Genomic DNA, 144,179 nt, shown 5'->3' with positions numbered 1-144,179 from the left:
GAAAAACTCAATTATTCATGTATGTTTGGTCTCCCAGATGGAGCTGGTATCCTTGATACTGAACACTGATTCAAGCTCTAATAGAATTCAGATCTGTTTTAATTTAATTTAAATATAGAGGTAACTCAGTGGCTGTGACATTCAAGGGTTTCCAAGTAGAATGGACACTGTAGGGTATCTGACAATGAGTGTGATTTCCCTAATTTCCACTGCTCTGTGGATTTAAAAGCATTTAGCAAATATTTAAAATGATCAACCCAGGCCTTTCACAAGCAAATGTTATAAATAAGTATAACATAAAAATAAGCATACGTATTGGAAATATAATGGCCTTTTCATAAAAGTTCAAGAATTTCATAAGGACCTGGAAAAATATAGGAAGGCAAGGAGGTAGCCAATTGATTAAGAATTGTTGCTAGATTTGTATTAGGCTCCTACTAAATTAAGTCTTGAAATCACAGGCAAGCATTTATTGCTAGGTCAAGATTATGGAACTTCTAAACAGAGCCTGATCCACCATTGTGTAGATTTGGGCATTTTTCTTTTCTTCTTTGTTTGTTACCTTGCTTTTGATTCATGTATTTGGGAGATCTTCTTTACTTACTGAAAATAATGACTCACATACAAGGAAGACCCTCTTCTGCAATGAATAATTATTTCTGTTTCAGTAAAATTCAATAAATAGCCACTTCCTCTTAAATAGGAGTAATGCCAGCAGCACATTACAGAGATACCTGTTCTCAGTAATTCTCTTTGGATTCTAACCAGTTTGATGTAAAAAATTCATTTGGTGCAATCAAGATTTTTTGTTCTAACGAACAATCAGTCTACACATTATGGGCATTTTCCATCTTAAACTAGAGGTAAGATCCTGGCTTATTTATATTAATCAAAATACATAATTGTTTTGTTGTTTTCCTGGAAAATAATTTTACATTCATTGCAATTTGTTTGCTAGCCTAATATTATAGATCAGTAGAGCCTACCTTTAGTAATTTCTCTTCTGTAGACATAAACATAGCCTGTCTAGAGAATAGAGAAATTATTGAAGGTGGGTTCTACAGATCTGTAATATTAGGCTAACAAGCAAATTGCATATAAATGTAAAATTGTCTTCCAGAGGGGAAAAAAAGTCTTGTTTAACTTATGACATCCACCCAAGAGATTGTGTTTTATTTTTTCCCAAACCAGTCTTGAAAGGAGAATTTGGTTTCCATAAAGCTTGAGTAAAATATTTTTAGTAATAATTGTGCAACCCCTATTTTCATGAAATCAGCACCATACAAAATTGATTAGGCATATTAAATATTCAAATACTTTAATAGAACAAGAAATGCATCAATGGTGTTAAAATCAGTACAAAGAAAATATTCAGAAAAATATGGTTTACTTTTGAGTCATTAAAAAAAGATGTTTCCTTTCATTTTTCTATTGCCTTTTTAAGCTAAACTTGGGTTCTTTTTCTTCTTTTTTTCTTTAAGGAGGCACCTTGCTATGATGGAATGCCACGTTTGGTAGGGAAGACGGGACAATGGCCCTGACTTTCTGTTTCAGCTCCCATCACACATGCACTCTGTGGCCTTGGCAAGTCACCCGAGTCTTGGTTTATTTGTTGATAAAATGGGGGGGTGATAATAGCTACCTCATCAAGCTAAATAATACATAGGAGTAGAATGGCTATGGTGTGTACTATGGCAAGTATATGTTTATAATGATAAATTACCAAACTGTTTTCTACAATGGTTTCACCATACTTGAGTTTTAAAAGAAGACCTAGATTAGCTACTTTGAGGCCATATATCCACAACCTTAGAGAATCAATAGCTTCCTGGTCAGTGCAGGAATTGTGCAGGTAATGCATGGAGAGGGTGGAGAGATGGAGCAGGTACATGGAAAACCAGGGCTGGAAAGTATTGCTTTAGCTTGCTCATCCTACCACCTTGTAGAGTCTGACCTGTACACACAAAGAGATGGATTCTTCAGCCTTCAGGCCCTTTTCTGCTCTAGTTACTGAACTAGCACACAGAGGCAGGAAGGATATATGCTATTTCAGGGAAATGTTGATATTACTCTGTATTTATGGATTCCCTGAATGGCCATGCAGGTCACCCCAGCTGCCAGCTCAGCTGGAGGTTTATTAGCGCTGTGTTGACCAGTACACTCTGTCATTGTATGAGGTTCGCTTCATGCTGTTAGTGTGTGCCCTGGCTCAAAAGCAGGGTCTTCAGCATTGGTTCTACACAGACTCCTTGCTCTGCCTTCCCATTGCTGTCCCCTTGGGTCCTGGGCTCCATCTTATCATTATTATTAGTCTATTCTGCCTAAGAACTGTACCTACACATTCATCAGGTCACTCTTTCTGTTTCATCCTTATGGAAAGATCTGGGGCTATACCAAGCCTTTTTTACAGTAAAATTGTTAGGTTGTCTAGAAATTTATCAGTGAAAAAAATACTTGCAGGGAAGTAGTTAGAAACTGTAGGGTAGCCCCTTTGGGGCTGCATGAAAAAAAAAAAAAAGAAACTGTAAGGTGCTAAATATTTTTTCTTTCTTTTAAGTGTAATTTGGATTACACTTTTATTATATGCACAATGGGCACATAATAATTGCACAGAATTATTATGTGGGCAGAAATGTGTTAAAGAGCATGGCATATCTTTGTTTGCAGCCCTGGATGAGTCTGAAACTGGTCCCCAGTACATGGGATAAAGGGAGAGACTGGGGAAGGAAGCAGACCATTTCACATTGGTAAGTGGCAGCTTTAATAAGCAAGGGAACTTACATAGGGGACTTCTCTTGGGTACCTGCAAGATGAACCAAACTCTGCAACCCGACCCCTATACCAGACTCCCACCACCCTCATAAGAATCTTAAAAGTTTATATGGAGGCGTTCAGTGGGTTCAGTAAGTGTACCACCCAGGTGGTCTGAACAACACATGATTCTCTCAATGCTGCATCCTTGAAATGGCTCCAGCTGCGAGAATGGGTGACAGAATGTACATTCCAAGGACAAGAGAAAGGACGAGGAAACTTTGATTTTCTGGGTCCAGCTTGTATGGTAATCGGTGGTCATGTCCTCCCGATGACCTTTCCAACAGCCTGGTGTCTCTGCTGAACTGCTCACAGGTAACTGCCAGTGGAGATTTAGGAGAGTCATACACACAGCCGAGGAGAAATAATATTGTCGGGGACCCCAAGGCACTTTATTTTTTATTTTTTATTTTTATTTTTTTTCCCAAGGCACTTTAGAAGAGTAAGGTATTCCTTAAATTTTCTGGTAGAATTATTGCAAAAGGTAGAAATGCATAAATGTTTAAGATTCTTGTGACACTCATACAACATGCAGTGACAACTCTAACAATTCTAAAGGTTGGTCTGTTCTGACTACCTTGTGCAGCATAGAAAAAAAAGTGATTATTTTTAGCTTCTTGACCTGTTAATGATCCCAGGGAAACAATCTAGCAATACAACACTTCATTGATGTCATGAATGGGGAACATATAGATTCCCAACAGCAACATGCAAACCTAAGCATGATGTATGAGTGTGAGCACGGGTGTTGATGATCCCCCATGAGAACTGTTATCACTCCCCTGATGAGACGAGGGGCACATCCCAGTCCCGCACTGAGCATCAGTGGGATCCACATGATCTGGGCAAGACAGAGCTCTTCCATGTTGAATGACTATTTGCCATGACAAAGATACTCATCTGGAGCAAATGGAGGGTGGGACATGGGGAAAGATCAGGCTTTTCCCTCCAAGTAGGACCTTCTCTGTGTAAACTAGGAGTAGGGAATGAATGTTTCCACCTAATATTACTTTGAAAGGGAACATATCTGTGTGAAAAATAGAGTCTCACTCTAAACAAGTGAGTGTATGACCAAGCAGCAGCATTTGGGGCACAGAAAAACAAGTGCACAAGCAGTTTAGCAGAGTACTCCCTCTGTGTGGGCCACATGGGTATGAGTAGGCTTCTTGGTGAAGGTAGGGCTTGACCAGGTCCCTAAGGATTTGGATTGGTGGAAAGAAAAGGTGGGTGTCTCACGCCAAAACCCAGCCATGCCAGTGGATTTGAGGACATGAGTATTCGAGTCAGAAAACCCAGTAAAAGTAGCGTGTGATGAAAAGAAGGAATCCTTGAAAGTACAGAGGCTCTTTCTTGATTTCCATTTGGAGGCATGTTGATGAGGCACTCTGGAAATTTAAAGAGCTACATATGAAAGCTTTTTTAAGATCTGAACTTGATCAGCAGAATGAGTTAAACCCCAAACATCTGACCATTCTGTTACCTCTTTGGCAAGGAATAGTACCCTTGATAACAACTTAGTATGGAAAAAGATTGTTGATTCAGTGTGCTACTGCTGAGTGCCGGTTTCTTTATATGCACACACACACACACACACACACACACATTTTTCTTTTGAGAATTTTTCTATCAGACAGAAGAATTGTTGTTTTAGACTAAAGTCACTAGTCCTGTAAAACAATAGACCATTTAGTTGCTAACCCTCACAAGGGAGATTATTGCTAAGTATATATAGCAAACCCAATTCCGGTTCAGTGTTTTGGACTGAAATAAAAGAGCGTAAGCAAAAACAGCAGGAACATTTGAAAAACACTCATCTCCCTTCCAACACTCCCTTCTTAGAACAGACATAAAAGCCTTGTGCTTTAAAATATTGGCTAGAGAAATTTTATTTGTGCTTGCCCTTCTCCATGTTACAACACCTGATAGTGTTAATACTTTTATTTAGTACCTTTCTTTTAAAAATACAAGGAAATGACATGTTCCAAGAACTGTGTCCTTTAGCTTAATTGTGTGTGTGCTTTGATTATTTTTAAAATGGCCTGTTGAGTAAAGGACATGAACAGGTCATTTAAAAGACCAGCAGTAAGCAGGGTTAATAAACACGTTAAAAGTGTTCCCTTACTAATATTCAAAGAAATGCAAATTAAAATAATGAGATACCATTTTGCCTCTAAAATTAATGCTTTGAAAATTGTTGTGTAAATTTTATGGATGGGATTGCAAATCAACACAACTCTTTTGGCAATTGATGCACATAATAAAAACCCTTATGATTTGCCCCAGCATTTCTACTTCTAGACTTTGCTGCATAGAGCTCTGTGGTCATCTGAGAGAGAGCCTGATGAGGTCCAGAGGCATCAGAACAATGCAATCCTCTCCTGGGTCTTTCTTGCAGTGGTTCTGGCACTGACTTTCAATATTAGGGTAAGTCAAGCTCCTAAGTCAAATTTATTTGTAGGACTCTGGATCTGAAGGGGAATCGGGCTTTTAGACATGCTATGGCTTCTCCCAGCTTCACACTCAAAGGCCTCTGAAGAGCTAGACACAGAAGATTAAAAAAAAAAATTCCTAGACAAATACCTTATTGCCGGAATTACCACCTACTAGGTCAAAAGAGCTAAACTGAGGAAAAACTGTAAAGTTTTCTTCTTATTAAACAAAACAGCTCTACCCACCTGAAACACATATGAAGAAACTGCCCACCTCTACCCTGACTCAGAGACTCCAAAATCTAGGCACTCTTTTTTACTATATTCTGTGTGAGTGATTACTTTTAGCAACTAGATCTCTGTCCCCACTGTTGATTTTACTATGTCTCTTCAGATACAGAAACTCCCAGGAAACATTTGAATCATCAAATCTTTGATTTGTTTCATATATCTGGCACAAGAAGGTGTCCTCATTACCTTATGCCAGAGAAAGTGAGATTTAGACTTACATTCTTTATCATATTCATCTTCTGGACATCACAGATTAAATCCTGATGAGTTGTACTCACATAAGTCACATCGATATGCATATACATATAGCACGTTGTGCTTGTGTTGTAGTTTAATTAATTAATTAATTTGAGAGAGAAGGAAAGAGAGAGCACATGAGCAGGGGAAGGGAAGAGAAAAAGGCAGAAGGAGGAAGCAGACTCTGTGCTGAGCGTGGAGCCTGAAGTGGGGCTTGATCTCATGACCCTGAGATCATGACCCAAACCCAAATCAAGAATTGGATGCTTAACAGACTGACCCGTCTAGTGCCCCTGTGTTGTGATGTATTTAGATGTAAGTACATGCAGATGATGGTACAGGTGGATGTAGGCATAATATTGTCATAGACACAGCACAGCTGTAGAATTCCATTTATATTTCATATACATCTAGAATGTATCTAACACCAATATCTTACTGAGTTCTTCTTCCTTTATTTTTTTTTAAGATTTTATTTATTCGTGAGAGACACAGAGAGAGAGAGAGAGAGAGAGAGAGGCAGAGACACAGGCAGAGGGTGAAGCAGGCTCCTCCCCGATGTGGGACTCGATCCCGGACCCTGGGATCACACCTGGACCCTGGGATCACACCTTGAGCCAAAGGCAGATGCTCAACCGCTGAGCCAACCAGGTTGGCTTATTGAGTTCTGAGGCATAAATAAGGTGATACATGTGAAACTCTTAGCACAGCACTTGGCACAATGTAATCAATAATAATTACAGAAAGAGCAAGAGATAGAGAAATATAGAGACAGGCAGAGAGAGCCAGACACAGGGAGAACCTGCTAATAAATGTAACTTATTTGGTAATATCTTAGTTTGGGCTGCTACAGTAAAATATCACAGAATGGATGGCTTACCCAACAGACATTTCTCAGTTGTGGAGGCTGGGAGGTCCAGAATTAGGGTTCCAGAAGATTCGGTTCCTGGTGGAGGCCATCTTCCTGGTTTGGCCACCTTCTTGCTGTATCTTCAGATGGCAGAGAGATAGAGACAGAGACAGAGATAGAGATAGGGAGAGAGAGAGAGAGAGAGAGAGAGAGAGAGAGATTAGGTCCCTTGTGTCTAAGGCCTAATCCCATCATGGGGGCTCCACCCTCAGGACTTAATTACCTCCCAAAGGCTTCACCTCCAAATACCATCACATTGGGGCTTACATATACATTCTGGGGAGACCAGATGTTCAAGCCCAGCACAGGTAAGTTGCAATATGTCAAGAATTTGCATTCTTTATGTAAGAATCTGTCATTAATGACAGAAATTTAAGTTTAAATGGCAATTTGTAGTCTGTGTTCTCTCTTTAAAAAAGTTCTTTTACTTTTCAGTTCTTGAACTTCCATATGCAAAGGAACAATAGTTTGACTAAAGGTTTCTGCTTTTGGAAATCTGGATTGTTATTTGCACTATTATAATAATGATCATCCTATAATCTTATATTTGCAGAGATGGCACTTTATATTATTAAAAAGTTTTATGTGCTGTATCAAATTTGGTTTTTCATGAAACATTGTACGAGGTAGAAAGGTCATACATGTTTATTTTTCAGATTAGCTCCAGGTGGTGTCTGGGGTAACTTATACAGCTAGAACATAGTGGTGTTAAATCCTAAATAAACAGGTTTGTTTTTCCAAATGCACATTCAGGTATCCACATCCCAAGCCATCCCATTAATCTGACGAGGCAGTACACTATACCCTCAAAGGAACACCCTCCTAAAAGTCTCTACCCTATTATACTTTTTGTCCTTACTTTCCTGATCACTGAAGCTCCTGTGTCTGCTGCTTTGGCTCCTTTAGAAAAAATTCCTGGGGCTTCAGAAATGTGGAGCCACTTAATTACACTAGAACTCTATCCCCCTCTTGAAAGCGTGGCTCTGTTCTTTGCAATTAGATGATCATTTTCCGTAATGAAAATCACTGAGACAAAATAACGTTCAGGTGATTTTGCTTCTTTGTTCCCCCATCATGCTATTATTACCTAGAGGATGTCACACCATTGTCATCTTTTTACTTGACTATTCTCTAAAGGGGAGTTAACCGCATCTGTCTCAATCACTAATTACGACATTGCAACAACTCTGATCTGAGTGTCCCTCCCCCCCACCCCGTTTTAAATTAATTAGTTAAGAGAGCGGGGAGGGGTAGAGGGAGAGACAGAATCTTAAGCAGGCTCCATGCTCAGCAAGAAGCTGGACTCAGGACTTGATCTCGCAATCCTGGGATCATGACCTGAGCTGAAATCAAGAATCCAACACCCAACTGACTGAACCACCCAGGTGCCTCACCCACTGTTTATTTTACAAAGAGCAGGAAACTGGTGTTCAAGTGTGAACTTATCCCAGGATCGCAGATGATCCTGGTAGTTTCATAACCTAGATTAGGGTGCAGAGCTCACTTACTCAAAGTCAGTCCATTAACACTGTGCCATGCTTCCTAGAACATAGGTTACAGAGTTGTGGATAGAGCCACAAGTGGACTTGCAATGCTTGAAAACTTCAGCCTTCAATCCATATTGGTCTCAACAGCACTGAAGTTCTAATTCCACACATTATTTCTGTGAGGTCTCACCTTGGGTGATGTTCCATGCCATTGATTGACAGTCATAAGATGTTTCTCTTCCATTGTGGCCGCACTTGAGTCTCATTCAATCATGGCTTGAAATAACCTTTTTAGGTCATATTTATCTCCCTATCTACCTACTTTGTGTTGGTACATAGATATTGTGAATCCTGAAATCCTCTATCTTTGCATAAAATGCATTGTTATGAATTGTGTGCTTTGAATTTTCAAGTAGTAGTAATTGCTATGGCACAGACGTGTTAAGATAAGAATCATATCATTGGGCAAAGTAGAAGTGGTAAAATAAACATGACTTAGAAAGAAAACCTTCAAAGACCTTGGCCAAACTATTAGGAGGAAACAGCAATTCCCTGCCCAGTATCCTTGAACTTCTGCTTCTCTTGGTGTTTGGTTGTAATTCTACCCCCAATAGCTTCAAATGCAATTTTTAGCGGGCATCTACACAAAAGGAGAGACTACTAACCCGGGATTTGATACCCAGTAAGTGCTCATGGATGTAACCAACACATATCCTGTAGCCCAGACTCCTTGGAGTATAACACACACATAAGAAAGCAGTGGAAGATTATTTGAACGTTTCATGAATATGTTGAATTGAATAAAGTAGCCTTAGTATCAATATCTTTACCCTCTTCTTAGAATCAAGAGATTCTGATTAATAATTACAGGGTGTTCATAATGAAGATGCTCTCACTATATCCAAATTTAAGCATTAGAGAGTATTATACATTCAAGATATTGGAAAAGCCTAAATTTCTAATTTATTTTCCATTACTCAGAATGTTAAAAGTATGCTATACTTTTTACATATATTAAAAGCAAGCACACACATAATTTATTAAGAAAAAATCTCTAAATAGATTGTCTATACTCCTTAGTGCAGGTCTACAGCATTATGCACCATTTCATTAAAATTCTTCTCATTATTTTTAGCTCTTGCCAATTGTTCTGCTTAATTAACTCAATCAATTGTGGATTACTGCCAGTTATGTTTGCAGAAACCATGGTGGTTTATTAACTCTCATAAATGCCAAAAGATAACAGAAGCACTGGAGGACTGATAATTAAATGCATCTTTTAATTTCTAGCCTACAAATAAAATTTAGCTCATGTTAGTTGGCAGCTTGTCAATGTGTAGACTCTGGAATAGTGCTTTCCTCAACGTCTAGGCTGTATGTGACCCATGAGAAGTTAGTGAATCATGTTAAAGTGACTTTTGCATTACCGCTGACACAGTGTTCCCAACATTGATGTTTTATTGCAAATCAACAATCAGCAAAATTTTAACCTTCTTGAAAGATTTTTTTATTTTTTTTATTTTTATTTTTATTTATTTATTTTTTTTTGAAAGAAGATTTTTTTAAAAAAATTACTGTATTGCCATAATCTAGAAAAGCCACTGCAATATATTAGGTATTCAAAAAATTTTGTTAGAAAGATGAACAAGTTGCTTTTAGTACTTTCTTTGAGAGGGCACTAATATTTTTCTTGGTCTCCAAAGATCACATATCAGAAAATATTTATTGAAAGTAAATATTTAGCCCTTTCACGAAGATGGCACCAAAGGCAAAGAAGGAAGCCCCTGCCCCTCCCAAAGCCGAAGCCAAAGCAAAGGCTTTGAAAGCTAAGAAAACTGTGCTGAAAGGCGTGCACAGTCACAAAAAAAAAGTTCCGCACATCACCTGCATTCCGGCGACCCAAGACCCTGAGTCTCTGAAGGCAGCCCAAATATCCTCGAAAGAGCGCCCCCAGGAGAAACAAGCTTGATCACTATGCCATCATCAAGTTCCCCCTGACTACTGAGTCAGCCATGAAGAAAATAGAAGACAACAACACACTTGTGTTCATTGTGGATGTCAAGGGCAATAAGCACCAGATCAAACAGGCTGGGAAGAAGCTCTATGACATTGATGTGGCCAAGGTCAACACCTTGATCAGGCCTGATGGAGAGAAGAAAGCATATGTTCGACTGGCTCCTGACTATGATGCTTTTGATGTTGCCAAAAAAATTGGGATAATCTAAACTGAGTCCAGCTGGCTATAAATCTAAATATAAATTTTTTCACCATATATGTTTGTTTGTTGACTTCTGGTTGGGTTTCAGGGAGGCCATACTATGTATATATACACACTTAAGTAACAGGGATTGGGCAAGACTCTTGGTCTACTTGCCCTGTTGGAACACTGCCTTATTACTACACCACACGTCTTAAAATCCCAGCAGTGGAAGCTCAGATATTTGGGGCCCAGATTGGGGTTCATTGTCCTGGGACAACTACAACTTGCCACTGTTGGGGGTGTAAGAAAACAAACAAGAATCCTTCCCTTTATCTGGAAGAGGCTTTGTAGGGAACCAATACACTGAGTTCTTATTAGCATCCAAAAAAAAAAAAAAAAAAGAAAATAAATATTTATTCTCCAATTAATTATAATACATATGATTTATTACTAGAAAGCACTTTATCCAGTCTAAAAATAATGTCCAGCAATAGAAAATTATTTTTTTTAGTCTTTGATTCTTAATATTCTTTAAGCCATAGAAGTCTTGGAAAAAACTGAATTTATGGGATACATAGGTGGCTCAGTGGTTAAGTGTCTGCCTTTGGGTCAGGGTGTGATCCCAGTGTCCCGGAATCAAGTCCTGCATCAGGCTTTCTTCATGCAGCCTGCTTCTCCCTCTACCTATGTCTCTACCTCTCTCTCTCTCTCTGTGTCTCTTATGAATAAATAAACAAAATCTTAAAAAAAAAAACCCTGAAAACAAAAAACTGAATTTATTTCTCTAGTTGTTTTGTTGAAAAATACTGGTTTCTTTTTCTTTCAGAATGGTGTAAGTTTTAGTGCACATAGATCTTCATTATCTTTATTGAAACGGTAATGTTTACCTAATTTTTAATATATAACATCCATATCCCACATTTAGCACTCCTTGGTGTTGTCTTCAAGGATTTGATGCCAAAATGGCCATGAAAGCCAAAGATGTGTCTCCTGCAAGAAATGGATTTAACACATTCACAGAGGGTGTATAGTAATGATTGTTTGGAAGGGTTTATTTGTTTCTGGCAGCTAAGATCAATGCTCTACCCCTTTCCAATCACCGTAGTGATTGGAATGGATGAGTTAAATCTGTGTCATTAGATACAGAACCTGAAAAAGGGCAGACAATTACACTCTTGCATTCAAAATGAAAAGCTTTTTAAGGGATATCATTATTAAGAGAGTCATTTTAGAACCTGTATATGGGGAGTATGAGTGTGGTTTAGGAATGTAATTACACCATTCTGCTAAAAAAAATTTTTTTATTTTTTTTAAGGATTTTATTTATTTATTCATGAGAGACACACACAGAGAGAGAGAGAGAGAGAGGCAGAGACACAGGCAGAGAGAGAAGCAGGCTCCATGCAGGAAGCCCGATGTGGGACTCGATCCCGGGACTCCAGGATCATGCCCTGGGCCGAGAGCAGGTGCTAAACTGCTGAGCCACCCAGGGATCCCTCTGCTAAAAATATTTAAGGGGACTTCTCTCTTCCCCAAAGTTGTTATACTACTAAATTTTAGTAGTGGTAAAATTTAATTTTACTAAAATTAAAAAAAATTTAATCTTTTATCTTGATTTTGTGCCATTTGATACATGCCTAGAACAATTTGGGTCCTAATGTAGAGAAGAGTTGTCTCGTTGACCGATGTCCTTTGTGATAACACTGCAGAGTCTTGACTTGTTAAATTAGACCCTCTTGAATACTAGCTCTTAACCAGCACCAAACTTGACTAATGGTTCAAAAGTTCAGGCAAACACCAGGCACGAATAAAACTGTCTTTTCTTGGAGAAGTCTGAGTCCATTCAGTATGGCTTCTTAAAATGGCCCTATTCTTACACAGTAGGGTGAGCTTTGGTTTAGATTTAATAGACAGGATTCTTCCTAAGCAATGTATGTGGAAACATTGTTCAAACAAAGGGAGTAATTTGGGTTAGGGAATATTTCTTCTTCATAGCCCATTGATTAACTCTTTGAATGATCAGCCTTTATTAAGCAACAAACCATATCACCAATAAATCTGCAAATTCTATGTTTTTTTTAATAGACAACCTACATAATCAAGATAAATCCTCCCAAACATTTTATAGATACCAACCCTCCATCATCTTTCCTCTCCTAGTAAATACCATTAGTAAGTTTCCTGAGACATCTGGTCATCAGCGTATGTGCAGAAAAGGGTTAACTGAGCAGGCCTGGGATGATCAAACCCTGCACATTCCCAAGAAAGGTCAATCTTCAGGACTTGGCCCTGAGCTGGCTCCTGGGTGACCAGATCTAAGTTTTTGGAATACTCTGCTGGATAAGAGTGGTTTTATATGCTTGAGGGCTTGTTTGCCTCAGTTTGACCAGGTAGTTTGCACTAACAATGTGATCTGTGGCAAATGTCTGTTTTTGCTTGAGGTGGAAGAAGGCTGGAGTAGATGAAGTTAATAAAAACAATGGCCATCAAACCTCGGGTGAGCTTCCTTGGTTTGCAGTGCTTTGCATGAGTTGTCATGCTTCATTCCTCAGAGAGTTAAGCTTGTCTGTGCCACTCCACTGGGAGAAGACACCTGGAAGCTTGTGTTTGACTCCTCTTGAACTTTGCGTTGTGTGCATTTTCCCTTCATTGAGTTTAATCTGTATCCTTTTCCCTTCATTGAGTTTAATCTGTATGAACTGAGGCCAAGAGTATAACAGCTTCTGAGTCCTATGAGTCCTTCTAACAAAACACCCAGAGTGAAGATGGTGGGCTTGGAGCCCCCCATTACCGCTTGTTTGCAAAGAGATTTGAGGTTTGACCTTCCTTTCTGATAGAAAGTTTGCAGACTTTCTACTTACCTTTTTCTTCTTAGCATAGAGTGGAGCTCCACACCTCTCTGTAATATCCTCCCAGTCCTTTATATTGACATTCACTCACTCTGTCTCTGGAGACTTAAACTTTCATTGATAATCCTATAGGGAAAAAAATTCAATAGCTCTTCAGTTAAATCACCTGGAAAATTAAACTCTTCCTAAATCTCATGCTACTTCTTTTAGTTATTTGGCCCAATTTGCTTCTGCAGAGAATGCTGTGTTTATTGCTTACCAAAATAAATATTATAGTGGTTATATGTCCAGAGGCTGGTAACATACTTGCTTATCACCAACAAAACAGAATATGAATTTTGAATAGTAATGTCCAAATTTCCCAAAATGTGAGGGGATAGAATTGAGTTCAGTAGAATTTTCTCTTTTGTAATATTTTAATATCCTGAGAAAAACTTGCCAAAAAATCTGCTCAGTTATTAAATTAGTCATCAGTACCTATCTTTGGGACCACCTAAAATGAAAGGATATGTCTATTTACACTGCAGTGGGATATGTTTATATTTTCAAAAATAGCAAGAGCTATTTGAATTTCCTCATTAGAGCTTTTTTCTTTGTCTTTTTAAAAAGGTATTTAATTTAGCCTGGTATTGTGATAAAAACAGCAACATTACTCAGATTGCTAAGGGGTGGTTCAGAATAAATTATATTAGGGATTATTTTGGCATTAGGCGTAGTATATTATCTATAACTTTTTATACAGATCCTGTTGATTTCTTCTAATTTAGGGAAAATTATTTTAGACATGGGAAAATCAGTAACTTAATTTTATCTAAATTTTTTCAAGTTAAGTCAGTAAGAGTTAAATATATAATCATTAAGAATAGTTTATTTAATTTCTAAAGCCTATCTATATTTTATTAGAAGTATGTGTTATATATATTCACATTACAATATACATTCTATATATATTCACATACTAGAAATATGTGTGTTATATTGAACTAAGCAAGATTTTCTTTTATTGAAAGACATTTGATGTCTAACTGGATATTTAAACAGATGTATTTGTATCTCTTGAACCTTTCCCTACAAGCAAAAAAGTTTTGTGAAGAAGATAAATGTACATTTCATAATAGATCTTAATCAATATTTGACAAGTGTTGACTTCCTGTTTCTGGAGTAGAAATCAACTGGATAGGATACCAGAGGCAATCGATCTAGTTTAGCGGCATTGTGCTTGCACGTTCATTAATTATACTCCAGGTATGTGTGTATACAAATCCTATAAGGAAATCATTTGCATTCTTGCGTATATTGAGTTTCTTCAAGTAACTCATCCACTCGTGGTCTCAGCTTCCACTTGTATCTGGACTCTTCCAAATTTAAAATCTGTCTTCAGGGCTCATCTTTGCCCCACTTCCCCTTCTCTAAAGTCACGAGTTGTCCCCCTCCTGCCACCCGTATGCTCTAATGTTACTGGAAAGGCAACATGAAGTGTTAAAGATGAGCATCTCTCCCTTCACAAAACAGTATATCCTTTCCTGCCTTTGACACTGTCCCCATTCTTTGGTCCCCAAAACTTGCAAAAGGGGATTTTAAAAAATTAACTAATTTTAAGATTTTATTTATTTATTCATGAGAGACACAGAGAGAGAGGCCGAGACAGGCAGAGGGAGAAGCAGTCCCCCCATGTGGGACTGGATCCCAGGACCCCGGGATCATGACCTGAGCCGAAGGCAGACACTCAACCACTGAGCCACCCAGGTGCTCCTATTTATTTATTTTGAGAGAGAGAGAGCAGGGGGAGGGACGGAGTCTTAAGCAGGCTCCGACTCTAATGCAGAGCCCAAGTAGGGGCTCCATCATCCCACCTTGAGATCACGACCCTGAGCCAAAACCAAGAGTTGGGTGCTCAACTGCGCCATCCAGGAGCCCCAAAAGGGGATTGTTTTTAACCCCACCATCCCTTTTACCTTTCAATGTCGGTCAGTGACCAAGTCCTGTTAATGTTTTTGTTCACATTTTCTCACAGCGCTGTCCCTTCTGGTGTATTTTCCTACTTCTCATTTTGATTCTCTGGGTTTATGGCTGCACCGCCTCCTCCTCCTCACAACTGCTATTCTAGAGCCCATCATGCTCTCCGAGTCTCCCTCCTTTTGCACACACTTTTCTCTCTGCCTGGAACCCCTCTTCTGTGTCCTGCGTTGACTCGGGCACAGCCGCTCTGCACACTCAGTCCCCATGTTCTCCGAAATCCTCTCTCACCCGCACAGGGCTACGTGTCCCTCTTGGGGACACACTGGAGGCAGAAGAGGATGCTCCCTGTGAGGCTCTGGCATCCAGCTCTGGCCCTTCCTACTACAACTGGTCCTCTGACGTGGCTCCCTGGTTCCTCCTCCTGCATCTGTCCTGAGCAGACCCAACAGAAAGCTTTTTCTCATGCAAACATTTTAATGTCTCAGCTTTGCAGTGGTGCATGATTGGCTGCCATGCCGTTGCCAGTTCTGTGCCTTAGGTAATGAGGGATGCCCAGCCCCTGGTACTTCTCACCTTCCTGTTCTCACTGGCAAGGCCATTTTCTTCCTGCTTCCTTGTACCTATTATACAATGTGGTTCTATCATAGTCATATGATATACCCAGCTTTGTAGTAAGTTTGTGCCATGGCAAAGCACATAAGTGCCCTCTCCTGTTGTCATATCACCTGAGAAGCTTTGCAAATCTTCCTACCTTCCAGAAGCCTCCTTCGGGTCCCCTCAGTCCCAACTTGATCACTCCCTCACTCTGTACCCCATAGCTATTTTCGTAATACATTGTTTTGGTTATGTAGGCATTATGCTTTGTCATATATATTCTTTAGGACACAAATAATATGTTCTATTTCTTCGTTTTTGTCAATATTTACTTCTTATAGTGAGCTTCGATATCTAGAAAGCTCCTAGTAGAAATTGCTAACAAACTTTCACTTTAAAGTCTTAATCAGATTAGCTTCTTCAAGATTCCTTGAACCTTTTATTTTTTTAAGAGTTAGAGAAACAACTACATTAAAATTTTCAATGTTCTGGGTGCCTGGGTGGCTCAGTCAGTTAAGCATCTGACTGCAGCTGAGGTCATGGTCTCAGGGTCCTGGGATGGAACCCCATCAGCAAGGAGTCTGCTTGTCCCTCTCCCCCTGCTTCTTCCCCTACTCATGCTCTCTCTCTCAAATAAATAAAATCTTAAAAACAATTTTCAATGTTTTTTCCTAATCCATCTCCAAATTAAAGTGTCATTCTTTTTCTTATCAGGGTTAAATTTCACTTTTAAGTGTTATTTAGTATATCATTGGGAGCATATGGCTCCCTGTGTTAAAAGGCTCAAAAAGATAAATCATTGATAGATATCTCATACTGCCTGAAATGTGACTAATCCTTTGGTTTAACAAGAATCTCTTGAAAAAAAAAAATGTGATTCTGCTGGAAATTGTCTTTGTGGGAGAAATGGGAAAATAATTGAGAAGTCACTTAGTAGGTTTGTGGAGTTTTACGTAGATGCTGAAGTGCATTCACCACACCACATGTCCCTAAGAAAATTCAAATTAAAACAGTAAGGAGATAGCCCTATACAACTATTAGAATGGCCAAAATCTAGAACACTGACAAAACTGAGGCTATGCATGTGTGGGGGCAGTAGGCATATGGGAGATCTCTGTGCCCTCCTCTCAAGTTTGAAGTAAACCTAAAACTACTCTAAAAAAATAATAAAGTCTTCTTCTTAAAAATCTCATCTAGACATTGGCATAGAATATGAGAATAACTTGGTTTCATTGTTAGGTCATTTGTAACCATGACTCAATCTTGGCCAAATGTTGACTAGACAGGTAACCCCTTCTGCCTTAAAACTCCATTTTGTCTTTCCAAAATCATATGGCTTTCTCAAAGTTGACTCATTCTTCTGTCAAGAATTTCTGAGAAATGTGATTCTTCCCCAGAGATGCCATAAAATACAAGTATTTGAAAAATCTTTCAATTTCTTCCTGATACTTAAATCACCTCTACAAACCTATAGTCGTATTTCCTCAATAAAAAGATTCCTGAGGTAGTGAGATTTACATGGAAAGCATCTGACTGGACAGAGCAGTAGCCCAGATGAAAGGGCTACAGTCGGCTGCCAATTACAATCTCTTGGATTTCATAGTGCTCTATAAAATTTTTACAAATTCCCTTCATAAATTCATATCTTACAAAATATTTGTGTCAACAAGATATCCCTGATGCCCCCAAACAATCCTAGAAGATGAGGAAACTAAGGCACTCATTTCAGTCATGGGACCATTTAGATGAGGAAAGAGCAACACAGAGAAAAGTCAAATGACTTGCAGAAGGACACACAGCAGCAGGTAGGGACCGTGTTAGTTTTCCAACTTTTTTTCTCCTTCAGTATTGTGTAGGCTATCCTGGGTCTTTTGTCTCTCTGTATAAACATTATAGAGAGATCTCGTGACCACAGGAAAAGTTGTTTGATGGTGCAATGGTGTTCAGTTATTGCTGTGTAACAAGCTAACCCAAATTTTAATGACTTAAAATAACTACCACCATTTATTATCTCAGAAATCTCTGCTCTATAGCAGTAGCTGAGGCAGCTCAGCTTGAGTTAGAGGATCCATTTCTGACAATGCTCACTCATATGGCTGCTGAGTTGGCACTAGTTGTTGCCTGGAATATCAGTCAGAGATGAGAGCTGAGGTCCTCAGGTGTCTCCATGTGAGTTCCTCTGTGGGCTTTTTGGACTTCCTCAGAGCATGGTGGCTAAATTCCAAGAGTGAAAGGGAGTCCCTAGAAGTGAGAGCCACCAGTTTCTGAAGGCTAGTGTTCACTTCCACTGTATTTTATAGGTTGAACAGTCACAGAGCCCAAAATCAAGGGGAAGAGACACAGAATCCCCTACACAGATGGGAAGATTTTCAAAGAATTTTGGGAACATATTTTAAAATCTCTACAGATAGAGAATATAAAGAGAAAACAGGGGGCAGAAGTCTTGGAGGCAAGGGTAAGTTGGGGTGTGAGTTAGCTATTGGGAAAGAGGTTCACATCTAATTTTCAAGAAACAAATGAGAAATACTGGGCATTTAACAAGCCAGGGAAAAGGGAGATGTGAGCGAGAGGAAGTGCGATGATGTCAAACACGTAATTGTCCAACTTCCTAATTTTCTTTAGGCTTTATCCTGACTGAGGTGGGCTTTGACTTTATTTACTATTTCCTTTAATTCTCAGTAGGAAAACCTTAAGATTTGCTGTTGCTTCCTTTTCATTATTTTTCCTTAAGCTACAAATTAATTACTGAGTATTTTGTAGGACTTTTCGTCTTAGCAATTATAACTTGAATGTAATAGCTATATGAAAGTATCCTGTAAATACCGACTCACTGTCCTTTGTGTAATTCTGTACAGCTGATAACTTTCTTTGACTTAATTGCCTCACTTAATTCTCATATGAACATTGGAGCAAGTTATTAATAACAACAACCATCCCAGAGTAAACAGACAGAAAGCCACTTGCATGAGAGCCACTGCACATCAGTTTGTGGTCCGGACAGAAGCCCACTCCTTGTGGAGCACCTCTTCCCTTCTGAGTAACTGACCTACACCTGTGTATAAGTGGCCAGGCTTGGGGTGCCTGGGTGGCTCAGTTGGCCAAACCTCAGACTTTGGTTCAGGTCATGATCTCAGGGTCCTGGGATGGAGCCCCTTGTCAGGATCCCTGCTCAGTGGGGAGTCTGCTTCTTCCTCTGCTTACTGCCTTCCCCTGGCCCTTCTGCTCTTCTGCTCATGGCTTGCTTGCTTACTCTCTCTCTCAAATAAATAAAATCTTTAAAAAAAGGCCAGGCTTTTCCCTGCTGCTATCTGCCTACTTCCTGAGTTCTAGCCAGAAAGCCCTCAGATCTGAACCTCAGAGGCTTCATTCCTTCCAGCTTTCCAAATCTTAACAGTTATACACTTGGAGGGAACCCTTCCAACAGCTTGACAGGGGCCTCTCACATCTGGGTTTGAGGAATGGGATTCTTACCCTGGGTAAAATGGAAAGATGCTCTGTTAAACCCTCTGCAAACTCTGCTTTTTTTCTAAGCCCCTTCCAGCATAGCAGCCTCATGTGGGCCTGAGTTTGTGATTTCAGAGCCATCAGCAAACTTTCATCCCTCATCTCTTTTCAAAATGTCTTTCCCATTAAAGAGATGGATTCTCTAACACCTCGTACTGTGTTAACTGGTTAGGTACTTGGGAAAACTCTTAAATCACCATTGAACAAATTTGACTCTTTAAAATGTTAAATGTAAAATTATGAAATAGTAGAAAATAACTAGAAAAAAATCTGGTGAAAAGCCACTCTAATTTTTAGTGTGCAGTTTCCTTTTAGCATAGAAACTAAGGAAGAACTGTCAGAAAACATTGATAGATTTAGATACATAAAAGTTTTTGAAAAGTTTCTGCACTGATAAAGCATGACGTGTTTAATTGTACAAATTAGGCTGAAAATAGTGTTGGGACAACATTTTGGTATTTATACCAGGGAAAGATTTACTATTCTAAATGTAGACTGTGCTTTTCTGTACTCTTCATCCTTTGTTAACTCATTTAACTTTTCCAATAAACTTTTGCCCCAGGTTGCAAAGCTAGGGTTTCAAATCCAGGCTATCCGGCCTCAGACTACACGTGCCACTTCATTTCTTCCATCAAGAGGAAAGAATGGAAGATTTTAAGAAGTCATACAATTGCCCAGTAAACCCACATAATAGTGAACCTTATCAGCAAATTAAAAATTAAAATTAAGGCAATAATGACGTGTCATCTTTGTGTAAATGGACAGGATTCTAAACGTAATGCCAATGAAAGCAAGAGGAGAATGCTCTATTGAGACTACAAATAGGCTCACTTTGTAAATATCCACAATAATCTTTAAATTTGAGCATATCTTTAATACAAATTCTGATTTAAAAATTTAAGATAATATTCAGTGATTCACATAAATATACATGTTCAAGGAAAGTTATCACAGTGATATTTTTGTTTCTAGAATATTTTTATGACTTTTTTGTTTCCAGAATGTTATCATACAATAGCCATATAGAGAGTATAGAAAACTAAAAGTAATAAAGCCCATCCAGCACAACATTCTTATTGAATCTGTTTGTTTCTCCTCCTTTAAAACATGTTGTGTACATTGCAAGGCCAATTTTACTTTAAAATAATTATGAGTAGACACAAGATGAGATAAAGGAAGTTTGGCTGATTTTTGTTCTCTTTGTGATTTTTCTGTATTCTCAAAATTTGCTTTTGGAGTATGTATTGTTAAAGAAAAGTGTGACTAAGAATTTCTAAATATGTATTTTACCTTGCGTTTCCAGAAAAAGATGGTGGGCTGGGAATATATTTATTTCTACTTCCTATTGAAAGCGTCATTAGAATGAGAGAAAATGTATATAGAGTTGACCCTTGAACATCATGGTTTGAACTGCAAGGGTCCATTTATATGTGGTCTTTTTTTTTGATAAATACAGCACTGTATATAAATTTTCTCTTCCTTACAACTTTGTTAATTGTATTTTTTCTCTAGCTTACTTTATTGTAAGAATAAATAAAGAATAAATACTGTAAGACAGTATTTAATACAGATAACATACAAAATATGTATTAATTGACTGTTTATGTTATTGGTAAGGTTCTGGTCAACAGTAGGCTATTAGTAGTTGTGTTTTTGAGGAATCAAAGTTATACATGGATTTTCGACTGAATAGGGGACAGTGCGTCTAACTCCTGCATTGTTCAGGGATCAAACTCTGGACTTTTATTTTTATTTTATTTTATTATATTTTTAAGATTTTTTAAAAAAGATTTTATTTATTTACTCAGGAGAGACACAGAGAGAAGCAGAGACATAGGCAGAGGGGAAAGCAGGCTCCCTGTAGGGAGCCTAACACAGACCCCGGGTTCATGACCTGAACCGAAGGTAGATGCTCAATCACGGAGCCACTCAGGTGCCCCAACTCTGGATTTTTAAAGAATCAAACTTCATCTTCCTGGAAAACATCAAAGAATGAGATTTGTACACTCAAATTTTTGAGAAATTCCTGGAATGTTAAATGCAGATACACCTTCAAACACATACTGTCACAGACTTATGCACCCCTCACACTCACAAACACAAAAACAGAGACACAGACACATTCACAGATACACACAGAGACACATTCACAGACACAGCAACAGCAGCAGAGACCAGACACAAGCTTGGGATTAAAAAGCTTGAAAGAACTTAGAGAAGTCATTAAGGCAATTAAATTACATTGATTAATGAATCTTAATTTAATTAATTATATTAGCATTTTAGTTGCCCTTTCCCCAAACACAGAGCAGCTGATAGCAGGGACCTTTGCTCCCAGAATAAAGCTTTTCAAATTGGTCCTTAGAGACCGTGTGTGGGTCTGCTCAAGAGAAGCTCAGCAAGGAGCACGGGAGCCTGAAAGAGCAGAGCAAGGCTTCAGGTCCTTGGGTCCTCCGCACCAAATGCAAACACAATAGCAAATGCAAACACAAAAGCACAGCGTGAAAACACGGAAAGATACCTACACTCAGAAATGGAAAAACAACAACAAAAACAAAAGCAGTCCGCCTCACAATGTGACTATTCTTATATAGTTGTGGGGAAGTCGGCCTAACAACCTACTGTCCCCATATCTCCACCTTACAGAGCAGGCTGTTGACCCGTCGTCACCCCTGCTCCTTCCTTGCAGAGGATAGTGCACTTTTCATGGAAGAGAAGTCTTGGGCCATCAGACCTCACAACTGCCTGTGAAGCTCACACCAGCTGCGTGTCCCAATCAGCCTAGACAGTGGTGCTGAAGCTTCATCTTGTATGAGAATCACCCAGGAGCTTGTAGAAATGTGGATTTCCAAACCCCAGGTTTGGAAATTGGGGTTCAGCAGGTCTGAAGTAAAGCTCAAGAATGTGCATTTTTAACAAGAATGCTGACTAATCCTGATACAGGTCGGTATGTGACATAGCGGACCTACAAAAGATAGCAAAACAAAACGGCCAGAAATCACATAATTTCCTTGTGGCTACGATTTTCTTGGGGGTTGAGTCTCTTAATGATCAAGATCCTGTTTTTCATTTGTGAGTGGGGATAATCAGAACTCTCATTATCTTTCATTGATTTTAAGGATTGACAAGATGTCATTTGCAGAGATTTGTTGGGTTAAGTCACTCCATCTTTGCATAAAGGTTTTTTTTTTTTATAATAAATTTATTTTTTATTGGTGTTCAATTTACCAACATACAGAATAACACCCAGTGCTCATCCCGTCAAGTCATAAAGGTTTTTTTTAAAAAAGATTTATTTATTTGAGAGAGAGAGAGAGAGAGAACGAGTGCTAGCAGGGGGAGGAGCAGGGGGAGAGGGAGAGAATCTCAAGCAGACTCCCTGCCAAGTGCAGAGTCCTACACAGGGCTCGATTTCATAACCCTGAGATCATGACCTGAGACGAAATCAAGAGTTGGATGCTTACCTGATTGAGCCACCCAATTACCCCTAAGGGTGTTTTTTTTTTTTTTATCAGTTTACAGCTAAAATACTTATTCCAAGTTTACCCCTAATATCAGAATCATATATTTTATGACAAGAGTCACAAATATCCTGGTGATATCACAGCAGTTTTTGTAATTATTTTACCTACTTTTTTCATTTAGCATAATTTAATATCTTCAAAACTTTATATGCTCTAGTAGAGCCTGTGGATTTTTACCCATTTATATGAACGAACCATTTGTTTTTGTTTTTTTGAATGAACCATTTGAATGGCGGAAATTTCACACAAATTGATTTTAAGTTCCAATGTATAGGCCTATCTTATTTTATTGACTATCTAGTTGATAAACAGCTAACAATTTGGGGTACCCTTTGTGCTGTAGAGTTTCTCAACCTTATCAGTAATGACAGATATTTCTGTCACGAGAAACTGTCATGTGAATTATAGGATGCTGAGCAGCATCACTGGCCTCTGCCCAGTACGTGCTAGTAATGTGTAGTGTGACACACCAAAAATATGACACAACTCAAAATTTCTCCACACGTTGCCAGATGTCCCTGGGGAACAAAATTGTCCCTGGCTTAGAACCACTACTATAATGCACAGTAAATTATTCTCTAGTTTAGAGATGGGGAACAAACAAATGAAAATAAAAACTCCTGGAAGAGTGTTTCTGGTTTTTGAGGCCTAAGGAATATGGAAAAAATATGTAATAATACTTTTGCACAAATAGAAGGACACATGATTAGTGGTGCCACAATGATAGAACACCCGGACCTTGGGCAAGTGACTTATTATCTGTTTCCTCATCTATAAATATGGAAAGCAATAATGCCTATCTCACAGGGTTAATGGAAAATTGGTTAATTTTATGTAAAGTACTCAGAAGAGTAACTGCAATGAAATAAAGCACTTAATGCTTTATACTGATAGATAATAGATACCTAATGTATCAGTATTAATACTATTACCACTATTTTCTTGCTTGAGTAGGATAATAGAAAAGGTAGCAGTTCTCATTTATTTATTTATTTTAAAATATTTTATTTATTTGAGAGAGAGAACGATCAATGGTGAGGGACAGAGGGAGAGGGACAGAGAAAAGCAGATGCCCGCTGAGCAAGGAGCCCACCGTGGGGCTTGATCCCAGGACCTGAAGATCATGACCTGAGCCCAAGGCAGACGCTTAACTGAGCCACCTCAGTGCCTCAGTTCTAAATAATTTAACCAAACTGAAGACTTGAGATAATAGTCACCATAGAGAGTGTTATAAATCTTTGATAGAATAGTAGAAAGTGAACTTTACTTGGTAATTTTACCGCTCTGTGCATATGCATATGTTGAATATATTTTGCTACTTCCAAAAAGCACAAGATAGTTCACAATACACACATTATAATGTAAACAATGCTATTAAGCTAGAGATAGGAGCGAACATTTCAGACCTGGGGAAGTGGAAATAAAAGTTACCCCTTTCTAGTGTTTTAGGGTGGCCAACCATTCACAACCGGGAAGTTTTAAAAGCAAACCCAGTTTTCACTTTGGCACTCATGAAAGCTGACGGTGACAAATCACAGATCGTCATGGTCAAGCGAGGAGGGAATTACCATGTTCTGTCTACGGGGGTCACTCTTTCCAAGCTGGATCAGATGCTGGGAGACTAAATACTCCCGGACTCAAGGGCCCTAAAGCAAGGTCTCTGGCACCTTGATGGTTGCACCTATTAGAAAAATAAGGGAACAGGCTTTGTCCCAAATGAAGATATTTAAACACACACGCACACACGCACACTCTATAAACAAATATCCGTTGTCTATGATGCCTGGACCCAAAACTCGCAAAATGATGCAAAGAAATTTTGACCTAGAGGTTTCTGCTGGAGTAGACGTCCCTCCCTCCTTCCCTCTCTCTCAGTCCCCCCCCCCGCCCCCCGCACACACACACTTGATACTAGTGGGGTTAGGAGCCAGGCAGGCGGGGACCGGAGGGGGCCGGGAGACCGGCCGCACCAGCGGGGCCCCCCGTGACCCGGGGCAGCGCGCGGCTGGGCGCAGGGAGCTCCGGAGCCCTCCCCGAGCACCGGGGCGCCCCGAGGGGCCGAGCGGACGCACGTGCCGACGGCGCGAGCTGGGGGCGGCGGCGGCGGCGGCGGCGGGACGCCGGGACCCCGACGGGGAGCGCCCCCTGCAGCCCCGCGGGGCGCCCCGCGATCCGGGCCGGGGGTCCGCGCGCCCCCTCCTCCCACCGGGCCCCGCGGGGCGGCGCGTCCGGGCCGGGAGGCGGGGGGCGGGGCGGGGCGGGGCGGACCTCGGCGCGGGCCTCGGCGCGGGCCCGGGATCCGACGCGCGCCCCGGGCCGCCCCCGCCGCGCCGCGCTCCCGGCCCCGAGGGTGCCCCGCGCCCGCCAAGTTGCGAGCGGCGCCGGGCTCCGGGCTCCGGGCTCCGGGCTCCGGGAGGGCGGGTCCGGGCATGGCCGGGCCGGGAGCGGCGCCCCACGCGCGGGCGTGGCTGCTGCTCGGCGGCTGCCTTCTCGCCGGAGCCCAGGTAAGAGCAGGTGCGGCGCTGCCCCTCGGCCCGCGGGAGCCTCGGGCTCGGGCTCGGGCTCGGCGCTGACGGGCGGACACCGCGCCGCGCGCCTCCCGCCTCCCGCCTCCCGCCTCCCGCCTCCCGCCTCCCGCGCACACGGCCCGGCGCTCGCGCGCGCTCACACCTGCGGACACATCCAGGCGCTCATGCACACACGCACACACACGCGCGCGTGGACACATCCAGGCCCTCACGCGCACACTCACACACACGCGGGCACACCCAGGCACTCGCGCGCGCGCGCGCACACACACACACCCAAGCACACACACTCGCGCACACACACACACACACACTCGCGCACACACTCACTCACACACACACACACACACACACACACACACACACGCGCGCGCGCGCCCCTCAGGGTTCGACAGGCAGTTCGTGGAGCCGCGAGGGATGTTCCAGGTGCGCGTCCCGGGCCCGGCACGGTGCGGACCAGCGCGGGGCGTTGAGAGTACGGGGCTGTGTTCACGGGCTGTTTTCCGGGTCAGGAGGGCCGGACTGGGAGGCGAACGAACTCTTCTTGCCCGGAGGGAGACTCCTTGGGCCCCGTTTAACTCATCTAGATTGTTTTTGCCTGCGGGCAGTTTACCGTCACTTTAGAGAACTTAAACTTCTCGGATGGATGGGGACGGCTCCCCCGACAGAGAACCACGGGTCATTAAAGAGAAGAGACTTGACAGAAAACAGGACACAGTGCTCAGGAGGGCTCAGCTCGTCCATGCTAAGAACAAATGTTAGTTGGCATCTCGTGTTGCTAATACTCTTTAGAGATTTTCTGGGTGATCTTTTGCAATAGGACCTTTCTAGTGTGCAAGTGGCAATTCAACCTCACTTCTTCTTTTTTTTTTTTTTGAGTCAAATAAAATATGAGGTTTACACCCAGCTTTTCGGATGAGCTGTATGGACGAGGTGTATGGCGAGGTGGGTCAATGCAGGCTTAGGAGCCCCGTGAATTTAAACTGTATCAACGTCATTTCCCTCTTCTGTTCAGCAGGGGGCGCACCTCGACCGTCAAATGGAGCCCTAAATATTTTGGGGTGGTTTTTTTTTTTTTTTTTTTGTTTTTTAATTCTTTAACCGTGAGAATATTAAGGCATTGATTTATGTACTAATACTATCTAAACTTAATATTATGTTCTTGGCTTTCAGACGATCGGTTTATTTTTTTTTGATTTTAAAAAATTTTTTATTTATTTATGATAGTCACAGAGAGAGAGAGAGAGAGGCAGAGGGAGAAGCACGCTCCATGCAGGGAGCCTGACGTGGGACTCGATCCCGGGTCTCCAGGATCGCGCCCTGGGCCAAAGGCAGGCGCCAAACCGCTGCGCCACCCAGGGATCCCAGATGACCAGTTTAAAAGTCAATTATCCTAAAAGCGCAATTAAAAAAGTATTATTATTATTACTATTATTATTTACCATATAGCCCACATCAGTTAAAAAAAATTATAGCACCCTGCCCTGCTAAATACTGGGCTTCACCTAACATGGCTGGGATGTTTAGTGCAAACTTGTTTTGTTAAAAAATCAAACAATATGTGTGTTGTTGACTAAGAATATTAGCAATGGATGCTTGAAGGTAGGGTATGCTCAAACCTGAAACATTTCACCAAGGTAACAGAAGGAATATGAGCAAATGGGAAAAAAAGGGTTTGGTGACAGTTATGGAACTCTGGTGATCTCTAATGTACTTCCTACATTTGTATCTTATAAGGTATTTGAATAATATGCTTAAAAACACTGCTCCCTTGCACAAGGGGGCAAGTGAACTGTAGCCATTTACCTTATTCAGTGTTCCAGATTGCTTTTGTTAAGGGAATGGGGGAGATACTGCTTAGCACCACAACGAAATATCATTTTGAGATTGTGGGCAGAATATTTCTCTTACTTTTAGTTTTCAGTAAACCACTCAAGACATTGGACAATTTTTCTATAATTTAAACCTCCACTGGCACTACTGACATTTTGGGCCATATAATTTTTTTGTTGTGAGACTGTCTTGTGCATTGTAGGATATTTAGCAGCATTCCCGTCCTCTCCACTAGATGCCAGTAATGTCCCCTCTGCCCGGTTGCGACAACCACAAAATGTCTTTAGATGTTGCCGAAAGTCTCTCTCAAAAATGAGCCCTGGTGGAGATACCTTGCTTTAAGTTGACTTCCGTTTATGTTTGTTAATTAAGAATGTATGAAATGGTAGTTTATAGTAGTGTATTAAATTTTTGGCCCTTTAAACAAAATCTGAAGGTTAAAATAAAGTGATTTACATTGACACGTTGACACCTTCTCTGGTCTTCAGTCTCTTCATCTTCACTCCTACCTAACATATATATTAAATTTAGAAACTATATTGATAGAACAACGAAGGGAATGTATCAAAGCAGAATAGCTTGTGTCGAACAAATGTTTAATATTTAATAAACATCACAAAATAGATAATATAGACTAGTATCTATTAATTGTTTTTAAAAATCCCTGTGGTTTTTGGTTGGCAAAGAGGAGGCTCCCTTTGCTTCAAAGCACAGTTCAGAACTCATGCCATCATGTATCAGGTGTCATTACGGTGCCTCGTAACACATTTCTTGAAGTCAGATTATCACATGGGAATGGGGAGCACTGTATAAGTATGTGTAGTATTTTGTTTGCTATGTCAATGGGTCCTTCTGGACACAGAGTCTGAGATGGAATTAGTGGTACAGTAGGTTTATTGGGGGTACTTTGAAAAGTACCTGTGAAAGAGATGCCTGTGAAAGAGAAAATAGTGAGAAAGTAGGTTTGGACAGGGAGAGCCACAGACCAGGACGCAAATCTGGCACAGTCTTGGCCAACCTCGTGGAGAGCTCAGGATACAGGTTGCCCACCAGAGGAGCCCCATGTGATGATAGAATGGCCAGGTCCTTGTACTCTAACTGTTGCTTACTCATTAGCTCAGGATTGTTTATGTAGTTGCACACTTGGCTTCAAACTTGAGACAGATGTTTGAAGTACTGCAGCTGGAGGCTGTCCCAAAACCACACTCCTTCCAGACAAATAGTTGGTTCTTTCTTGAAGGACTGAGTCAGTGGTGCACCTCTGTGTCTGCCTTCCTTATGAAATTATCAAGGAACAATGTTGGTTTTGCTGGGCTTGACAATGGGCTGACCCCATGTGATTCAGTCACCTTCCCCAGGCTCCATGGTTGCATATCAGTGGTTCTGACAGTGTATGTGCCTGAAGAGAGTACAAATCCATCACCATGACTGGAGTATGTAAGTTCTATACAATACTAGGCATGAGCAGATACTAGTGGGCAGGTTTTGTTTTCCAGTAATCATTCATTTTTTGCCTGCGTGGAATACCAACACTCTCATGGACATTCTGATGTGGGTAAAGAATGGCCTGGGAACCCAAAAGCCACATTCACATTCCCTCCTCTGAAAACATGCAACCTCGTTGGGTGTGAAACTTGATGTTTCTACTCTTATTCTGTTCAGTGAGAAGGATTAGCTCTACTGACCTTCCGGTGTGAAGATTCAGTCTTTGGGGAATCAGAAATCTCTTATTAGGGGGGAGGGGACGACAATCAGTGATAATATTTATTTACCTACCAAGTGCCAAATACTGTGCTAAGCACTTTAATCCATTATTATGTCATTTAATTCTCATAGTAACTTTGTGAGATAGACGCTGTAATTATTCATTTCATAAGTGAGAAAATGGGACTAAGATGTTAGGTGATATTCTCAGGTCACACAGCTAACGAGTAGTCATGATTCACACCCAGACTTCGACCCTGGAACCCCTCCCTCAGGTTGGTGTCCTCATTGTGGAGATGAGTTGGGCACTGCTTAGCTAAATTATGTCTCTCCAGCCCTCTGTCCCAACAATATCCACCCCTGTGTATATTTCCCAAGGAATTTCTTACACAAGTTCATAATGGTTATTGCAATAATTCTGTGGTATTGGGGTCAATATGGGTATTTATAGTGGGGTACGAGGCAATAAAAAGCAGTGGATTCAATGTACACAAAACAGCATGTATGAGATCTTTCAAACAGAATAGGATATAGCATATAAACAATGAGATATATGACACAGTGCTGTTTACATATATTTAAATATATGCACAATCAAGCAGCCATACATATTGTGTAGACATCCAGATAAGAGATATATGTGTATATAAGTTTCACATAAGTGGTTGCATATGGGAAGGCAGAGATGTAGGAGTGGGGCATAGAGATAAAAAAGAGAGATAGATAGAAAAACAAATAAGCCTACAGCCACATCTCAAGCTCTGTATCAGGTGGAGATCGTGGTGATAGCAGATGAAACTAGCAACAAGCCATCACTGGTAGATTCAAGGATGAGGACGTCATTAGGACATAGGCAGCTTCTCCGAGACGCTGGCTAAGAGACTACTCTGAAAAACATCAAGGTGAAACTTGGCTGCTGAGTGTGTCTGCATCATGCATACTTCCAGAAGCGCTCCTGTGGTTAAAGATCCAGTGGTTCGTTTGTTCTCCTTCTTTCCCTTCGACAGCCAGGACGGTTTTCATTTGTCTGCCGGGCCTGGGTGAGCCTTGTATCCCTGGGGTGCGGCCTTCTGGGTGGCTGCGCCAGCTGTGGGTGGAATCCTCAGCCCCCCAGGGCCTCAGAGCTGCAAGGGCGGGGAGCAGGGGTGGCCTTTTCCTGGCAACGCACAGGGAGGTTTCATTTCCTTGGAACTTCCTCAAATCTTCATGAATAAAAATTGAACATTTTCATCTAACATTCACACATTCCATTTATTTTCCAGTTGTGAGCTTCAGTGGGTTTTGTCATCGACTAGAATCCATGTTCTCTTGTCTCTCTGTTCGGGTTTTGCTTTCTCCGTGAGTTAGGCTTTAAATCTTTTAACAGCAATGTGACTCTCGGCAGTCAGTACCTTCTGAGCCTCCTGTTTCCTCCAATCTATTGTGGCGGTGATGATGGTGTTTATCTCAGGGGATGTGGGAATATTGAATTGAAAAATATGCAAATGCACAAAAGCCTTAAGGTGCCCAATAATGAAAATGCCAGCTCTTTTCTATTAGTAGATTCATTAAGGGCTTTTTAATGGAATGATTATTAGATTGAGATTATTTCTAAACTGATTGGGAGTCCCTGAAAGATTTTATTTATTTATTTTTTAAAAAGATTTTATTTATTTATTCATCAGAGACATGGAGATGTAGGTAGAAGGAGAAGCAGGCTCCCCGCAGGGAGCCTGATGTGGGACTCTATCCAACGACCCAGGGATCACGACCTGAGCCGAAGGTAGATGCTCAACCACTGAGCCACCCAGGTGCACCTCCGTTGCACTGAAGGCTTTTAAATGGTGTGTGTGTGTGTGTGTGTGTGTGTGTGTATTCTTTCTGCCTCCAAAAATGTGCCTTCTATACCTTACAGTTTCCCCTTTAGAACCCAGTTGCATTCTGACAGCAATTGGACATTTTATTCTTCGCACTGACAGATGTTATAATTTTACATTTATTAATACCAGTACTTGGTTAATATCTGTCTTGCCCTTTGAAGAAGTCATTCTGAAGACAGAGCCATTAATCAGAAGGCAGTTGCAACTGTTCTGACAATCACTGGTGTGTCCTTGTAGAACTAGAGATGCAAGAAGGCAGATGGATTCAAGAGATAGAAGGTACATTCAGCTGAAGGAAGAGTGGATTGGAGCAAATACAAGGAGTGAAATTTTTAGATAAGCTGAGAGTGAAATGCCTGAGATATTGACTAGATGGTTGGATATTGGATTTTAAAAGCTTAAGAAAACTCTGGATTTAGCACCAGCACTTTATAGGGAGTACCTGAAACCACATGTGTGAATGATATTCTCAATGAAAGTATCATGGAAGTAAAAGCACTGGCTAACTTGTTTAAAAGAGGGTGTACAGATAGATTTTCTATAAGATTACCTCGAAATTGTAAATTCACAGGGAAAAATGGACAAACAAACAATTTGAAATGCCCTGTGACAATCAGCATGGTGTCTTTGGATAGTAGGTTCTGCAAAAATGTTTGAAGCTTATTTGTATTAAGCTTATTTGTATTTAATGTTTAAATACAATAATGTATTTAACATTTAAATGTTAAGCTTATTTGTATTTTTTTCTTTTTAAGACAATTCATCCTCTTTAACACCACTTGGAACCGAAGGCTCTAATCATTTACTCTGTTTTAATTTAATTTAATTTTATTTTTTTTCTCTGTTTTAATTTTAAAAAGGTCACTCTATTCTGAGGGGCAAAGGTCACAGATCCAGTATCTGGTCATGGAGATGGAGAGACAAGTGCCCTTGGTCTCTAAGAGAGTTCAGTGTTTTGAGAGCTCCCTCTTCCTAATGGCTGATAAAGTAGGCTCAGTGTTGAGCTTGACAGTTATTCCATTGGCTGATGGAATTTTATAGATGCTCACTGAAAGTAAATCATAGCTTTCTGGAGGGGGAAGGAGTATATAAAATGGTTAAGATTATGGACTTTGATATCAGAACTGAGTTTGGAATCTGTTTCCTTCTCTCTAGCTGTTACTAACATCTCAAGAACCCATTTGAAAAGTGGGGATGACCTGATGCCAAATTCATTGAGTTGCTGTATGGATTACACACCATGGAAACCTCAGAAGGAACATTTCCTGTAGCACCTGTCACAGAGTTTGCTCACTCTCTTAGCCATTACTGTTGTTACTATCGTCATCATCATTTCTATTATTTTTCTAACTAGCTATTGCTGGCATAGAGACTCAATTATTTTTTAAAAAAGATTTTATTTATTTATTCATGAGAGACACACACAGAGAGAGAGAGAGAGTCAGAAACACAGGCAGAGGGAGAAGCAGGTTCCTGGAGGGGAGCCCGATGTGGGACTCGATCCCAGGACTCCAGGATCACGCCCTGGGCCGAAGGCAGGCACTAAACCGCTGAGCCACCCAGACGTCCCTTGATTATTTTTATTTACTGATTCACACCTACCAAGTTTATTCTGGAGCAGTAACAATTTTCTCCAATAACTATTTTTTTTTTTTATCTATTGTCTTATTTACTGCATTAACTACAACTCCCAATATAATGTTGGACAGTAGTAGTTATTACATGCATCTTATCTTGTTTATTACTTCATTGAGACTTCTTTTAAAGATTTATCAAGTATGATATTTGTTCATGTTCATCAGTGCTAATTTTATTAAATTGTTAAATGGTAGGCTATTGTAGAAAGTTCTGAGTTATATCATGTAGGATTTTTATTTTAAAGCCATAAATGACATGCTATTTCTTTTTTTAAGATTTTATTTATTTACTTGAGAGAGAGAGAGAGAGAGACAGCATGAGAGGGAGGGGCAGAGGGAGAAGGAGAGAAAAAAAAATCTCAAGTAGACTCCACGCTGAGTGTAGAGCCTGACACGGGGCTCAATCCCAGGGCCCCATGATCATGGTCTGAGCTAAAACCGAGAGTTGGACACTGAACTGACTGAGCCACCCTGGCACTCCTGATATGCTATTTCCTTAAAAATATGTCATATGAATTGTTTTGAAGTTCTGCCACAGACAGTGGACTACTTGAGGGCAAGAACTGGTTCTTAATAACTTTTCTACAGTATATGGTACCTCACATTAGATGATTAGATACTCATTCAATATCGGTGTTTCCATGATCATAGGTGGAGGATGTTATATATTATTATACGTTGCTGCTTGAATCACCAAATAAGTCAAATACTCTTCTTAATAATAAGATACATACTGATAACACCCTTAAAAACCTAGCAAACAAACAAAAATGTTGCTTCGTACTACTATTTGGCCAAATATTTATATGACTAGATTGGAACAGACTTCTGTGTGTGATTGAGGAACAGACTTCTGTGTGTGATTGCTGCCTCTCCTTTGTGAGACCATTTACATCAAATTGCAGACTGGCTGCAATTTCTTAAATGAGAGTCATTTATACTTCTTGTCACTTTCCTTACTTCTATAATCAGGCCAGTTCTGTTTTCTATGAGAACAAAATTTTTCGTTATTTTTTTAAATGCACTTTCTAAGAGCAAAGATTGTGTTTAAAAAATGCATTTAAGCCCATGTTGTGGGCATGAGATAAGCTTGCATATTCTTCTGCCTACACCACGAGAGAATCTGCCTTCCGAAAGGCGCTCATGTGTGTAACGAGCACCAAGGTGGAATTTCTTTCAATATATATTCTGGTGTCTTATTTCCTAGATGAATAATGTCGTAAGACATGACATCCAGAAGCTTTTGGGTAGTCATGTAAGCAAAACTTAAGCATGATTTTCACTTTGATTCATTGAACTCAGAGATACCTAAAAAACTAGAAGAAACCATAAGGAGACATGTGGGGCTTTCCTGCAGTCTTAAAAAGGCCTTTTAAAATCAATCCAAAAGACATAGCATGCTTCTCTTTCCCACCAGATTGGTAATATATTAGTAATGGCAGTTTGTGAGTTTAACACATTTTTTACCATTCATGCTCATTGTGTAAGAAGTGCCCAAGAGCCATACTGTAGCCCCTGACGTACTTGAAGGCCAGATCCATGGCTTGGGTTTCTTTTATATCTATCTTCTGCCACAATGTCTGTGAATAGTGTCTTGTCCATGAAAGGTCTCAGTAAATATTGTAGAATAAATATACTCGACGATCCTCACTGCTAAACCAGCACAGCTAGTTGTGTAGAATGAGCAGACAACTGGCTAACAGGTTTTCTGTGAGCATAAGGAGGTACCTCCAAAAAATTATTTTTCCCTAGGTCTTCTCATTTTCACTTCAGCAAAATTGCATTGGACTAGTAAGCTTTTTTAATTGTTTTTTTTTTTAAAAGATTTTATTTATTCATGTGAGACACACACAGAGAGAGGCAGAGACACAGGCAGAGAGAGAAGCAGGCTCCATGCAGGGAGCCCGATGTGGGACTTGATCCCAGGACTCCAGGATCATGCCCTGCGCTGAAGGCAGATGCTCAACTGCTGAGCCACCCAGGCGTCCCTTAAGTTTTGTCTTTACTGTGTAGGTCCTCAAGGTGATTAAGAGATGGCCCTGTTCTCCAAGGAGCTTCCACTCGAGGGGGAGACAGAAAGCCAACAGTGCGAAGTGGGGCTCTGTGCCTGGCATCTCCTGTCCTGCTGCATCTGTCCATTTTCCTTCTTCCCAGTGTATCTTGCCTTTTACTCCCATGCTTGTGTGGTGTAGACAGTAAGTCCTCAGCTAGAGATGAGAAGGGCCTGCCTGATTTCTGCCAGAGGTTTTCACATTCAGCATTTTTGTCTTTTTGCTTCGTTAAGTCTATGTTGGTCAAGTATAAGTAGAAGGTCATAAAAGTATAGATTTGTTAATACTGGTTAATATGTATACAGGTTTGCCCTATAAAGGCCCTTAACTAGGCACCCTATGTGCATTTTCTTTAATCCTTACAACAAACTTAAGAGGAAGGAAGGAACATTTTTACTGCCTCTCTAACATCCATCCCATTCCTCACCAACTTTGTGGCAAGCGAGTACAAGTGGTTGAGTAAGGATGCACTGTGAAAAAAAATGCAAGACTCAAAATCTCTACCCTTGTGAATTTTGCATTCTCTCGTTCTCCTGAAGCCTGCTCTACCCATGGATGCACATGAACGTGCCAAGACATTCCCTTAGGTTATCCACTCAAATGTACATTGACACAGGTTTACATTGAAGGCAAAATAAGCTTTGTGTTTTATTATGCAGATACAGGAAAACAAAAACACCTTATCTATTGACCAACAGCTTTTTAGTAAAGCTTCAGCTGTGCTAGGTGAACAAATTCTAGAGGTCTCCAGGACAACCTAGTGCTAACAGCAATACAGCATTGTTCATTTCCAAATTCAAGAGGATAAATCTTGTAACTCTTCTTACCACAAAAAACAAACAAGAATCATGAGGACATTTTGGAAGATGTTGGCTACATCTATTACCTTGATTTTGGTAATGGTATCGTAAGTGTTTGCATATGTCCAAGCCAATCAAAATGTGCCCATTAAATATATGTATTTCTTATATATATATATATATATATATATATATATACATACACACACGTTTATATATATATATATACACACACACACACATATATATTTTAAGATTTTACTTATTTGAGAGAGAGAACATGCATGTGCACGAGCTGGAGGGATGAACAGAGGGAGAGGGAGAAGCAGACTTGGTGCTGAGCATGGAAGCCAACGTGGGGCTCGATCTTACAACCTTATGATCATGACCTGAGCCGAAACCAAGAGTCAGATGCTTTAACAGACCAAGTCACCCAGGCAAAAAACCTCTGGTTTTTTGTATTTCAATACAGCTGTTAAAAAAAAAATTGAACACCTTACCTAACAAACAAACAAAAAACTCCAGGATAAAATGGGTAATGTGGTCAATGGTACAAACTTCCAGTTTTAAAATAAGTCACAAGGGTATAATGTACAGCATGATAACCATAGTTAGAATACTGTATTGCATATTTGAAAGCTGCTAGGAGAGTAGATTTTAAAGTTTCTCCTCAGGAGAAAAAAATTTTGTAAATATATGGTGACATGTTAACTGGACTTAACTGTGGTTATCATTTCACAATATATAGAAATATAAATCAGTATGCTGTACATCTGAAAATCATATAACTCATATAACGTTATATATCAATTATGTGTCTATTTTTTAAAAAAACATTTATTTATTTATTCATTCATTCATTCATGAGAGACAGAGGCAGAGACACAGGCAGAGGGAGAAGCAGGCTCCATGCAGGGAGCCTGATGTGGGACTCGATCCCAGGTCTCCAGGATGAGGCCCTGCGCCAAAGGTGGCGCTAAACCGCTGAGCCACCCAGGCTGCCCTAATTATGTGTCTATTAAAACACAACAATAAAAAAAACCCCATAACCTTCTATACATGACAACTCAGTTCAGCAAGTACTTTGAGGGTCTCACTTATGCTGGACACTGTAAAAATCACTGAAAATAGAAATACAGTCAAGCACATGCCCACATTTTCAAACAGATCATGTTCAGCATTCTTAAAAAGATTTCTACATTTGAATTAATGTTTAATACAACCTTTGAGTGATGACCTTTCTTTTGGGAGAGAAGTCAACCTCATAAGGCACTGTTATCGTTGAGTGGCTCCCTCTTGTCTCTCCTCATCTGTCCAAAAGTTTGGGTCCCAGACTACACTGACCTCACACAGTCTTGTCAAATACAGCTCTTTCCTGCTTCCCCAACTCTTGGCCCACTAGATTCAGTTTTTTTTTTTTTTTTTCTGCCAGTAAGTCCATGTGGACTCTTCTCACTGATTTAGAACCCCTGTATTATTCCCAGATCTGTTGACTAAATTCCTCATTACATGTTACCTTTCCCTATTCCCTGCCCCCTATTACTCATTCAGCTATCTAAAAACAATCATACCTTGACCTCCTCTCTCATCCCTAAAGCTAACTGTTGTGTGATAGGTGGTCACATCGTTATGTTAGAAATTAGGAAAATCAAAGTTTCATTCCAATATTCATTCCTTTTTTTTGAGAGGTCAAAGAATATGGTTTACTTTACAAGTTCTCATAAATTTCCTTTATTCTCTTAACAGACATGCATAATTTGTATAGCTACTGAGTGCACAGAGTTTCTACTATGTGAAACTTACCTTATAGTTTGTTGACCTTATTATTAATGGTGATTTTACCTCATTGCTGTTGCTCAGAATTAGCCTTCTCATTCCCATTGGATATCAATCATGTTATTTTTCCCAGCCGCTACTCTTTCCCGGGATCCCACAGCTATGCTGCATGACAGATGTGTTGCCTGGGGTGGTGACACTATAGATACAAATGGATGGAATGTTGGCCACTGAAATTTGGCCTGCAGCCTGATTTTCTCTACCTCAAATTCTGGTTGCCAACTGCCTGAAGGAAATAATCATCTTCTTGATGATTTGTTACATCCCCAAACAGGCCAACACTGGTTGTTAGGGTGGGGGTAGCTTACTTACTTTGTATTGCATTTCATTTTTTTCCCTTTGGTTGTACAATGTGATTCTTTTAAAGGTGTACAACATGATTTAGTATATATATACATTGTGAAATGGTTATCCAGTTGATTAACAAATTCATCACCTCCCTTTTTGTGTGTTTGTGTGATGAGAACACTTAAGATCTACAGGCTTACCCTGGAGATATTACAGGTTTGGTTCCAGACCACTGTAGTAAAGCGAATATTGTAAGAAAGTGAGTCAAATAAATTATTGGGTTTCCCAGTGAATATAAAAGTTTTATTTATACTATACTGTAGTCTGGTAAGTGTGTAATAGCATTAGGTCTGAATAAAACAATGTACATTTCTTAATTAATACTTTATTGCTGAATAAATGCTATCATTTGAGATTTCAGTGTTTCATAATCACTGATCACAGATCACCATAAGAAATATAATAATAAATGAAAGAGTTTGAAGTATCATGAGAATTACCAAAATGTGACACAGAGACATAAAATAAGCTAATGCTGTTGGAAAAATGGTGTCAACAGATTCACTTGATGCAGGGTTGCCACAACCCTTCAAGTGTAAAAAAATATAGCGTCTGAGTAGTGCTGCAAAGCAAAGTGTACTAAAACGAGGTATGCCTGTTTTTGAAATTCTGTATTTCCCCATAATTACAGGGACACCATTCAAAGCAAATTTTTAGCTTTTCTATGTTTGTAGAAAGCTTTCCAAATTCTCAGTGTGGAATGATTTTTGAAAGCCATTCTAGATGTACTAGCTAGTTAGGTTTTTAAGTAACTAAAACTCTTGTGCCAATTTTGCTGAGATTTGAAAATAGAGCTTTTGACTTGGGAATTGAATGTTGCACAAACCTACTTGACCCTGTGTGCATAGTTCTTAACTTGGCTAATTCAGAATTTGTGTTTTGATGGCAACTTCCCATAAAATAAGTAAATTACTTTTGAGGAAGATACAGTTACTTCACTGAATTGCCAAGGGAGTCATTTTAAATTAGTTGATGATTAATAGTTGACAATCTCTTGCTTGGGAGATCTAGTAATGGGTGGGAATTTAAAAATTGTCAGTTGTAATTGATTTTCTTTGAGACGGTAGGGAATCTTTCATATTTATAGGAGCCTATAAATTTTGGGGAGCTACCTAATCCATGATTTTCTTTTGCACTCAAGTTCTTTGCCAAATAATCTAAACATATTTGAACTTAATTTAGTTCAAACTAGTAGATTATATTGCGTTTAATTGAAAATTTGGTTGGTCTTTCTGTCACAGTTATAATCATTAAACTAAATACAATTCGCTAAAAACTCTTTATTACATGAATGAAGAAAGTATTTTGAGAAAATTGTAGATTCATATATAGTGTAAGAAATAATATAGGGATATTGTATACCTTTTATCCAATTTCTCCCTGTGCTAATATCTTTTATAACTGTAATATAATAGCCCAAGCAGCAAATTGATGTTGATGCAGTCCACATGCTTAATTCAGGTGTCACTGGTTTTATTTGTATTCGATGGTGTGTGTGTGCATTTACTTTTATGCAGTTTTGTCACATGTGCAGATGCACGTGACCACCTCTGTAGTCAAGATACAGACCAGTTTCAACACAGGAATCCCTCCTGCTACCTTTCCATAGCTACAGCCTCTTCCCTCTCTTATCGTGTCCCTTGCTCTCTCCAATACCTGGCAACCACTAATCTGTTCTCCATCTCTATAATCATTAGATGACTTAAAAAATTAACTATGCTTGGTTTCTTTCTTTCTTTCTTTTTTAGATTTTATTTATTTATTCATGAGAGACACAGAGAGAGAGAGGCAGACACAGGCAGAGGGAGAAGCAGGCTCCCTGCAGGGAGCCCACTGGGGGACTCAATTCCAGGACCTTGGGATCACACCCCGAGCCAAAGGCAAGATGCTCAACCACTGAGCCACCTAGGTGCCCCCTATGCTTGGTTTCTACAGAGTATTTGGAGCTCTACAAATACCTGATAATTTTGAGTGGTTAAAATGAAAGAAGAAGGTTGAATGATAGGTGTGAAGGATCCTAACTGATTTTCAGTGAGGCCACAGATTAATACATTGCATTCTTAAACTGTTTTCAGTTTGCTTCCTGCATGAACAGAGTCCTGGGAAGTTTTATGATTTACTGTCTAATATGCAAAATGGACTGGTCTTTAGATTTAGTTCCGAGTTAGAGTTCAGTTTGTGAAAGGATTAAAAAACTTGAGAGGTATGGACACTTGTGTGGTGGAGTGCATGTGTGCGTGTGTTTATGCTGTGTATTTTATCTACATAACTTGTTTTGCTTGTTTGAGTTAAAAAAGGACAAAGCGGGAGACACTTTCATAGTTGATGTTTTAATTAAAGGTGGATGGTTCAATATTTTCTCCAAAGCTATCAGTTTATTATAACAGAATCCTTTTCTCTATTTGAACCCAATATTACAGACAGTAAATTCTAAGTAATTAAAAACATATTTCATCTCAGATTCACTTTACAATGTAAAACTTTGGCTGCTCTTAAGGGAATCACACTCTTAAGAGTGAGATCAGTACTTAAGAAAGTAAAATAAAATATTAATAGGTCTATATGAACTCTTCTGAGACCTGTGTAAAAACATGGGTAGAAAGTTAATAAAACTGATTTATTATTTGGCTCATTGATACTAGACCATATGACAAATCCTGAATTCCAAACAAAAGTCCTTATTGTAGACCAGCTCACCTTTCTCTTGGGCTGTGGAAAGTAGTCCAAAGAAATGCATTCTCTTTAAACATATTCTTTCAATCGTTTCTGAATTAGAGCCAAATCTAGTATATGAATATTATAATAGCTTTCTAAGAAGGCATTATGTACATCAAGGAAACTTCACTTTATAAAGGAGATATTTTTGCAAAACTATAGTCATATTTTAACACTTCTTATTTACCTTTGTTTTTTACAACCACCTTGTGGCAGATCATCATGTACTAAAATGAGGTAATATTTTTATATATATTGTGTTTTTTCAAGTTAGGACAGATTGATTCTTTTGAAAAAAATTAACTTAGATAATTATAGATTCATATGCAGTTGTAAGAAATAATACAGAGAGAACCTAATACCCTCTATCCAGTTTCTCCCAGTGGTAACATCTTATAAAAGTATAGTAAATATCACAACCAACATATTGACATCAATACAGTCAAGATATTAAGTTTTCTATCTCCAAAAGATTCCCCATCTGTTGCCATTCTATAGACACACTCATATCTCCTCCTCCTCAACCCCAGGGCAACTACTAATCTGTTCTCCATTTCTATAATTTACTTTGTGTCTTCTCTCTTTCTTTCCTTTGTTCATTTGCTAGAAGTTTGTCAATTTTATTGTCTTTTCAAAGACCTAGCTCTTTTATTTTATTTATTTGAGAGAGAGAGAGAGAGAGCGCACACAAGCAGGGAGAGCAGGAGAGGGAGAAGCAGGCTCTCTGCTGAGCAGGGAGCCCAATGTAGGACTTGATCCCAGGACCCTGGGATCATGACCTGAGCCGAAGGCAGATGCTTAACTGACTGAGCCACCCAGGTGCCCCTGATTTCTATTTTTATCTTTATTGTGTCCTTTCTACCTGCTTTGGTTTTAGTTTGCTCTTCTTTTTCCAGGTTCTTGAGGTAGGGCCTTATGTTATTGATATGAGGTTTTTCTTCTTTACCAATGCAGGTATTTAGTGTTGCAAGTTTCTCTCAGCATCTTTTTAGCTATGCCTTCACGTTTTGATATTTTGAATTTTCATTTTCAGTCAGTTCAGTGTATTGTTTTGATTTCCTCTGAGACTTCCTTTTTGACCCGTGGATTATTTAGAAGTATGTTCTTTAGTTTTCAAGTGTTTGAAGATTTCCCTGTTATCTTTCTTTTTTTGATTTCTAGTTTGAACCCATCGTGTCTGAGAACATAGTCTGTAAACTTCTTGTGATCTATCTTATGGCCCAGGATATGGTCTGTCTTGGTATTTATTCTGTGAGCGCTCGGAAAGAATGTGTACTCTGACTTGTTGAGTGAAGTGTTCTATAAATGTCTATTAGATCCTTTCAGTTGATGGTGTTGTTGAGTTCTCTATCTTTGTTGCCTTTCTGTCTCATTGTTCTATCAATTGAGCAGGGAGTATTCAAGTTTCCAAGTATAATTGTGGATTTATCTATTTCCGCTTTCAATTCTGTCAATATTTGTTTCACATATTTTTTCTGGTTTTTAAAAAGATTTATTTGTTTATTTTAGAGAGAGAGAGTGAGAGCATATGGGCTAGAGGGAGACAGAGAGGGAGAATCTCAAGCAGACTCTCTGCTGAGCACAGAGCTCCTCGAGGGACTCAGTCTCATGACCCTGAAATCATGACTTGAGCTGAAACCAAGAGCTGGTTTACCGACTGAGCCACCTGGGTGCCCCTATTTTTGTTTTTGATGCATACACTTTTCAGATAGCTATTTTTTTTTGTGTGTGTGTGGAATGATACTTTTATTCTTATATAATGTCCCTCTTGGTCTGTGGTACTTTTGTTTGCTCTGAAGTCTACTTTATCTGGTGTTAATATAGTTGGGGAAGTGAGAGTATCCATAGAAGTAAAGGTTTAGTTTCCCCAGCCAGCTGCTGTTGACACCCAAGGTGGGGAGCTCCTTCTTGCTGATGCGTGGGGATGTGAGTTCTCCTCCCCATGTGGTCTCCACTGACACCACAATAGGGTGCCTCGTTGCTAGACTGACTTCCTACTTGGTCTTTTCTGACAGTGCCCCAAGGGGGGTACCTTTTAACTGCCATCAGGGAGTGGAAGTCCAGGCTCCCCACGGTCTCCATTGATTCCTGAGGGGTGATGGGCATGTCACAGACCAGTGGGTGGATGTCCTGGCTCTCTTCTTTGCTCTGAGACCTCTCTGGAGGGAGTGTAGGGTCACCTCCTTACAGCTTGCCAAGGCTGGGAGTCTAGGCTCTCCACTTGGCCGTGGCTCCTGCCAGTAGGCATAAAAGTGCCGTTTTTTTCCTGTGGAGTTTGGCTTAGGTCGAGCTGTTATTGTGTAAAAGTTTTCTATCTAGTCAGGCCATCTCTTTCCCTCCTTGCTATACAGAGCATGGTTTTCTTGAGGCTTTTCTTTTCTTTTCTTTTCTTTTCTTTTCTTTTCTTTCTTTTTTGGTCAGTATCTGTTGGTGTTTCAGAATTGCCAGCATCTCAACTCCCAACTCCCAAATACATAAGGCAGAAAGAAGACTGAGAATTTACCACTGGTGGTGTTCTTTGGGATCTACGGGCCCTAGCTGGTCTGCTTCCTGCTCTTTGCCTCTCAGAATCCTCTTTTGTTCAAACATCTAATTTATGGGTTCATGTTTGCTTAAAAATGGAATGAGTGTGAATATTGCAATTATAAGAATTTGCATATTCTGACTTTAACCAATCAGTATCTATAACAACAATTTTATTTTCAGGAAAAGACAACATTTTATTTCAAATTGTAAATGGTCACTTGCCCAGAAAAATTACTAATATCTTTTTTCTTAACTAAATGTGCCATTTTATTTTGGATGCAATTGTTGCTCTTGGAGTAACAGATATTGGACACGAAAACTCTTCTGTTTTAAGTATGCTATGATTTTACTGTCCATCTATTGTGAAGAACACTTGTATCTGTAACTAAGGAGGGAGAGAAAGCAATTTAAAAGATGTTAAACATTTCCTTATTCTCACTTGAAATGACTAAAGGCCAATTTAGAATATCATAAATTAGCACAGTCTAACCAAATTTGCTTCTTGTTAAACTGGCCACATTGTGTAGGGCAAAATATCCATAGCAGCTACAGATTATATGATGCTTATGTTCCTGGAAAGGTTATCCCTATACAAAGGCTAAATCTGCAGAAAAGAAAACAAAAAATATTTTTATTCAAGTAAAAATGGGCAAGGGATGATTTGCAATGTTCATGTTTGGTAACTCAAGTAAAATTTCTCTTAATCAAATTTATAGTTCTGAAACTTGGTCACAGCTTACTTAGTGTTTTCTAGGATTGAGGTAAAAGAAAGTAACTATTTAACTGAAAAGACAAACAAAAACCCAGCCAGAAAACAAAATGAAAAAAATGTGTATCACCGGTGCCTGGCTGTTTCTGGATAATGAATGGGAAGATGTCAGTTTTCCTACAGTGCTCACCCAGATGGATCATCAGACCCACGTTTCATTCTCCCTTCTGGATAAGTGAGAATTTTAGGGCTCACTTTTAATGTAGCTACTTTTAACTCAAGATCTGCATTGTGTTCACCTGAGGACTAAATTATGGTATGTATTCCAATCCAAAAAATTAGTTTTTGTTTATTCTCTCTTTTCATAAATATCATTAAATGTGAGCATTGAACTATGAATATTATCCAGAAATCTCTAAAATTATATACCAGACTATCCACTGAGCTACTTTTTTATAATAAATATATTAGGAAATAATAAACTCATAATTTTCAGGAATAAGACTTTAAAAAAACTTTTTTTTTATTGGTGTTCAATTTGCCAACATATAGAATAACACCCAGTGCTCATCCCATCAAGTGCCCCCCTCAGTGCCCGTCACCCAGTCACCCCCACCTCCTGCCCACCTTCCCTTCCACCATCCCTAGTTCGTTTCCCAGAGTTAGGAGTCTCTCATGTTCTGAGGAATAAGACTTTTTTTTTTTTAACACTGAAACTAGTTCTTCTGATAGATTTTTTTTCTGAATCCTTTATTTCAAGGTAACCTGTCAGTCTGTCATTTTATATATTATTTAAAATCATAATAATCAGTAATCTCTAAGTTTTTATGGCTAATAATACAAACATCTATTTCTAATGTTTAGTCTGTAGTGTCTTATTGCACAACATAAAAAGAGTTATTTTCCCACTTTCTTTAAAGAATGATTCTAGAGAATAAGTATTTGCAGCCTGAAATTAAAGATTTGGGGTTTGCAAAAGATTGTATTATTGGGAGTTGGTCACTTAGTTAAATTGATGGATTTTATCATCTCATTTGATTTAAGAATTTCTAAGTCCCTACAGAAAAACAGAATTGGCAAAGCTCTGGATGTTATTATTATTATTATTATTGTTATTATTATTATTATTATCATTTTATTTTTATTTTAAAGATTGTATTTATTTATTTGAAAGAGAGAGTGAGCATCAGTAAGAGAGCAGTAGAGGCAGAGGGAGAGGGAGAAGCAGACTCTCGCTGAGCAGGGAACCCAACATGGGGCTCGATCTCAGGATGCTGGGATCATGACCTGAGCTGAAGGCAGACACTTAACCAACTGAGCCAGGCAGATGCCCCTAGACCCTATTATTGTTAATAAATCTACAAAACCACAGTACTCAGTATTCTCTTTCTTTTTTTAAAAGATTTTATTTATTTATTCATGAGAGACACAGAGACAGAGAGAGAGAGTCAGAGACACAGGCAGAGGGAGAAGTAGGCTCCATGCAGGGAGCCTGATGTGGGACTCCATCCCAGGTCTCCAGGATCACGCCCTGGGCCAAAGGTGGTGCCAAACCGCTGAGCCACCTGGGCTGCCCTCTCTTTCTAGAAAATAGATGACCACCTGTAGAAAATTGTAGTTGTTTAAAGATATATTTATAAATTTTTTTGCTGTCTTCCTTTGAAAAGATAGAGATTAATTTCTCTTCTCTTGAGTGAGACTTGGTGGTTTGTTTTAGCTAATGGAATATGATCAAAATGACCATGAATGACATCTGAGACTAGATCATCAAAGGCATGGTGGCTTTCTCCTTGCATTCTTTCTGGAATCACTCATCTATGGGAAGCCATTTGCCATGTTGTAAAAACACTCAGGCACCATATGTAGAGAACTGTATGGTGAGGAACTAACATTTCTTCCTCTTATCAGCCTCTGAGGAACTTAAGCCCTCTGCCAATAGCTGTGTGAGTGCACCATCTTGGAAGTGGATCCTCTAGTCCCAGTCAAATCTAGGTGAAAGCATCTATAGATGAAGTCCTTTTTTTTTTTTTTTCAGATGAACCCTTAACTGAAATCTCATAAGAGACTGAAACCCAGAACCACCCAACTAAGCCTCTCCCAAGTTGTGAGATAATGTTTAAGCCACAGAGTTTAATATGTTACATAGCTGAAAATAACAAAGATCTTTCCCTCCTTAAAATTCTGTTTTTTGGATTCATTTTTGGTACCAAATGAATTATATCATGTTAGATGAAGCATGACTTTGTTATTGAGTTTTCTGGAAATTCAATATGGTTTAAAGATATGTGTATGGGTGCCAAGTTGGCAGAGGTGGATTTTGGTGCCTTTGTTGGCTTTGTCAACTTGGCTATGTTAAATATTTTTTTCTAGAATCCACATTCCCTTTAGTTTCTGGTTAGGGTGACACACGACATTTTTTCATGAGCACTGGAGGACAGAAGTGAAGCAGCAGCCATTTTGTTTTTTACATTCAGATGGTCAAGGCAGGTACTTTCATATCTCACATGTTGTTGCTTATTTGTTGGCTCAGCTCACTGGGGAGAGATAGCAGCCAAGTCTGTAGATGCTTCTTCTTTTCCTGGGTCCTCATTTAACTTCTCTGGTTCCTGGGCTAAGTGGTGTTTGGGCCCATGAAAAAGAATGCCAGCTTCTGCTGGACACCTACAGTATGAGGGTTGGAGCTGCTAAGAATTTGCATGTACTCTAGTGTGTCCTCATGGTTTCTAGCTCATGCTCATGGTTCCAGTTTGTTTTTACTTTCCTTCTGTTTACACTCATCTTCTCTTTTTTACTGGCTGACCTTCAGATTTCCACATCCAGCATCGGACCCCCCCCCCACCTCAAAAAAAAAAAAGCCTTCTGGAAATTGTTTAACTACCTCCCACAATCATTTAATCAAACCCCTAAAACAAGTACTTATTGTCTCTATCTCTACCTGTATTTCTCTATAATCTACCTTAATCTCTTAATAGTTCTGCTTCTCTGATTTGTAACTTGACTAATAGAATGATCTTCACACTTATTGTGTGCCTTCAAATATGTTCATTCTCAAACCCATTAAAGTTAGTGCAAGAAACACAAAGTGTTCTTGTGAAACATGAGGATTATCAGTCTCCACCTCCAAAAATAAATTCTGATTCACTGAATCTGATGTGTAGCCTAAGGATCTGCATTTTATATGTGCATCAGATTCAGGTGGTCCAAGCATCACACTTTGAACAAACATTTCTGAATATTTTGTCATGTTTAAAATATATTTCATTGAAATGAAAGTTTTCCAAAGTAGAATTTCCTCTCCATGACTGGTGCTGTTAAAGTCAAATCAAGGTGAACTCATTCAATAAGAATTCATTATTCACTTGTATGTTAGAAGCATGTTCCAGGGTGAGAATGGGTATCAAGGTGTCTGGTGAAAGGTATCTTGTAAAAAGTTTGACTCAGACAGAAGGCTATTCCAGATAGGTGGATATCAAAACTTTAATTTTCCAAATATATTAGGAGGTAGATTAATGAAAGATTATGTCATGGCTTAAAAAAAGAGGTAATGGGAATATTTTTCTGTTTGTATTTTGTTCATTTCCACAGCTGGATTCTGATGGCACCATTACTATAGAGGAACAGATTGTCCTTGTGCTGAAAGCTAAAGTACAGTGTGAACTCAACATCACAGCTCAGCTCCAGGAAGGAGGTAAAGGTGCTGAAAATTATGTCTTCTTGTGTTCCTACCCCAATTCTCAAAAATACTCAAGTTTCCCTTTTAAGTAGTAGCAGAGTGTTCCTCACTAGTCTTTCCATGTTTCTATACGGAGCGTGTAGAATGGAATCAGGCTCTTCTCATTTCTTTAACCGCAAGCTCTTCCCTCCATATGGACAGAATGACTTGCCTGATTTTTGAGTTTCAGAGTAGCAGCTGGGCATGTGCATGTCAGTCTCTTTCTCAGGCCTCAGATCTGTTTGCGTGCAGAGAGCATGAGTACTGATTCGCCCTTAACTAGGTAGTAGGCTTGGAGGGGGAAGGCTCTGTTTCTTGTGCATATTGCTTGCACTTTTGGGTAGTACAGATAAATATCAGAAGAACAAACAAGGAGGCCCTTTTATATGTACCTAAGCCCTGTTCTCAAAAAAAAATTTTTTTTCTTAGTAAAATAATCATTTAATTTCCATATGCCTGACTCTTTGTGTAATTAGTTCCAAATTCAAGTGGGGAACTAGAAAAACAAAACAACACTACAGGTGAGCTTGTGGTGGTCTTGGTGCTTTTGAGTGGTTCTACTCTTGTAAATATACAGGAATCTGTGGCTTGTGCTCCTTGGGGCCTGGTGCTCACTCACAGTTCTTACTGGGGCCATTGAAAAAAGTTACTTATTGGAATCTTTGGAGTAGTAGGTAAATTATAATAGTTTACATGGGAAAATTTCTTGCCTTGATAGTTGATTATAATTAAGGAATTTTTTTTTATTTTTTATTTTTTATTATTATTATTTTTTTTAGAAAGGAATTTTTTTTTAAAGAGAGGTGCTATTGACTGAATTTCCTAACTTCCCAACAGTCAGAATGCAGCAGATAATGTCTTTAAAGCTATGCCTTACTAAAATTAGCAACTCAGGAAACAACAGATGTTGGCAGTGATGTGGAGAAAGAGGACCCTCTTGCACTGTTGGTGGGAATGCAAGCTGGTTTAGCCACTCTGGGAAACAGTATGGAGGTTCCTCAAAAATGTTAAAAATAGAACTACCCTACAACCCAGAAATTGTGCTACTAGGTATTGGAAAGGATACAAAAATACTGAGTCAAAGGGGCACATGTTTGAAAACACAATGTCCATAATAGCCAAATATGGCAAGAGACCAGATGTCCATTGACAGAAGAATGATTAAAGAATATGTGGTATACATATGCAATGGACTGTTAGCCATCAAAAAGAATGAAATCTCACCATTTGCAATGACTTGGATGGAACTAGGGGGTATTATGCTAAGCAAAATAAGTCAGAGAAAGACAAATACCATATGATTTCACTCATGTAGAATTTAAGGAACAAAACAGATGAACATAGGGAAAGGGAAGGAAAAAATAAAATGAAATCAGAGCAGTAGACAAACCATAAGAGATTCTTAGCTATAGGAGACAAACTGAGGGTCACTGGAGGAGAGGTGGGGGAAGGGGGATGAGGTAATTAGATGATGGGCATTAAGGAGGACACTTGATGTAATGAGCACTGGGTGTTATATGCAACTAATGAATCACGAAATTCTACCTCTGAAAAGAATAATACAGTATATGTTAACTAAACTGAATAATAAAAAAAAAAAAAACGCTATGCCCTAGGGTGCTTGGATGGCTCAGTTGGTTAAGCTTAAGACTTTTGATTTTGGCTCAGTTCATGATCTCAGGTTTGTGAGACTGAGCCTGGGGTAGAGCTCTGCACTGGGTGTGGAGCCTGCTTAAAATTCTCTCTCTCTCTACCTACCCCTTCCCCCACCACTCCCTCCCTAAAAAGAAAAAAAAAAAAAAGCTATGCCCTATAATGAAATATCTGGTTTCATTCTAATCTCCAAATACTTAATTTAAGAATTTTTCTTAAAGTTTATCTATAACTTCTACCTCTTGAATAATATAAGCAATTTGAAATATTTTAATTTCTTCCAAATTATGTTATTGTCATATAATATTGCATTAATAAGGTCATATAGTTTTATCTTAATTATATATTTTAATTTTTCTTCAAAAATTTACAAGAACGTCTTTTTGTAAGATTTCTTTATGTTAGAAGTTGCTTGCAGTGAGTACTCTCAGTGTTTGCTTGTCTGAAAAGGTGTTTATTTCAGTCTCAGGCTTCAAAGATGCTTTTTCTGAACATAGGATCCTTGGTTGAGAATTATTTACTTTTAGCACCTGAATATTATTTAATCTTTGCCCTAGCTTCCATTGCTGTTGGTGGCAAATCAGTTTTCAGTCTTTGTTGATGATTAATTTTTTTTTCTCTCTAGTTCCTTTTAAGAGCTTTTCTTTGAGTTTGATATTCTGCAATTTTATTCTGTTATCTAGGTACAGATTTATTTGATTTCTGAAGTCTGAGGATCTGCCTTTAGCCATTGGTGGGAATTGTTTGCTATTTTGTCTTTGAAACTTTGCTTTCCCTCATTCTCCTAGTCTTTCTATCTGGAACACCAATTAGACAAATGTAGGATCTTTTCACCCTACTCTTTGTGTCTTCATGTCTTGTATATTTTTCTTTTCTTTGTTTCTCTACAGTTTCTTTACTTTGTTTCTCTACAGTTTTGGTAATTTCTTCAGATATATTTTCCAATATGCTAACTCTTTGTTCAGCTTTGTCTAATGGCTGTTTAATCCATCCATTAAGTTAATTTTGATTATCCATTTTTCACTTTCTGGAATCTTTATATTTAGTATTTATAGTCTTTTTTATCTTTAATATCTTTTCAATTTTTTCTCTTTTTTATTAAACATGTTTTATATTCTTTTTTTTTAAGGATTTTATTTATTTATCCATGAGGGACAGAAAGAGAGAGAGAGAGAGAGAGGCAGAGACACAGGCAGAGGGAGAAGCAGGCTCCATGCAGAGAGCCCGACGTGGGACTCAATCCCGGGTCTCCAGGATCAGGCCCTGGGCTGAAAGCGGTGCTAAACCACTGAGCCACCCGGGCTGCCCTATGTTTTTTATTCAAATAGCAGAATTATAATATTTGATAATTCTAATATTCATAGACTTTGCTTTTCAATACTTATTACCTCACACGGTGGTTTATTTCCTGTGTGTCTAATGATTTATGATAAACAACTCATGAGGTTCTCATTGAAAACACATTTAAAAAAATATTTTATTTATTTGAGAGAGAGAGAGAGCACACAAGAAGTGGGGATGGGCAGAGGGAGAATCAGAATCCTCGCTGAGTAGGGAGTCTGATGAGGGGCTTGATCCCAGGGTTCTGGGATCATGCCCTGAGCCAAAGGCAGACACTTAACTGAGTCACCTAGGTGCCCCAAAGACACATTTTTCCAGAGACGATTTCTGTTACTTCTGTTAGGTGACCTAAGTCTACTTTAAACTAAATTTAAACCACACATGAATGTGAGCTTTTAGTTAGAAATTTTCAGGGATCCCTGGGTGGCGCAGCGGTTTGGCGCCTGCCTTTGGCCCAGGGCACGATCCTGGAGACCCGGGATCGAATCCCACGTCAGGCTCCCGGTGCATGGAGCCTGCTTCTCCCTCTGCCTGTGTGTGTCTCTGCCTCTCTCTCTCTCTCTGTGACTATCATAAATAAATAAAAATTAAAAAAAATTTTTTCAGAGAATTGTTTCTTCTGTTGTTTTCTATTCTAATTCTACATGGAGCCAGGAGTGAAACAAGCCAATCTCTTTCTGAAGGATAGTTTTGTTTCTTGTTCACTAACTAATGGGGTCATGTCTGGATGGGATCCTGACATTATGCATGGAGTTCCTGTTCAATTTCTTGACTGCATCAGGCCTCAGGCTCATCTTTTGTTACTTGAACACAATCAAAATCCAAGCTCTAAGCCAATAGATCAGTAAAGGCCTCCAGGGTAAAGCCCTAAATACAGTGCCTGCTGATCCTATGAAATAATTTCTGGCCTCAGCTCTATTCCTTTCATTTATAGTCAGCAAAGCCATGTTTTAAGAAAGCAGGTTTTTATATTAATCCAGTCTTTGTAGGTGTCTTTTCCTAGGAAGGAGTTCTCTGACACTAATAGTGTCAGAAAAGAGATTCATTCATGTACCTGTAAAGAGCACTGATTCTGATAGCTCAAACATGCAGGTCTACTAACAAGGAGTAACATCACCATTAAGGAATTTATAAAGATTATTATCTATGAAGGCTAAATGAACTATTTTCTATAAAGTCCCATGAAATATTGAGCTGGAATATAGAGACTAGCTAGTCCAACATTGTCATCTTTAGTGTCTCTTTAACAGTTCAACAAATATATTATTTGCTCACAGTGTATTGTTTCTGTAGTAAGTGCCGGAAAAAATGACCCTATTCTGTCCTTGCCCCATGGAGATGATGGAGATGTAAGTTTAACAACAGGAGTATGTGTGTGTGAGTTTAACAACAGAAGTATCACAACTATGGACCCATTGAAAGGGTATCTTATTTGATTGAGGATGATGGATTGGAGGAGGCTTCCTGGGGGAATAATCATTTCATTTTCAGAGTAAGGGGGTAGGAATTAGATGTGTAGAGGAGGAAAGGAAAAAGACATTCCTGGCAGAGGGAATAGGATAGGCAAAGCCAAGCAACGATGAAGAGTCACATGTCACATGAGTGACATAAAAAGAATAAAGGATCTGGATATAAAGTTATGTCTAAAACTTCTGAAAGTGTGAATCATGGGAAACATATAGGTGAATAAATATTTAAAGAGAAAAGGCACTTTCTAAATGTCTTCAGTTTATATGTAAAAAAACTAGAATGATATTTTGAATTCACTAGTAATTTAAGAAATTTCCATCTTTAAGTTCTCTTCAAGTTGAAAAAGGAGTATCAAAATGTTTAGGAATGAGCTGTTGTGCTGTCTACAATACACTCTAAAATACCACAGCAAAAAATAAATTAGATGAAATAAATATGGGAAAATATTAGCAAGTGTCAATTCTAGGTGATGTATATATACATATATACGTATATATATATAACATTCTATGTTTTATTTTTGAAAAAAAGTGTAATAAAAAGAAAATACAAATTTTTTTCATGACTATGAAAATGAAAGTTTAAATGCAAATACCTATCTATAAAATGATTCAAGTAGTTAAAAACAAAACCCAAAATATTATTGATCCCAGTTTGATTTCACAAATGTTTGGTTACACTTATTATGGGTAGCTGTGGAATTGAAAGAGAAAAAGTTAGAGTCTCCAAATTTTAGACCATTCTGTGTAAAGATCATAGTTTGACAAGCATCACTAATAAGTAGTTTGTCCTGGCATACACAAGAGATAACAAGGAATGTAATTAATAGTGTTAATTTATAAAGAGAGATGGGTGAATCATCAGGCAATTAATTAGTTTCTTGGTACCGAATAAAAGTATTTACTCGCATAGGATGTGAAATGATGATCAAAGAGTAGATGTTAATTAAGATCTCTATATTAGCTGTGTGAGGCCATGGCTTCCCCAATCCTTTCAACCCTTGTGAATATTTATTATTCTCTTTGCCAAAGAGCCACCAGAGAGATGAACACAATCTACAGAAACACTATTTTTGAGGAATGTTGGTTTTCTGAATTTTGGGGAGTGTGTGTGCATGTGTGTGGGATGGTATCTTATAGGGAACTAGAAAACTGTCCCCTTGAGCATGAGGAAAATATCAGCAGATTTGTCTCCATAGTAGTTTAAAAACTACATAGTTATAGAATAAAAGGTCATTAGGTTTTAAACTTGTATGAACACCTTATTCCATTATGTAACTATTGCCAGAAAATTGCAACATTGCATTTTATCTATTTTCTTTTCCTATCTATCTATCTATCTATCTATCATCTATCTATCTATCTATCTATCTATCTATCTATCTATCTATGAGAGAGAGAGAGAGAGAGAGAGAGTGCAAGCAGCAGGGAGGGACAGAGGGACCGAGGAAGAGGAGTCCCACTGAGAGGGACTCAGTGTGAAGCCCTACATGGGGCTTAATCTCACAACCCTGAGGTCATGACCTGAGCCAAAATCAAGAATTGAGTGCTTAACTGACTGAGCCTCCCAGGCACCCCTGCAGCATACATTTTAGAGGGGCAACTATCGGGATATAAGAATGTGTGTCCAGGTCCAGTTTTTGTTGAGTGCACGATAGCTGGTAAAGGATTGTAGGTAAATGAGGATGAATGACTTGTTAAAGACAGCGTGAATGAATGGGAAGCCATATGGAGTGGCAGCAAGATACAGAAGAGTGTCTAGGGTAAAGTTGATGAAGGAGATTGATTCACTGCACTCTGTTTAAACAAGAAAGTAAAACAGAACACAGGTAATGATGGAAAGGAACAGGTGAAGCTGTGCTCCAGCAGCAAAAGCCAGTGTGATGGATTCCTGGGTTGCTTGTGATATGGGAAGCACAGGCTTCTATTGTGTGAGCAAAGTGAGGCTGTTTCCAAGAAAATGTCCTCTTCTGTAAGAACAGTGTGGGCGACAGAAGACATTTCCTTTTTCTTATTGCTTCAGCAATTCCCAAAGCAAATCAAGTTATTTGTTTCCATTCGATATGGAGGACGCTAAAAATTTAATTTCAGGTTTATGCTGAGTTCTTTTCTATACAGATCAGGGTTTGTGGGACTGTTCGAAGCTGAACAAACAACTTGACAACATGAACATCAGCTAGAACAAAATTCCTCAGCTGCAGTAAGTGTCATTGGCAATTAAAAAATTGAGAAAGCTGTAAGGGATGGTACTCATGGTAGCAGAATAAGGGTCCCCAAAGATGTCCAGACCCTACTACCTGGTGTTATGCCTGTGTATGCTATGTAATGTGGCACAAGGACGCTGCCGATGGGTTTAGTTATGGGCCTTAGAATAGGGAGGTTATCCTGGATTATCTGGGTGGGTCAGATTTAACCTCTTGTTCCCTTTAAAGTCTCAGAGGAGGGTGGATGAATCAGTAAGGGGAAAGAAGAGTGGAGGAGAGACTGGAAATGTAAGAAGGGTTCAACCTGCCTTGCTGACTTTGAAGATGGAGGAAGGGAGTCATTAGCCAAGGAATCCAAGTGGCTTCTAGAAGTTGATAGCTAGTGAGGAAATGGGGAACTCAGTCCTGGCTGAACTCACTGGACTTCTGACTTAAAGTAGAATAGTGAGATAATAAGTCTGGGTTATTTGAAGCTGTAAAGTTTGTGGTAATTTGTTATGGTAGCAATAGAAAAATGAATATAACACTCATTAAAAGTAATCTCATTTTGAAATGGAGGATATGCTCTTTTCTTGGAAGTTCAATATACAACTAATGAAGAGGAGTCCTGAAGAACAGAGTGTTGACACTGACTGAATATTTGTTAAGCCCTTGCCAAAAACAGACAAAATTCCCCACACTTACTATTGGAATGCGATGAGAATGCAGTTAAAAAATATAGAAGGAAAGGGGATAAGGAGTACTTTGGATGTAATTGTAAGTGGGGAGAGTTTACTCAAAAGTGAGCTGTGAATAAAAGTCTGTAGGATGGAGGGGAATAAGCCTTCAGGCCATTTGGTGAACACACCAAATTGGAGGGAGAACTAGGAGGATCTTAGCAGAACTGAAGTTGAGGAGATAGCGGGGAAAGTGGATTTTGCAGGGCTTTCAGACACTGTAAAGACTTGGCTTTTGCTGGGAGTGATATGGGAAGCCTTTGGGAGATTTTGGCTTATTGTGTGAACGAATGAAGGGAGAGCAAGAATGGACCCTGGAAGACCAGATTTACCTTTCAATGAAAAATTTCTTCAATGTATGTGTAAAAAACTAGAACAGCATTTTGATTTCAGTAATTTAAGAAATTTCCACTTTTAAATTCTTTTAAGGTTGAGAGCTGCATATCAAAATATTTAAGAGTGAGCTGTTACGCTGTCTGCAATTTACTTTAAAATACCACAGCAAAAAATATATTAGATGAAATAAATATGGTAAAATATTAGCAAGTATCAATTCTAGGCAATGTGTGTGTATATATATATGTATATATATAAATATTCTGCTATATTTATGAAAAATTTTTATAATAAAAATTTTCCTAGTGTCTATGAAACAGAATAAAATGTAAATGCAAATACCTACCTATAAAATGATTCAAGTAGTTAAATTTTGGGAATTGAAAACCCAAAATTTATTGATCCCGGTTTGACTTCACAAATGTATATTACATTGTGTTATGGTTACATTATCAGTTCAGTTATAGAACTGAAAAAAGACAAACTTGGAGTCTCCAAATTTTAGATTGTTCTGTGTAAATATCACGATTAATGAACTTGGACCATGGTGTGGCAATGGAGGTTTTGAAAAGTACTGCAGTTATGGATGCATTTTGTCAATTTGATACCCTCCACTCCAAATCTTTATAATTGATTCTTGAGGAGAGTAGAGCTTGTGAGAATTTTGAGATGAGTGTTAGACTCAAACAAATTACTAGAATTATTGGTTAAAAAAATAAGCAAAGACATATTGGTAAAAAGGCAAACTCAAGTCTTGGAGCTTACCTGGGAAGCTCAGTCTGTTTCACATATCATATTTTTTAATAGCAATTTTTAAAAATCTCAAGTAAAAAATGTAGTTATAACTATGGTTGAATTTTACTAAAGTTGTTCACAATGAATTCCAGTGTTTCCTTTATGTTACTTGCTCAACTCACATATAGTGGAATCACTAAAATATTTTTAATTTATGCAAACCAAATGTTCCTATTAATAGATCTTTATGAAACTAGGTGGATGACTCATAGGACATTTGCCTCATATCAACCCCATTCTAGTTTCCACAACGACCAATTTGTTTTACACTTTGCTAAGATGGAGACCTGGAATTTTGTATTTTGAGTGCATCTATTATCTGGTTCCAATTGCATTTTTGTTTATTTGCTTTTTAATTTTTTTCTTTACTAGAGGGAAATTGTTTCCCAGAATGGGATGGACTCATTTGTTGGCCCAGAGGAACAGTGGGGAAAATATTGGCTGTCCCATGCCCTCCTTATATTTATGACTTCAATCATAAAGGTATTGAGTTTTTCTGAAATGATTAATTTGGAATAGAAATGTACTTTAAAGAAAAAAAGAAATGTGCTTTTTTCCCCCCTAATGAGGGCCAAGTGAATTGAGCAATTTCAGTGTTTTTCTTCATGTCTTTACAGGAGTTGCTTTCCGACACTGTAACCCCAATGGAACATGGGATTTTATGTATAGTTTAAATAAAACGTGGGCTAATTATTCAGACTGCCTTCGTTTCCTGCAGCAAGATATCAGCATAGGAAAGGTAATGATAACTTTGTATTTGTGAGCCCCTAAGGGAAAATGGAATAATATTTTTATTGCATTTCTTAATTGTCAATTATAACATATAAAAACCTCTTTATTCTAGGACACAAAGATTATAAAAGATGAAAACAAAGTTGGAATCTTTTTAGCTATCCAGTTAAGGAAAGGTGTAGGACCTGAAACATTCTAGTTTTTTTCTTTTTTTTTTTTAATTTTTATTTATTTATGATAGTCACAGAGAGATAGAGAGAGAGAGGCAGAGACACAGGCAGAGGGAGAAGCAGGCTCCATGCACCGGGAGCCCGATGTGGGATTCGATCCCGGGTCTCCAGGATCGCGCTCTGGGCCAAAGGCAGGCACCAAACCGCTGCGCCACCCAGGGATCCCTCTAGTTTTTTTCTTTAGTTAGAGTTATCTGGCTGAGATATATGCATATATACTTATAAATATGTGTCTGTATATTGTGTTATAGTATGTTATGTGTACATTATATTTAGCTATACTACATTAGATTATGCATACAAATCAAAATAGGTAGTCAGCACCATGATTTACAATTTCCTGTTACCTGTGAATGGCTACATCTCATTTCATTCTATATTCCTGAAGGAGATTTGTATTCTATTTTATTACTTATTTTATTTATTTTAAAGACTTATTTATTCATCAGAGACACAGAGAGAGGCAGAGACAGAGGCAGAAGGAGAAGCAGGGTCCCTGTAGAGAGCCTGATGCAGGACTTGATCCTAGGACCCAGGGATCACGCCCTGAGCCAAAGGCAGATGCTCAACCACTGAGCCACCCAGGCGTCCTGAGATTTGTATTTTGAAGATGTATTTTTCATTTCATAAGATTAGCCAGTAGGTGATTTCATTAGCATAAGAAAGATTAGAGTTGTAGAATTAAGGATTAGAAGCAAGGGGCATCCTTTAGGTCTTGTGGAAGATGCCTTAATTTTATACCTGAGTCAGCTCAGAGCCAGAGATTAGGTATTAGTCACAGTGGCCCAGCTCACTGATTACAGGCTCTAAAGCAGAATCCCGATATCCAAGTTCTTCATCAGTGCTATTTGCAGTATAGCAAACTGTTGTAAACTTTGGAAACTTCTAGATAGTCACTTTTAAGTGATACGTGGTGCTTTAAAAGTCATGCTTAATTTCCTATCACTCAAACCTCATGAGTAAAATGCATGATGATACATGCATACGATGTTAAGAGTGAACATGATAAATAGATGTATAAATGATTTTTATGGGGACCCTGAGAACAGTCTGTCATACATAAACTCTACGAGCATTAGAGATTTTTCTTTATGCTTGATTTTTTTTGGAGAGGGGAGAAGCAGGGAAAGCAGGAGAAGCAGTGAGTTACAGATTTCTTTGATTTTGCATTTTGCACTAGTCAGGACTTCCTTTCTTAACTTCCTTCTTTTCTACACAAAGCACTACCTACCACCTTAATGAACTCTTTAGTAAGTTGCTGAAAGACCTTCAGCTCCATTTAGGTCACTGTTGACAAACTTTTTGGATAAAATTAGTCAATGTGAGGAGATGATGTATTCCACAAAGGAGCTAAAACTAACAGTGAGTTTGTATAAAATGTTTGAAAATAATTTTAATTTCATCAACAGAAAGAAATACTCAATATATATATATTTTTAGTGTACTCTGTGATGAATTTATTTGTACATGAAATGATGATGAATGCATGTCTTTCACAGCTTTTAAATGGACATTAAGTTAAATCATGGTTTTATTTACACTGAACTCTAATCTTGTAACCACTCTTTGTGATTACTGTGTATTCCAACAATCAAAGTAGCTAAGGATGGTAGTATACCCAAGCATGTATTGTTTCATGTAAACATGATCTAAAAATTAACTGAAAAAAATTGATGAATTTTGTTAGCATCAATAATTTTATCTCCATAATTAAAAATGTAAAGAGTGTTTTCTCTTGTTTATAACCCTAAGCAATAATTTGAAAAAACTTAAGAAAACTAAATATCCCCTAGTAAGAAAACTGGATATCTCCTGAAATTTTGATATACTCTAAGGCAAAGTGATATTACTTATTTATGAGATATTAATTATTAATGGTTGTAATGAGAATTTTTATATAAGGAACAAGAAATAAAAAACAAAAATGTGCACATTAAGAATAAACATCTTTACTGGGATAAATAAGACTAAGGTTTTTTAAACATCTATTTTTTTTGTTTCTTTAATAATTTCTTTGCTGTTGGCTTGACAAGATAAGACAGTTACTTTTAGGAAAAAGATGGGAAGGAACACTTCTGATAGGCCAGAAGTTTATTAAATTCGTTAGAGTATTATATTTAAAGCAGTAGCAGACTGTAGAAATTACCATATAATACGTCTCATGTTTAAAGGTTAAATGAACTTCTGGATAGCAATTTAGAAATGTATATTACAAAAACTTCAAATCAGTCACATCCTTTGATCTTATAATGTTATTTCTAAGATTCAAGTATAAGGATTTGACGTGGGAATTGAATGGACAAAATGTTCATTGAACCATTAATATTTATAGTCAATATTCTGAAGAATTTAAGTTTCTAGTGAAGAACCTTCCAGAGAAAATCAAATAAACTCCTATATATATATTTTTTTTTTGTCAAGAGCTCATGGCCTTAGGAAATTCCTTTGTTATGCAGTTAACCGAAAAAAACCCCAGGTAATAAAGTTGTATGTAAATTGGGAATGTAGATGCTCAAAACAATAGAAAACGCTGCATAGAGATAGAATAAAAAGACATACATTAAATATAGTGTTTCTTTTTGGTAGGAATTCAGAAGTTCCCCCTCCCCCCTGCTTTTGTATTTCACATATTATCCAAATATTTTCTTTTTTCTTTTCTTTCCTTTTTTCTTTTCTTTTCTTCTTTTCTTTTCTTTCTTTTCTTTTCTTTTCTTTTCTTCTTTTCCTTTCCTTTCCTTTCCTTTTCTTCTTTTCTTTTCTTTCTTTTCTTTTCTTTTCTTTTCTTTTCTTTCTTTTCTTTTCTTTTCTTTTCTTTTTTTCTTCTTTTTTTTTAAAGTAGGCTCTATGCCCAGCATGGAGCCCAATAAGGAGCTTTGAACTCATGACCCTGAGATCAAGACTTGAATTGAGAGAGACCAAGAGTCGGTGGCTTAACTGACTGAACCACCCAGGTGCCCCCAAATATTTTCTACAAAAAGTTTTAGTATTTTATTAACTGATAATAATACGTAGTAAACATTTTAAAAAAAGGAACAAGAGGCAAAATCTTTTGCTTTCAGTTAGGATGCAGGAAGTTGTCACAGTAGGAGTAGATTAAGACATAAAATCAGTTATTTGTAATAACTCATCAGTGAGCTGAGGATGCCAAGCAAGCCTAATGATCCTCATTCTAGAAGTGGGCCATGACTGATATTTATCCCTGGGTTTGTAGCAGAAGAGGAACAACCAGGCCATAGAAGGTGATTGCAAGAAAAGAGCCAAGCTTTTAAATCAACTGTTTATTTATTTGCTTTAGAGAGAGAGAGAGAGAGAGAGAGTGCACGCATGCACAAGCAAGCTGGGGGAGAGGCAGTGGGAGAGAGAGAGAATCCTGAAGCAGACCTTGCACTGCGTCACAAGCCATTTGGGGCATCAGTCTAGATGCAGGGCCAGGTCTCAGGACCCTGAGATCCTGATGTCAGCCGAAACCACGAGTTGGCTGCTAAGCCAACTGCGCCCCTCAAACCAACTTTTAACAGACGAGGGCTGGCATAAGGGCTTAGAATCCCAAGAAGTGAGCCCCATTCAGTGTGCTATCACCCATTAGCCAGTTTTTTTTTCCCCATGGAGCCTTCATTGAGTGTGTGGAGGCCCTGTTGTCAAATTTGGTCTGGGGGCAGCACTTGGGGGGGGTAGCTAAGACAATTTCCCCCAGAGGTGCAAAACACTCTCTGAGTGAAAGGCAGCACTTAGCCAAAGGCATGGAACAGAATATAGCGTTAAGAGACATGCTTTAAGGTACTTGGTGCTTGATTGCACAGCCTGCATGCCAAGGGAGGGTGGCAGAGTGAAGTAAAATCCTTAACATCTCAAAAAACTGATGGATGATTCACATAGCAAAAGTTCTGTGGTTCAAAAATGTCAAGTGGACTAAAATTCACATAATGGCCAGTAGGGGCTGCTAGTGCTAAGATCTCGAGGTCCGCTGTAAGAGTCCGATTCTGCTCTCAAATCCTAAAACCAGGATAAAAGGGTCACAAGAAAACATAAAACTACAACAAAGCTCAACTTAGTTTAACAACAGAGTAATCCAGCCTCCTTACCTGATGGAGGAAGAGGCTTGCACTTTTCAGGCAGTTGACATCATACACTTTAGTCTCTACTATCATTTCACTAACAAATAGGTCCTGGAATGTGATACCAAATTATGAGGCAGAGACCCAAAATCTAGAGTAAAAGTAAGAGCAGGAAAAAAACAGATGATCCAGATGTTGGAATTTGCAGACGAGTATTTAATAATAACTATTATAAACATGTTATATTATTTAGTGAAAAAGGCACGTAAAACAGGTGGGAAAATCAAAGAAATAAAAACCTCAAAAAATAGCAATATAGAAATTCTAAAGTGGAAATATTCAATTCAAAAATGAAGCATTCATTTGATATGCTCAACAGCATGCTGGATACAGCATGATAAAAAAGATCAATGCACTTAAAGAGAGGTTGATAGAAATTTTCCAAATGAAGCATTAGGAGAAAAAATAAAATAACAGAAGCATCTGAGACTTGTGAGACAAATATTTAATTGTCTAACATAGGTGAAAGTAGAGGTAAAGAGAGAGAATGGGACAAAATAAATATTTGAGGAGACAATGGCCAAGAATTTTTTAAATGGATGAAATCAGTCAACCCACACATTCCAAAAACTTAGCAAACCCTACGCAAGATAAATGAAAAGAAAATCATACTTAGGTACATCATAGTTAAACTTCTGTAAATACAGTAAAAGAAAATCTTAAAAGCGGACAGAGAAAATGGCACATTAATATGCAGGGAACAGCAATAAAAAGGATACCTGTCTTTTAGGCAGGAAACAATGGAGGCTGAAATACAATAGGGTGACATCTTAAAGTGATAATATGCATTAAGATAATGGTAAAATAATGATACTCTTCAGACAGAAAATATATAAGAGAATTCATCTTCATCATACCTTCAGTATAGGAAATGCTCAAGAGAGTTCTCTAGGTCAAAGAGAAATATATCAGCTAGGAACATAGATTGGTAGGAAGGAATGAGGAGGACCAGAACGGTATATATGGATAAAAATGACAGACTAAAATAATAAATGAAACTATATTCTTTTCCTTATTAGTTGTTATATATATATCTATCTTTATATCTTTAGCTATAATTCATTTAAGTCTATTTACTGGGGTGCCGGGGTGGCTCAGTCGGTTAAATGTCTACCTTCAGCTCAGGTCATGTTCCGGGGGTCCTGGGATCAAGTCCTGCACTGGGCTTTCTGCTCAGCAGGAAGTCTGCTTCTCCCTCTGTGCTCTTTCTCTCTCAAATAAATAAAAAAATCTTTAAAAAAGTCTATTGACTGCTTACAGCAAACATAATAGTCTCTTATTAGGGTTTATAAATTATGTAGACAAAATCTAAAAGGGACAAAGTCTGGAAAGTGAATTTGAGTATATGGTTGTAAACTTTTTATGAGAAACTTTTTGTGAAATAGTTCAATATTATTTAAGTGGAGGCTCTGATAAGTTCAGGATACGTAATTGCTAAAAAAAACCCCACAAATGAAATATTAAGAAATATTTGATTGGCCCTCCCCTCCTCAAATAAAAGGTAAGAAAGCAGGTACAGAGGAACAAAGAAAAGTAGACATATAGAATGTGAATATTAATGTGTTATTTTTAAGCCCAGCCATAGCAATGATTATGTTCAATGTAAATGAACTAAACAGCCACTTGAAAGGCAGAATGGGTAATAAATGTATGACTTAATTATATACCATTTGCAAGAAATGTACTCTAAATGTAAAGATATAGATAAATGTGGAGATAATAGATCTGTTGAAATTAAAAGGGTGAATAAGTCATATGCAGTGCATAGCCTAAGCCTAAGAAAGTTGATGTGGCTAACTAGATTTTAAGACAGAGTACTACTAAGGTGGAAGGACATATCAGAATGATGAAAGAATCTATTTACCAGGAGGAAATAGTGATAATAAATATCCATGCATTTAGGAGCTTCATATTGCATAAAGCAAAAATTGTCAAAGCAAAAGGGAGACATGATCAAATCCCACCAAGTCGGAGTTTGTAAAAGTACCATTCTCTCAGTAATTGCTGAAACAATTAGACAAAAACTTTCATAGGATTTCTTTCATACAATTTGATGAAAATGACATTTATACAGTCACCAAACACTACAAAGTTCACATTCTTTTAAGTTACAGACTAAAAGTTCTTCAAGATTTAACATATACTAGACCTATAAACAAATTTCAATAATTCTCAAGACTAAAATCATATAGAGTGTATTTTCTGACCACAAAAGAATTAACTGGAAATCAATTCAAATGGAATATATGGACAATTCACAAATAGTTGGAAAATATGTGACCCATGGCAAAAGTTTGAATAATTATGAAAGATGGATATATAAAAATTGTGGAAAACAGGAAAAGCAGAGTTTAAAAGGGGATTTATAGCTTATTATATGCTTAATGAAAAAAGAAGAAAGGTAAGTATTCAGTAATCAAAGGCTCCGCATTAATACCTAGAACAACCACCACAAGCAGTATACAAAAAGGGACATCAAAATGGAATTCTGCAAAATGTTCAAGTAAACCACAGGGTGGCAGGAAAAATAAAACAGAGAAGTGAAAAATAGAACAACAGAAAATAAAAAATAAAATGATGGGCTTTGCCTTAACATATCAATATTGTATTTAAAAAATGGTCTAATTATGCCAATTAACAGATTGAAAGAATCCATTAAAGAGCAAGACCCAAATGTATGCTGTCTACAAAGTTTGAAACATTTCACAGATACTGATAATCGTAGGTTGCATGCATACCATGCAATGGTATTTAGCCATAAAAAAGAACAAGCTTGATATATACAACAGCTTCCATGGATCTTGAGGTCATTATTGTGAGTGAAAAAAAGCCAATCTCAAAAGGCCACATACTGTATGATTCCATTTCTATAACATTTATGAAACGACAAAATTACAGAGATAGAAAACAGATTAGTGGTCATAGGTGTTGGGGATGCCAGGGAAGAGGGGGATATGGGTGACTTTAAAGGACAACGCAAGGTAGATCTTGGACAGGGTAGAATGGCTATGTTGATTGCAGTATTGGTTGCAAAAATGTACATATGTGATAAAATGACACAGAACTGAACTATAAACTCACAAATTGCACCATGTCAGATTTCTGCCTTTGATATTTTTTTTTGCCTTTGATATTTTAACATAATTATGTTAAGATGTAACCATTAAAGAATACTGGGTGAAGGATACATGGGACCTTTTTGACTATCTTTACCAGTTCTTGTAACTTTATAATTTTTTTTAAATTACAAAGGAATGTACTATTGATTCATGCAACAATATTGGTGAATATCAAAAGTAGTATGTTGACAAAAAAAGTATATCCTAAGTATATACTATCTAATTCTAAGAAGTCTAAGAACAGTCAAAAAGTACACGAAGTACATGAACAGATAATGCCAATTTGTGATGACAGAAATTGAAGTGGTAGTTACCTGGGAGCGAGTGGTGAGTGGGTTTTTGACTGGCAAGGTGCACAGCAAACCTGGCTTGTCAAAACTCATCAAACTGCTCATTTAAGATCTATACATTTTATTTCATGTAAATTACAGCTCAACAAAAAAAAGCTTAAGGAAAATGAGAAATAGTATTCCAAAAATGACATTGTTTTTACCAGTTTCCTCTTACGATAGCCCTGCAAAATGTGTTTTGTTTACTTCAAATATCACGTCTGGTATACAATTCCAGTTAGTCAAAACGACAGTGCAAAAATTCTTGAAGGAAATATTGCAATATTTAATTTGGCCTCACTTAAGCAAGAAATTCCAAATATTATTATTACGTCTTTAACTCTGACTTGAATTTAAGAAATAAAAGAAAGGCCAGATGAATAACCCACGTTATATAAATGTGATAATACACTGCCTGTCTCTAAACAGGAGTGTGATTTGTTAGTTTATTGACATGTACTTGTTAAAAGCTATTTTTCTAATTAAATCTCTTCGCCTTCAGCAAGAATTCTTTGAACGCCTCTATGTCATGTACACAATTGGGTATTCTGTCTCTTTCGGTTCCTTGGCTGTGGCTATTATCATCATTGGTTACTTCAGGTGAGTGATTCCCAGCCCCTATCTCCATGAAGGGACAGATTCTGTTTCCTATGCATAGAAGACAAAGTTGTCACAATTTCTGGCCCAAATACTTTTCCCAGCACAAGTTTTTGAATTCAGCCTAGTGCTATAATATTATTTGGCATTGAAAATTTATTTTTCATGAGGAAATTCAGGGTTTTTGTTTTTTTTTTGTTGTTTTAAAACCAGAAAAATCTTTAAAAAATTAAAGCAGTATAAAACCTAAATTAAACACATAGATCTGCACTATAGTGTATTTGTTTGCAAAGTGATACAGATTTAGAGCAGAATGAGTTACAAAAATTTTCACTCATGATGCAAAGACTTCATTTTTTCCCAAATGATTTTGGTGTAATTGAACAGAAATCCATTTTAAATCATGAATAAATAACCTCCCAAATTATTATATGGAAAGAAGTCATCTTCTGTTATGCTTCTGTTATGGTTTATTTTTTATTTACTGAAATTTTTGTCCAATTCAATTCAACTTAATCTAAATCAGTACAAAATTTTCAGCACCAATATGTAGATAAAACAGTGTACAACAAATATGGGAAGTGTGTACTCATGATGCTTGTGATACAAGTAGCTGAGAAAATGATTAGCGTCCAGTGTGAGAAGTGCTACGAGTCAGGTGGTATATGGTAGTTGGGAAGGCAGAGTAAGGAGATGTGGGGAGACCTCTCAAATGAAGCCAAATCTCAAAAGATTCATGAGTATAAAAAAGATTTAACCAAAAGAGAATACTGGGAGACAGAATTCCAAACCCAAGTTTAGCTCAAGAAAGGCATGGAATATTTGAGAATTCAGAATTTTGGTGCAAGTTAAGTGTTGGGCAATGAGACTGGAAAAGTGAGCAGGGTTGAGAATGTTTTGAGACCTGTAGGTTATATGAAGAAATTTGAACTCTACCCTGAGAGTGATGAACAGCCGTTGAAGGATTTTAAGCAGAGGAGTGACATGAAAGGTCACTTGTAAGGTGGAGTGGTGGGAAACATGATAGGAAATCCCTTTGTAATAGCCCTATGAGGGCTATTACAGTAATTCAGGACAAGAAGATGGTGGCCTGGTTAAGGGCAGTGGCTTTGAGGATTGGATAGAAATGGAAAGTATTGAGGTATATTAATTAAGACAATAAAATTTTAAGAATTCAGTGCTAAATTATATGTGGGAATAGGAATAAGGGTAGATGACATATTTAAAAAACAAAATGTTTTATATTTTGTTTCTTATCATCTTATCATCCTCTCTTCCCTGAAATTTCTTATACCTGTTTCCTGGTTTGTCTTCTCTTTTGATTTATCACTGTCTAATGCACTATCTGATGTTTTACATTTATTTATTTATTTATTTATTTATTTATTTATTTACTTACTTACTTACTTACTTACTTATTTATTTATGATAGAGAGTGAATGAAAAAGAGCATGAGTGAAGGGTATAGGGCGAGGGAGAAGCAGACTTCCTGCTGAGCAGGGAGCCCAACACAGGGCTCCATCCCAGGACCCTGGGATCATGGCCTGAGCCGAAGGCAGATGCTTATCAGACTGAGCCACCCAGGTGCCCCTTCTTTTTATTTTTCATCTCTCCCTCTAGAATGTACAGCTACATGAGAGTATGAGATTATGTATGTATGTATGTATGTATGTATTTTTTGCTCATTGTAGCATTTTTAGTAGCTGTAATATAATTGATATGTAATGGTGCTTAATAAATACTTGTTGAATTAATAAGTAAATTAGTTTAATATTCCAACTACTTCTTCTAAAATAATTACTCATATTATGGTGATATAGTTTATCTTCCTAAAACTTTTTTTTTTTATTCACTAGTCCATCTACACAACAAGCATTTTTCTGTACCATATGATAGACTCTTTTTAGTATTGATGGAGAGGACAAGTTAAGATATGTTACATACTAGAAAAGCAGTATATATGAGAGACTGACTCATTAAATGATTATCAAATAAAATATTGTTAATACCATAATATAGTTTTTATAAAAGGTTTTGAGAACACCAAAGAGCTAGGCTAAAACCAACTGGATGAGAGAAACTTCCCAGAACACTAACATGTGAACTGATATTGCAATGATGAGAAGGAATTCAGTATATTACAGATGATAGGAACAGAATGTGCAAAACTTAGAGGCAGGAAGGAGCAGAGTAGACTCTGGGAACAGAGAAGAGTCCCATGTAATGCACCATTTGATGCAAAGGGTGGAGTGGCCACAGAGCAATGGCCAAGAAGAAACTAGATTCTGTGGCCCTGGCTTTTGCAGGCCCTTGTCAAAGGCTTTGGATTTTGTCCTGTAAGGGTAGAGAATAGGGAGCTAATGAAATTTTTGAGAAGGGGAACACAATGGACTTATGGAGGAGTTCCCCAAAACAGCCCTGTAAAACTAGCTTGGCAGTATTATCCCGTTTTACAGACCAAGAAACTGAATTTCAGTGTCCAGGATCACAAGGTCATAGGTGGTTTGGCTGGAAACAGAACCTTCATCTTCCAACTCCTATCCAGAGTTCATTCCATGATATCAAGTGTTGCTCTGGTTCTTCAGAATAATAGATGAATATTTATGAAAAAAAGGCTACATAAAATTTCAGGAGGATATAAATCATTAAGTAGTAATTCTTCAATTCACATAGAAATTTATTACTCTATTTAAAAGTTCTTTCTATAGAATGCTTTTTATATAATTACTATACTACATAGCAGAATATTATACAAATTTCAGAAACCTTTTTTTTTTCACAAAACAAAATACTTTTTTTTTTTGTAGGATAGTAAATAGTGTTGAGTCTTCTAAAAATCAGTACCTATTTATATACTGTGATGGCACTATTCACAGTCAGAAATTTCCACCGATACCTGATAACCTATGTGGTCAAATTCTCACCTGTGAAGACATTCCCTAAAAGAAATCAATCAATGAGGAGGACCGTCTGGGCACAACAGACATGCATACATGTCCCTAACATACTAACAAAATAACAATGCCAAAATGTCTAAATTTAGTTCATTCTCATTTGGCCTAGCTCTCCTATATTATGAGATTTAAAAATATATTATTGGATTAAAATTTTTCTTACTCCCTTACACTTGTGGAGTTTGTCCTTTCTGGAAGAGAAGTAGTATTAGTATGATCATCGTACAGGGAAGTTGTACTTTCTCACGGTCAAGTGATGGTAGAGTGGGGCCAGATTATACAACCTTTTCTTATTGTTTTTTTTCCCACCAAACTTAAGAAAAGGTTTCTTTTGGAATTAGCTTTTTGTACCGAAATTAGTAGTACTGGGTCTACTCCTAAGTGTGTTTATGACTTGTGTCTAATTTTCTTTTATAAACTAAGCTTTTTATGTTAAAGTCAGCTTGTTTACTCTTTAACATTACTAGGACATAAAGCTGTATAATGCTATCAAAATATTTTACTTTTTCTGATAGAGAATGTGCTGAAAATGTGAAAGCTCCACTTTTAACAATATTTATCCCTTTACAAAATGTGGTTCTCCATTATTCATTTATTACTTTAATACACAGTTTCATATAATGCTATAGTATAATATAGTAGTTCACTCTGCAAAATTGGTATAAACATGGTAGTAGATGTAGATAAGTTTGAAATTATTCTCAGAATGTTTTAGTTTTTGATCCCAGCTGTTTCTATTGGAAATAGATAGGAATGGGTATCTGTCTTTGTTCAGGTTTACTAGATTTTCTTCTTTTTTGGAGGTGTAAGGACTCATTTATCTATTTTCTTTCCCCCTTTCAAATTTCATTCAAATCTAAATATTAAATGTTTTCTCTCCATAGACGATTGCATTGCACTAGGAACTATATCCACATGCACTTATTTGTGTCTTTCATGCTGAGAGCTGCAAGCATCTTTGTCAAGGACAAAGTGGTCCATGCTCACATAGGAGTAAAGGAGCTACAGTCTCTGTTGATGCAGGATGACCTGCAAAATTCCATAGAAATGCCTTCTGTGGACAAATCACAGTATGTAAGTGTTTTCACCATTTTCTTTCATTACTGATTCATATTACATTACAGACAAGTAAAATTTTACAATCCATTAAATATTAACTTGTTTTGGCTTATGTAATCTCTGAATGAACTGAAATAGGTGACCAATTTATATAATGATGTTTACTACCTCAATTTTGTCCTTAAGCTTTATGCCTAATTAGTCATCATGTTAGATAATTAAAAGTCTTGGGCTCTTTCTGCAAGAACATTCTGGAAATGGAAGCTTCAAAAAAAAAAAAATCACATGACTGGAGTGCATTTGATGTATGGTTCATAGTAGCTGTCATGGCTTATGGTGTTCAAAAATAAAACGCCCACTTGCAAAACTAGAAGTGTGATTGATTGATAGGTTTGTTTGTTTGTTTATTTATTTATTTATTTATTTATTTGAAGTGTGTTATTTAAAAGCTCATGATATTTAGTTTCTTTATTGTAGATTCAAAGACTTGTTCCAATATAAAATTCCAGGGTATTTGATTCAGCTCTGAAATGTCCTGGTGTTATTTAGTAAATACAATCACTTAATAATTCAGTTAATTAGATCACTGGTGCAATATATCTGGAAATTAAGTATAATAGATTATATGTCTTGATGGTATAAATTATGTCCTTTCTGTGGCTTTGGCTTTTGCCCTGTAACTTTGTATTCCCTGTTGGTTCTGATTCTGGGCTGGCTTTTGTGACTTGTTTATCCAATAGAATGAAGTGGCAGTGATAGTGTGCCAGTGAAGGGTAGAGGTCTGTGAGTGAGCTTAGCCAGTATTAGCTGAGCCTGGCCCAGATCAGCAGAATCACCTAGCCAATCCAAAGATTCATAAGATATATTGTTTATTGTTTTAGCCATTGACTTTTGAAGCATAAAAAAGATGAGAATGAAATAAATTTGTGGTAGAATAGTGGCTAATACCTCTTCTTTATGCTTTTCTGTACTTTCTTAATTTTTTCTGATGATCCAGTATTAATTTTATAAACAGGGAAAATTAAGGAAAAGTGATTTTTTGGTTACTTCTAAAGGAAAAAAATCTTTTTTTTCAAGTTTATTTTTTAATTTTTTAAAAGATTTTATTTATTCATGAGAGACACACACAGAGAGAGAGAGACAGAGACACAGGCAGAGGGAGAAGAAGGCTCCATGCCGGGAGCCCAATGTGGGACTCGATCCCGGGACTCCAGGATCACGCCCTGGGCCAAAGGCAGTCACTAAACCACTGAGCCACCCAAGCTGCCCTAAAGGAAAAAAAAAACCTTATTTTAAAAATAGAATTGAGCTCATAGTCTTAGAGATGCTGTCTTAAACTAACTTTGTTCTGATCTCTTTCAGTAGTCTGGGTTTTCCTACATAGAGGAAAGATTCTAAAAAACGAAATACAGAATGACTTGTTCATGGTCTGATGTTGCATGTAGTACAATTAAGAGTTCTAATATGAGGCAATTCTGATTTATTTGTAACAGATTGGGTGCAAGATTGCTGTTGTGATGTTCATTTACTTCTTGGCTACCAATTACTATTGGATCTTGGTGGAAGGTCTCTACTTGCATAGTCTAATCTTTGTGGCGTTCTTTTCGGACACCAAATACCTATGGGGCTTCACCTTGATAGGCTGGGGTAAGGTATTTATGTCTCCTTTCTTTTTAAACTGGATTATGGATTTCTGTTAAGCTACTGATGTGGCAAACAAAGGCAAAAGAAAAAATTAAATTTCTGTACTACTTACAGCTCATTGACAAGTCATTGGAACAGGCAGAGTGACATTTCCTTTAGGAACTCAGCTGCCTCCATGTTAATGCTTTGCTAGGGGCAAAAGGCAATCTTAACATTATGCTGACCTCCAGGATCCTGTAAATCTTCTCTTACATGTTAACTTCCTTTCTCTCTACCCCACAAGATCTATGTTAGCAATCATCCTCCAAGCATATGGCCCACTGCTATACATCTGAAGGATCTCAAGACTGAGTTTTTACCAAACAGTATAAATGATTGTTATTTAATAATAGCTAGCTCCCGCAGGGTCCTGGAAACCTTCTTTCTAAAATTCCTTGGAGGCTTGTGTTGTCCCTAACCACCCCCCAACTTGGAAGTATAGAATCAGACATCCATCACAACCCCAGTGCAGCTCCTTCTACCCATAGGTCCTGTCCTCGTGTTTTTTTTTTTTTTTTTTTTTTGAAAGAAGTAGCATGATTTTATTGAAATGTTTTAGTTACAGTGGTGGATGATCTTAAAATCGTATGTTCTAAACCAATACAAGCACTGCAAATGATACATTCCTGAATCTAAGGGACATCTAAACAAAGGCAAGTTCTAGTATGAATTATCTGCAGGTTGATTAATATCATTTAAGTTGGAGGACGAGCAGCTTTGGTATGCGTGTACTTCTCTGGCTCCCCTTTTCGGCTAGATATCCGTGAGTCCAGCGCCATTCGGCAGAGTTGGACAGAACCGATACACTGGGTGGTTTCCCTGAATGCTTGCACACCAGGGGCAAGGGATACGCAAGTTCTGCGATCAGGCTGCTCCTGAGGCCACTCCCATCATCTTTCCGGAGCTGAAACCATCAAATGGTTGAGGTCTACATCGTCCCCGTGTATGGCCAAGTCTAGTCGAATTAGTGAATATAGCAGAACTACTTGAAAACAAAAAGTGAGGCCAAAAGAGAGAAAAAGTCAGTTAATTCGATGACAATGCAGATTTTTATCTGAGGATTATTTTAAAACTAGCTCTGTATCTTAGACTCAATCTGAAGACGAAATGATCATGTTTAAATCACCTCTTGTCAGTCATGTCAACAGGTCTACGCTTATATGCCAAGGCCGTCTACCTGCGTGTGTCTGTAACTACATTTTCATCTGTCTTTGCATAGAAATTCCAAGAAATAGATATCACTCATTTATCAAAACTAAAAATTACATACATCTAAGGAGGCTCTTTACATTATCAAGTCAACTCTTCCTAGGTAGAGCCAATCGGTATCGCGTAGCTGACTCTACCAGGCTAGAATGCCATTGTTTTTCTCAAAAACCATTTTAAGGTACAGCAAAATGCTGGTCTCTGCAATGACCAACACGATACTTGCTAAACTTCAACCTCTGCTGGACTGAAGTTTGAAATCTTAAAAATTGCTGTTCAAGTGACTTAAAGATTTGGTCTTGCCACCTGCAAAACTTAGATCAGGCAATTTCCTCTCTTCAAGTTTTAAGATTCAGCAGAAGGGAGGGATTGTTATTATTCCCAGCCTTTGTCTACGCAGGCAAATTCTCTTCTTTCCGGGCTGAAGAATTTAGTTGGTTGTGCACCAGTGCGCAGCTACCAAGACTCATGGGGAGTCAAAGCTCGCCTTAGGGATGCACCCCACTGAGGAAGATGCTGTCAAGTGCCATCTGTGGATAAAGTAATCTTTGCCTCCATGATCACTCTTGGGCCACCACTTGAATCTTATCTCAATGAAGCAATTAATGCTTACTTATTTGTACTTTCTTTGTAGGCCTTTCTTACCCACATTTTTCATGTAACAGTTTTAGTTAAAACAATCAGTTGTCTAGGAGACCTGCTACTTCTGATTTCAAAAGGCAAAAGACTATTAAATCAAAACGAAGGAGGTGATGTTTAAATATGCATTTGGTGGTACTCACAAAAATTCGCCTTTTTATGATGTCAGGAACAAATAACGAACAGACACTAGTAAGCCTGAGGGAACTTAGGGGAGTCTTGGTTTTGGTGGAAACCCACAACGTGAGATTATTGGAAAGAAGGCGAAGTAAAAGCTAGAGCTAAAAAGAGGCCATAAAACAAGATGGTAGGACGGAGTTGCCGCTTGCAGAGCTGTCCGCCTCGGATGGCCAGAGCACAGCGTGAGTGGCACCAGCGAGCCTGTAGGGTCTATCTTGACACTTTCTCAATCAGATCCATTGCTGAACATAATTTTGGAATTTCAGAACGTGACATTTCAGGTAAGTGGCAGTTATAATGCGTTTCTCAGCAGTGGCAACAACAACCAAAGAAATGCTGAATTGCTTGTGATAATGTCTAATGTTTATCAGAAAGTAAATGTGTCAGCAGCCCTCTGAAGCTACCTAAAATTTGGTCAAATTGAGCATGATAACAAAGGTTTATTTGAAACCTGGTTACTAAAAACCAAAAAAAAAAAAAAAAAAACAAAAAACAAAACCCAACCGAATTCAGGGTATTATAAATTTTCTAAGGTGCACTCGGAAGGAAAAGGCTAATTCTGTATACAGGGTTTGACCCAAATGTCCATAGGCATTATCAGTATTTACACAGAAGGCTTTAATCTGAAGTCACCTTTGGTGACCTCGAAATAGACTATGACCTTCCGCAGTGGAATTACATACTTGAAAGTTGTGGCCTCGGAGTACTGGTAAAACAAAAGAAAGGTCACCTGTCAGAATGAGCCAAGATGACCTTAAGGACAGTTCAGGTAAAAAGATCAGATAACCACCACCCTCCCCCTCCCCCTCCCAAACCAGAAGTAAATGGTCTTGAGCTTGAGAGGGGGGAAACAATGGATCTTGCAGGGTACAAAGATCGGACGCTTTTGCATTATCCTAGGATTGCTGAGTTCTAAAACTAAAGTCAGGCAAACGCACACAAGGCAGCGGCCCGAGCAGGCCTGCTCCACACCTCACGTCTGGGCCTATAGCGGGACGTGGCTGAACAGGTAGGACACGGATTCACCGTTGTGCGTTCTTCGGATCGCCTCTGCCAAGATCATCGAGATATCAATGACCTGAATCTTGGGACAGTGTTTCATTTTGTCCTCTTGCGGAATGGTGTTTGTGACGACAACAGCCTCAAAGGCGGCGTTGTTTATTCTGGAAATAGCTGGCCCAGAGAAGATCCCGTGTGTAAGGATAGCATAAACCTTGGTGGCTCCGGCGGAGAGCAGCTTGTCCGCGGCGTGGCAGATGGTGCCACAGGTGTCAGCCATGTCGTCCACGAGGATAGCCACGCGGTCCTTCACGTCGCCCACCAGAACCATCCGGTCCACTTCATTTGCTTTCTTCCTCTCTTTGTGAATCAAGGCGAATTTCACATTCAACCTGTCTGCAATCGACGTGACCCTCTTGGCTCCCCCGGCGTCGGGCGAGACAATGATACAGTTCCTCCTCCACTCAGCAATGTTCTCTCGGAGCCACTGCAGGACGGCGGGCTCCGCGTACAGGTTATCCACCGGGATGTCAAAGAAGCCCTGGATGTGAGAAGCATGCAGGTCCATGGTGATGATGTGATCGGCCCCAGCGACCGAGAGCATATTGGCCACAAGTTTCGCAGAAATCGGAGCTCGGCTCTTGTCCTTCTTACCCTGTCGGGCGTATGGAAAACACGGGATTGCGGCAGTCACCCTGGATGATGATGCGATCTTGCAGGCGTTGATCATGATGAGGAGCTCCATCAGGTTGTCATTGATTTCTCCGCAGCCACTCTGGATGATGTAGACATCTTCGCCCCTCACGCTTTCACCGATCTCGATGCTGGTCTCCTGGTTGCTGAACTTCTTAGTGACCACCTTGCCTAGTTCCAGGCCCAGCCGGTCGGCCACGCGCTGGGACAGGTCCTGGTGCGAGCTACCGCTGAAGAGCACGATGTTGGGCATGGCGGAGGCGGCGGTGGCACCGGAGGCTGCGACGCGAGCGGGAAAGCGCGGCTGTCGACCAAAGCTGTCCTCGTGTTTTAATAAAGCCCCCTTTTGGCACCGAAGACATCTCAAGAATTCTTTCCTGTTTTGAACCCAACATTTTCCTACATGACCTGTCATTAGCATACTTGCAGCATTTTCCTGAAATCTTTTCCTACCATTGGGGAAAGTTATTAAGATCAAGTTTAAAATCCTCCCAGTGGTAACAAATTTTCATGTTTAACTTATGGTTAGTGTTCTTAGGTCAGATTCTTGAGAGAATTTTCTGGTGGAAATATAAGAGAACACATTGTTAACCATACACACTGAGAATTGGTGTGCTTAGTGTAACTGTCTTATGTCAATGTCCTGACTTAGCAATAATTTCATCCTACATATTTTGATTTTTAAATTTCTAAGCTATAGTGATGAATTGTTGATTTTTATTTTTAGGTTGTATGATGAGAATACCAGAAAGGAATTTATAAGACTATCTTGGCTGCATTTAATGATACAAATTCCCAAATAATTATGTAGATTTCCATGTCTTTGGGAACAGAATGATCCAAATTACTTTTTGCATAAGTAATTTTTGGAAAAAGGGTATTCAGCTCACATTCCAAAAATGCCTTGTCAGCACTAGACTGCACTAAGCATTAAGTCAACATGACATGGGGAAAAGGATGTTGCTTGTTTGTTCAAATTTAAAAGAAGTTGAAATTCATCTGTAGTTACATTTAAGAAGCCTCATGATTAACAATTGCAGATCTCCATTGTTTTTTTAATATCCACATTATAGGTGCTCAGCATAGGAAAAAATTAACTGAGTGGCTCAAGATTAAATTTGAAGGTTTTTTTTTCCCCTCCTCCAAAATAAGAATTTTTCTTATTTTGCTTGTTTGGCTCTGCTTGTTTGGCTTTAATATTGTGTGGTTTTTTCTTTTAAGATTTATTTATTTATTCATGAGAGACACAGACAGAGAGAGAGGCAGAGACATAGGCAGAGGGAGAAGTAGGCTCCTCGCAGGGAGCCTGATGGGCATTCGATCCCGGATCCCAGGATCACGACCTGAGCCAAAGGCAGGCACCCAACCACTGAGCCACCCAAGCATCCCAATATAGTTTTTTTTAACATTAGAAAATGTGAAGGAGGGAATATTGAATTTCCTGCTAGTTACTAAGTAACCTTTAAGAAGACAGAGGGTCTATTTCCTATAATATTTCATTTATTATGAAATGATTATTGTGACTCAAGTTTTATTTCTGAAGGCAGCTTGTCTATTTTAAAGCTGTCCCTTTGACTAGCAGCTACTAAAAATAAAAAAAAAGACATTTTATTTTTTAGGGTACTTTGGAAATTTCCTGAATAGTTTGTGGTAGTTTGCCTTCAAATCAAAATTATATCTGTGTACCCACATAATTACTAGAAGTCGGTAAAGGTGTTGGTAGAAAATTCAACAATGAATGTAGACATTTGTCTGAGATACATTTTGTATTTTGGGTTTCTACACCACTGGTCACACATAATGAATTCATCTTTCCTCTGTGTACTTATTGGGTTGATAGCCAGCATCTCCAGTAACTCTTAGTTGGTCTCTACTGATGTGATTTGAAGTGGGGTTCATGAGCAAATGGTGAATAAATAATTCTTGACACATTTTTTTTGGCGCAAAAAGGTGCTTTTATGAAAGCATGGGGACAGGACCCTTAGGCAAAAAGAGCTGTCCTGAGATCGAGAGAAGCAATTGATTATATACTTTGGAGTTGGGGAGGTAAAGACAAAAAAGTTTCCAAAGGGATTTTCAGATGCTAAAGAAAACTTAACAGGATCCTGGAGGCCAAGCTGTTGTCAAGCTAGGGTTGTTTTTATCTCTAGCAAGGCATTAACATTAAGACAGTTGGTAGTTTCTGGATGAAAGTCATACTCTGTCTGCCTCAAGTATTTGTCAATGGGCTGCAAGTTATAAAGAAGTTTAATTTTATTTACAATTTATTTTGCCTTTGTTCTCCACATCTCTGATCACTCAGTCTGTTCCTCTTTCAAGTCAGGAGTTTGTCTCACTTAAATGCAAGAAACTAGTTTTCAAACCTTAGTTCTATGAAAAACAATAAAATATAGTCCAGTTGATATAAGAAACAAAGGCAGAAGAAAAATTGTTAAATTTCCTTACTGCCTGCAGCCCACTGACAAGTCCTTGAAACAGGCAGAGTGACATTTCCTCTAGGGACTCAACTGACTCAATGTTAATACTTTGCTAAGAGCAACAGGTAGTCTTAGCCAAACCCCCAAGATCCTGTAAATCTATTTTAACATATAGAAATTCCTTTGGAAACTTCCTTTATCTCTATGCCACAAATATATTTTGGTGATGTCCCCCAAGCAAATGACTCACTGATACACATCTGAAGGGTCTCATGACTCAGGTTTTATTAGTAATAAATGACCATTTCCCAACAATATGTAGCCCCCCTCAAGGTCCTGGAAACCTTGCTTCCAAAGTTCCTTAGGGACTTACCCCTTCCCAACTTGAAATATATAATAGGCTACTCCTCATGACCCCGGTACAGCTCTTTCTGCCCATGAGTCCTGTCTTGGTGCTTTAATAAAATCACGTTTTTGCACCAAAGACATGCTTTAGTAAAATCACCTTTTTGCACCAAAGACATCTCAAGAATTCTTTCTTGGCTGTCAGGTTCGAATCCTCACGTGTTTTCCTGCATCATAGTTAGCTTCTATATGAGTATGAATTTCTTACCTTTCTATAACAAGTTCATTGATTTGCCCACAAGAACTTTGGCATTGGAATGATGACTACAGTAGATAAGCATTATTACTTGAAGTCTTCTTTTCATCAAATGGTTTAAGAACAAACAGAAGAGCAACTAGGCTTTACACAGAAGGTTGCTTGGAAAGCGTTTTACATGTGATATATCACATACAATTAACCACAACCTAAAACACTAATAACCAATCTTTATAGAATTACAGTTCCCCACTTAGTCTACCTTCTGACTCTCTCTCTTTGCTTCTCCACTTTAAAAATGCTCTAGTTTAGGGCATATATAATTATAGTAATATTCTTTAAAGAATATCTCCCTGCTACTGGGGTGCCTGGGTAACTCAGGCTGTTAAGCACTTAACTCTTGGTTTCAGCTCAGGTCATGATCTCAGGATGGTGAGATTAAGCCCCAAGTACAGTCCTGCCTCAGCCCTGCATCAGGCTCCAAGCTCAGCCCAGAGTCTGCTTGAGATTCTCTGCCTCTGCCCCTTCCCCCCACTCATGTGTTTGCATGCCTATGCTCTCTCTCTCAAATAAATAAAGTCTCAAGAAGAAAGAATATCTGTCCATTACTTAAATGTAGCTCTATTTAATGAAGTAAATACCGAAGTCTATTTGATTAATAGACAGTCTGATTTTAGAATATCATTTTGCTTTCTGACTCATTTTTCTAAATTCCTATAAGAAAAATAATGATCAAAACCATTATAGCTGCTTTGCAGGATCTTCTACTCGAGTAATTTGTAGTGAATTCAATTTCATACTTCCTTCCAATGATGTGATTTATTGGCTTCACTAGAGAGGAGTGCTTGGATTCCTTTGTTACTCATTGGACCCAACCATGATAACTTTAAGCTCTCTTCAGCTAAATAAATAGTCAGAACTTTACTACTCACATTATAGTGACATGTGGGACTATATTACTTACATTGATTTGCTGATTCTTTTTTTTAAGATTTTATTTATTCATGAGACACACACACGCACACATACACACAGAGGCAGAGACACAGGCAGAGGGAGAAGCAGGCTCCATGCAGGGAGCCCAACATGGGACTCAATCCTGGGACTCCAGGATCATGCCCTGGGCTGATGGCGGCGCTAACCTGCTTAGCCACCCGGGCTGCCCTTGCTGATTCTTAAGAATAAATTGGAAGGGAAGGAAATTACAATCTAAAGAGGAGCAGATGCTGCCGTATCTGACCTTTAGTAAATTGAAGGCAAATGTTTAAAATAACTGTTTTTACACATCTTCATCACAAAACAAGATGTATAGAGGAGTAAAGGCAAATTCCAAAGATGACTATATTATTTGTTTTTCAACCAATCACATTCTAAATTTTCCCTATTCTTGCTTCAATTTTCTCATAAATAAGGCACTTTATTCTTGGTTCCATTTTGTTCTTTCAAGTATATATTATTTTTTCTATGTATTTGATTTTGTGTTTAAAAGGTGTCAGTCTTATTTCTTTATCCTTACTTAATGTGGTAATTTGCTTCTATATTAGCAATCATCCTTAATTCTCAGCTGTCAGATAAGATGCCAGAATGTACATATTATCATATAAGATCACGTATCCTGATTATACCATGTAGTCGTATCTCCACTGCCAAGCTTTCCTGTAGAATATTTTCATATTCTGTATTCTCTGAAGATAATCAGGAGATTTATTATCTCTGTATCAGGTGATCTCAATTCAGCAAATATTTTTTGATTATCCAGTTGGCAGTAAATATAATTGAAATACAGATGTGTTAAGTTCTCTGCACACAATAAGCATGTAGTCTGACCCTATAGGTTATTTTATTTTGTGTTTCGCTGTTCTGATCATATATATATTATTTTCAAAATATTTAGTTCATAAGATCTGTTCTCCAAAAAATTTATGATAGTCAATACCTTCATACAATTAATAATTTTCAATTGGCTTCAAGCAAAATTTAAAAATCTAGAAAAGCTATCTCTCCCTTCCCTTATGATTTTTAATGCCATTATTACATATGCTGAAAGTTGCCTTAAAGTTAAAATTACATTTAACAATTAGAGTTAAAAAAGATAAAAATTTTAACCCTACTTTATGAAAGATACAAAAGTTGAATCTCTCTGCTTATCATTTTCCCCAAACTTTGTACATATAATTTGGGGTTTTGCTCCTAACCACTTATTTTTTATTTTTTTAAAAGATTTTTAAAATTTATTCATGAGAGACAGAGAGAGAGAGAGGCAGAGACACAGGCAGAGGGAGGAGTAGGCCCCATGCAGGGAGCCCAACGTGGGACTCAATCCCGGGTCTCCAGGATCAGGCCCAGGGCTGAAGGTGGCACTAAACTGCTGAGCCACTAAGGCTACCCATGCTCCTAACCATTTAAAATTATATAGATTATTACCTCTTCTAAAGAAAACAAATTATAGTCGTGTTTAGATTTATAGTTGTAACAATTACGTAGATTTATCTTAGTGAGTTCAGCTGGTTTCAAGATTTCATTTTATCTCCATCAATTCAATCTTTTACACTTTCTGCCCACTGGCAATATTTAATTCAGTAAACATATTTTCTTTTTTATTGTAACTCTTCTGTTTCAGACTGATCTTTTCCCACAATACCTTACTCTATTCTTCTAATAATTCTTCTAATTTTTTGGATTATAAATTAGATATATTTTTTAAATATTTCTTTTGTTTCCTGTAGCAATTACATCTCAGGAGGAGGTAGCTCTTCTAACTTTTCATAAATAGACACTCTTCTTTATAACAATGGAAGACTTCAAAGCCTTTGCAATTTTCTGGAAAGAGAGATGTACTCATTCAGTACTGGCTTAGAATATCGTGAGAGTTGAGAACAATTATGCCAAAATCATATGGAGAATGAATAAAACATAGGTGATGGGTTTTGAATTCCAGCATTCTGTGATGAGTAGTGAGGGAACTGGAAGCATAGCCTAGAGCTACATCTCTGAGCAGTCAACATGGGTGGATTCCTAGGAGAATCAACGTTTCTGGTTGGAAAGATACTACTATATGTCGGTAGCAAAGCTAGGCATCCTATGTCATGATGGGTCTCTACTTTTTAGAACTAACTTTACACTTTATTTATTTTTAAAAAGATTTTTATTTATTCATTCATGAGAAAGAGAGAGGCAGAGACATAGGCAGAGGGAGAAGCCAGCTCCATGCAGAGAGCCCGATGTGGAACTTGATCCCAGAACTCCAGGATCACTCCCTGAGCTGAAGGCAGACGCATTTAACCACTGACCCACCCAGGCTTCCCAACTTTACACTTTATGATCAACCTGTGACTTTACAATAGTACAGTAGCACCACAAGAGGAGGGTAAGGGTGTGGTATGGTTCTATGAAGCTTCTAGAAAATCCCAAGCAAGATGAAACTACATAGACCAAGGTGAGAAGATACTATTAACCCTCTTTGGCTTCAGAGCATCTCTGTTTTATGCAGCTGGTTGCTGCATAAGTTTTTATTTGAAGAACGGGTTTAGTTGCGAAAACCTTTTGACTACTATTAGTCCAAAACTTCATTTTAATGGAGCCACACAAGAACCCACATCTAGTTCTTTTTAGGCTAGAGACTGCCTCCCTCTCAGAGATACGTATTTATACTGATATTTTATGAATATAACTGCTCTCAAGGTAAATGCATATATTGAGTAACATTCAAATTTACATTAAATTTACTTAAATTAGCATTTAAATTTAAAATAAAATCTAAATTTCAAAAATTTCCCCCTGTATTTATGTGTTCTCAATTATGTAATAATATGATACTAAGTTTGGTGATCAAAAATCCTTCAATCCCAGAATGCTTTCAATTTTTTTTTCTTCCATGGTTGTGTCTGTGCTAGTTTTGTGAGCGAGAGTATTCCAAGATGATGAGAAAAGTAATTTCATTAAGACATGGTGTCTAATGTAAAATATTTGTTCTATCTATCATCTAAAACAGAATTCCAACTCAAGCACCATTGATCAATGTGTATAGAACGTTATTCAGGAAATTGCTTGATCAGGAGATTGTAAAGGAAGCAAAAGATAAAGACCTGGAAATGAGAAAATGTGAAAATTCTGATCAAAGACAGATGCTTTTTAAAGATAGCCAAGGCAGGAAATCAGTAAAGGAAGCTACATCAGGCCTTTTGAACCACCCTGTCAGAAGGAGCTCTACTTCATTATACAGCATCATTCTTGTTTTTTCTTCATAGTGCTGATTGATAACCAAAGTTATGTTATTAATTTTGTATCTCCTTCCAGAATATGCTTAAGAAAAAAAGGGATATTGTTGATCTGTTTATTGTTTTATCTTCTGAAACTTGACACACACTTAATAAATGGTTATGGGATAGATGGATGGTTGGATAGGCAGATGGGTAGATATATAGATAATAGAAAGATAGATAAAATATGTGAAGTGAACCTAAAAAATAACCAGAATTGAGATTTACTTCGAAAAAAAAAAAAACAAACAAACAATTTCTTGGAACATAGAATTTGAGCATATTTATTTATGATGTTTGAAATTTAGATATTCTATACAAACAATAAATAAGATTTGAATGTGGAATCATAAAATTAAATAGCCACACCAGCAGGCTGAGGTTAAATTCAACTAAGTGATCACTGAGGAGGCCAGAACATTTTCTATTGCAGTGAATCATCTTATTTTCACTTTTAATGGCATTTTCCTTCATCTGAACCTATTCTTTTCCACTTTTTTTGCTAAAATAAGAGTATTTGAAAAATGACAAATGTGTTTTTAAAAGTGAAGAGTTTAATATTGTGTTCAATAATCTAAGTTAGATTAAAACTTTTCCTGTCCCTTTATAGGTGCTTCTTAACTTCTGCAGTGTTTCCATTATACTCTCTCTTTCCTTTTTTAAAACCACTTTCATAAATTCCACAGAATAAGAAGTTGTCCATTAAATCCTTTGGTCCTGTTTTGTCGTGTTCCATAAAAGTTATGGTTTGTGAATTTTTGTATGTGATGTCAAGAGTCTAATCAACTATAACATGAACTAGACAGTCAGCCTTTACCATGGGCAGCCTTTTCAGCCTTTTCAGACTTGTGGAAAGTCACTGTAATAGATTTGACATTGCAAGCTCATGAGGTGTTTAACACTTATGAGAGATACATATCTCATGCTCAAATCATCAGATTCACGTAGTGGCCACCCTTTGCTATGGTCTAAATGCATGCAAATGCTTAAGTTGAGCCGATATGAAGCCCACAGAAAGAAGAGGCTAAACTGATCCAAACTTCCCAATTTTATAACTTCTCAGTATAGCTTCTTTATGGTTTGCACTTTTAGAATGGCTAAGTTTGAATTTTTTAAAATAGCCTCCCCGCTGCTCCTCATGACATCTGTCATGTTGCTTCACTCCTCCTTGAGAGCATGTAGCTGTCAGGGTGGCAGGAGTCAAAGTCCAGTGCTCCAATCACTGCCTGCTTCTGGACCCAACAACTTCTATTCCTTCCCCATAAAGCTTGATCCTATATCCCTTAAGGGAAAATTGGGCCAACCTTCAATCTTTAGACTTTAAGGAACAAATGACGGCAAGGTACCTTGCTCACTTAAATGGACAAGATGAAGACTAAATGGAATTTCTTGTTGATATATCAGCATTTACCATGTCTTTCTCTCTTTCAAATTTTAATAGTATATTCTTATGTGTGCTGAGTATGAGATTAAAAATTCCCTTAATATTAAATATGGTCTCTGATTCCCTTTTTGATTGCAGGGTTCCCAGCAGTATTTGTTGTGGCCTGGGCTGTGGCACGAGCAACTCTGGCTGATGCAAGGTGAGTGAAAAAAGGAGAAGTAAAGAGAGAGCCACAGATTTTCTCAAGACTCAGTCTTCCTGCCTGGAATTTACACTTGCTGCTATTATTGATCACATGTCCCTTTAGGGATGTCATGTAGGAAATTACCTTGATGTGATTGTAGCCTTTGATACATCTCAGAGGACAGAAAGACTCATGGACCTGATCAGGATGCTGAACCTCTTTACTTTAAAATATTATTTTAAATGTATTGTGAGAAGCAAGGGGAAAGAGATGGGTAAGTTAATACACCGGAATGATGCAAGCATGTGGAAGGGCCACACCACCTGAGTCCTGGGATGGGCAATATTCAGATCTCTTCTCTCAGTTGGAGCCACATCAGCCTTTCCCACATAATGTCTGATCAAAAATAATGTTTTTATTTATTGTTATTCCATTAGAAAGCAAGATTTATCCTTTCATTAATCCTAGCTAATGATATTTATCCTCTCAAGTTGGTGGAGCCTTGATTCTGCTAAAGTTAGAGCTTAAAAATGAGGCTGGAGAAGAAATGGGGGCCAGAATCTTCCAGACCTTTATAGATCATACTAGGATATTTGGGTTTTTTTTTCAGTGATAATGACAATAAATTTGCATTTTGTAAAGATCATTTCCACTACGTGGGGGAAAGATAGGAGAAAAATAATAATAAAGATGAAGCTAGCAATTTTGAATGATACATTCTAGACACTTTCTAAGGGTTATGCAAATAGTAATTTAATTGGACTTCGTATCAACCCTATGAGACTGAGGCCAGAAAAGTTGTACCTGGCATTGCGTAGCCATGAGTGGTAGAGAAGGAATTTGTCTAGATGATGGGGCTCCAGAGTCACTCAATAAATACTATGAGCAGACTAGAGGTTTCTATGAAGATCAGTAGTATTTGTTTTCTGTGGAGGAGGAATGTTGTAGAGGGATTCTTTTATGATACCCCTGACAGCTGCTCACTCTTCAGTTGTTTAGATACCCCTGATAATGAGGAGTGCACCGTGGGCAATGCCCATTGTACACAGGACAATTTTCATTATATCTACCCTTTGTCCTTCTACCTGTTGTAGTGCTTCCTATTCCCTTAATCAGAAATAGTCCATTACCTATCATGGAATTTTCAATAGTTCATATTTTTTTTTTTTGCTGAGATACGAGTTCAAGCTCGTGCATTTGTACTGCATGGAAGTGTACAACGTTACTAGCACATGTGTTTCTCATTCACATGATAAAATTATATCTGCATTTCATGGTGTTCAGAAAGGGAAACTATAACTACAAGTACTCTACCATTTCAGGATGTTTCAGATGCGCCACTCCCGCATGTAAAATCTCTCTCAAATTACTGCATTTTGTATGTAGATTCTATAATTATCCCTTCTTATATACTATCTTATTACTCTTGATGTGCATGTGTAACTGTCAGATTAAAAAAACCAATTGAATTACAAATGGGCAGGAGTGAAATTCTCTGTTTCATAATAGAGAACTCTCCAATGCTTACGGATCAGTTCTTAGGGATCTATTTAGCCACTTTCCTCCATTTGTTGAGTGTCTGTTGAGCAAAGAGAATGTTTGACTCCATGCAAGTTGTGAGTTACTAGGAAATGTATATTCTCATCTATTCGTTAATTGGCAGTTTTGGTGTCTCAGCCTTCCCATTTGTAAAATGAGAGTATTCCTGGCTATGAGTAAGATTGAGTTTACAGGGAGTAGATTTGAAAATCGATGAAATCCCATCTATGAAATGGCTTTGTAAACTCCACCTTCCATACAAATGTTACGTTAACAGTTGAGGGTTAATGTTATCAACATTATCGTCATTGCTGCGTATATACAATGATACTGGAAATGTCCAAGAAAACATAGTGTCTGCTAATTGATTTCTTGGAAGTGGGTGGGTTGAGTAAGCAAAGAGGTACTAGATAATGCTAAATAATTTTACCATGAGATGTAGAACCGTGTAACAGATTTGGAATTTTAGAGAAAATAAATCCTAAGGCATTTTTTGGTTCAATCCGCTGATTTGAAAGATGAATAAAATGAGTCCCAGAGACATCAGGTTGCATCTTCAAATCCTGTAGCAATTTTGACTCATTCATTTTGACTTATGCATTATTGTCAGTATTCTACAATGTGTAATAACACAGAATTACTAGAACTTCTGAAAGTGAGAGAGCTTTATCATTCCAGTGATAAGAAAAATGAAGTATCAGGTGCACCACATTTATTTGTTTATTTATTTATGATTATTTCAGAGAGAAAGAGAATGAGTAAGGAGGGGGAGGGCAAAGGAGGAGGGAGTAGAGAAGCAGGCACCCCACATTGATCATGGAGCCTGTCATAGGGATCTATCCGTAACCCTAAGATCATGACCTGAGCCAAAACAAGAGTCAGAGTCAGATGCTCAAATGACTGAGCCACTCAAGTGCCCCCAGGTACACCACATTTAAAAGGCAACATTTTTTTTTGTGGTTCGGGAAATGTGGTTTTGAATCTTGTTGCTATAAAAAATAAACAATCTTTATATTCCTCTACCACTAATAGTATGGAAACTAGGACCCATTACACATTTTTTTTTAAACTGGTTTGGGCGTTTTTTGAGATTTCTTTTTGTCTACTTATTTTTATTTTTATTTTTTTAAAGACTTATTTTTTAAATAGTCTTTTTAAAAATTTTATTTATTTATGATAGTCACACACACACACACACACACACACACACACACAGAGGCAGAGACATAGGCAGAGGGAGAAGCAGGCTCCATGCAGGGAGCCCGACGTGGGATTCGATCCCAGGTCTCCAGGATCGTGCACTGGGCCAAAGGCAGGCGCTAAACCGCTGCGCCACCCAGAGATCCCTGTCTACTTATTTTTAATAAAAAGCTTGGGACTGGAATGTTCAGTAAAACTTAAAATGCTACTTAATTCTCACTGCCTATTTGCTTTGCCAATTTATTCATGAAAGTTCTTTTTCATGTCTCAGATGCTGGGAACTTAGTGCTGGAAACATCAAGTGGATTTACCAAGCCCCAATCTTAGCAGCTATCGGGGTAAGTGTTAAAATCCTGTGTCATGGAAAGAAAGAAAGAGGATGCATATTAAACTGCTGCTAAAATGGAGAGACAGTGTGTCTCTCACTTTGTTCTACAAAGGTTTAGGAGACTCACATTACAGCAATAGCTGTTGGGAGAGTCTGGGCTGGGGATCATATCCATATTTGTGGCTGGCACTGAGATCCATGCAGAAAGGACATCCTTCCCTTTAATCAGCAAGCACATGGGTTCACTTCAGGTCTTCAAAATATCTGTGAACATTTACATGTTCAGGCAATTGGAAGGTCTTTAAAACCTTTCCTCCTTTACGTCCATTATGTTAGAGCTCCACTTTAACTTTCTGATTACTTGGTAGCAGGTCAGGAGGAGAAGACAAATAGCCAGACAACAGAGGAATTACTGAGAAAGAGAAAAATGATAGTATGATTCATTATAAAGGATTGTCAAAAGCTCTTACTTGGCAAACATCCCTGAGGAGTTAAGATAATGCCATATGGAGACATATCCCACAGAATCCTATCTAATAGGTCACAGGAAAAAGACTGAAGTAAGCAGTGCGTATTGTGTGGATTTTTTCTGCCTGTAGTATTTCACCTGCATATAACATCTGTGTTGTGAAAGAAAACAAAGTTATGCTTCTTTGTGTCTAGCACAACTCTTCAAAATGTTTACTCTTGACTTCCCTTGAAGATTTTATCTCATTAGCTTCTCCATGGTTTGATGAAGAAATTATACTTGTAATAATTCAAGATTATAAACATCTTAAAAAGAGGACTTATGTTCCCATATTAACTGTTAAATCACTTGAAAGTAATGTAGCAGCCTAATTTTTAACTTTGTCTTTGTTCTCCAGTTTCTTGCTTTCCTCAGTTTGTTTTCTGTCTCCTAATGCATCCCCAGGTTTGTCATTATGTTGCCATGCTGGGTACAGAGGGACAGCTATAATAATGGGACTGAGATTTTGTAAGATCAATCCAGAATCGGAGAAAAGCTTATTTATCTCATAGGAAAAATGTGGAAAGAGAAATAGAGAAGCATGAAAGGGATTCTTCATTTCAGAAGCCCATTGCACAAATGTTTATAGGGGGAAATAAAATATGGAACACTTCCAGAGAGGCTAGTTTGTATCCTTGCTAAAACAGCCAGTTAGCAAATTAGACCTCATTTTTATGTCCTATGAGAAGCTGGAAATGTACTGTGGATAAATGAATGAATGACTTAAATTTGTGAACTCTTATCATTTTAATTTTGACTTAAATTAGTGAACTCATCATTTTAATTTTAATGAAGTGCTGCTATCTTAGTCTAGTGATAAACCACACCATCAAACCATCAGGTGATAAACTATATGCCTGGGGAACATCAGTGAACTAAAAAGACAGAAATTAATTTTATAAAGTAGCATCTGGTGTTTACTACCCTGATTTCCCTTTTATCCACTGATACTGTATCATCATCTGTGTTGCCCAGCCTTTCAGTTTCTTTCCTCCTTGTTCATCCTCCACTATGTTTGCTTGTCCATCACTTACTATCCTCTTTTTAAGGGGACGACTCAGGTCTTGCTACTTTTTTTGTGTGCCTGGGTACATTGTGCTGAAATTGTGAAATAAGAGATAATTAAATATTATATGAAAATATAGGCAAATTTAAGAACATTGAGTTTTCATTTGATGAAAAGAAAAGATGTATTAAAACTCCAAGAAATCCTTTTAAAAATTAAGAATTGAAGCAAAGGACAGGAGACAAAAGTAAATTATAGGATGTCTTCCATTGAAACAGTTGATTTTTTATCCAAAGCTTCGTTTTTTTGTTTGCAGATCCTATTCACATTGTCAACATGGATGAGAAGTCTATATGCTGAGGTTTCTAAATTGCAAAGAAAAGCAGTAAAGTTAGGTGGTTATAGAGGTTCTAGAAGATTCCCTGTTGGAGAAAGACAGCTAGAAATGATGGGATACTCAGTGCATAAGCATTTTGGAGAAAACTTAGATGGAAGCCATTTTTTGTCTTCCTGAACTAAATGATGACAGCTCCAAAGCAAGAATTCTTAAATGTTTTTCCAAAATCACAGCATCCATTTAATCTAAAAATATCCTAGTCATGATCTCAAGGTCGTGAGATCGAGCCCTGCAGGGAGTATGCTTGAGATTCTCTCTCTCTTCCTCTCCCCCTCCACCCATGTGCCTCTTTCTCTCTCTCTCTCTCTCTCTCTCAAATAAGTAAATAAAATCCTTAAAAACATTCAGAGAAGATTCAAGAGCACCTTTCTGTTCATTGAGTTACTTTTTAGTATTGCAATTCAGTTATTACAGTTTTGTTTAAAATCCCCTCATTTTACTGTAGAATCAGTCTGTAAGGGAAGAGATGTGCCCCGAACTCCATCCTAGTGTTTTGAATGAGGTGCTCCTTCCTCTCAGCTAGCTGTTCAGTGTCCTGAAGCCAGGAAGGACGATGCAAATAATAACAATGGACACTGCATTGTATGGGTACTGTTCTGGGTACTTTATTTACACAGATTTATCTAATCTTCTAAATGAAGAAACTGCCCAAGGTCACACAGCTTGTGAGAGGGAGTGGGATTCTAATTTCAGGTTCAGTATCCCTACCCAGTGAGCTCCCTGCACTTACAATAAAATCCAGTGTCCCAAAATAGTCTAGAGAAGACCCTGTCACTTGTGCCTGCACCCTTTACTTGCAATACCTTAGCCACGTTGTTTTCCTTTCAGTTCCTTGAATCTGTCCACCTCTGCCTCCTCAGGGCTATTCCATATTTGGTGCTATAGCCCTGGAAGCTTGGGATGTGCTTCCTTCTATTCCTTGCTGTATTTTTAAATTATATTATTTTTTAGATTTTATTTACTTGAGAGAGTGAGAGAAAGAGAGAAGGAGCAGGGGGGAAGGGCAGAGGGAGAGGGAGATACAGACTTCCAGCTGAGCAAGGAGCCCGATGTGGGGCTTGATCCCAGGACTCCTGTATCATGACCTGAGCCAAAGGTGGATGCTCAACTCACCGAGCCACCCAGGGGCCACCCCTTCCTTTTTTAAGATTCCTGTTCCTCACTTTAAATGCCACTTCTTCATTGTGGTCTCCTTGATGCGTCCAGTCTAAATTAGCTCACCTATTATAACCCACAGAGCAAGGTGAAGTTTTTCCTTCTCAAGATCATCACAATGTAAAAAACTTATTGTTGAATGTCCATCTGTGCACTAAGCTATAAGGTTTATGTGAACTACAGCCATATTTTCCCTAACCTTCTAGATTTCTAGTGCCTAGCAAGCTTTCTGGCACATAGTGGCCACTCATAAATACTTGTTGAAAAAATAAAACCAGTATACAAAGTAAATGCCTTGGGGAACTGGTAAGAGGGAAGAGGTGAAATTAGAGCACAAAGCAAAGTTCTGTATGATTACAGAACCCCTGAGTCCATTCCATGCAACCTTTTCATTTCTAGAGACAGAAGCTAAAGCCCACACATAAAGGTCACACAGCTAGTGTGACAAAATAAGACTACAACCACATTTTTGGCCATGTTCTTTTCATTTGCACTCCAAAACATGTCAAGATTGTTTGAATTTATGGGAAAAAATATCTTTCCATTTTTAAGGCAATATTTATAGTTTTATATATATATTAACTCTGGATAAGATATTTGTTTTTCAAACTTTTATGTAGTATGGTTTTATATAAATAGATATGCCCCATATATGCTATCAAAAATTATTTATCAATAATTTTATTTATTTAAATTTTTTTAAAAGATCTTAAATACTTTAGAGAGACAGCAAGAGAAAGTATGAGAGAGCGAGCAAGAGCGAGTGAGAGGATGGAGGGGAGAGGCAGAGGGAGAATCTCAAGCAGATGCCCTGCTGAGAAAGTAGCCCGATACAGGGCTCCATCTCCTGATCCTAATATCATGACCCAAGCTGAAATCAGGAGTTGGATGCTTACCTAACTGAGCCGCCCAGGTGCCTCACCAAAAATTTTAAGTATAAGTTTAGATCCCTCACTTATTTCTGGCTTTGGATATTAGAATAGCAGAAATCCTATTAATTGGAATTTTGTGTATCTGGGAGTAAAATCTGATAAAATGTGATTAGAATTTCTAAGCAATATAGGAAGGAGTTTGTAAAGGATAAGCATTTATAGGTTCTAATTTGAAGAAGTCCTATCAAGAAAATTGAATTTTAGATATAATCATAAAATTCAGTATAAACTTAAGAGGAACCACTTGACTTTGAAATCATGAAATGTAAAGTTATTGCACTGTTGTTGTCTGTGTTTTGTTCCTATGTGTTAAAACTATGCTTAAGAGAATAGAGTCATTAGAAAACATTAATTTTTGTTCTGAAAATAAGTACCTGCAAATATAATGATTTGTTATTCACCTTGCAACACTTAATGTTGATTTGAGGATAATTTTTAAAAATTCTTCTAGAGGGTTTAGAGAGGGCATCTCTCATTCAATCAATTATTCATTTACTCATTTAACAAATCTTGATTAAACACCAAGAACATTGTGGGTGCTGTGTGAGGTAACGGCCGGATACGGTTTGGAGACAGACACCAACCCTGAAGTTTAAGCAGAGTGGGTGAAGCAAAAACTGAAACATGACAAGTGCTGGGTGGAGCTGGAAGAGCCTCTGAGAAAAGCTGACATTCAGCATGAAACCTGGGAATGAGCTAACCTGAGAAGGAAGGAAGTAGGAGAATGATCCAGGCAAAGAGGACTCTAGGAACAAAGTCTCAGAGATAGCCCAAGGGGCCAGAGGTTTCAAGTCTGAAATTTTGAGTTGTTTCAATTCATCTGTGGTTCATTTTGAATACATCTTTAAAATTTTAATTGAGAAAGAATCTAATGTTTATATTTGCATTATTTAAAAACCATATTTGCATACAATTTATTCTCTGTGTGACTGGTTTTAATGCTTGAGAAGTGGTCATTTTATTCACCTTCTCGGTTTTTTATTTCTTTGTTTTATCTGTACTTTGCCTGAAAGAGACTAACGTTAAGCAAAATTTTACATCTTTTAAAGTAAAATTTAAAATCTCACCAGAAGTTTCCACCTGGTTTTGTTCTTTTTTGTTCCACTTGCCCAATGTATAATATTATTTAACAGGCTTAGATCTTCCTTTAGTACAGGGATTTTCCTTTAATATTTTTATTGATTTGTTCAATTTATCATAATCTTTTCTACAGAGAGAGAAATAAATCTGCACGATGACTCTCAATTCCATGTTACCCATGAAGGCATGTCTCTCTTCATCATATGGGTCTTTGTTCTTTATCTCCCCATTTGGGGAGAGTCTTCAGTGGTTTTCTACATTGCTGAATGTGTTCTCTTGCTTTGTTAAATCTATTGTTTGCTGTTTCTAATGTTGATTTTAAAACTTGATGATATTTTAGATTCTTTACAATCTGTTCTTAATCCATCCCGTTCTTTAATAAATTTCTGTTTCTGGGGCACTTGGGTGGCTCATTCGATTAAGCACCTGCCTTTGGCTCAGATCGTGATCCCAGGTTCCTGGGATCAAGCCCTGAATTGGGCTTCCGGCTCAGCAGAGAGCCTGTTTCTCCCTCTCCCTCTGCAGCCCTGCCCACCTGCCCTGCTCATACACTCATACTCTCACTCTCTATCTCAAATAAATAAAACCTTAAAAAAAGAGCATGTGTGTGCATGGTATATTTTGTTGACTGATCTTTTAAAGCATCATAGTTTACTGAATCTTAAATTTTTCTTAATTCTTTCCATAATCCACTTAATTGTCCTTAAATGCATCTTCTTAGCTATTTAAACTTATGTATTGGATGTGTGTATCTTCTTTAGTCAAATTTCTGCCAGTTTTCAGTATTTATTTAGTGTGGTCTACTGGCCTGAGAACAGAGTTCCTGGTCATGGGCTTTTTTAAATAGGAATGGTGTTTAGGGTTGGCCCATCTGAAGCCATCTATAATTCTTCCTTTTCCAGGGATAGGAACTGACCAGTGACACTCTCCCGCTGGCACTGCTTCCATAGCACTGTCAGCTTCAGCTCCTACCCCTTTGTCCTTTGCATAGTAATTATACAGCATTGCTTCCCACCATTTTCACGCCCAGCTGCATCATATTGCCAGGGGCTGTGGTTGTAGGGAGTGAAATAGATGGGGCATGACATAATTGGCCATTCAAAAAGGAAGCATTGATGTGATATCTGTGAGCAGCTCTCATCCTCTTATTGAAAAATATTCTGTCTTGAGCCAGATGTTGGAATGGGTGAGGATGAATGGAGATTCTCAGCTCTCATGTTTTGCATCTTTTTATCATCCTGAAGAGCAGGTATAAGATGGTGGTTAAGAATTTACATTACAGACTCACATAATCATGGTTCAGAGTCTTCCAGTAGCTGGGTAGCTTAGGTCAAGTCACTTGATCTCTTTGAGCTGGTGTTTTTTTATCCATAATAAAGGGACATAAAAAATGCTTGTCCCATATCCGTGTGTGCTAAACTCGAGGGCTCCATAAATGGCAACTCTTACTAGCCTGAAGAATCCTTCTATCAGTTCACAGCACACCTCTGTCCTTCCTCCAGAGTATGAGACTCAAGACTCTAGTTATTATAGAAAGCTGCAAAATTAGTGAGAGGTGAGAGGTTCCAATAGTGTAGTAGTAGGATGGCAAAGAAGGTGGCAGGGGCTTAAGGAGGGGCTGATTCAGTTGATCATCTGTATCAAGTGGGGCACATGAATTACCCAACAACCCAAATTCTCCAAATTCCAGAAATGGTTGAAAACTCTGCAAGACATCTTATTTCCAAGAATGAAAAACTTGATGATTCCTCTCTTCCTGCTATTGCTTTTCCACTGATACAAGCCTATTCTTGGCAATCCACTTTTCCATTATTCCTAAATAGTAGCACTTTTTGGACTGCAGACATCTCCCTGAATATAAGGACTCCACGAGTTCAGGCTTCCACTTCCTTATGACCCTAGATCTGGAGATCTTTTCTTTTTATTCACTCTTCACTCCCCTTGAAGCCTCCAGGCCCCCACAAGTTATCCTACCCAAACTTCCATTTTTAAAACCAGAACTTGATTGTCACTGGGGTGATCACACCTGTAATATTTCAAATTCAATCTAATTGCCTACACTGGGGGCCTTTTCTCATCTAGCATCTAGTTTGTGTGTGTATCTGAGAAGTGGGTTTAAAGAATTTTTTTTAAATTGAAGTATAGTTAACATAGTGTTATATTAGTTTCAGGTGTACAACATAAGGGGTTAACAATTCTATACATTACTCAGTGCTCATCAAGATAAATGTGTTCTTTTTTTTTTTTTTGATAAATGTGTTCTTAATCCCCTTTATCTATTTCATCCATCTTCCCACCATTTTTTTTTTTTAGAAACCTTATACTTCATTCAGTACTTTTCATATGTCATAAGAGGGATAGTATCCCCCAAACAATTCTATTATTCCCCTCCCTAAAATAGATACAGAAGCTGGGAATTCATTTCAAAAAGGGCAGTTGGCTATATTTATATAATAACTATTATCCTTTCTCCTGCTAGCCTGCCACAGGACTTTATCTAAACTTTGGTTTGGAAATTCCCCATGGATTCTTACAGATCATCCTCTGGTATTCTAGTTTCCAGGGCTGTTGAAACTTTTTATCTCTGTGTTTTCATGAGGGCAATTCAAGAATCACTAATTGTCCAATATCTTATCTCAGAGTCCCTCATTCACATTTATGGAATAGGTAACTTTCTGCTTTTGAATACGAAGAAGTTCAATTTGTATAAATTTTTATGAACATCTTGAAGGCTGACTTAATGATTCTTTGTAATATTACCTTCTCTTTCAGCTCAATTTTATTCTGTTTCTGAATACGGTTAGAGTTCTGGCTACCAAAATCTGGGAGACCAATGCAGTTGGGCATGACACAAGAAAGCAATACAGGTAATGTAATTGCAGGACAGGCACCCACCAAAGGAAATATCTGGGTTACTATTTAAAGAATAGATATTGATCGATCTGAAATTTTTGTTTGGTTTAATTGAATTTAATTGAATTTTAAAAATAAGTGTGAATTTTTATTTGGTTTAATTGTGCAATTTATCAGAAAAGTGTATGTATTTTATGAAAATCTAAGTAATCCAAAACCTTCTTAATGTGCTTAAATTTTAAGTATTAAGTATAATTTTTTTAAATCTGTTCTTAACAGATTGGGATTTTCCCATAAACTATGTGACTTCCTGGAAAGTCTCTTGTGGATGATCTTGGCAGACAATTTTACCTGTGTTCTTAAAATAATATGTCAAAACTGAAAATACCAAGAAAGTAGATTTGCTGTGTTGTTTCCAATCTGTCCATCATACTGGCCCATACCAAATATAAATTTTTAAGATTATTCAGTCTTTCAAGAAGAAAAGGGCAAATTGAAATGCTATCTGAGACACAGAAAGGAAGAAACCATAGTTGGCATTTTGGTCCTGTGTCACAAATGTTCTTGAAGTCCTTTGTTGAGTCATTTCCCTCTATGTTTAGACAACATTCACTGTCAGGCAGAAAAGATGATGGGTATGGACTGAAGTCTGGAATAGGATGTACAGTATGGACAAACCAGCAGCAGTAGGCTCCAGTCATTTGTATTGTGCTACAAGCAGTAGTGTTATAAAGTAAATTGTGCCTAAGAGTTTACTGTGAATGGCCTTTGCTATATTCATATAGCATGTCTCATGTCACATTCCACTGATGAAGACAAAGGCCAAAGGATGATAGAACGATGGAAAATGTAAATAGTTTTCAGTTTTCTCTGTAAAGAGAAACAGTACAAAGGTTTTTGAAAGCTGTTTATTTCTCTAGCTCTGAATAAAAGCTCCTTATTTCTCTAGTTCTGAATGATATGAACTTGTACTTTCAGTTGAAAGTTAGTCAAGAGATTTGAAAAACTCTGGAGAGAACAAAGGGTGAATTATCTTAAAAAATAGGATAGACAATATTTTGAATTCATTCATGCGGGATTATTTCTCAGAATAATGGAAGAGAAAAATTTATCAAGGACTAAAATAGTCTAGTATTCAGAATTCAGAATAAATTTTAAGTAATCTGGGGCCCAGAATTTTTTTAATTTTGGAGTGATTAATTTGAATAGGGTTTAGACTAATAATAGGGAAAGTATTTTCCGGCCAAAAACATTAAAAAAAAAATAGCCAAAACACATTAAGTATTCTTACTAATATCTAAAGTTAAGTTACAGATAAAAATATTGCGAGGAATGACTCTTTTTGGAGAGAAAAATGTGAGTACTTTCTTGGTAGTGATTTGGTCAATTTAGTATTTAATTTCTGAGGCCTTAGATTACCAAGTTTAAATAGCTTCTCATTTTGTAAATAAAGAAACCTAGAAAAGTGTAATTTGTGTCTCTGTCCCAGTGAAATTCTACCTATGAGGTTTAGCTGAGTATTTAAATTTATACCCACTCATTTTTGTACCTTTAAACTTATATTTCATTTAGTTATTACCTTTGTCAAACAAATGTTCAAATATCAAATATTCTTGCTAACAATGAAAAAATATATTTATTTATATTATATTTATATTTCCAAGTGGTAGCATCTAAAACCGTTTTTAAAACACATTCCTTTGCAATGAAAAAATATATTTATTTATATTATATTTATATTTCCAAATGGTAGTATCTAAAACAGTTTTTAAAACACATTCCTTTGCATATTACTCCCTGAAAGACTGAAAACATCTTTCGAAGCTGAGTCTCTTCCAGTGAGCATGCGCATACACAAAGACTTGGAATAAGTACATGGTATCCCTACATTGGTATGATGGTTTAAAGATGAAATAAACTGGGCAGCCCTGGTGGCTTAGCGGTTTAGCGCCACCATCAGCCCAGGGAGTGATCCTGGAGACCGGGATCTCTAATACAGAGTTGTAAAAATAATGCACATATATGTAATATATAACATATATACCGTTTACCCAGTTTCCCTTGAAAGTGATATTCTACATAACTGTAGTTCACATCAGTTATTTAAAAAAGTATTAGGGGTGCCTGGGTGGCTTAGTCAGTTAAGCATCTGCCTTCAGCTAAGGTCATTATCCCAGGGTCCTGGGGTCAAGTCCTGCATCAGGCTCCCTGCTCCATGGGGAGCTTGCTTCTCCCTCTCCCTCTGCCTGCCACTTTCCCTGCTCCTGTGCCCCCTCTCTCTCTGTCAAATAAATAAAATCTTAAAAAAAATTGGTGTGTAAAAAATAATTTATCAGATTCAACAACAGGACTAATGCATTTTTTTTTTCTCTTTTAAATTACAACTCAGTCCCCTTGCAAAGTAAGAGAAGATTGCCAGGATGGAAGAACATGAGACAGGAAAAATGCAAGATTCAATGGAAAAGAATACTTGAATGTTTTGGCTAATTTGACTTTTCATTCAGTACTAGCCAAAAATCATTATTTATTATTTATTATTTTTGGAATGAATTAAACCAGTATCTATTATGCAATATGATAGTAAGGAGGACAGATTTTTAGGTTGAATCCTCTACTCATTGTCTAACTTTGGGTGAACACTTTCCTTTTCTGAGCCTCTGTCCTCATTTGGACATGGGAAAATAATGGCTCTCCCACATGGTTGACAGAGTAAAAGGAGGCAACCAGTACAGGATCTGACAAGGGCATGATAGCCAACAGCTTCATTGACTGGGTGCCCTTCTTGTGCCACACAAGAGATTCAAAATTAAGAAGATATGGTTTCTACTTGAAAAGCAAATTTGAGAGAGGGAGGGAGGGGGAGAGGGAGACAGAGAGAGAGAGAGAGAGAGAGAGAGAGATTAAAGTGAGGAGAGTACTAGTAGAGGCACTTACAAAGTGTTATTTGTATAGAAAAAAGGAAAGATTAATTCAAGCTCAAGAGGGATTGAAAAAGACTTAAGGGAAACAATACTTTTTTAAAAAGCTAAGTTGACTCTTAAAAGAAAAGTAGCAATTTTCCAGCCCTTTTCACCTAGGGAGAGAGATATTGCAAGAATTGGGTATCTATTTTCTAAAGAGGACACTGAGTCCAACAAACCATTTGATTTCATTATATTCCTCCCATGGCTTTGCCCTTGGACGCAGAGCCACCATCATGTCTCCAACAAGCCAGAATGCTACTTTCAACTGGTGCACCCCTGATCATCTCATTAGACAGCCGTGGCTTTCCAGAGAGCCGGGCTGCAAGGATGTATAGTGTGCATGAGTGACCAGATGGATACTGAACAAATCAGTGCCCGGGATAGCTGAATGATTTGATATGAGTAGAAAAATCCATCTTTATAAGTGAACAGACAGATGACCCATGTATGCATTGGCCTGGCACATACCACTACTTCAACTTGTTCACTGTCATTGAAGGATAAATTTTAAAAGAACATGTAACAATAGCTCGTATACAAATATAAATGAACACACTTCAAAGATTTTATTTCATTCATTAATGAAGGAAATGGTAAGGCATTACACATGCTTAAATTAAAAGAATTATGAATGCTAAAATGAATTTACAAATGGATGCAAATTGTTAATATTCACAGGGCTATAATTAGTGGCATTCCATTGGACACAACTTACATTTCTATGGGCAGGAATTATTTGCACTGCTGTGTAGGTATATTTCTAAGATGCATGCCACCCCCCCCCTGCAAGATTACCACCTCCGTGGTGTGCATGCCTTATATAATCCTCATCCTCCGCACCCCTTCTTGAGCAAGACCTATGAAGGAATAGTTTCTCCCTTGATTAGGTTACATTATATTGGAAAGGTGATGGGGTAATCACTCCTGTGACTGGCTACGTGGAGAGAGATCCTCTGCTGACTTTGAAGAAGTAATCTGATATGTTGGGAATGTCTGTGGTTAAGACCTGAGGGACTCTGGCTAGAACCTCTCAGCAACTGAGAGAGAATAAATGGATTCTGGTTTAACTCACTAAATTTGTGATAATCTGTTTCGTAGCAACAGAAAATGAACTCAATTATTATCTGTTTTCTACAAATTAACTTTTATCTCTGCAGAATTGTAAAAGAGCCTAGTCATAGATAGAGAGAAAACCCAGATGGCTGAGCTAGCAGGATTCCCACTGAATTTTAGTCTTGGATAACTTTCTTTACTCTTTATGGAACCAAACCGTCCCTAAACTTTTATGTTTATCATTTCACATTGTGTTGCACTTATTTGTCTTTCCCTTCCCTCCCTTCCTTCTTTCCTTCTTTTCCTTCCTTCCTTCCTTCCTTCCTTCCTTCCTTCCTTCCTTCCTTCCCTCCCTCCCTTCCTCCCTTCCTCCCTTTCCTTCCTTCCCTTCCCTTCCCTTCCCTTCCCTTTCCTTCCTTCCTTCCTTCCTTCCTTCCTTCCTTCCTTCCTTTTTTTCCTGTTTTACTCTAGTTTTTGGCTCCTAGTCGCACACAATAGGACCAATAAAAGTTAGCTTGATTTTGAGAATTGTCTTGGTGGAGGTGGGGATTCATCCATTCATCTTAAAGGAGGAAATTCAACTTTCTTTTCAGAGTCATGTTAAACAAGACTTCTAAAGTTCTGTATGTGTAGTTAATGCTGTCCCCCCTTACCTGATTAGACTGAATTACAATTACATGACACTCACAGTGTCTTGCTCATATATGTAGTGATGGTAAGAGGGTAGTCACTAGTCAGGATTCAGGAGGACAGCATTTCCCAAGGAGCCTCTGGAAAATGAAAGGATGAGTTAGGTCAGAGAAATCCATTACCTTTTCAGAGATGCTGCCTTGAATGAAACAGACTTAAGGTAGAATTTTCAAATTAAGTAGACTATAGGTTAGTTCATGTAGGAGGTGTGAGATTAGAGCAGCATAGAGAAAGCCTATAGGCTGCACCAGGAAAACTATGGGTGTGAGGCAGAGTAGATGGCTCAGAGCCAAAGAGGAGCAGATGGTTTGGACACTAGTGACAGGTATGAGAGGAAGAGGAGAATGAGATGGGGTAGATGTGCAACTTCAAATGCCTAGATTAGCCATTTCAATATGATTCTATGGGACACCCAGCTCCTGCAGGAGCCAGAAAGATAGTTATGATAGGAAAGTGGATGTGTTTGGAAGATGAGCCCTAGGAAAGTCTTAGACTATGAGAGCTCTTATAAATGTCTGGGCCCTATTCCCTCATTTTAGAGAAAAGAAAACTGAATTATAATCACTTAGAAAGTAATGGAAAATCTGGAACATGAATCCAGTTCTGTTTGGTTTCAGTTCAGTGTGATCTCTACTCACCCACACAGCTTATTTCTAAGAAGAAAACTAAATAAGTATATAAGTAAGTACATAAATAAGGAAGGAGAGAAGAAAAGTAGCTGCAGGAAAGATCAGTAAGAAAGGGAGAGGGTTGTAATTGTTTGAGATTACTGAAGTACAAATGATGTGTAAAGAAGGGAGTATTTGAGAAATATGAAAGAGGAAGCCAGATTTGGCAGTTTCTTGGATAAAAAGTACAAAAGAAACCAGTGATGTGCTTGGGTCTACCAGCTGTCTATTGTGCAAATGACCACAAACATCTGTGGCTTAAAACAACACTCTTGCTATTTCACAGTTTCTGTAGTCAGGAATCTGGGCATGGTTTAGCTGGATCTCCTGCTTCAGGATCTCTTATAAGGCTCAACTGAGATGGCAGTCAGGACTGCAGTTTTATCCTAAGACTGGGGAAGAATCCACTTTCAAGCTTATGAAATTGTTGACAGGATTCAGTTTCTTGCTAGCTGTTGGCCGATGCCGCCTCTCCTCGCCACATGGGCCACTCAGTAGAGTAGCTCACAACATGGTTAGTTGCTTCATTAAACCAAACAAAGGAGAGTTTGCTCTCTTAGAGTAAAATAAAAGCTACAGTCTTATGAAACATAGTCACAGAAGTGACATCCCATCCTTTTGGGTGTAATCGTTTGAAGCAAATTCCAGGTCTTTGTTCACACTCAAGGGGAGAGGATTAACAAGAATGTAAATACCAGGTGGGGATCATTGGGGGCCATTTTAGGATCAACCAGCACCTTGGAAATCTGGCGTTCCTCCAGATACACAAGAAAATGTATATGAAGAGGTAGTTACAGAAAAATAAAGTCAAATTGCTTAGCTTGCAAAAAAAAGAGCACAAAATCTAGAACTGTAGATTTTTGTAGGATATTTGACAGAGGATATTTAGAGAAAGTATTGACCACATGCAGCTCATAAGAAAATATGAAGTGATTAATGCAGATTCAACTGTAAGAAGAAACTAGGGGGTAGTTAATTTTAAAATGAACAAAACAAGCCAAAATGTGGTCTGTGAAAGTAGACAGTTAACATGGATGGGAGTAATACTTGTTGAAGTCTCAAATCTAGATGCTAAAAGAGTTGAAATCTCAAGCATAGATGTTAAAATAAATTTAGGACAGAAAAAAAGGACATTTCATGGCTTCATGATGATAGTATCCTATGTCAGGAGAATGGGAATGAGATTAGAGAGATGTAAGGGATAGTAATCATGGGAAATGAGGATAAATGATTTGATTTAGTATAAATGTGACAGGGAGAGGAGGGAGGGGGAAAAAAACTAGCGGAAGTTGGGATCCCAAGAGATGGGGAGAAGTCAGCCCGTTAGCTCTCCTCAGCTTCATTTTTTCCCCCCAGCAAGTTGTCCCTCCTGATGGGCACTCTCAATGGATGAATAAAAAGGCTTGGCATTCTCTTTCAGGAAACTGGCCAAATCAACCCTGGTCTTGGTGCTGGTCTTCGGAGTGCACTACATCGTGTTCCTGTGCCTGCCCCACACCTTTGTGGGGCTGGGCTGGGAGATCCGGATGCACTGTGAACTCTTCTTTAACTCCTTCCAGGTAGAGAGAGCCAGTTCGTTATGTGGTTCTTGCATTTTGCTTCTCTTCTTCCCTTGCAACTTTGCCCTCTGCCCCTGTCTCTGGCTTTCATGTACCTGTCCCCAGAGGGCCACGGGAGGGCATCATTCCCTGGAGCCCATGCTTTTCAGCTCTGAGCAAAGGAGGAGCTGCTTCTCACAAACACACCTGGGCAGCGAGACAGGCAAGCATGTTGCAGAATGTGTGCTGCATGCAGAGCAGGGGCCTCTGCGTGAATGTATGGAAAGCAGACGGAAGCCAAAGGAATGAAAAAAGGTAGGGAAGGAAGGGAAAAAGGGAAAGGGAGACAACAAAGAGGTAGTAGCTTCTACATGTTTCATCACATTTGAAAAGACGATCACCATCATCCCTCACATGGCTTTCTGAGGACACCAAATTCCTCCTCCTGGCTACTTACTTGCTGTCACCCCCTGCCGCCTTAAATCTAGTCTCTGTGCAATAGTCTGAAGGATCTTATTTTTTTTTTTTTTTAACATTTTACTTATCCATTTATGAGAGAGAGAGAGAGAGAGGCAGACATAAGCAGAGGGAGAAGCAGGCCTGATGTAGGACTCGATCCCAGGACTCAAGGATCACACCTTGGGCTGAAGGCAGATGCTTAACTGCTGGACCACCCAGGCATCCCTCTGAAAGGTCTTAAAAATAAATTTGATCACCTCATTTATCTACCAGAAGTACCCAGAGGTTTCCCATTGCACTCAGAATAAAGCCCAAACACGATTTGCTGGTGTGCACAGCCCTGCATGGCAGGGATCCTGGTGTTACATCACGCTTCTGGTCACCCACTAAGTTTGAATCACACTAGTGCTTCCACACTTTGCTCCTCTAGCTCATTCCTGTCTCAGGGGCTTGCTCCCTTTGTATGGAAAGCTCTCCCCGCTAATATTCACAAGGCCTGTCTTCTTGTCACTCAAACCAGCTTAAATGCCGTCTCTTCAAAGCAGTCTTCATTGGGCTTCCCATTCAATCTACTCCATTCTTCTCTTTCACACCACTTGTTTTGCCTGGAAAGCCCTTATTATCTCACATTTTTCTAGTGTGGCTAGTTGTTTATATTTTACCCATCATTTGTATTTCCTTCTAGAATGTAGCTCTAAGGGAACAGGGACCTTGTCTGTCTTGATTGAATTGTTTATCCCTGGCATGCTGAGCAGTTTGCCCTGTATAAGCTCAATAAATATTTTTGAATGAGTGAGACAAAAAGTTTCTTTGTCCTTTTACCATATATTAGCCTCTGTCTATAGTTTCCAGCACTCACAGTATATAAATATCTTTTACCAACCGGGGGATATTCTGTGATCCTTGAGTGACAACATGAATGAAGCTAATATAATAGAAATCAGTTATTTCTGGGTGTCTTGGAGTGTTTTATTCAGTTACTTGTTTGGTTCTGCTGACACCAAGGAAGGATCTCAGACAAATGTAATATAAACTTAAAGATCTGGAGACACCAGAAGAGAATAGTTCATATAATTTTCTGAAGGAATCATAACACAATCCAGTTTTTCAATGTACTTATTGTGACACAAAACATCTCGGTTGCTGTGATCTTCATGAGTTGTCCACATGCTAACCTTCTTTCTTATTCTCCAGGGCTTTTTCGTGTCTATCATCTACTGCTACTGCAACGGGGAGGTAGGTTTGAAGAACCCCTGAACATCCCACAGGGCCAGCTCCAAGTAAGCTTGGTAAATGGCCATTACAGTGTGACCGGAATCTCTTTAGGATCCCCCGGAGTTACAGGAAACAGTGAGCAGGGAGAAAAGAGATATTTCAAGAAAGCAAGAATTAATGTAAATAAGCTAGAGTCTTTCTCTTCTGGCACTTTTCAATGTTAATTCAGCTGGAAACTCTGATAGCAAAGAGCCACCTTGTTGGAATGTAAATCGATTCTTGGAAGGACAGTGCATTTCATATTCCAGTTAATACTTATACTCAATGTCATGTTCTATAAGAAACTAAAAAATAAGTGTTCTTGGGACAAGTCCATGAGAATATTTCGATATTTTTAGAATTACTTCATGGTGATGCTTTCAGTTCATGTAGGGGTTAGCTGGAGACAAGCAACCCTACTGTTCTTTTAGGTGACATCAACTTACCAAGTGCCACTGTTTCCCACGGAACTTCCAGATGAGCTCCCTTCTGGTAAATGGCAATAGCAGTAGAATTGAATCTTCAACCACAGGTTGGAAGCAGGAGCCTCTCTCCATTAAGGATGCATTTGCAGGGATGGCTTTTCCCATTTTTTCCTCCTTCGGGATGCCCATGCAAAGTGCTAGTGTTACATTTTAGGTTGAGTACCTTCCATGCCATTCCTGGCACTATTTGTCTCTCCTTCTTTCCAACCCAGAATCTTCTTTTCCTTCTCCCACAAGTCGGATCAATTTCTTTCTCTCTCTTTCTTTTCTTTCTTTCTTTCTTTCTTTCTTTCTTTCTTTCTTTCTTTCTTTCTTTCTTTCTTTCTTTCTTTCTTTTTCTTTCTTTCTTTCTTTCTTTCTTTCTTTCTTTCTTTCTTTCTTTCTTTCTCTTTCTCTCTCTTTCTTTTCTTTTTTTATTTTCTTTTTTCTTTTCTCCTCCCTCCCTCCCTCCCTCCCTCCCTCCCTCCCGTCCTCCCTTCCTTCCTTCCTCTCCTTCCTTGGTTTATTTATTTGAGAGAGAGAGATTGCAAGCAGGGGTGGGGTAGGTGGGAGGAGAGGGAGAAAAATTCCCAAACCGACTCCCTATGAGAGGGGAGCCTACTTGGGGCTCCATCCTGGTCCTGGGATCATGACCTGAGCTGACCCAAGAGTCTGCCCTTAACCGCCTGAGCCACCCAGGCGCCCCAAGCCAGCTGTTTCCACGGGCAGCACTTCAACTTCTGTGCAAACACTAGTCTTGGGTTAGGTCCCTTCACCTCTCGCCGCCTCCCGTTATTCGTCTCCGGTAGCCCACCTAGCTCCAAGGTGTCTTGAGGCTGGGAGAGAATATGTACATCGAGTCCCTGGCGCGGCGGACACTCGGGATTACGGTCACGGAAGGGCCAACGTTCGGTGTAACAAGGCTGCAGGGTCTCGCCCACGGCGCCTGACGCTCCGTGTTTCCCGCCACCTAGGTTCAGTCTGAGGTGAAGAAATTGTGGAGTCGGTGGCATCTCTCCATCGACTGGAAGAGGCGGCCCCCGTGCGGTGGCCACAGGTACGGCTCCGTGCTCACCACGCTGACCCACAGCACCAGCAGCCAGTCGCAGGCCGCCGCCAGCACCCGCATGGTGCTCCTGTCGGGCAAGACGCCCAGGCCGCCCGCCCGCCAGCCCGACAGCCACGTGACGCTACCCGGCTACGTGTGGAGTCACTCGGAGCACGACGGGCCGCCACACTCGATCCACGAGGAGCCCACGGCAGGGAACGCGAGGCTGGGCGACCAGATGCCCGCCGCCGAGTCTCCCGGGCCGGTGGCCTTGAACCCGGAACCGGAAGGAAGCCGCGGAGAGATGGAGGACGTCCTCTGAGGCGACATCGGGGACTTCCGCTTCCGAGGGCGGGTCCTTCCGGTTGGGTCTGAGGAGCTTCCCTGGCGTTTCTCTGCTTGAGCCAGAACTGAAAATTCAGTGTTCAACACGTTCCTTCACCGAAGTTTTCAGGAGGCGTCGACTGGATCCTGTAGATACTGAAGACCCAAAAGGAGACGCGTCAGGGGAGTAGTCAGTTACCTTACTTTGGCTTCGGCTTCTCTTCTAATTGGTTGTGTGGTACTTGCTCTGTGGTGATTCTTTTTTTTTTTTTTTTTTTTTCTGCTGCTTTTGAGTAGAAAATGTTTCAATGGCTTGGCTCTAGCTTTCTGTCCGAGATACCACTCTAAGTATGATGGCGGGCACTCCCTGTGTGTTATTTCCCTTTGAAGAAATTAGCATTCTCTTTTTCTCTCATTTTATTTAATGTACTTCGACCATTGCGTTCCTTTTGCCTGTGCATAGGAGCAATTTGGGTCTGAAAACATACCTTGGACGATGAAAGAGCTAAGCACCAGTAACATGCTAGAAAAAAAGTGGCTGGACTTTGATAATTAATTTGTGAAATAGCTGTTTCTTTCCAGGAACAGGGAAAATTACTCAAAAAGAATGTTGCACATGTTCCTTCTTTTGAACGTCTCCTCTGTGACCGGCCAAATCTCAGGTCTTCACTTCTGTGCAAACCTTGGCATGCCACCCGGTTTTCTCAGTCCGTGAGCTTGTGTCTGCAAACTGCTTCTGTTTGCGATCCTCTGCGTGGATAGCAAGGCACGCTGCATTTGTACCTTTTTCTTCTTTGTTCTATTACTGTATTCCAGACGGCATGTGGAAAAAATTAAAAGTTTGTTTTAAAAATACCTTTTGGGTCGCTTTTAAAGATTTTCTCTCAGCATCTAATAACTTTGTTTTTGAGAACCAACCAAATGTTTCTTCTTCAAACTTGCAGAGATCAGCATGTAGCTCCAGCACTTTCCCGAACTTGAAACTTCAGTATGTTGCAGTAACGAAGCATTTATTGAGTGTATGTCAGGTACCCACCATCCTGCTGTTTTTTTTTTTTATATAAGCATTAACTTATTTAATTCTCACTACAAATTTATGGTTCAGTTTTATCACTGTCACCCCATTTGTTTTTACAGAGGGCAATGTGACTCGTTGAGGTGGAGTAACTTGCCCATAGGCACAGCTACACGTTGACAGAAGGTGGTTTCAGACACAAATCTACTGACTTCAAGTCCTGTGTTCTTAACCATTGTGCTCCAGTGTCACCAATATATATGTTGCCCATTAACCAATCAAAGCATTTAATTTCTCCTCGGTTGAGAGTGCTTTAAGAACTCTTATGTTTTAGCCTCTGACCTTCATGAAATTTCCACTGTAGTGAGGTAGACAAATATATGTAGGAAATGAAAATATTACAGAGCAATGTGTTTCTAAGTGAAACAACACATGTCAAACTAATCTGTCTCATTTTGCTGAATGATTTACCCAACATGCCACTGGAGTCATGATGAATAAGGTGCCCTGATGTCTACACACCTTCTTGAAAAATACTATACTTTCCTTCTATACTCATTCTTACCACCCTCTTCTGTACTACACAGAGGTAATTTCCTCCACATCCTGTTTATGAAGGTGCCATTGTGAATATTTAATTCATCTGATTCTATGCCTTATTGTCACACTTCACACTGTCTCCTTTTCAGGGGAGAACCATCATGGGCTGAAAGATTGAGTTCAGTTCGATGGCTAATTTTCTGCTAAAGACTTTTCTAAAGTCTTTATAAAATTGCTTAGCTTCCTTCGTAGTTCAAGTTTTCCATCTCTAAGATGAAGATATTATCTACCTTAGAGAAATGTTCTGATGATAAGAGAAATCACATACTGAAAGCACTTTGTAACATAAAAATTTACAAATACTTGGTTTAGGTTGTTATATTACAGTTTCAAGTTAAGATCTGGCTTTGCCCCTTACATTATAAAAGATCTTATTGGTCAGTACAACATAATGATTGTTAGAATATCTATCCATATATCTTTTGATAATATGGAAAATATTAAGGTTTCTTTAAAAATTTTTTAAAAGACTTTATTTATTTATTCATGAAAGACACACAGAAAGAGGCAGAGACATAGAGAGAGAAGCAATCTCCAAAGCAGGCTCCACACCCAGCGTAGAGCCCAATGTGGGCCCAATCTCATGACCCCAACATCATGACCTGAATCGAAATCAAGAGTCAGATGCCCAACTGACTGAGCCACCCACGCACCCTAAGGGTTCTTACTTTCTATGGTAACCCTACATTTTATAGGTCGCTACTTCTTTATGCTAACAAGTATGAGTATAATCCTCAGAGTAACCAAAATTCTCTTTAAAGTTCAGTTATTCATTTAACATTTACGTAAAGCCTATTATGTGACAGAAACTATGCTATGTGTGTCATAACAAAACATGAGGCATAATTGATTCCCTGTAAGGAACAAAGAACCCCTTAGGCGCATGCTAAGGTTCTTTACCTCATCTGTATACACACATTTTTCTTCTAGGTTTTGATGTTTGCATTCAATTAGACAAGTTATACCACTGTTGATTTTTTTTTTATCATTAAACTTTTGTTTTAATGGGTCTCAAAATTCTGTGACAGCTTTTGGTCAAGTTGTTTCCATTAAAAAAGTACTGATTTTAAAAACTAGTAACTTAAAACTGCCACACACACACACACACACACACACACACAAAACAAATGGCTCACAAAACATTCTCCTTTCCTTCTGAAGGTTTTACGATTCATTGTTATCATTAACCAGTCTTTTACTATTAAACTTAAATGGCCAATTGACACAAACAGTTCTGAGACAATTCCTTCATCACTGATAAGGACTGGGGTGGCAGGTATTGGGGATAATATTCATTTAGCTTTCTGAGCTTTCTGGGCAGCCTTGGTGACCTTGCCAGCTCCAGCTGCTTTCTTGTCCACTGCTGTGATGACACTCACAGCAACCATCTGTCTCATGTCATGAACAGCAAAACATCCTAGAGGAGGATAGTCAGAGAGGCTCTCAACACACATAGGCTTGCCAGGAACCATATCAAGACTGGCAGCATCACCAGATTTCAAGAACTTGGGTCCATCTTCCAGCTTTTTTCCAGAATGATGATCTTCTCCTTTAGCTCAGCAAACTTGCAAGCAATGTGAGCTGTGTGATAATCCAGCACAAGTGTATATCCAGCACTGATTTAGCCTGGATGGTTCAGGGTAATCATCTGAGCCGTGAAGCCAGCTGCTTCCATCAGTGGGTCATTTTTGCTGTCACCAACCGCATTGCCATGACAAACATCTTTGACAGCTACATTTTTGACATGGAAGCCCACATTGTCCCCAGGAAGACCCTCACTCAAAGCTTTATGGTGCATTTCAGTAGACTTTACTCCAGTTGTAACATTGACCGGAGCAAAGGTGACCACCATGCTAGGCTTAAGAACACCAATCTCCACTTGGCCCACAGGGACAGTATCAATACCATCATTTTTGTAGACATCCTGGGGAGGCAGATGCAAGGGCTTATCAGTTGGACGAGTTGGTGGCAGAATGCAATCCAGAGCTTCAAGCATTGTGGTTGCACTGGCATTCCCATCTTCATGAGTGACTTTCCATTCCTTGAATCAAGGCATGTTAGCCCTTGGCTTCAGCATGTTGTCACCATTCCAACCAGAAATTGGCACAAACCTACTGTGTCAGAGTTGTAGCCAATTTTCTTAATGTAGGTGCTGACTTCTTTAATGATTTCCCTGTATATCTTCTGGCTGTACAGTGGCTCAGTGGAATCCATTTTGTTAACACCAACAATTAGTTGTTTTACACCCAGTGTGTAAGCCAGAAGAGCATGCTCATGGGTCTGCCCATTCTTGGAGATACCTGGTTCAAATTCACCAACACCAGCAGCAACAATCAGGGCCACACAGTCAGCCTCAGATGTGCCTGGAGCCATGTTTTTGATGAAGTCTCTGTGTCCTGAGGCATCAACAATGGTCACATAATACTTGCTGGTCCTGAATTTCCGCAGGGAGATATCAATGGTGGTACCAAGTTCACATTCAGCTTTCAGTTTACCCAATACCCAGGCATACTTGAAGGAGCCCTCTCCCATCTCAGAACCCCCTTCTCAAATTTTTCGATAGTTCTTTTGTTGGTCTCACCGCATTTGTAGATCATATGACTAGTAGTGGTAGACTTTCCCAAATCTATGTGTCCAATGGCAATGATGTTGATCTGAGTCTTTTCCTTTCCAATTTTGATTTAGGTTTAGCAGTGGTTTTCACACTTGTGTTCTGATGGGAAAGCTGTTGCAAAAAAAAGAAGCACCACTCTTGATTTTATCAAGTAAAATACAGGTAGTTGTTAAGGATTGGCTGATCTCGATTCAGAGGTGCAAACTACTGGCTGATTAGCTAAATTTGGTCCATGGCTGTGTTTTATTTCTGTCAAGGGATTGGGATATATTGTTAAGTTGTCAGCCTTGAAAACATGAATGCTTCCACATAAAAATTATATTTTCTGAATTATAAAAATGTCAGACAATTTTATGAACCAACAATCAGCTGTTAGAGCTGAGGTGGCTGACCTCTTCAGGTGGAACAACAAAGACAGTAGTACACTCAGTGCCCACCTGGCCTCATCCACTTATTTCTGTTACCTGCCTGTGCTCCAGATCCCTTTAACCTACATCTCTTGACCCAGACAATGCATTTACATAAAACTTTAAGAACAGTTTTCTAAACTGTTCTCAGGGAGTGACATTCTATATAGCTTTAATGTTTCTAATGTTGTTAAGCAACCAAATATTTAAAAAAAATTTTTTGCAACCAAGTCTTTTTATGTGTGGTGTTATTTAGGCTTGAAATCACAATTATTCTTTAGATGAGCCTATTAACAGAAAAATTCATCCCATAGTTTCTGTGCTTTCAGATCCCAACCACATTATACTTCACTTTCTAAGTTGTTACTCTGACTTACTGCAAACAGAACAGATATTTTTCTCTTTGGAAATACAGCAAGTTCTAGATGCAAAAAGGAGTAAATAGTATGATGGGTTTCAGGGGTGTATGAAGACAGCCATATATGACTTGTTGACATGGATATTAAATTTGGATACCCTATTTTTCCTGTAGCCAAAGGAACCTGACATCAGAGAAAATAAAATTCCACTGCCTCGTGTAAACAGGAATGATTTTGGTCATGTAACTCTTACTGTCAGAGCATTGTCTCTTGCTGCTCTTGAGTCAAATGAAGTCAAATGAAACACCTGTGCCAAAGTTGCTGAGAGAACTCCACTGTTTTTGAATCATTGGAAGAAAATGAATAAGGTATGCGTGAGCTGCAGTGTATTATTTACAGCGAGAGATTAATGGTATATAATTCAGAGGTGATCTTCCTTGGAGATTATGGTAGACAGAATAATGCCCACTTTTCTCTTCTCAAAGATATTTCCCACTAATTCCCAGAATCTGTAACTATGTGGGGTTACTTGGCAAAGATGAATTACATTGTACCTGGAATTAAGTATTGCTAATCAGTTGACTTTAAGATTTTATTTTTTTATTTATTAGACACACACACATACACACACACAGGCAGACATAGGGAGAGGGAGAAGCAAGCTCCCCACAGGGAGGCTGTGGGACTCGATTCCCAAACTGGGATCATACCATGAGCCAAAGGCAGACATTCAACCACTGAGCCACCCAGGTGTCCTAATCAGTTGACTTTAAAATCAATGGATTATCCAGGTAGGCCCTGTATAGTCACAAAGGTCTATAAAAGTGGGAGAGGGAGGCAGAAGAGGAAGTCAGAGTGGTGTAATGTGAGAAGGAATGCCTCTTATTCCTGGTTATGAAGATGGAAGAAGGGGCTATAACCTGTTAGGCAACTGGAGAAGGCAAAAAACAGATTCTTCCCTAGAACCCACAGAAAGAGTACAGCCCTATTGATATCTTGATTTTAGCCCAGTGAGCCCCTTGTTGGATTTCTGACAGAACTGTAAAATAATCGTTTTGTGTGCTCTTTAAAAAAGATTTATTTATTTATTTCAGGGAGAGTGAGAGTACGAATGGGAGGGGCAGAAAGAATCCCAAGCAGACTCTGCTCAAGACCCAAGATCTCAAGACCCTGAGATCATGACCTGAGCTGAAACCAAGAGTAGGATGCTTAACCAACTGCACTACCCAGATGCCTCTCAATTAGTGTTGTTTTAAGCCATTAAGTTTGTGGCAATACGTTATGGTACCCATAGAAACCTATTATAGATATTTATATAGATGATCCACATGGAAAGAATTATAATGACAAATTAGAATTATGCTGAATAGTTTCTGCTTGTCAACTTGCTTCATGAAGATCAATTATTTCACTAGTGTTCATGGTATTTTATGTGATGCAAATACTATAGAGAGGAAAAGTTGCCTAACTCACTTTTTTTTTAATGATTCATTTTAGAAACAAAACTTTTCATCAGTAAAAGACATTCTCATCTTTTCTAAAGAGTTATTAAGTAGCTGGTTTTATGAGTTGGATTTCAATCTTTGTCTCTTTTTAGGCCTGCTCTGCCTATGTCCTCTACCCTCAGCCCCTCTCTGTGATTCAATAGGGATTCAGTTGTTCAGTAAAGCTCTTGCCTGCTCACCCAGGGAAGTTGTAGGCTGATAAGATGGCTCACTCCGTGGGTAGTGTAGGAATAACATAGGAACTGAGCTCAGACTTTTTTGCCTGTTTTATCATATAATCTTCATAACACACTGTGTGGTTATTACCATTTCAAAAAATGTAGAGATAATCAGAAATTAGATCATTTGCTCCAGATCGAAGAGACTGACTTCAGATTTGAACTCAGTTCAGTTTGACTGTTCTCTCAAGCATATGGGCCCGTTTTCCTTTCTTTATCAAGAAACTAATAGTATGCCAAGTCAACCAGGGAATAAATAAGAATTTAACTATTGTGATGGTAAATTACCAACAATTATGGGAATGTAAAAACAGTAATAACATGATTATTGTTTTGGGTAAAAGCATTTTTATATCTCAGTATTTTATGACTATCAGAATAAAAAATAACTTTTTAATCTTAGCTCTTCTTTTAATTCTAGACAGAAACTCTTAACTAGAGGTATAGAGATCTAAATCTTTCTTAAGCTGCCTCATGAGACCATGGAAAATTTGCCCACGTATTGTTGCAAAGATGACTTTGAGCACTTTGTCTTCATATTACTCATCTTTATGGCATTTAAAGAGTTTTTATGTGGGCTTCCACTTACTATTATAAAAACCACGGAGAGCAATGGAAGTATCTATAAATGGTGCAGAAGCCAGGCAAAATGGTAAACATCCTTTTCTCTCACTGACTCTTAGTTTCATGTTGTTAGCACTTAAACTCAGCTCCTACTTAGATCCCTAATCTCTTCCAACACCACATTTCATTTTGGGAACTTATGGGCTCTTTTGATTCATGATTTAATATACTTATATACTGTGAGTTTGTCTAACTTTTTTTTCACATCTCTAGGACATATGGCAAATTGCTGCTGACCAAAGAAATTTCCAAAGTCTGCTACCCTTGACCTCCCCAGAGCATGCCAACAGAGATCTGTCTCTGTCCTGCATCCTCACCCGAGTCTTGTGAATGCTATCTTTATTCTAGTTGAGTTTCTGTTCCATTGAAGAGAGTTGGAAAGGAACTCAACTCTTGTAGCTTTATTGTATTAGCTGGAACATCATCAAGTATACTACAGATATTCTTTTGGGTGCTTCCTTTTTTGACAATTTCCCTTTTGTGATGGTATTGATTTCTATAATGTAATCTAGATCACATATTCCCTTTTGAAATGAGGAAGTCAAAGACAGGCAGTCCTGGTGGCCCAGTGGTTTAGTGCCGCCTTTGGCCTAGGGTGTGATCCTGGAGACCCGGGATTAAGTCCCACGTTGGGCTCCCTGCATGGAGCCTGCTTCTCCCTCTGCCTGTGTCTCTGTCTCTATCTCTCTCTCTCTGTGTCATAAATAAATAAAAAAATCTTAAAAAAATAAGTCAAAAGACTTCCATTTTTTTCCTTTTGTCATAATTCTCATACATTTAAGGATTCATTGATTAAAGTTGGCATTAAGTTATGTGTAGAACTTCTTCTTTGTAGAGTTTTAGGCTGTGCCGTTACAACCTTGGAAATTTCCACCTGAGTAACAGTGAAATGTAGCTCTTTGATTTAACCAACACCTATTGAGCTGTGATTGAAAGCCATATATTTAAGATAGGGAAATCATGGACTATCTCTACTCTCAAAAAGCTCACAGTCAAATATAAAGACTATTATGAGAGGGGAGAATTAGTTGTGAGGCCATAGAAAGAAGGCACTTAGTTCAGACATGGAGTAAGAAGCAGGCTTCCTGGGGCAGTAAAGCAGGATCTAAAGAAGAGTAGAAGGGGATGCCTGGGTGGCTCAGAGGTTAAGCATCTGCCTTTGGCTCAGGGTGTTATCCCAGGGTCCTGGGATCGAGTCCCACACTGGACTACCAACAGGGAGCCTGTTTCTCCCTCTGCCTGTGTTTCTGCCTTTCTCTCTGTGTCTCTCATGAATAAATAAAATCTTTAAAGAAGAGAGAAGTTCTGAGAACTTCTCTTGGGAGGAAGGTGTTCTAGGCAGTTGAAACTGCAAGTGGAAAGCTACAAAAATATGGAAAAATGCAATACTTCAGGGAACTGCCAGGGTTTCATGATGAAGTGTGAGCTGGGATGGAGGAGATGTCAGAGATGTGGCTGCAGAGGGAGGCAGGGAAGATATGAGGAAAGGCTTCTATCCCTTGCTATAATCTAAAAGGTGTGAGGAATCCCTGATAGAGGTGAGTAGGAAAGGAGCAGGTATATATTTCTAAGATAACTCTCAAGCTGTGTGAAGAGGAGCTAGAAAAGGTTAAATAGGCACAGACAGGAGGTGAGTGCAATGATGTAGGTGACATATGTGAGTCTGAACTATGACAAGGTCAGCAGAAATGGGAGGGAGAAGGTACTTAAGAGGTAGAAGGCAGGGGAGCCTGGGTGGCTCAGTCCATTAAGTGTCTGCCTTCTGCTCAGGTCATGATCCCAGGGTCCTGGGAGTGAGCCCCATGTTCAGCTCTCTGCTCAGTGGGGAGCCTGCTTCTTCTTCTCCCTCTGCCTGCTGCTCTACTTGTGCTCTCTCTCTTTGATAAAATAAATAAATAAATAAATAAATAAATAAATAAATAAATAAATAATAAATAACTAAAAAAAAAAGAGAGGTAGAAGGCAGGCAGAGGTACTAAAGAGCAAAACTGGTAATTCCAGGGTTGGATGTGCTGAATTCAAGAGCTCTGTAAGTCAAGGTGGCCTGAGGATGGAAGCAGAGGAGAAGTCAGAGGAAATTCCTAATGCTGAGACATTACTCTCAGTCACCCCTTCAGCAACTGCCAACCACAAAAGTCTACCTTCCTACCCACTAAGCAAGTATTTTCCAGAGTTCTGCTGGCTATACCACCAAGACTTTCCCAAGTATTATCTATTAGGTTCCAGCTCAAAGAAAAGAGCCATAGTCCAATAATTTAAAGCTGCCAAAGAGGGAATGAAACTTCATGAGAGTGGTGATCTCCCTCCCTCTGGAGACATTCAGGCAGAGTAGCAACCAGCTGTTAGAAGCTGTAGAAATATTCGTGAACAACCAAAGAAATATTAAATAACATAGCCCCTGCACTCCTTTTTGTCTTCCTTATTCTGAACAGAAATAGCAAAACTGTAAATCTAACTAACATCCAAATAAAAGGGATAGGTTTGAATCAGGCTATGATTGATTCTAGTTAAGGGATTAGAAGAAAGATACTATAGAGGTCATCTTTTGCTTGATGCTCAGCATCTGCTCTTTCTAGTAATAAGACCCCAAACTTCCTTTGAGAAACCACCTCTCCTTCATTCTCAGTGTTGTGAGTTGAGTAGAATTGACTCCACTTCTAATCCCAGCTGGGACATGTTGGGCTGTAATCAAGCACTTTATTTCTTCCCTCTGGCCAGCTATTGGGTTGGTGATGAGGGTACAACCAGGGAGAAATAGGTTGGGCTTCCAAGAAAAAGTAGCTCTCTCTTCCCGGAGTGATTGTTAAAATGTGTGCCTGAAGCAGAGTTTGACAATGAAGCCAGCCTTGAAGATGCAAACAAAGCTGACTTGTGCATCCTGGTGACATTGTTTCAGGTAACAATTCCTTTACCTCGTATATAATCACTTAAATGGTGAAAGCAGTCAATTCATTATTATTATTATTATTATTATTATTATTATTATTATTATTATTTTGCCAGTGGAGGTTTTTCTGCCATTTTCAACCCAGAGTTATGTAGATTATAAAAAGTCACACTTTATTTAGAAGTTTATTTTATTCATTCAGCAAATATTTATCATGTGCCAGGTTGTGTCTGAGGACTTGGGATTAAAGCAGTGAACAGATAGACATGGTCTTTATTCTCAAGAAAATTGCATTCTTTGGGAAAAGATAGCATAGACTGTAAATAAAGTCTTGCGCAGAAGAGAGAATTCCAGATTGAGTTAGCTGTTATGAAAGACATTAAAAGGGTGATGTGATAGAGAGTAATGTTGGGGGAATTGCTTAAAATATAGTAAGTCAGAGAAGGCCTTTATCTGAGGATGTAGCTTCTGAGTTGAGACAAAAAAGCTAGCTATGGAAATATGTTTGAGGCAGATGGCACACAGCAAGGGCAAAATTCTTCATCAGGGAAGAGCTTTGAGTACTCTATTTTTTTTTTTTTTATTTATCTATGATAGTCATACAGAGAGAGAGAGAGAGAGAGAGAGAGAGAGGCAGAGACACAGGCAGAGGGAGAAGCAGGCTCCATGCACCAGGAGCCTGACGTGGGATTCGATCCCGGGTCTCCAGGATCGCGCCCTGGGCCAAAGGCAGGCGCCAAACCGCTGTGCCACCCAGGGATCCCGAGTACTCTAAAAACAATGAAAATCAGTATTATTTGAAGGTAATGACCAAGAAAGGGAAAAAGGTGAGCATGGTGTATCCCCCTCATAAATACTACCTCCTATTTTTAATCCAGATGGATTTCTACTTCATTCATAAATTATGCATTTGACTAATACTTATGCCTTTTATGTACCAAGTTCTGTGATATATACAACAAATAAAGGGATGAATAACTCAGAATTCTTGTTTCAGAGGATTTCACAGTCTTTGAAAGATCTTTTCACCCAGAGCCTCTAGAACCTCATGTACTTTGCTGTTCTGTATTAACAGCTCAGTGTTTGAAACTTGAGGTCTGTCTCTCTTTTCACAATCATCACCTGGTCTACCAAGCATTATAGTTTCTGCCCCATATCCCTTTTACATCGTCTGTTTGATCTTCTCAGACCTAAACCTCTTTCCTTATGGTTGAAATCCCACTTTCTGGTTTGTAGCAGTTTTCCAATGCAAATATTTATGTTCTATCAGATGGGACAAAATCATTAAATGTGGTGTATAATTTGTTGTCATAGTCACCGGTGATCTTAGCAATGCATGCTTGGCAGTGTAATGTTTTATATGTGTATCTTTTTAAAATTGCCTCAAGTTTGTAACAGTAAATTCAGGAATTCTGTACAGAATATAAAACTATTTGAATGGTATTAATGAAGATTATATGTTTATGAGATTTTCTAGAAATTTTCTTAGGAGACAAAGCTAGACTGACAGATTATGAAAAGTAACTAGAGAAGTTTTCACACCCACAAAATCTGCCATCTAAATCTGCCATCTAAATGAGGAGACCCAGAAAAAGTAGTCATACCTTTTTGGCAGTCTACTAGAAGATGTTTTATATACTAATATCAGAGAGAATATCAGAAAAGCAGTGATAAAGGCAAACGAGATAATTTTCATTGGCAAACATTTATCAGTTGTTACTTTATGTAAAGCACTGAAGCAAGATTAATTGACATGGGGCCATTCAATGCGCATAAATCTGTATTTTTGAAAATAACATTTGAAGACAAACTGATGAAGCATCATGAGGCGGTTCCAAACATTGGAAAAGTCTGGAGGCTCTGACACACCAAATCTCACTTCATGTTGTCATCCAGCCATTGTCCAAGTGGAAAAATTCATTGAATTCATGAATATGAAATTAACCTTGCTTTACTTTCCCTCATCTATTATGTAAACTTCCTTAAATTTCTAAAAAAAAAAGTAAAGAAGCAGTATGCATTCATATAACTATGAATGTTATATTCCCGTAGATAGATGTATTTAATGAACAGACCTGTTACCTCCTTTATTCTTGATTCTAGTAGAAAGCATGAGAAAATGAGGGGCACATCATGAATATTACAATGAAAAATCATGATGTTCAAAAGAAATAACATATAACTTTCCAAAAAGCGATTAAGCATGAAATATATAAATTCAACCATGTAAACTGTGCAATACAAGCTAAAGTTTGATACTGAGTTTATGTAAACACCAAAGCTGTGTGCCAAGATAGAAAGAAAATGCAAAGATAAACACAGTTATGTCATCTCCTAGCATGACTTATCAACAGTGACCCAGGTATGTGTGAAGTACGTGGGTACAGTCATCTGCTCTGCTTCTGCCTTGACTTGGTGGGAGTAGGGAGCTCTGTGGTCAGGATAAGGGAAGAAGGCGGTGATCTGAACCCTCTCTTGTGTTACTAATGAGGTACTACAAACTATTTTTCCTTGCAACAAATTGTTACTCTCACCATATGGTACCATCCTGATTGTAACTATGTTTTATTTTTATTTTTTTAAGGATTTTATTTTTAAGTAATCTTTCCACCCAAAGTGGGCTCAAACTCAAAACCCAAACATGAAGAGTCATACACTCCACCAACTGAGCCAGACAGGTGCCCCATAACAACATTTTATTTAAAAGCATCTGTCTGTGTCTGACTATAAACAAAAACAGACTTTTTGAAAATTCACATTTTTCATGCTGTTTCGGTGACTCCCATTTCCTTAAAAAGGACTTTATTGTGTTAACCTAAAATGAAATGTACCTATTTTAAGTGTGCTGCTGGGTGAGTTTTGACAAAAACATATGCCTGTGTACTACTACCACACTCAGGAGTATTTTTATCACCTAGAAGAGTTTAGTTTGTTGGCCACTCCCAGTCAATGCCTGTCACTCATGGGACCAGATAACCATTAATCTCCTTTTAGTCACTACAGACTAGTCTGTAGTTTGCGTTTCTGGTGTTTTATATACATGTAATCATACACCATGCTGATTGCTTTCATTCAGCACAATGCTTTTTGACAATCATCCATGTTGCTGGGATATCAGTAGCTTGTTCTATCTATTGCTGAGTACGATTCCATCACATGGATGTATAATACATTTTTTATTAGTTCATTTGTTTATCTGTTTGATTTTTTTTTTTAAGATTGCATTTCATTTGACTGAACACAAGCAGGGGAGCAGCAGGCAGGAGAGAGAGAAGCAGACTTCCTGTGGAGCAGGGAGCCAGATATGGGGATCCACCCCAGGACCCTGGGATCATCATGACCTGAGCCAAAGGCAGATGCTTAACCAATTGAACCATCTGGGAGTCCCATTAGTTCATCTGTTGATGGACATGATGGGCATCCCAGTTTTTTAGCTAATATGAATAAATCTATTTGCATATGTAAATAGGTCTTTGTGTGAACCTGTGTTATTTCTCTTAGGTAAATACCTAGGAATGGAATTGTAGTGTGTGAAGTATTTGATTAAATTTATAAGAAACTATTAAATTTGTTTCAAATTAGGTTGTATTACTTTGTACTTGCAGAAGCCATATATAAAGACTTTAACTTGGGCCATTGTCATGGACACAGAGTAATATCTCACTGCAGTTTTCATTAGCAGTTCCATGAATATGAGTGATACTGAATGGTTTCTCATATTTATTGGCCATTTATATATCTTTTTTTATGAAGTAGCTTCATATATTATTTCTCATTTTCATTTGGCTGTTGTCTTTGAATCATTGAGTTGTAAGAGTTCTTTATATATTCCATATACAACTCATTTCTAGACAAAAGATTTGTGGCTTTGTGAATATTTTCTTTGTCAGTGGTTGCCTCTATATTTCCTCAATTATATCTTTTGAAGAGTAGAAGTTTTCAATTTTTATGTAATGCAATTTGTCAAAAAAATTTTTTAATGATTCATGGGTTTTGTGCCCTTAGGAAATCTTGGCCTACCCCAAGATCACAGGAAAGATCCTATTCTGTCTTCTAGACTTGTTAGGGTTTATGATGAGAATTATGATCCATTTTGAGTGCATATTTGTGTATGAGGTGAGGAAATATGCAGGCTTTATTTTTTTCCCTATCTAGATATCCAGCTGTTACTGTGCCATTTACTGAAAACACTATCTTATTCCAGATTGGCACCATTGTCTAAAAAGTTAGATTTTGATTGGGATTAAATGTATACATGAATTTGAGTATCACTGACCCCTTAACAACATTGAGTCTTCTGACTCACCAATGTGTTATATGCCTTCATTTATTTATATCACCTTTTAAAAAATTTATATCAGCAAAAAAATTTATATCACCTATGATTTTACTCAGTAATATTTTATAGTTTTGTGTGTATGTTCTTACATATATGTTGTTAAATTAATCCTTAAGTATTCATATATTTGATGTGATTGTAAATGGAAATTAAAACAGTTAAATTTCTTGGAGTGCCTAGGTGACTCAGTTGGTTAAGCGTCTGCCTTGGGCACAGGTCATGATCCCAGGGTCCTGGGTTTGAGACCTGTGTAGGGTTCCCTGGTTAGCAGGGAGCCTACTTCTCCCTCTATGTCTGCAGTTCCCTCTGCTTGCGCTCTCTCTCTCTCTCTCTCTCTCTCTCTCTCTGTCAAATCAATCAATCTTTTAAAAAGTCATTTAAATTTCCAAATGTTCATTGATAGACTTTTTGTAGAAATATTTTTATTCTGATTTTGGAATATTAACTTAGTATCCTGCAACCTTACTCTACATGCTTAAGAGTTTGTTTATTTATTTATTTTTATACATTTTTAAGGATTGTGTCTTCCCAATCATGTGAACTGTGAATAGTGACAGTTTTACTTCATCCTTCTTCATATGTTTGACTTTTATTTCCTCTCCCCCTTATATTTTTAAAAGATTTTATTTATTTATTCATGAGAGAGAGAGAGAGAGGCAGAGACACAGGCAGAGGGAGAAGCAGGCCCCATGCAGGGAGCCTGACGTGGGACTCAATCCCTGGTCTCCAGGATCAGGCCCTGGGCTGAAGGTGGCGCTAAACTGCTGAGCCACCTGGGCTGCCCCCCATCCCCCCCTTAATTACAGCAGTGAGAACTTCAAGAGCAATGTTGAGTAAGTGTGATGAGAGTTGGCATCTTTGCTTTGTTCCCGATTACAAAAGGAAAGTGATCATTCTTTTATCATTGAGCACAGTGTGAGCTATAGGTTTTTCATAGATGCCCTTTGTCAGGATGAGGAAGTTTCCTTCTCATCTAGTTTGCTGAGTTTTTATGATGAAAAAGGATTAAATTTTGTCAAATATTTTTTCTATTTCGAATGAGATGTATATCATTATTTTTTTTAATATGGTGAATTACATTAAATGATGCCCTAATGTTAAACCAATATTGTATTCCTGGAGAAAACCTTTTTGGTCATGATATATTATTATTTTTGTAGCTTGCTCTTTTTTTTTTTTTTTAAATTAACTTTTATTGGTGTTCAATTTACCAACATACAGAAAAACACCCAGTGCTCATCCCGTCAAGTGTCCACCTCAGTGCCCGTCACCCATTCCCCTCCAACACCCGCCCTCCTCCCCTTCCACCACCCCTAGTTCATTTCCCCGAGTTAGGAGTCTTTATGTTCTGTCTCCCTTCCTGATATTTCCCAACATTTCTTTTCCCTTCCTTTATATTCCCTTTCACTATTATTCATATTCCCCAAATGAATGAGAACATACACTGTTTGTCCTTCTCCGATTGACTTATTTCACTCAGCATAATACCCTCCAGTTCCATCCACGTTGAAGCAAATGGTGGGTATTTGTCGTTTCTAATTGCTGAGTAATATTCCATTGTATACATAGACCACATCTTCTTTATCCATTCATCTTTCGATGGACACCGAGGCTCCTTCCACAGTTTGGCTATTGTGGCCATTGCTGATAGAAACATCGGGGTGCAGGTGTCCCGACGTTTCATTGCATCTGAATCTTTGGGGTAAATCCCCAACAGTGCAATTGCTGGGTCGTAGGGCAGGTCTATTTTTAACTCTTTGAGGAACCTCCACACAGTTTTCCAGAGTGGCTGCACCAGTTCACATTCCCACCAACAGTGTAAGAGGGTTCCCTTTTCTCCGCATCCTCTCCAACATTTGTTGTTTCCTGCCTTGTTAATTTTCCCCATTCTCACTGGTGTGAGGTGGTATCTCATTGTGGTTTTGATTTGTATTTCCCTGATGGCAAGTGATGCAGAGCATTTTCTCATGTGTATGTTGGCCATGTCCATGTCTTCCTCTGTGAGATTTCTGTTCATGTCTTTTGCCCATTTCATGATTGGATTGTTTGTTTCTTTGGTGTTGAGTTTAATAAGTTCTTTATAGATTTTGGAAACTAGCCCTTTATCTGATATGTCATTTGCAAATATCTTCTCCCATTCTGTAGGTTGTCTTTTAGTTTTGTTGACTGTATCCTTTGCTGTGCAAAAGCTTCTTATCTTGATGAAGTCCCAATAGTTCATTTTTGCTTTTGTTTCTTTTGCCTTTGTGGATGTATCTTGCAAGAAGTTACTGTGGCCAAGTTCAAAAAGGGTGTTGCCTGTGTTCTCTTCTAGGATTTTGATGGAATCTTGTCTCACATTTAGATCTCTCATCCATTTTGAGTTTATCTTTGTGTATGGTGAAAGAGAGTGGTCCAGTTTCATTCTTCTGCATGTGGATGTCCAATTTTCCCAGCACCATTTACTGAAGAGACTGTCTTTCTTCCAATGGATAGTCTTTCCTCCTTTATCGAATATTAGATGACCATACATTTCAGGGTCCACTTCTGGGTTCTCTATTCTGTTCCATTGATCTATGTGTCTGTTTTTGTGCCAGTACCACACTGTCTTGATGACCACAGCTTTGTAGTACAACCTGAAATCTGGCATTGTGATGCCCCCAGCTATGGTTTTCTTTTTTAAAATTCCCCTGGCTATTCGGGGTCTTTTCTGATTCCACACAAATCTTAAAATAATTTGTTCTAACTCTCTGAAGAAAGTCCATGGTATTTTGATAGGGATTGCATTAAACGTGTAAATTGCCCTGGGTAACATTGACATTTTTACAATATTAATTCTGCCAATCCATGAGCATGGAATATTTTTCCATCTCTTTGTGTCTTCCTCAATTTCTTTCAGAAGTGTTCTATAGTTTTTAGGGTATAGATCTTTTACCTCTTTGGTTAGGTTTATTCCTAGGTATCTTATGCTTTTGGGTGCAATTGTGAATGGGATTGACTCCTTAATTTCTCTTTCTTCAGTCTCATTGTTAGTGTATAGAAATGCCATTGATTTCTGGGCATTGATTTTGTATCCTGCCACGCTACCAAATTGCTGTATGAGTTCTAGCAATCTTGGGGTGGAGGCTTTTGGGTTTTCTATGTAGAGTATCATGTCATCGGCGAAGAGGGAGAGTTTGACTTCTTCTTTGCCAATTTGAATGCCTTTAATGTCTTTTTGTTGTCTGATTGCTGAGGCGAGGACTTCCAGAACGATGTTGAACAGCAGTGGTGAGAGTGGACATCCCTGTCTTGTTCCTGATCTTAGGGGAAAGGCTCCCAGCGCTTCCCCATTGAGAATGATATTTGTTGTGGGCTTTTCGTAAATGGCTTTTAGGATGTCGAGGAAAGTTCCCTCTATCCCAACACTCTGAAGGGTTTTGATCAGGAATGGATGCTGTATTTTGTCAAATGCTTTCTCTGCATCTAATGAGAGTATCATATGGTTCTTGGTTTTTCTCTTGCTGATATGATGAATCACACTGATGGTTTTACGAGTGTTGAACCAGCCTTGTGTCCCAGGGATAAATCCTACTTGGTCATGGTGAATAATTTTCTTAATGTGTTGTTGGATCCTATTGGCTAGTATCTTGTTGAGAATTTTTGCATCCATGTTCATCAGGGATATTGGTCTGTAATTCTCCTTTTTGGTGGGGTCTTTGTCTGGTTTCGGAATTAAGGTGATGCTGGCCTCATAGAACGAATTTGGAAGTACTCCATCTCTTTCTATCTTTCCAAACAGCTTTAGTAGAATAGGTATGATTTCTTCTTTAAACGTTTGATAGAATTCCCCTGGGAAGCCATCTGGCCCTGGACTCTTGTGTCTTGGGAGGTTTTTGATGACTGCTCTTAATGATATCTGCAGCTAAATTCCTGAGGACTATTGTTCTGTTTTATTTTCTTGTACTAGTTTGGCCTAGTTTTGGAATCAGATCAATATTGGTCTTACAAAGTGAGTTAAGAAGTCTTCCTTTTTTCTCTATTGTTTGAAGTAATTTGTGTTGGCTTGGCATTATTTCTTCCTTAAATGTCTGATAGAATTTATTAATGAAGGCTCTGCATGTGGACTTTTCTTCATGGAAATATCTTGAATTATGAATTCAATTATTTTAAAATTTGATATGGGGCAATTTGGCTTTTCTACTTGATTCAATTTGATCTTTGTGTCTATTATTAAGGTGTTTATTACTTTATCTAAGATGTCAAATTTGTTAGCATAACTTTATTCCTAATATTTCCTTAATTATCCTCTTAATGTCTGTAGTTACACAGTTATGTCCTCTCTTTCCTTCCTTGTGCTGCTAGTATGTGTTTTCACCCTTTATTTCTTAGTTCAGCTAAATGCTTATAAAAATCTTCAAGATTTTCAAAGAACCAGTTTTTAATTTCCTTGACTTTTCTCTATCCTTTGACTATTTTGTATTTCATTGAATTCTGCTCTTATCATTATTTTCTTGTATTTTGGGATTAATTTGTTCCTATTTTTGCAGCTACATAAAATAGAAACTTGCTTATTTTAGAACTTTCTCCTTTTCTTAATAAGTACTTAAATTCACAAATTTCTTTTTTAGGTACTACTTATTAGCACCACATGTATTTTAATATGTTGTGTTTTATTTTTATTCTTTTTTAAAAAATAGTTTAATTTTTAGAGTAATTTTAGGTTCACAGCAAAACTGAGAAAAAGATACAGAGATATCCTATATTTCCCCTGCCCTACACATGCATAACCTCCCTCATTGTCACCATCCCCTACCAGAGTGGTACATTTGTTACAACTGATGAACCTATACTGGCATAAAATCATAACCTAAAATTCATAGTTTACAGTAGGGTTCATTCTTGCTGTGTTATATATTCTATGGGTTTGGAATTGTATATCTCCATCCCTGCCTTAGGCTTGTCTTCTAATTCTCTTGATAGTACCTTTCATAGACAGAAATTTTTAATTTTAGTCAAACCCAGTTTCTTATTTCTTTCATGGATTACAAACCCAAGATCATGTAGATTTTCTCCTAGGTTGTCTTTCAGGAGTTTTATATTTTACATTTAGGTCTGTGACTCATTCTGAGTTAATTTTTATGAAAGGTATGAGATCTGTGTTTACATTTATTTCTTCCATGTGGATATCCAGTTAGTCCAGTACCATTTGTTGAAAACTCTCTTTGTTACACAATGTTGCTTTTCTCCTTTGTCAAAGATCAGTTGCCTATAGTAAGTGAGTTTATTTCTGAGATCTCTATTCTGTTCTGTTGATCTACTCATCTATTCTTTCATCAATACCACACTGCCTTATGATTACTGTCACTTTATAGGAAGTCTTAAAGTCAAGTAGTAATATTAATCTTCCAACTTCTTTCTTCTCCTTCAATATTGTATTGGCTATTCTGGGTCTTTTGCTTCTTCATATAAATTTTAGAATCAGTTTGGCAATATCTACAAAATAGCCTGCTGGGATTTTGATTGAGATTGCATTGAATTTGAAGATCAAGTTGGGAAGAACTGACATCTTGACATTATTGAGTCTTTCTATCCATAACCATAGAACATCTTTCCATTTATTTAGTTTGATTTCTTTTATAGTTTCATAGTTTTCCTTATATAGATCTCACATGTATTTTGTTAGAGTTATGCCCAAATATTTCATTTTTGGAGGTGCAAATGCAAATGACAATGTGTTTTCAATTTCAAATTTCACTTGTCATTGCATATGAGAAAGTGACTTTTATAAATTAACTTTATATTCTACAATCTTGCTATAATTGCTTATTAGTTCAAAGAGTGGTGTTTTTTTTTTTAATTCTTTCAGATTTTCTACATAGATAGCTATGTTATCTATGAACAAAGGCAGGTTTGTGTTCTCTGTCCCAATGAGTTGTTCTATGGCACAGCATAGGATTTCCAATATGATTTTGACATGGACTGATGAGGGTGAACATTCTTGCCTTGTGGGAAAGTTTCTAGTTTATTATCATTAAATGTGTTAGTTGTAGGTTTTTGGTTATTATTTACAGGTGGAAAGACATTTCCCTCTATTCCTAATTTACTGATAATTTTTTATCATAAATGAGTGTTGGATTTTTGTCAAATGCTTTACCTGCATCTTTTGATATTATCATGTGATTTATCTTGTCTTTAGCCTGTTGATGTGATAGGTTATATCAGTCAATTTTCCAATATCGAAACAGCTGTGAATATCTGAGATTAATTCTACTTGGTTGTGGTATATAAGTCTTTTTACACATTGTTGGATTCAATTCGCTAATACTTTAAGGCTTTTTGCATCTATATTCACAAAAGATATTGCTCTGTGGTGTTCTTTTCCCACGTCTTTGTCTTGTTTTATATTGGGGTGTTGTTGGCCTTTTAGAATGAGTTTGCTCTTTTAAAAATATTTTCTGGGTTTTTCTTCTGCTTTTCATCTTTCCAAAGAGTTGTTTTGGTCACGCATAGGTTCAGCCTGATTCTCCATTTTCTAGACCACATACGACTCCAGTGAACAATATACAAGGAAGCTGCTGCCTGCCTGCTGTTTTGTGGTTTAAAATGCTGTCGGGGGGGGGGGGGGGGGAGGAGGAGGGGCAAGATGGCGGAAGAGCAGGGACCCCAAATCACCTGTCCCCAACAAATTACCTAGAAAACATTCAAATCATCCTGAAAATCTACGAATTCGGCCCGAGATTTAAAGAGAGACCAGCTGGAACGCTCCAGTGAGAAAAGTTCGCACTTCTACCAGGTAGGAAGACGGGGAAAAAGAAATAAAGACACAAAAGGCCTCTAAGGGGGAGGGGCCCCGCGAGGAGCCGGGCTGAGGCCGGGGCGAGTGTCCCCAGGACAGGAGAGCCCCGTCCCGGAGGAGCAGGAGCTGCACCGATCTTCCCCGCGGAAAGGCCTCCCGGGGAATTGGAGCAGGATCCCCAGAAAGGCGGGGATGCCCTCGGGCTCCCTGGGACAGTAACAGAGGAACTGCGCCCCGGGAGAGTGCGCCGAGCTCCCTAAGGGCTGCAGCGCTCGGCGGGACCCGGAGCAGCTCGGAGGGGCTCGGGCGGCGGCTCCGAGGAGGGGGCTGCGGGGCGGGAGCGCAAATCCAACAGCGCAGGCCCCAGAGCACAGGGCGCCGGGACACAGCCCCGGATCCGGCCTCCCCCGGGACAGGCAGAGGCCGGGAGGGCCCAGGACAGCGAGGACGCTCCTGCCTGGAGCTGAGCAGATCAGCGGCCCCACCTGGGATCCCCCAGGCCTTGCAGACGGAGAGCCCCGGAGCTACTGCGGGAGCTGACTCCAGGGTCCCAGAGCTGCCCCCGCCACTGTGGCTTCCTCACGGGGTGAACACCCCCCACTGAGCCCTGCACCAGGCAGGGGCAGAGGAGCTCCCCCAAGTGCTAACATCTGAGAATCAGCACAGCAGGCCCCTCCCCCAGAAGACCAGCGACACGGACCAGTTCCAGGGGAAGTCAAGGGACTTAAAGTATACAGAATCGGAAGATATTCCCCCGTGTTTTTTTGTTTTTGTTTTTGTTTGTTTTTGTTTTGTTTTGTGCTTTTTTTTCTTTCTTTCTTCTTGATTTCTGATTGCTTCCCCCACCCCACCCCCTTTTTTCTCCTTTCTTTCTTTTTCTTTCTCTTTTTCTTCTCTTTTTCCCCTTTTTTTCTTCTTTCTCTTTTTTCTTTTTCTCTTTTCTTTCCTTCTCTCTCTTTTTCTCCTTTTCCCAATACAACTTGTTTTTGGCCACTCTGCACTGAGCAAAATGACTAGAAGGAAAACCTCACCTCAAAAAAAAAAAAGAATCAGAAACAGCCCTCTCTCCCACAGAATTACAAAATCTGGATTACAATTCAATGTCAGAAAGCTAATTCAGAAGCACTATTATACAGCTACTGGTGGCTCTAGAAAAAACCATAAAGGACTCAAGAGACTTCATGACTGCAGAATTGAGATCCAATCAGGCAGAAATTAAAAATCAATTAAATGAGATGCAATCCAAGCTAGAAGTCCTAACGAGGAGGCTTAACGAGGTGGAAGAATGAGTGAGTGACATAGAAGACAAGTTGATGGCAAAGAGGGAAACTGAGGAAAAAAGAGACAGGCAATTAAAAGACCATGAGGATAGATAAGGGAAATAAACGACAGCCTGAGGAAGAAAAACCTACGTTTAATTGGGGTTCCCAAGGGCGCCAAAAGGGCCAGAGGGCCAGAATATGTATTTGAACAAATCCTAGCTGAAAACTTTCCTAATCTGGGAAGGGAAACAGGCATTCAGATCCAGGAAATAGAGAGATCCCCCCCTAAAATCAACAAAAACCATTCAACACCTCAACATTTAATAGTGAAGCTTGCAAATTCCAAAGATAAGGAGAAGATCCTTAAAGCAGCAAGAGAAAAAAAGTCCCTGACTTTTATGGGGAGGAATATTAGGGTAACAGCAGACCTCTCCACAGAGACCTGGCAGGCCAGAAAGGGCTGGCAGGATATATTCAGGGTCCTTAATGAGAAGAACATGCAACCAAGAATACTCTATCCAGCAAGGCTCTCATTCAAAATGGAAGGAGAGATAAAGAGCTTCCAAGACAGGCAGGAACTGAAAGAATATGTGACCTCCAAACCAGCTCTGCAAGAAATTTTAAGGGGAACTCTTAAAATTCCCCTTTAAGAAGAAGTTCAGTGGAACAATCCACAAAAACAAGGACTGAATAGATATGATGACACTAAACTCATATCTCTCAATAGTAACTCTGAACGTGAACGGGCTTAATGACCCCATCAAAAGGCGCAGGGTTTCAGACTGGATAAAAAAGCAGGACCCATCTATTTGCTGTCTACAAGAGACTCATTTTAGACAGAAGGACACCTACAACCTGAAAATAAAAGGTTGGAGAACCATTTACCATTCAAATGATCCTCAAAAGAAAGCAGGGGTAGCCATCCTTATATCAGATAAACTAAAATTAACCCCGGAGACTATAGTGAGAGATGAAGAGGGACACTATCTCATACTCAAAGGATCTATCCAACAAGAGGACTTAACAATCCTCAATATATATGCCTGGGATGTGGTAGCTGCCAAATATTTAAACCAATTAATAACCAAAATGAAGAAATACTTTGATAATAATACACTTATACTTGGTGACTTCAATCTAGCTCTTTCTATACTAGATAGGTCTTCTAAGCACAACATATCCAAAGAAACGAGAGCTTTAAATGATACACTGGAACAGATGGATTTCACAGATATCTACAGAACTTTACATCCAAACTCAACTGAATACACATTCTTCTCAAGTGCACATGGAACTTTCTCCAGAATAGACCACATACTGGGTCACAAATCGGGTCTGAACCGATACCAAAAGATCGGGATAGTCCCCTGTATATTCTCAGACCATAATGCCTTGAAATTAGAACTTAATCACAACAAGAAGTTTGGAAGGACCACAAACACGTGGAGGTTAAGGACCATCCTGCTAAAAGATGAAAAGATCAACCAGGAAATTAAGAATTAAAAAGATTCATGGAAACTAATGAGAATGAAGATACAACCGTTCAAAATCTTTGGGATGCAGCAAAAGCAGTCCTGAGGGGGAAATACATTGCAATACAAGCATCCATTCAAAAACTGGAAAGAACTCAAATTCAAAAGCTCACCTTACACATAAAGGAACTAGAGAAAAAGCAACAAATGGACCCCACCCCCAGCAGAAGAAGACAGTTAATTAAAATTCGAGCAGAACTAAATGAAATCGAGACCAAAAGAACTGTGGAACAGATCAACAGAACCAGGAGTTGGTTCTTTGAAAGAATTAATAAGATAGATAAACCATTAGCCAACCTTATTAAAAAGAAGAGAGAGAAGACTCAAATTAATAAAATCATGAATGAGAAAGGAGAGATCACTACCAACACCAAGGAAATACAAACGATTTTAAAAACATATTATGAACAGCTGTACGCCAATAAATTAGGAGATCTAGAAGAAATGGACGCATTCCTGGAAAGCCACAAACTACCAAAACTGGAACAGGAAGAAATAGAAAACCTGAACAGGCCAATAACCAGGGAGGAAATTGAAGCAGTCATCAAAAACCTCCCAAGACACAAGTGTCCAGGGCCAGATGGCTTCTCAGGAGAATTCTATCAAACGTTTAAAGAAGAAATCATACCTATTCTACTAAAGCTGTTTGGAAAGATAGAAAGAGATGGAGTACTTCCAAATTCGTTCTATGAGGCCAGCATCACCTTAATTCCGAAACCAGACAAAGACCCCACCAAAAAGGAGAATTACAGACCAATATCCCTGATGAACATGGATGCAAAAATTCTCAACAAGATACTAGCCAATAGGATCCAACAACACATTAAGAAAATTATTCACCATGACCAAGTAGGATTTATCCCCGGGACCCAAGGCTGGTTCAACACTCGTAAAACCATCAATGTGATTCATCATATCAGCAAGAGAAAAACCAAGAACCATATGATACTCTCATTAGATGCAGAGAAAGCATTTGACAAAATGCAGCATCCATTCCTGATCAAAACCCTTCAGAGTGTTGGGATAGAGGGAACTTTCCTCGACATCTTAAAAGCCATCTACGAAAAGCCCACAGCAAATATCATTCTCAATGGGGAAGCACTGGGAGCCTTTCCCCTAAGATCAGAAACAAGACAGGGATGTCCACTCTCACCACTGCTGTTCAACATCGTTCTGGAAGTCCTCGCCTCAGCAATCAGACAACAAAAAGACATTAAAGGCATTCAAATTGGCAAAGTAGACGACAAACTCTCCCTCTTCGCCGATGACATGATACTCTACATAGAAAACCCAAAAGCCTCCACCCCAAGATTGCTAGAACTCATACAGCAATTTGGTAGCGTGGCAGGATACAAAATCAATGCCCAGAAATCAATGGCATTTCTATACACTAACAATGAGACTGAAGAAAGAGAAATTAAGGAGTCAATCCCATTCACAATTGCACCCAAAAGCATAAGATACCTAGGAATAAACCTAACCAAAGAGGTAAAAGATCTATACCCTAAAAACTATAGAACACTTCTGAAAGAAATTGAGGAAGACACAAAGAGGTGTAAAAATATTCCATGCTCATGGATTGGTAGAATTAATATTGTAAAAATGTCAATGTTACCCAGGGCAGTTTACACGTTTAATGCAATCCCTATCAAAATACCATGGACTTTCTTCAGAGAGTTAGAACAAATTATTTTAAGATTTGTGTGGAATCAGAAAAGACCCCGAATAGCCAGGGGAATTTTAAAAAAGAAAACCATAGCTGGGGGCATCACAATGCCAGACTTCAGGTTGTGCTACAAAGCTGTGGTCATCAAGACAGTGTGGTACTGGCACAAAAACAGACACATAGATCAATGGAACAGAATAGAGAACCCAGAAGTGGACCCTGAAATGTATGGTCATCTAATATTCGATAAAGGAGGAAAGACTATCCATTGGAAGAAAGACAGTCTCTTCAGTAAATGGTGCTGGGAAAATTGGACATCCACATGCAGAAGAATGAAACTGGACCACTCTCTTTCACCATACACAAAGATAAACTCAAAATGGATGAGAGATCTAAATGTGAGACAAGAGTCCATCAAAATCCTAGAGGAGAACACAGGCAACACCCTTTTTGAACTCGGCCACAGTAACTTCTTGCAAGATACATCCACAAAGGCAAAAGAAACAAAAGCAAAAATGAACTATTGGGACTTCATCAAGATAAGAAGCTTTTGCACAGCAAAGGATACAGTCAACAAAACTAAAAGACAACCTACAGAATGGGAGAAGATATTTGCAAATGACATATCAGATAAAGGGCTAGTTTCCAAAATCTATAAAGAACTTATTAAACTCAACACCAAAGAAACAAACAATCCAATCGTGAAATGGGCAAAAGACATGAAGAGAAATCTCACAGAGGACGACATGGACATGGCCAACATGCACATGAGAAAATGCTCTGCATCACTTGCCATCAGGGAAATACAAATCAAAACCACAATGAGATACCACCTCACACCAGTGAGAATGGGGAAAATTAACAAGGCAGGAAACCACAAATGTTGGAGAGGATGCGGAGAAAAGGGAACCCTCTTACACTGTTGGTGGGACTGTGAACTGGTACAGCCACTCTGGAAAACTGTGTGGAGGTTCCTCAAAGAGTTAAAAATAGACCTGCCCTATGACCCAGCAATTGCACTGTTGGGGATTTACCCCAAAGATTCAGATGCAATGAAACGCCGGGACACCTGCACCAGTGTATGTTCTCATTCATTTGGGGAATATAAATAATAGTGAAAGGGAATATAAAGGAAGGGAAAAGAAATGTTGGGAAATATCAGGAAGGGAGACAGAACATAAAGACTCCTAACTCGGGGAAATGAACTAGGGGTGGTGGAAGGGGAGGAGGGCGGGTGTTGGAGGGGAATGGGTGACGGGCACTGAGGTGTACACTTGACAGGATGAGCACTGGGTGTTTTTCTGTATGTTGGTAAATTGAACACCAATAAAAATATTAAAAATAAATAAAAATATTTTCTAAACTGGACAGCCACATGCAAACAAACAAACAGAAGTGGACCACCTTCTTACACCATAAAGAAAAATAAGCTCCACTTGGATTAAAAACCTAAATGTGAGGCAGGAAACCATAAAAATCCTAAAGGAGAACACAGGTAGTAATTTCTCTGACATTGCTGTAGCAAAATTTTTCTAGATATGTTTCCTAAGGCAAGGGAAACAAAAGCAAAAATAAACTATTGAGACTTCATCAAAATAAAAAGCTTCTGCACAGCAAAGGAAGCAATCAACAAAACTAAAAGGCAACCCATGGAATGGGAGAAGATATTTGCAAATGACATATCTGATAAAAAGTTAATATCCAAATCTGTAAAGAACTTATCAAACTCAACACCCAAAACCAAGTAATCCAATTTACAAGTGAGCAGAAGACATTAACAGACATTTCTCCAAAGAAGATATCCAAATAGCTGACAGAAACATGACAAGATGCTCAACATCACTGATCATCAGAGAAACACAGATCAAAACCACTATGAGATACCACCTCACATCTGTAAGAAAGGCTAAAATAAAAACCACAAGAAACAAGTGTTGGCAAGGATGAAGAGAAAGGAGAACCCTCTTGCACTGTTGGTGGGAATGCAAGCTGGCACAGATACTGTGGAAAACAGTATGGAGGTTCCCCCCCAAATTAAAAATAGAACTACCTTATGAGCCAGTAATTGTACTATTGAATATTTATCCCCCAAACACAAAACCCATCATTAAAAGGGATACCCCTGTGTTTATTGCAACACTATTTACAATAACCAAACTATGGAAGCAGCATGAGTGAGTGTCCATTGACTGATGAAAGGACAAAGAAGATGTGGAATATATATATATATATATATATATATATATATATATATATATATATATATATATATATAATGAAACATTACTCAGCCATAAAAAGGAATGAAATCTTGCCATTTATCATGATGTGGATGGAGCTAGAGTGTATTATGCTAAGAGAAATAAGTTAGTCAGAGAAAGATAAATACCATATGATTTCACTTATGTGTTTGAATTTAAGAAACAAAGCAGATGGGACTCCTGGGTGGCTCAGCGGTTTAGTGCCTGCCTTTGGCCTAGGGTGGATCCTGGAGTCACAGGATCGAGTCCCACATTAGGCTCCCTGCATGGAGCCTGCTTCTCTCTCTGCCTATGTCTCTGCCTCTCTCTTGCTGTGTCTCTCATGAATAAATAAATGAAATCTTAAAAAAATAATTAAAAAAAAAGAAACAAAGCAGATGAACTCACAGGAAAGAAAAAAAAGAGAGAATGAGAGAGTCAAGCAAACTGTAAGAGACTCTTAACCATAGAGAACAAACTAAGGGTGGATGGAGGAGGTAGGTAGAGGATGGGCTACATGGATAATGGGTACTAAGGAGGGCACTTGTGATGAGCATTGGGTATTGTATATAAGTAATGAATCCCTAAATTCTTCTCCTGAAGCCAATAATACACTATATGTTAACTAACTAGAATTTAAATAAAAATTTGAAATGATAAATAAATAAGAAATGACACTGCATTTGGGACACCTGGGTGGCTCAGTGGTTGAGAATCTACCTTTGGCTCAGGTCCTGATCCCGTGTCCAGGGATCGAATCCCACATCAGGCTCTTTAAAGGGAGCCTGCTTCTCTCTCTGCCTGTGTCTCTGCCTTTCTCTGTGTGTCTGTCATGAATAAATAAATAAAATATTAAAAACATTTATTAAAAAAAGAAATGACACTGCATTTGATAAATTATGTAAATATATAATATTATAAATAAATATATATAAATATATATAATTCTCCCACTGACCTCATTCAAAAGTATACAAATACAGACACACACATGCACATATTAAAAATGAGAGAGGGAAATTGCCTTATGCTTGTTTCCTTTGTATCTTGGTTTAGCTCTTCCTAATTTAGAGACATGGCTTTTTTCCATTACTATAATGATTATGTGTGCTTTTTATATTACTAATAAATAAGTACATAGACTTTGAATATGAAGCTTCACTAGATTTAGGGAATAAAGTGATGCTCCCTGATATTTCCTCAAACTTCTTAATCACCCAGGTTCCTGATATTGGAATCACCATTCAGTTTTTATACATGAGGTATTTAGTGTAATTATTCATCCTTTGTAGACAAATTGTTTATCGATGTCCATGCTCAAATTCTAAATGCACCAGTACAAAGTTCAGTTCTTCACTTTAATGTAGCTCAGGACACCTTCTAACTCAGTATTAATCACCATGACAGGACTTTTGAAGAAAAAAAAGAAAACCTGTCTTATCTTGCCTATTACATCATAGTAGAAGTTGTAGAGAGATCAGTAGACAAACTATGTTATATTTCCTTGAGTTGCAATTCCATGCCTCACTATATCCAATTCCTCTCAGACTACTTTTCATTTGGACTTTAAAAGAGATGTTTTGTTAGTTAACATAGCCATTTCTATGCTTTGAAAAAGGTTACCATGGTTACACATGGGTCAGTAGACAGCTTGTTGTTTTTCTTAATTTGCTATAAGCCAAATAATAGTAGGACAGAAATTTACAAAGTGCATGGGATCTTAGAATCAATGAATGGTTCTCTATAAAATGACGTAACTGCTTGCTGGTTATCTAACTATTCCAATGCTACAATGCCTACCTTAAGTCCTACTTCTTTCAGAAAGTGTCCTCCTGTTTTGGACCTTTTTTTTTGTTGTTGTTCATTATCTCTCAAAATGTGAGCCACTGAACTATCTTCATATGGAGCACCTGGAATGGTTGCTAAGCCTGCTGATTCCTAGGTTTCATGTTAGGCCTAATCAGAGTCCCTGCTGTGGAATATAGTAATCTAAATATTTAGCAAACATCCAGAAAATGTGCACAGTAAGTTTAAAAAATATTTTTATCATTTTAAACTTACTTTATGAAATAGAATTCTACATATGTAATAAATCTCACAATATATAGCTTTTGCTTTAAACAGTCAAATATGTTTTAAGAAATCTTATCTGTACAATTTTAACAAATGTATACACCTGTATATACCTTATCGTGAACTAAAACATTTCCATGTCTCCAGAAAATTCTCTCATTATTTATTTCCTGTCAATCTCCCTCCCTAGAGAACTATTCTGGTTCTGGGTTTTTAAAAACATATATTATGTGGTTTATATTAATGCATATACCACCTCAGATTATGTCTCTTATTGATGTATAACACAAAGGCCACTCTCACAGTTTCCAAGCATATGCCTTTGACTTTTACCTGGTTGGTAGGAAAAACTGTTTCCACTCAAAATACAAATTTGATTAAGGACTAAACCATTGTTAGCAGCTGGAATGGATTTGGGTGCAAATTGAGTGTGACTATACTGCTCTTCAAAAAGTCAACTGCACCTGCTTCCTTAAACATTTCCAGATGAAAATAAATGGATTATTAATTATTATATGGGTGTACCTTAAAGTATTTCCTGTGAGAGCCCCAAAACTCTCATCAAAAGATGTTAATAATGTGTGCCTCAGTGACTAATATAATATTCTATGCCTAACCATACAAATGTTGATATAACTCTATATTAATTATAATTAACTCTTAAACAGAATTTACATTGTTTTCAAGTGGATGTGGAATATTAGCAAAAATAAGCTAAATAATGTTTCATAAAATAAGTCAATACATTTAAAAGGATGAAGGAGTTCCACCTATGATATTAAATTAGAAATAAGTAACAAATATAACTGAAAAGTCTTCCAAATATTTGGAAATTAAATAATAATCTATTGGCCAAACAAGAAATCACAGGAGAAATTAGAAAATATTTTTTGTTCTTTTTTTTTATCATGATAAATGTACTCTTTAATCCCCAGCACCCATTTCAGCCATCCCCCCATCCACCTCCTCTCTGGTAACCATCACTTTGTTCTCTAAAGTTAAAAGCCTGTTTCTTGATTTCTCTCTCTCTCTCTTTTTCCTTTGCTTCTTTGTTTTGTTTCTTAAATTCTACATATGAATGAGATCATATGGTATTTGTGTTTCAGTGACTTATTTCGCTTAGTATTATACTCTCTAGCTCTATCCATGTCATTGCAAATGGCAAGATTTCATTAGGCTGAGTAATATTCATATATATTCTTTCTCCTTTCATGTGGCTGTTCAGTTTTCCCAACACCATTTGTTGAAGAGACTGTCTTTTTTACATTGGATATTCTTTCCCATTTTGTTGAAGACTAGTTGACCATATAGTTATGGGTCCATTTCTGGGTTTTCTATTCTGTTCCATTAATGTATGTTTGTCTTTATGCCAGTACCATACTGTCTTGATCACTACAGCTTTGTAATATAACTTGAAGTCCAGAATCGTGATTCCTCCAGCTTTGCTTTTCTTTTTCAAGATTTCTTTGGCTATTTGGGTTTTTTTGTGGTTCCATAGATATTTTAGGATTGTTTGTTCTGGCTCTGTGAAAAATGCTGGTGGTATTTTGATAGGAATTGCATTATATGTGTAGATTGCTTTGGGTATTATAGACATTTTAATAATATTTGTTCTTCCAATCAATTAGGGGGGAATGTTTTTCCATTTCCTTGTGTCTTCTTCCATTTCTTTCATCAATATTCTGTAGTTTTAAGAGTACATATCTTTTTGTCTTCGGTTAGGATTATTCCTAGGTATCTTATTGTTTTTGTGGAATTGTAAATGGGATCAATGCCTTGATTTCTTTTCCCGCTGCTTCATTATTGGTGTGTAGAAATTCAAGAAGTTTCAGTACATTGATTTTATATCCTGCAACTTGGCTGAATTCATGTATTGGTTCTAGTAATTGGTTCTGTTTTTGTCCATGTGACCCAGGGAACCCTCAGACCAAACTACCTGCTCTCAACTCTCTGCCCTACTTCCCCCAGGAGTACTGCTAAGCTTGCCAGGCATGACACAGGTGATGATGCAGACTTTTAAAACTTTGGAACTTTGAGCTCCACTGCTTGTAAAAACTTGTGGTAATCAGACCCTCTTCTTTTCCCAGTCAGTGGTTTTGGGGAAGAGTTTTTCTTGTGCAATCCCATGCATGCTGCTTTCACTCTCTGTCTCTGTCTCGGTCTCTCGTTCTCATTCCTCTCTCCACAATCAGGGCTCTCTCCCTCCACAGCACCTATAGTTCTTTTCTCTTCCAAGAGAAAATTCTGCAGCTCCTACCTTCCACAGTGTGATTGCTTTTCTTTCTAGTGGTGCAGTTCTCTCAGTCTTCAGATCAATTTCTTGGGTGTTCACAATAATTTGATATTTATCTGGCTGTGTTCAAAGGATGAGGCAAGCCTAGGGTCCCCCACTACTCCTGCAGTGTCATTTAGATAGACATGGTAAATATGTAGTGATTTTATTAAAAATTGAAAATTAAAAAATGAAAGAAAGCTTAATTAATGCAGAAATACATTTGAATTTATTTAAAAGCTGTCACATTTAGTGAAAATATTCCCACAGTAACTGTGATTAGTTTTAAAATTTCTGCATAGATTAAAAAATTTGAAGCACCAGGAGTATGTTGCAATGGCACTATATTGGAAAATGATGTATCTTTATCAGATGATGTGCATAATGCTAAATTAATGGCTTGTTGAAAGACATGGTTAAAATATAGAAAGGTATTAAAACAGAATACTTGAATACTTGTGCATGTTCAAACAGAGTGATATTAAGAATCTATAAAAAATGGGAGTCCTTATCCTTGAATAAGAGTAAAGGGAGTTAAGTCACTTCAGAATGATGAGAATACAATTAGAACTGGTCTCTTACTTTTTTTCATGGAGTCCCTCTTGTCCTTTCACTCAAGGAAATGATGAAACCTCATGGGAAATGAAGACTTAAACCTATGAATGGGGGAATAAAACACAAAATATATTTAAATACAAGAGATATGACCAATGAGTGCCCAGTGCAGAAAGTCCCTTAATCAGACATCCTGTCTACATGGAAAAGAAAAAGAAATCATTTGTTTTCATCAGTCCTTACTGGATTCTCACTGAGTTTAGAGTTCTATGCTAGACATAAGAGCTCAAGGTTTCAAGGAGTTGCAGCAGAGACATAAAATACTGCATTCTTTTCCGTCACTGTTTATATGACTATCATTAATCCTATATATAGAGTGAATAAAGTAATTTGTAAACAATAAATAACACCTCTTCTTGAGAAACTGTCTTGTACCAGGTGCTCAGCATTTCACGTGTGTTATGTGGTCCTCACCACAACCCTCCTTTATGTAATGAAATTGGTGCCCATGGTGTGACCAGGCAGGATTCAAAGTTCACTACCCACAGGTTATTTATAAACAATGTTCACAATGATAATTTATTGGCTCTAATTGCTAATTCCTTGTTCAACAGGAATTAAACCAGAAAATGAGGGAATTAACCTATTTAAGAGGAAGCTGTACAGTACTGGGAGCCACAGAACCTGTTCGAATTCAGCCCTGAAGTGACCTGGCTGTTTGACCTGCTGCATAAGCTTGCAAGATATTCTATTTTAAAACAGGTTGGTCACTTTTCAAACTTTCTATCTGAAATCTTCATGTCTGAAAATATAATATTTGGATAACATCTAATCTTTCCATTTGGAAAGCAATATGGTAAAATACCAAACTTAGCATTATATTTTAAATTAAGCTCTGTTATGTTCTATCACGACTTAGGGGGGACTATTTCTGCTCCCCGTCTTAACTTTCACTATTGGTTGCCGTGGTGGTGGGCTGCTGAGTGGAATGTGCTCCTCGAGGAGCTCAGAGCAGTTGTCCTCATGCACCACAGTCTGCGTGTTTTAAAGGGAGCCTTGACTCTCTCAGGCAGTGTGTGATAGCACAATAGTCCTGGAGGTCTTAAATATTTGGTTAATTCTCATGTATGTAGTCATTTGTCTAGTTTTTAGGTGACCCCAGTGCTATATAGATGAGTAATAATTAAACACTTTGTCAGAAATACTTGGTTGCCTTAAATCAAGAATTATCAAAATATAGTTTAATTAGAACACTTCCTGATAAAAAGATCAATGCTAATTTTTAGGGTATGAATGTGGTATTATTAATGCGTATAATTGATGTATATTCTTTTATTTTTTTAAAGATTTTTTATTTATTTGAGAGAGAGAGAGAGAGAGAGAAAGAGAGAGAGTGAGCACAAACAAGGGGAGTGGGAGAGGGAGAAGCAGGCTCCCTGTGGAGCTTGATCAAGACCTGAGCCGAAAGCAGACACTTAATGGACTGAGCCACCCAGGTGCCCCTAATTGCTACATACTACATACATACTTGAAGCATTGAATCTATTCTTTTGATACTAATATGCAGAAAAAGTGATTTACTTTTGACAATTCACTGATAAAACCTTTGATGCCACTTCCTGGAATATGGGACCAACAAGATTTTATTTTGCAGCAAAATGGTCATGTTTAATATTAGGTTCAAGAGAGTGGAGATAAGCTTAATTTCCCTTATCTTTGTTGTCAATTTGAATATTACTCCAATCAAGACTTTATTTGGTCCTTGGTAAATAAAACCTTAATAATTTGTAGATGGATTAAAAGATCAACTTATGTGTGCATGTAAGTATATACATTCTCTATTTTAAATAAAGCCAATTGGCATTTGGTATTGCTCTCCTTAGTAATATTTTATTATAAAAATGAAGATTAAATATATTCTCTATCTTTTAGAAGCCTCAGATTTAAAAATGAAGTTGATACTTAAAATATTTGTTAAATCAAGGACAAAAGTGATTTTTAAAGTGTACAGAAAATGGAAAGTCTCATGAAATTAGGGCACATGGATGTAGGCTTTCAGTGTTCATTTTTCTAAGTATATGGCAATATTTAATTTGTGTTTTCTTACTATGAATCAGCTAAAGAACTCTTAGGAGTTATGCTGTTCATTTTATCACTCTGAGCAGAAACTGCATTATAAAGAGGAAATTATGGGGGTGACTGAGTGGCTGAGTCGGTTGAGTGTCAACCTCTTGGTTTTGGCTGTGGTCATGATCACAGGGTGGTAAGACTGAGCCCCGCATCAGACTCCACACTCAGCAGGGAATCTGCTTGGGATTCTCTTCCTCTCCCTCTGTCCTTCCCTTATCTTTATTAAACAACAACAACAACAAAGCATTAAAGAGGAAATTATGATATTATGAGGACTGGAAATATCTACCTATCATTTTGTATACACCTACTACAATATTTTATCATGCTCCTAAATGCACTTTCCCAGCAAGTATAATTGTCCAATAACTCAATTTTTAAATTTTATTTTCCATTTCTGTGGGTTATTTTGTTTCTGTGTACTTTTTTCCTTGTCAATTTTTATTCATACAGGTGCAACCACACTACTTCCCATTCCTATGAAAGTGAATTAAACTAGAAAGATGCATTTTAGTCAGGGACTCTACTCTTCCAGCAAGCGTTTTACTAAAAGGGCAGGGATTATGCAAAAAAATATTCCAACTAACACTACAACTTGGGCAAATACAAGGTCTTCTAATTTTGCTTTCAGGAACATAGCTTGCCCCTCAAGCATGAATTTTAAGTCCTTAGTCAGAACTATAGATAGAGAAAATATTCTCTTATTTTGTGTAACTAGGGTAACTCTTCAATTTCAGCTGGTCTACTATAGAGTGTAGAGTGTCTATCCTCAAGGTGTGTTCCCAGGATTTCTGGAACTCTCTAAGACCTTTATCCAGGGTCCATGAAATTCTTCTTTTTCTAACTACATATGTCTGTGAGGGTGGATTTTCTTCATATATATCACCCAAAATAATACATCACAATGAATTGGATGCAAAAGCAGGTCTGAAAACTCAAATGTCTTCATTAGACAAGACATTAAATAGATTTTACAAAAATGTAAGAGCTGTTCTCACTATTTTTTGTTTTCTCACTATTTCTTTCCTCCAATTTTTTATTTAAATTCCAGTTAGTTAATATACAATGTAATATTGGTTTAGGTATAGAAATTAGTGAATCATCGTTTACATACAACACCAGTGCTCTTCACAACAGTGCACTCCTAATTCTCATCACCTATTTAACCCATCCACTCACCCACTGTCCCTCTGGTAAGTATTATTTTGTTCTCTATAGTTAAGAGTCTGTTTCTTGGTTTGTCTTTTTTTTTTTTTACCTGACCCCCATGTTCATTTGTTTTATTTCATAAATTCCACATATGAATAAAATCATATGGTATTTGTCTTTCTCTGATTCATTTTTCTTAGCATGATACTCTCTAGCTCCATCTACACATTGCATATGGCAAGATTTCATTCCTTTTTGTGGCTGAGTAATATATTGCATTATATATTATATATAATATTGTATATTATATATTATATATTATATTGCATTCCCACCAATAGTGTAACATGGATCTCCTTTCTCTACATCCTAGCCAACATCTGTTGTTTCTTGTATTGCTAATTTTAGCCATTCTGACTGGTGTGATGTGATACCTGATTTGTATTTCCTTGGTGATAGGTGATGTTGAACATTTTCTCATGTGTCTGTTGGCCATTTGTATATTTTCTTTGGAGAAATGTTTATGTTTTCTGCCCATTTCTTGACTGGATTTTTTGGTTTTTGGGTGTTGAGTTTGATAAGTTCTTCATAGATTCTGAATACTAACTCTTCATCAAATATGTTATTTGCAATTATCTTCTCCCATTCCATAGGTTGCCTTTTAGTTTTATTGATTGTTTCCTTTGCTGTGCAGAAGCTTTTTTTTTTTTTAAAGATTTATTTATTTATTTTAGAGAGAACATAAATGGGAGGAGGGGGAGAGGGAGAAAGTCCTCACGCAGACTTCCTGCTGAGTGCAGAGCCTGATGTGGGGCTTGTTTTGAAGACCCTGGGATAATGACCTGAGCTGATATCAAGAGTCAGATGCTTGCTTAACTGACTGAGCCACCCAAGTGCCCCTATACAGAAGCTTTTTTATCTTGTTGTAGTCTAGTTTATTGTTTCAAAGCATATATTTTAAGGTAGTCTTCATGACACTAAGTGGTATGCAGTTTTGAAAATAACACTGCTCAAAATCAACAAATGATTTATTTCTTTACTACATTTGGTCATCCAGTTTCCTTCCTGAATTCAGTTACCTTCTTTTTATTTATTGCATACTAGTCTGGATTTGTTCCTTCTACAGATTGTAAGTATCCTGTAGAAAGAGTTGTGGTCAAATTCATTGCCCTTAAAATACAAATCATGGTAATGCACATTAGGTCCAAAATAAATGCTTATTAAATGAACTGTAGGTGTTACAAAACTTGTTTGGTACAATTAAGATTTAACCTAATAAACTCTTAATTCTTTTCTTTTGGAGAAATTGCATAAATATTGGTAAGACTTATGTGATTAGACCATTCCTTCAGTTTTCTTTTTATAATTGAGTTTCTTATTTCTTCCAAATAAAGAGTTACAATTTCAAATTATATTTGTGTATATATGTGTGTGTATGTGTGCATTTTGCTTACTGTTTACTTCTTTTTCAAGGTATAATAAAAATATAAAATATCTCTGTGAACTATTTCATGAATTTTAAATATGGTTATTATGATGCTAAAGATATCAGATGGATGACTCAGTAAAATTGAGGAGTTAGCAAAACCACTTTTTTTGCTCAAAATATTGGTAAAGCTGGCCAAGTCTAGACTGTTATACAATCACCCTCATTCTAAAGTCCTCTCCAAGGGAATAATTAATCTTATAAGAAAAGCTGATATTTTTCTTTCATTAGTATCTTCCCCAAAATAATTTCACTAAAAAATTTTAACTTAAAAGTCTAAAATTTAAAATAGATTCAACAGTTGATATAGCCTACACGGAATTAGGAATAAAATTATTAAAAGTAAAACCTCCACCAGTAGCAGTTTGAGGGGTTGGTCTGAGTGTGACAGAAACATCATCCATAACTCTGCCCTATGGGGGAGGGGCACTTTGAGAATTGAATGGAAGTTGGAAGCTGCCACATGCTGCGTTGTTCAAACAGCAAAGCTGGTAATTAAAAGGGGAGTCAGTCAGAGATAGGGAGGGAAGAAGGGAGGGATGATAAACTACAGGGATACACAAAGAAAAAAGCCATTCCTATTTCTTTAAATTTATGTAAATCAGGGCAGCCCGGGTGGCTCAGCAGTTTAGCACCACCTTCAGCCCAGGTCATGATCCTGGAGACCCAGAATGGAGTACCACGTCAGATTCCCTGCGTGGAGTCTGCTTCTCCCTCTGCTTGTCTCTGCCTCTCAATCTCTCTCTCTCTCTGTCTCTCTCTCTCTGTCTCTCATGAATAAATAAATAAATAAAATCTTAAAAAAAATTTATGTAAATCAGAGCTTAAGCAGTTTCATAAGCAAAACCTGAGACTTTTCCTGCCATTAGTAAATTCTCTGATTAAAAAGTAGCAATTAACACAGATCATCAAGAAACATGAGAGATTAAAAAGAAGATTAGCAAAATTATCTGATTTAAAAAGAGAATCAGGACAGTCTTCAACCAGGTAATTCTTAGTGATGCAGGATTTAAAGCCCTGGAGGGTATTATGCTGAGTGCAGTAAGTCAATCGGAGAAGGACAAACAGTGTATGTTCTCATTCATTTGGGGAATATAAATAATAGTGAAAGGGAATATAAGGGAAGGGAGAAGAAATGTGTGGGAAATATCAGGAAGGGAGACAGAACATAAAGACTCCTAACTCTGGGAAATGAACTAGGGGTGGTGGAAGGGGAGGAGGGCGGGGGGTGTGGGGGAATGGGTGACGGGCACTGAGGGGGACACTTGACGGGATGAGCACTGGGTGTTTTTCTGTATGTTGGTAAATGAACACCAATAAAAATTAATTTATTAAAAAAAATAAAAAAAAATAAGGCCAATATCATTTGTAAGTGTTCATATGTAATTAACTGATACACAAATCAATTATATTGTATTTTGTGAGTTATCATTCTGTACTAATGTTTCCCAACCTGTTTTTCATTATTAGCACCATAAAGAGAAAAATTAAATTTAACTTTAATTTCTCCCTAGTGAGAGAAATTGAATACTAAGAAAAAAGATCTTTTTGTGTGTGTAAAATGGAGCTTTGGAGGATTTCAAAACCATTGTAATATATAAGATAACCTGCCTCCTCCCACCTCTTCACTCCCCTGGGGGCAATATTGCTTCACTTGAAAAGACATGTTCTATATGGATTTAGTTATTCTGTTATTTCTGGCATCAATCATTTCAAACTCCCTCCAATTACAGATAAAAGAAATAAGAAAATCAGTGGGAAAAATGACTTATCCTCTACAAACTTATTTGTCATTCATTAAATGGAGTTAAATGGCCTAAACTTGCTTTTGTCTAGATAGGAGTTGAGCAAAGGGTGGCTGTGTCTGGAAGGAAACCCAGGAAAAGAAAGTAGACCTCTTCTTATGGATGTCCTCTGTAGGGAAGGTAACCAGTGGATTCCAAGGATGGGTACAGTGATTAGGCTGGGAAACAGTAATTAGAAATTAAGTGGTTGCATCCAAGTGATCATCTGAGATGTGGTACCAGGTGTAGGAGATTTTTTATTATTTTAGAGACATTTAACTATGTGGGAAGTTAGAAGT

The 144,179-nt window shown here is 38.2% G+C and overlaps 1 protein-coding gene and 3 pseudogenes across 1 annotated transcript; 2 read left to right on the top strand and 2 right to left on the bottom strand.

Annotated features, from left to right (window-relative positions):
• Positions 1 to 9,921: 9,921 nt before the first annotated feature.
• LOC140595863 (large ribosomal subunit protein uL23 pseudogene) lies at positions 9,922 to 10,390 on the top strand (annotated as a pseudogene).
• A 14,725-nt stretch (positions 10,391 to 25,115) lies between these two features.
• Positions 25,116 to 105,261, top strand: PTH2R (parathyroid hormone 2 receptor). The gene is made up of 13 exons (XM_072741001.1): positions 25,116 to 25,299; positions 46,927 to 47,029; positions 55,940 to 56,050; positions 56,185 to 56,306; positions 64,595 to 64,692; positions 68,528 to 68,717; positions 70,196 to 70,349; positions 82,902 to 82,962; positions 85,958 to 86,024; positions 93,865 to 93,959; positions 100,740 to 100,878; positions 102,511 to 102,552; positions 104,009 to 105,261. Exons 1-13 carry the CDS (start codon positions 25,225 to 25,227, stop codon positions 104,402 to 104,404), a joined length of 1,653 nt encoding a protein of 550 aa, XP_072597102.1. The 5' UTR covers positions 25,116 to 25,224; the 3' UTR covers positions 104,405 to 105,261.
• Positions 70,907 to 74,413, bottom strand: LOC140596027 (ribose-phosphate pyrophosphokinase 2 pseudogene; annotated as a pseudogene).
• Positions 105,262 to 107,289: 2,028 nt separating the features above from the next.
• LOC112922462 (elongation factor 1-alpha 1 pseudogene) lies at positions 107,290 to 108,696 on the bottom strand (annotated as a pseudogene).
• Positions 108,697 to 144,179: the final 35,483 nt, after the last annotated feature.

This window comes from Vulpes vulpes, chromosome 16 (genome assembly GCF_048418805.1).
Source record: "Vulpes vulpes isolate BD-2025 chromosome 16, VulVul3, whole genome shotgun sequence".
In the NCBI taxonomy this organism is placed as follows: domain Eukaryota; kingdom Metazoa; phylum Chordata; class Mammalia; order Carnivora; family Canidae; genus Vulpes; species Vulpes vulpes.
Note: the sequence above shows the minus strand (reverse complement) of the source record. Positions and strands in the feature narration are given on the sequence as shown.

Bases quoted from the DNA above. Each gene is read 5' to 3' on its own strand.
- PTH2R (XM_072741001.1), top strand. From the start codon at position 25,225: ATGGCCGGGCCGGGAGCGGCGCCCCACGCGCGGGCGTGGCTGCTGCTC. The intron at 56,051-56,184 runs GTATTGAGTTTT...ATGTCTTTACAG, and splicing joins TTATGACTTCAATCATAAAG to GAGTTGCTTTCCGACACTGT. The intron at 93,960-100,739 runs GTAATGTAATTG...ATTCTCTTTCAG, and splicing joins GACACAAGAAAGCAATACAG to GAAACTGGCCAAATCAACCC.